The sequence below is a fragment of the Nicotiana sylvestris genome, chromosome 2 (assembly GCF_000393655.2).
Source record: "Nicotiana sylvestris chromosome 2, ASM39365v2, whole genome shotgun sequence".
NCBI classification, from domain to species: Eukaryota; Viridiplantae; Streptophyta; class Magnoliopsida; order Solanales; family Solanaceae; genus Nicotiana; species Nicotiana sylvestris.
The window spans coordinates 211,886,864-212,029,515 of record NC_091058.1 but is presented as its reverse complement, the minus strand read 5'-3'; the positions used below and the strand labels follow the sequence as shown (position 1 = coordinate 212,029,515).

General features: G+C 38.3%; 8 protein-coding genes and 1 non-coding gene across 10 annotated transcripts; 3 read left to right on the top strand and 6 right to left on the bottom strand.

The window, feature by feature from the left end:
* Window positions 1-36,303: 36,303 nt before the first annotated feature.
* Window positions 36,304-39,679, top strand: LOC104210686 (uncharacterized protein At1g03900). The gene is made up of 3 exons (XM_009759633.2): window positions 36,304-36,927; window positions 38,301-38,561; window positions 39,214-39,679. Exons 1-3 carry the CDS (start codon window positions 36,436-36,438, stop codon window positions 39,280-39,282), a joined length of 822 nt encoding a protein of 273 aa, XP_009757935.1. The 5' UTR covers window positions 36,304-36,435; the 3' UTR covers window positions 39,283-39,679.
* Window positions 39,680-43,431: 3,752 nt separating this feature from the next.
* LOC104210687 (uncharacterized) lies at window positions 43,432-53,593 on the top strand. 2 transcript variants are annotated; one of them, XM_009759634.2, is made up of 14 exons: window positions 43,432-43,549; window positions 45,144-45,434; window positions 46,700-46,874; window positions 47,327-47,410; window positions 47,493-47,734; window positions 48,251-48,467; window positions 48,950-49,029; window positions 49,501-49,585; window positions 49,762-49,893; window positions 50,006-50,119; window positions 50,601-50,648; window positions 51,012-51,096; window positions 52,041-52,097; window positions 53,089-53,593. In XM_009759634.2, the coding sequence occupies exons 2-14, from the start codon at window positions 45,238-45,240 to the stop codon at window positions 53,118-53,120; spliced, it is 1,548 nt and encodes a 515-aa protein (XP_009757936.1). In that variant the 5' UTR covers window positions 43,432-43,549; window positions 45,144-45,237; the 3' UTR covers window positions 53,121-53,593. The 2 variants fall into 2 exon arrangements, with proteins under 2 accessions (XP_009757936.1, XP_009757937.1); XM_009759635.2 differs by having other exon boundaries at window positions 43,478-43,557; window positions 53,089-53,311.
* A 25,819-nt stretch (window positions 53,594-79,412) lies between these two features.
* On the top strand, window positions 79,413-86,085 carry LOC104210688 (casein kinase 1-like protein 10). Its single transcript, XM_009759639.2, has 14 exons — window positions 79,413-80,089; window positions 80,236-80,276; window positions 80,742-80,811; window positions 81,124-81,272; window positions 81,382-81,477; window positions 81,692-81,762; window positions 83,639-83,700; window positions 83,811-83,874; window positions 83,981-84,065; window positions 84,252-84,378; window positions 84,509-84,582; window positions 84,672-84,732; window positions 84,824-84,957; window positions 85,531-86,085. The coding sequence occupies exons 1-14, from the start codon at window positions 80,014-80,016 to the stop codon at window positions 85,789-85,791; spliced, it is 1,371 nt and encodes a 456-aa protein (XP_009757941.1). The 5' UTR covers window positions 79,413-80,013; the 3' UTR covers window positions 85,792-86,085.
* Window positions 86,086-86,349: 264 nt separating this feature from the next.
* Window positions 86,350-89,341, bottom strand: LOC104210690 (uncharacterized). The gene is made up of 3 exons (XM_009759640.2): window positions 88,903-89,341; window positions 86,804-86,997; window positions 86,350-86,703 (listed from the first exon to the last, which is right to left on the bottom strand). The coding sequence occupies exons 1-2, from the start codon at window positions 89,263-89,265 to the stop codon at window positions 86,836-86,838; spliced, it is 525 nt and encodes a 174-aa protein (XP_009757942.1). The 5' UTR covers window positions 89,266-89,341; the 3' UTR covers window positions 86,350-86,703; window positions 86,804-86,835.
* Window positions 89,342-91,920: 2,579 nt separating this feature from the next.
* On the bottom strand, window positions 91,921-98,041 carry LOC104210691 (vacuolar protein sorting-associated protein 2 homolog 3). The gene is made up of 11 exons (XM_009759641.2): window positions 97,861-98,041; window positions 97,093-97,137; window positions 95,060-95,094; window positions 94,818-94,868; window positions 94,614-94,718; window positions 94,447-94,518; window positions 93,822-93,893; window positions 93,628-93,708; window positions 93,252-93,287; window positions 93,076-93,131; window positions 91,921-92,180 (listed from the first exon to the last, which is right to left on the bottom strand). Exons 1-11 carry the CDS (start codon window positions 97,892-97,894, stop codon window positions 92,129-92,131), a joined length of 639 nt encoding a protein of 212 aa, XP_009757943.1. The 5' UTR covers window positions 97,895-98,041; the 3' UTR covers window positions 91,921-92,128.
* Window positions 98,042-103,253: 5,212 nt separating this feature from the next.
* Window positions 103,254-103,766, bottom strand: LOC138886250 (secreted RxLR effector protein 161-like). The gene is made up of 2 exons (XM_070167316.1): window positions 103,661-103,766; window positions 103,254-103,558 (listed from the first exon to the last, which is right to left on the bottom strand). The coding sequence occupies exons 1-2, from the start codon at window positions 103,764-103,766 to the stop codon at window positions 103,254-103,256; spliced, it is 411 nt and encodes a 136-aa protein (XP_070023417.1).
* Window positions 103,767-108,150: 4,384 nt separating this feature from the next.
* Window positions 108,151-111,504, bottom strand: LOC104210692 (large ribosomal subunit protein eL14z). The gene is made up of 5 exons (XM_009759644.2): window positions 111,406-111,504; window positions 111,180-111,281; window positions 109,070-109,199; window positions 108,832-108,944; window positions 108,151-108,384 (listed from the first exon to the last, which is right to left on the bottom strand). The coding sequence occupies exons 1-5, from the start codon at window positions 111,406-111,408 to the stop codon at window positions 108,328-108,330; spliced, it is 405 nt and encodes a 134-aa protein (XP_009757946.1). The 5' UTR covers window positions 111,409-111,504; the 3' UTR covers window positions 108,151-108,327.
* LOC138886634 (small nucleolar RNA SNORD34) lies at window positions 109,951-110,032 on the bottom strand. The gene has a single exon (XR_011405683.1). It is a non-coding gene; the product is annotated as a small nucleolar RNA SNORD34 (small nucleolar RNA).
* An 11,221-nt stretch (window positions 111,505-122,725) lies between the features above and the next one.
* LOC104210697 (uncharacterized) lies at window positions 122,726-123,931 on the bottom strand. Its single transcript, XM_070167315.1, has 2 exons — window positions 123,313-123,931; window positions 122,726-123,018 (listed from the first exon to the last, which is right to left on the bottom strand). The coding sequence occupies exons 1-2, from the start codon at window positions 123,929-123,931 to the stop codon at window positions 122,726-122,728; spliced, it is 912 nt and encodes a 303-aa protein (XP_070023416.1).
* Window positions 123,932-142,652: the final 18,721 nt, after the last annotated feature.

Genomic DNA, 142,652 nt, shown 5'->3' with positions numbered 1-142,652 from the left:
GAGTACTCTTACGATGCCTAGGAGAAGAAGAAGCTCTCCAAGCTTTGCAAGAGGCACATTCTGGGGTATGTGGGTCACATCAGTGTGGACAAAAGCTCTATTTCCATATAAAAAGGATGGGATATTATTGGCCAACGATGGTAAAAGATTGCTTGGACTACGCTCGAAGATGCAAGGCTTGTCAATTCCATGCGAATTTTGTTCATCAACCTCCTGAAGTGTTGTAACCGACTGTTGCATCCCGGACATTTGATGCTTGGGGATTGGATATTGTCGGACCACTGCCAAAGTCCTCTGGTGGGCACCTATACATCTTGGCTGCAACTGACTACTGCTCAAAATGGGTTGAAGTTGTTGCTCTTAAGGAAGTAAAGAAGGAAAAAGTTGCAAGTTTAATCTAAGTAAACATTATTTATCGCTTTAGCATTCTTCGTTACATAATAACGGATAATGGAAAGCCATTCGATAATAGCTTGATGAATAAAATTTGTGATCTCTTTGGCTTCAAGCAACGTAACTCTTCGATGTACAATGCTGCCGCCAATGGTCTAGCTGAGGCATTCAACAAGATTCTATGCAACTTGTTAAAGAAAGTTGTCTCTAAATCCAAATGAGATTGGAATGACCGTATGGAAGAAGCTCTATGGGCATATAGGATGACTCACCGCACACCAACACAGGCGACTCCTTATTTACTCATTTATGGAGTTGAAGTCGTCTTGCCACTTGAGCATCAAATACCTTCATTACAATTGGCTATTCAAGAAGGGATCACTGATGAAGAAAATGTTCGACTTCGATTAGCAGAGTTGGAAGCTCTTGATGAAAAGAGATTGGAAGCTCAACAGAGTCTTGAATATTATCAAGCTCGATCTCGCGCCTTCAATAAAAGAGTTCGCCCGAGATCCTTTCAAGTAGGAGATCAAGTCCTTGCCGTACGAAGACCCATAATTACTTCTCATAAACCTGTAGGAAAGTTCACTTCAAGATGGGATGGACCATATGTTGTACAAGAAGCTTACTCAAGTGGGGCTTACAAGCTGGTTGATGTAGATGGCATGAGAATCGGCCCTATCAATGACAAGTTTTTGAAGAAGTATTACCTTGAAGTTGCAACGCTCCTTGACGCACGAGCCTATACTGCATGTTGCTACACTCCTGGCCGGCATGAGTCTAAACTGTGTATGCCCCCCCTATAAAAAAAAGTTCGCTAGGTTGAAAATCTCAAAAGAGGCGGCCTAGGCAAAAGTAAGGACATGTATAAAATTAAAAAAAAAAATCACCCAGTCTGAACTATGATATGACTTGATCCTCTTCACGGGGTACGTAGGCAGCTTAGCGTTTCATTCTAAGTTCAGTCGCATAAGTTCAAAAGATATATATTGCCCCAATTGTTGTTTAAATGAAGTATGAAGGAATGTAAGATCAAGCTGAAATGTCATCCTCCTGTTGAACGTTGATCTCATTTGATTTAAAGGGGACAACCCTCCATGGTAAATTGATATTTTCAATGAGCCGATTTTAGGAGAATGTCAAGTATTTGCATTGAAGTCCAGGGATTCTCTATGTCTTTAGGTTCGCCAAACCTTCAAGTTTGTTGGTCTACAAGTCCGCCTTCTGCCTTAAAAAAAGGGAGAAGAGAAAAGAGGCATCAAAAGGAAACACAAGTATAAGGAAACGATTGCTCGGCACTACGTTTCAAATTCAGTGAGACTTGAACCAAAGATATTTGTGAGAATATAGATCTTAAATTTCGATTGATGGCAAGTAAGACATCTTCTAATCTCGAGGCTTCCATACCAAGATACAAAAGTTTTGGTGAAGTCGCACAATCTGATATCGTCAGCGTGTCAGAATTTTATGTTGACTTTGGAATATTATCTGAAACTACACTTAAGGTATTAAATTTTTCATTTTGGATATGTTCTATATCTTGAAGTCTAGTTTTCAATAAATTAAACGGTTCATAATTTCGACGTTCTTACACCAAGATATGAAATTTTTGGTGAAACTGCGCAAATCTGGAATTGATAGCGTGGTGCAATGTAAAGTTAATTTCAAAATATTATCTGGAATGATTCTGAAGTTGTTTGATTGAGAATTTTTGATATATTCTAGATTTTGAAGTTTAGTTTTCAAGAAATCAAACGGTTCATAATTTCAACGTTCCTACGCCAAGATATGAATTTTTTGGTGAAACTGCGCAAATCTGGAATTGATAGCGTGGTGCAATGTAAAGTTGAATTTACAATATTATCTGGAACGATTCCAAAGTTATTTGATTGAGAATTTTGGATATGTTCTAGATGTTGAAGTTTAGTTTTCTTGAAATTAAACGGTTTGTAATTTTGATATTTCTACACCGAGATATGATTTTTTTGGTAAGACTGCGTATTGATAGCGTGGTGAAATATAACGTTGATTTCAAAATATTATCTGGGACGATTCTAAAGTTGTTTGCTTGAGAATTTTGAATATAATTTTCAATAAATTAAACGGTTTGAAATTTCGATATTTCTACACTAAGTTATAATTTTGTTTGGTGAGGTTGCGCAAATCTAAAATTTTTAACGTGGTGGAATTTAAAGTTGGTTTCAAAATATTATATGCGGTGATGCTGAAAGTGTTTGATTCTAAATTTTAGATATATTTTAGATATTGAAGTCTAATTTTTGAAAAATCAAATGGTTCATTATTTAGACTCTCCCACGACAAAATATGAATCTTTTGTTTCAAGCGCTTAAAGCTGAAAATTATGCGACTAAGATAAAAGTCGGACAATGTAAAGCAAAAGAGAAGCTGAAATATTTAAGCCCTTGAAGTCTCAAAGTTGAAATCTTCAAGTCCGTCTGTCTTCAAGTTGAAGTCTTCACGTTCGTCACTCTTCAAGTTGAAATATTTAAGCCCTTCAAGTCTGAAAGTTGAAGTCTTCAAATCCGTCAATCTTCAAGTTTCAGTCTTCAAATTCGTGGTCTCAAAGTTGAAATATTTAAGCCTTCTAAGTAGAAGTCTTCAAGTCCTCCGGTCTTCAATTTTCAGTCTTCAAATTCGTCGATCTTAAAGTTGAATTGTTTAAGCCCTCAAAATCTTCGAGTTGAAGTCGGTAAAGTCCACCAAATCTTCAAAGTTTTCCAAGTGATCAAGTCGATGCCATCAAGTCGATGATGTCTTCGAATTGAAGCTTTATAATTTTTCAATCTTAAGGTGGACATATGAGTCCTTTGCACCTTAAGTTGGCCTCTTCGTGAATTTGTCCTTAAAAGGAACTGTAACTTTCCAATCTTAAGGTGGACATATGAGTCCCTTTGTACCTTAAGTTGGCCTCTCCGATAGCCGGGCCACGTTGAGAGTAATCTCTCCGATAGTCGGGCCACGTTGAGAGTAATCTCTCCGATAGTCGGGCCACGTTGAGAGTAATCTCTCCGATAGTCGGGCCACATTGAGAGTAATTTCTCCGATAGTCGGGCTACATTGAGAGTAATCTCTCCGATAGTCAGGCCACATTGAGAGTAATCTCTCCGATAGTCAGGCCACATTGAGAGTAATCTCTCCGATAGTCGGTCACATTGAGAGTAATTTCTCCGATATTTGGGCAAGGATGAGTACCCATCCCCTTACACCCTAAGACCGCCTTCTTCATGCGTGGATCATCTTGTTGAACAAGAACATATCTTTCTCGCTTGACCTACAAAAAGAAAAAAGAACAACAAAGAAGAAAAACACAAGAAAAGAAGAAGAAATTACATTCGCGTCAATGCTTCCGAGTCCACAAAACTAGACTCAAATAGATTGCAAATATGCGAATTGATACTGAACAAGGATGAGCGCATGGGATTTATATAGAATTCTCAAAGTGGTAAAGCAAGCTTGAAATAGCTTGGAATTGAGTTACGTGGAAACTTCTCAAGGCCAACTAAATTGCATTGATTATGGATTGAGTTTAAGTTTCCAAAGTCAAAGGAGACATAAGCAAACCATCACAAATCTCACATGACTGAAGATTAGTGTTTCACGTATTTGGTATTCATAAAATGATTTGGCTTGAGTTTACTTCAATCCTTGTCTTCGAAATTCATCAAAATGTATATTTTGCCAAGTCTTGAAGCATGGGACATTTGTAGGCATATAAATTTTAAATCCATAAAAGAATTTGGATTATATTTTAAATTCAAGATACATTGGTCCAAATAAATATATGGGCTAATATAATTGAATTAATTATATAAGTCCAATATATATGGATTAAATAAATAAGTTTTAATTCATTGGGCTAGCCCATTTAATTGGGCTAAAGTGATGAGCCCACTTCTTTAAGCCCAAGATGTCATCTTCTTAGAGGCACAATTTGATGCCACGTGTCAAATGACGTGGAGCGCCAAGTCAAGCGGAAGAGACAATAGGACCATGCCACATGTCAAAATGACAAGGCATGCTAAGTCACACTAAAAGGCCAATGAAATCGCGACACGTGTGCAAGTAACTGTTCTGGCCAATCAAATGTTGTCATGTCACACTTCAATTTGATTGGTCGGAAAGAGTTTGTTCTTATCACAATTCCTCTCTTCCAGAACTATAAATAGGGGTCTTCATAACTCAGAAAAGACACCAGAAGTTATAACAAGAAGCAAGAGAGAGCTCGTGGATCAAACACTGCAAATTTCTCTACAAGTTTCAAGCTTCAAGCAATCAAGTTCAAGTTCAAGAAATCAAGAAATCAAGTTCAAGCTCAAGAACGAAGAACAAATCAAGTTCAAGCTCAAGAACGAAGAACAAATCAAGGTTCAAGGAGTGCGAGTTCAAATCAAAGTTCGTACTAGCTGAATTCAAGATCATCGTTCGCGATAACAAACATAGATTCAAGATCAAGCTCCAAGTCCCTTGAATTTATTTACAATTGAAAAGAAGAATTAGAGGATTCATAGAGATTGTAACACTCAAATATTTAAAATAAAATACTACGATTGTTGCGATATTTTTCTGTTTTGATTTTATTTTCTTGACGCAATTTATTATCTACAGTATTATCAAAATTATTAATTTGTAATCATAATGCACGCATATACATTGAGTAATATGTGACCTTTTAAAGGTTTTTCATACTAAATGTGCATGTTTAAACTCATAGCCCAAATTTATTTCCAGTTTGTAAAGAAAAAAAAATCTAAGAGATAAAACCAAGACTTTTGATACACTTAGTTAATTATATGACACAATAAGATAAAAACTATGTCTAAATTACCTGTTATACTCAAGAATTCTAAATCTATCGAAGTCAATGGTAGTAGTAAAGAAAAGTGGGATGCTATATTTTCAGAATTGGGATTCGTAATTATGTTAATAAATTCTTGATCTATATCTTCTATTTTTGGGTGTGTTTTATGTCTCTGTAACCGGAACTTCCCGTGAGAAATTGGATCCTAGAGCTATGAATATTTATAATTAATAGTACAATCAGAATTGTTGAATATGCTTTTTGGCCTTCCTTTTTCTTCCATGGAATAAAATAATTGTTTTATAGAGAAAAATAAAGAGAAACTACAAAGGAACAAATGAAAAATATGAATTTTTAAGTTGAGGGATACATTACCACCTTTAAGTTATCAAAAAGGTATAACAAATTAAGAAAGAAAGAGAGAATTTAAGGGAGCACATAAATTGATGTTAAAATACTAAGTAAATGAACAATTAAGGAGGAATGTGAAAAGGTTGAAACCATAAAATAGGACATAAATAGGTAATAAAGTATCAAGTAAATGAATTACTGTACGGCAGGGAAAAAGTTAATTGTACTTGTACACTATGAATTTTTAAATATAATTAAAGGAAGAAATGAGAAAGGAACAACAAAGCAAAAAAGCAAAAGAAAAGAATATAATAGGTCACTTACCTATAACAAGTTCCAAAATCACCTTTTCACAAAAGAAAAGAATATTACGTTTTGCCTCATGACACAACTAAATGAATTAAGCTAAGTAAAAATGTCTCTGAAAAATGCCTTAATATATGCCATAATATTATTAAGAAGCTTGTTTCATATTCAAGGGAGAAAGCATATCATTTCTCTTAACATGAACAAAATCAATATAATCACATTATTCATAAATAAAACATATTGAGGTCAACTGAAATAAAGAACAGTCTAATTGCTTAAGAGGGAACTTGCCCGTTGAGCAACAACAACAACAACAACAACAACAACAACCCAGTATAATCTCACACGTGGGGTCTGGGGAGGGTAATATGTACGCAGACCTTACCCCTACCCCGAAGGGTAGAGAGGCTGTTTCCAGGAGACCCTCGACTCAAAAAGCAACCGAAACCGATATATTAGTACTATAAAAATGCATAATAAAATAACAGCAATACAATAATAGCAATACAATAAATATGAAATACAGAATACGACATACGAAAAAGATGACTGGTATGGTAAGACTAGCAGGTAAAGCCCTGCATCAATAAATGACCAATGACATTCTTAGTCTAACTCCTAACTGGCTAGTCTCACTCTATTGTGATGTAGAAATATTCACAACTCTCCCCTAACCTACAACCTTAATACTCGACCTCCATAATTCCCTGTTAAGGGCCATGTCCTCAGTAATCCGAAGTCGCGCCATGTCCTGTCTGATCACCTCTCCCCAATACTTCTTAGGTCGTCCTCTACCTCTCCGCATGTCCACTACAACCAGTCGCTCACATCTCCTCACCGGTGCATCAGTGCTCCTCCTCTGAATATGTCCGAACCATCTGAGTCTTGCTTCCCGTTGAGCAACGATATAAAAATAGACTAAGATCAAAACCTACAAAATTCTTAATAGAAAGATAAATTGTAAACCCGCTTATAGTCAACACCATTGTGGCGCTAACTATGTCTCCATTGCAGGATTCCAAAGCTTTGCCTAACTCACTCCTTGACACACCTGCTTGTGTCATAACCAAATCAATATCTCGAGGTTCAATCCTTGTTCCTTTCTACATCAGCCTATGCAACAGTTTGTGACGATCCAATCAGTCGTCTCATGAGTTACCGCTCCGTTTTTCTTATTTCTGTTTCGTTGTGCTTTGTTTATCCGTGTTATACAGTATCGGGTTGGTCGGATCGAGTTCGTAAAGGATTTGGTAAGGTTTGAGACACTTAGTCTCTTTAGAGTGAGTTTAAGTTGAAAAAGCCAACCAGATTGTTGACTTATGTGTTAGAGGGCTCGGATGTGAGTTCCGATGATTCGGTTAGCTTCGGGAGGTAAGTGACTTAGGAGCGTGATCGAAATGAATTTTGGAGGTTCGTAGTAGATTTAGGCTTGAATTGGCGAAGTGAATATTTTGGCGATTTCCGGTTGGTAGGCGAGATTTTGATATAGGGGCCGGAATGAAATTCCAAGAGTTGCAGTAATTCCGTTGAATCATTTGGGATGCGCGTGCAAAATTTCAAGTCATTCGAACGTGGTTTGGTTGAGTTTTTGATCAAAAGCGAAATTCGAAAGATTTTAGAAAGTTTGGCTTGAATCCGATGTGTTTTTGGTGAATTGATGTTGTTTGAGGTGTCTTGATGATTGGAACAAGTTTGAATAAGGTATTAGGATATATTTGTGTTTTTGGTTGAGGTCCCGGGGGCCTCGAGGTGATTTCGGATGGATGACGGGGAGTTGAGATGTTGTTGAAGCTGCAAAAAATTTCTTCTTCTAGTATCTCCGCACCTGCGGATTGGGGAATGCAGGTGCGATCACGCAGATGCGGGAAAGAAACTGCAGAAGCGGAATTTAGCTGTGGAGTCAAGAAACCGCAGAAGCGGTTATTGGACCGCACCTGCGAGTCGCAGGTGCGGCTGATGTATCGCAGATGCGGATTTGGGGCTGAGTTAATGAAAAACCGTAGAAGCGGTTGGATGACCGCATATGCGGTACCGTAGAAGCGACTATGGGATCGCAGATGCGAAAATCCCTAGCCAGAAGGTATATATTGTTTTCATCGCGAATTTTTGCAAAATACTCCATTTTTAAAAACAGGAAAGAGGCTAAGGCATAGGATTTCGGGAGGAATCAAAGAATGTTAGTTGGGTAAGTTTCCTAAGCTTAATTACTTGGGTTTAAGATCATTTTTTCATTATTTAATCATGGTTTTAGTGGAGATTAAGGAAGAAAAAATTGGGGAATAGGGCTTGAGATTAAGAGACCTTTAAATGGGGATTTGAAGGGTCATTTGGACTCCGATTTTAGTGTTCTTGATATGTATAGACTCGTGGAAGGATAAGGATTCTGTCGATGTGATTTTTTCGAGTTTTGAGACATGGTATCGGGGGTCGGGTTTTGGTAATTTCGGGATTTTGGTGTTATTTGATTGTTTTCGCGTGGGCTTCGTTCCCTTAGCATATTTTGACGTCGTGATTCTGATTTTAGATAGATTCGACGTGAGTGGAGGCCGATTCGAGGGGCAAAGGCATCGCGGAGTAGTATTTTCACCGATTCGAGGTAAGTAACCATTGTAAATCTGGAACTGAGGTACAAACCCCGGTATTTGACTTGTTTTGACAAATGCGGTAAAGCGCATGCTAGGTGACGAGTGTGTGGGCATGCACCGCAAGGGATTGTGACTTGGTCCGTCCCGTAGCGACTATTAAGCCGCGTATTTGATTTGGAACCTCATGATATTTCGTACTTTAGCTATTTATACTATATTATGGGTTGTATGTCGTGTTTGGGGCCTTGTGTCGACCTGTTGAGACCCTTAGGGGCATTTTTACATTTTTTTTCTCACTTTACTTGTTGAAAGCTTATCCTCAGTCATATTTTACCTGTTTAAATGTTTAAAACTGCTTTTATCACTCTTCTAATTGTGAGGACTGTTTGGCCTGAGTTCCCTAATTTCTATTGTTGTGCCTAGAGGCTGTGAGGTTAATGGCTGAGAGAGGTTGAGAACCTAATAGTAAGGATATTATATGTATATATATATTATGGATCGGGTTTCACGCCGCATCGATATGTCTATTGGATCGAGCTACGCGCCGCAGCGATATGGCGTTTGGGCTGTATGAGCCCCTCCGAAGTCTGTACACCCCCAGTGAGCATAGTCGACTATAAATTATGGATCGGGCTGTACGTTGCAGCGGTTACTATGATTTTCATTACTATGAGATATTAATGAGCCTGAGTGCTGAGAGCAAGTATTGAGTGACAAGAGTTGAGTCTCGAGTGACTGAGAGGCTGCCCAAGAGGCCATATTCTGATTGATACTTTACCCGAGGGGCGCAGTTATGATATTTTCACTGATTTCACTCTTCTTTTAAAATAAGCCTATGTTGAAAAATTGCTAAGTATATGATTTCAAGTATTTAAAACTGAAACTGAAGATCTTATGATGAAACTGGTTTTAAACTGTGGAGTTGATCTGTTATTCTATTGTTTAGTAAATTATATGATTTTTAACTGCTTGTCATTGCTTTCAGACCTTATTTACTTTAGTTACTTACTGAGTTGGCATTCTCACGTTACTCCCTGCACCTTGTGTGTAGATCCAGGTGCCCGAGCGGCAGAGTGAGAGTCCCTAGCATTATCAGAGTTTGCCGAAGATTGCAAGGTAGCTGCATGGCGTCCGCAGCCCTGCTTTCTTCCTCTTATCCTGGTTTTCCCACATTTTAGACTTGTTATGTCTTAAACAGTCGGATTTGTATAATTAGAGGCTCTAGACTTCGTGACACCAGATGTTTGGGCTGTGTTGTCTTATGTTTTATTGGTTTTCCGCATTATTTTAGCTGTTTTAAACACTTCTTATGAAAACTGGTATTTAAACCTATGTTGAAAAAATGGTTTTATAAGAGAAATTCGATGTGATTGATGGTTTGGGTTGGCTTGCCTAGTAATGTGATAGGCGCCATCACGACCGGGTATTTGGGATCGTGACAAGTTGGTATCAGACCCTAGGTTACATAGGTCTTGCGAGTCATGAGTCGGTTTAGTAGTCTCGCGGATCGGTACGAAGACGTCTGTGTTTATCCTCAAGAGGCTGCAAAACCTTTAGAAAATCTTCATATTCTTGAAATTCTTGTCATGCGAACTTGTTGATCTGAATACTAAACTTCTGTTATTCCATTTTCTCACAGATGGTGAAGACACGTGCTACTGGGCGGGGTGGATGACCACCAGTTCCACCAGTTGGGGCCACCAAAGGCCGAGGACGCGGTCGAGGCCGTGGTAGGGGCAGAGCGACTAGGGCAGCACCTGCAGACCCACTGGTTGCCCTAGTTCTGGATTAAGTCCTAGTTGTGGACGCTATAGCAGCACTAGTTGGGCTCATTGTGATTCCAGGCCTTCAGAAGGCTTTAGCTCAGATCTTATCAGTGTATACCAGTTTGGCTCAGGCAGTTTCAGTTACTACGATCGCCGCTACTTCTCAGGCTGGGGGAGGCACCCAGACTCCCATTGCTTGCACACCTAAGTAGGTTGTGCAGGGACTACAGACACCGGGGGCACCTCCAGCCCAGCCGGTTGCACCAGCTCAGGAATTTGTAGTACTAGTTATGCCGGACGACGAGAAGTGTCGACTAAAGAGGTTTGGTAGACTCCTGCCTCCGACTTTTAGCAGTGCAGAGGGCGAGGATGCCTAGGGGTTCTTGGATAAGTGCTAGAGGATGCTTCGTACTGCAGGGATTCTAGAGACTAGTGGTGTAGCTTTTACCACCTTTCAATTTTCCGGGGCTGCCTTTACTTGGTGGGAGGCGTATGAGAGGCGTAGGCCTGTTGGTGCAACACCCCTTACTTGCCAGCAGTTCTCTGTTCTCTTTCTGGAGAAGTATATGCCACAATCTCACCGAGATGAGCTGCGCAGGCAGTTTGAGCAGTTGCGTCAGGGGGAGATGACTATGACACAGTATGAGATGTGGTTCTCCAAGTTAGCCCGTCATGCGGTTTAGTTGGTTCCCACAGATCGAGAGAGGATTATGAGGTTTGTCGATGGTATCACATATCAGCTTCGGATTCTCATGACTAGGGAGAGGGTGACAGGTGCTACTTTCGAGGAGGTTGTTGACATCGCCCGTGAGATTGAGTCGGTTCGCCGCCAGGAGCGAAAGGAGAGGGAGGCCAAGAGGCCTAAGGGATCTGGTAGCTTTAGTGGTGCTCCTTCGAGAGGTTAGTTCCAGCAGGGCAGAGGCCGTCACTTTAGACATGCTCATTCAGCTCGCCCAGGGTATCATGGGGCATCATCAGGTCATGGTTCCTCATCACTCAATGCCCTCCCAGCTCAGAGTTCGTCATGTGCTCCATCAGTGCAGGATTCATCCATGACAAGCCCTTCTACTGGTCATTCCGGTGTCAGGGGTTCCCTTCAGTCCCCATCTCCAGCACCGGGGAGTTGTTATGAGTGTGGGGAGTTTGGGCATATGAGGAGGCAGTGTCCATATCTTCGTGATAGCCAGTATCAGCAGAGGGGCCAGCCCTCGACTTCTGCTCCAGTTACTTCACCACCCGCCCAACCAACTAGGGGTGGAGGTCAGTCAGCCAGGGGTCGCCCTAAAAGGGGAGGTCGATCAAGTGGTGGTCATGCCCGTTTCTATGTTCTTCTGGGTAGATCAGATGTTGTTACTTCAGATGCCGTGATTTCAGGTATTGTTTCAGTTTGCCACAGAGATGCCTCTGTATTATTTGATCCCGGTTCCACCTTTTCTTATATGTCATCATACTTTTCCCGTTATCTGGATAAGTCCCGTGAGTCTCTTGTTTTACCAGTTCATATATCTACTCCAGTGGGCTATATTGTTATCGTAGACCGTGTGTACCGGTCGTGTGTGGTAACTATTGGGAGTCTAGAGACCCGTGTAGATCTTTTATTATTGTGTATGGTGGATTTCAATGTCATTTTGGGCACGGACTTGTTATCTCCATGTCGTGCTATTCTGGACTGTCATGCTAAGACGGTCACATTGGCTATACCGGGTATGCCACGGATCGAGTGGCGAGGTGTGACTGATTATGTTCCCAGTAGTGTGATCTCATTCTTGAAAGCCCAACGTATGGTTGGGAAGGGATGTCTTTCATATCTAGGCTTTGTGAGGGATGTCGGAGCTGAGACTCCCAGTATTGATTCTATTCCAGTTATGATGGATTTTCCTGATGTATTTCCTGCAGACCTGTCAGGCATGCTACCAGACATGGATATTGATTTTGGTATTGACCTGGTGTCGGGCACTCAGCCTATTTTTATTCCGCCGTATTGTATGGCACCAACAGAGTTGAAGGAATTAAAAGAACAGCTTCAGGAACTCCTTGATAAAGGGTTCATTCGTCCTAGTATGCCACCTTGGGGTGCGCCGGTTCTATTTGTGAAAAAGAAGGATGACATTATGAGAATGTCCATTGATTATAGGCAATTGAACAAAGTAACAATTAAGAACAAGTATCCTTTGCCTCGCATTGATGATTTATTCGATCAGCTTCATGGAGCGAGAGTGTTCTCCAAGATTGATCTCCGTTCAGGTTAATACCAGTTGAAGATCAGGGACTCAGATATTCTTAAGACAACTTTCAGGACCCGATATGGTCATTACGAGTTCTTGGTGATGTCTTTTGGGCTGACCAATGCCCCAGCAGGGTTCATGCATTTGATGAACATTGTGTTCCGACCTTATCTCGATTCGTTTGTCATAGTCTTCATTGATGATATTCTGGTGTATTCGCGTAGTCAGGAGGAGCATACGGAGAATCTGAGAGTTGTGTGCAGAGATTGAGGGAGGAGAAGCTTTATGCAAAATTCTCCAAGTGTGAGTTTTGGCTCAGTTCTGTGTCTTTTTTGGGGCACGTGGTGTTCAACGAGGGTATTGAGATTGATCCGAAGAAGATAGAGGCGGTTCAGAGTTGGCCTAGACCATCCTCGACCATAGAGATTCGCAGCTTTCTTGAATTGGCGGGTTATTATCGTTGTTTTGTTCAAGGATTCTCATCTATCACATCGCCCTTGACCAAGTTGACTCAGAAGAGTGCTTCATTTGTATGGTCGGACGAGTGTGAGGAGAGCTTTAAGAAGCTCAAGATAGCTTTGACCACAACTCTAGTGTTAGTTTTGACATCGGCTTCAGGTTCATATACTGTAGGATCCCCTCCGGAGTCTGTATATCCCCCAGTGAGCGTAGTCGACTATAAATTACGTATTGGGCTGCACGCCGCAGCGGTTACTATGATTTTCATTACTATGAGTTATTAATGAGCATGAGTGCTGAGAGCGAGTATTGAGTGACAAGAGTTGAGTCGCGAGTGACTGAGAGGCTGCCCGAGAGGCCATATTCTGAGGATACTTTGCCCGAGGGGCCCAGTTATGATATTTTCATTGATTACACTCTTCTTTTAAAATAAGTCTCTATTGAAAAATTGCTAAGTATATGATTTCAAGTATTTAAAACTGAAACTGAAGATCTTATGACGAAACTGGTTTTAAACTGTGGAGTTGATCTGTTATTATGTTGTTTAGTAAATTATATGATTTTTAACTGCTCGTCACTGCTTTCAGACCTTATTTACCTTAGTTACTTACTGTTTTGGCGTACTCACGTTACTCCATGCACCTTGTGTGCAGATCCAGGTGCCCGAGCAGCAGAGTGAGAGTCCCCAGCATTGTCAGAGTTTGCCGGAGATTGCAAGGTAGCTTTATGGCGTCCGCAGCCCTGCTTTCTTCCTCTTATCCTGGTTTTCCCGCATTTTAGACTTGTTATGTCTTAGACAGTCAGATTTGTATATCTAGAGGCTCTAGACTTCGTGACACTAGATGTTTGAACTGTGTTGTCTTATGTTTTATTTGTTTTCCGCATTATTTTAGCTGTTTTAAACACTTCTTATGAAAACTAGTATTTAAACCTATGTTGGAAAAATGGTTTTATAAGAGAAATTTGATGTGATTGATGGTTTGGGTTGGCTTGCCTAGTAATGTGATAGGCGCCATCACGACCGAGTATTTGGGGTCGTGACAAGTTGGTATTAGAGCATAGGTTACATAGGTCTCGCAAGTCATGGGCTGGTTTAGTAGAGTCTCCCGGATCGGTATGGAAACGTCTGTATTTATCCTCGAGAGGTTGCAGAACCTTTAGGAAAATCTTCATATTCTTGAAATTCTTGCCATGCGAACTTGTTGATCCGAATACTAAACTTCTGCTATTCCATTCTCTCACAGATGGTGAAGACACGTGCTACCGGGTAGGGTGGACGACCACCAGTTCCACCAGTTGGGGCCACCAGAGGCCAAGGATGTGGTAGGGGCAGAGCAGCTATGGCAGCACCTGCAGACCCTCCAGTTGCCCCAATTCAGGATCAGGTCCCAATTGTGGATGCTACAGCAGCACCAGCTCAGGCACCAGTTGTGCCCATTGTGATTCTAGGCCTTAAGGAGGCTTTAGCTCAGATCTTATCAGTGTGTACCAGTTTGGCTCAGGCGGTTTCAATTACTACGACCGCCACTACTTCTCAGGCTGGGGGAGGCACCTAGACTCTCGTTGCTCGCACACCTAAGTAGGTTGTGCAGGGACTCCAGATACTGGGGGGTACCTCCAGCCCAGCCGGCTGTACCAACATAGGAGTTTGTAGTACCAGTTATGCCGGACGACAAGTAGCGTCGACTAGAGAGGTTTGGTAGTCTCCAGCCTCCGACTTTTAGCGGTGTAGAGGGCAAGGATGCCCAGGGGATCTTGGATAAGTGCCATAGAATGCTTCGTACAACGGGGATTCTAAAGACTAGTGGTGTAGCTTTTACCACCTTTCAGTTTTTCGGGGCTGCCATCACTTGGTGGGAGGCGTATGAGAGGCGTAGGCCTGTTGGTGCAGTGCCCCTTACTTGACAGCAGTTCTCTTTCTCTTTCTGGAGAAGTATGTGTCACAGTCTCGCCGAGAGGAGCTGCGCAAACAGTTTGAGTAGTTGCGTCAGGGAGAGATGACTGTGATGCAGTATGAGATGTGGTTCTCCGAGTTAGACCGTCATACAGTTTGGTTGGTTCCCATAGATCGAGAGAGGATTATGAGGTTTGTTTATGGTCTCACATATCAGCTTCGGATTCTCACGACTAGGGAGAGGGTGACAGGTGCTACTTTCAAGGAGGTTGTTGACATCGCCCGTGAGATTGAGTCGGTTCGCTGCCATGAGCGAGAGGAGAGGAAGGCCAAGAGGCCTCGGGGATCTGGAAGCTTTAGTGGTGCTCCTTCGAGGGGTCAGTTCTAGCAGGGTAGAGGCCGTCACTTCATACAGGCTTATTCAGCTCGCCAAGGTATCGTGGGGCATCATCTGGTCATGGTTCCTCATCACTCAATGCCATCCTAGCCCAGAGTTCATTCCGTGCTCCATCAGTGCAGGGTTCCTCCATGCCAGGCCCTTCTACTGGTCATTCCGGTGCCAGGGGTTCCCTTCAGTCCCCATCTCCAGCACCGGGGAGTTGTTATGAGTGTGGAGAGTTCGGGCATATGAGGAGGCACTGTCCTCGTCTTCATGATGGCTAGTCTCAGCAGAGGGGCCAACCCTCGACTTCTGTTCCAGTTACTTCACCACCCGCCCAGCCAACTAGGGGCGGAGGTATGTCAGCCAGGGGTCGCCCTAGAGGGGGAGGTCGATCAGGTAGTGGTCAGGCCCGTTTCTATGCTCTTCCGGGTAGACCAGATGTTGCTGCTTCAGATACCGTGATTTCAGGTATTGTTTCAGTCTGCCACAGAGATGACTCTGTATTATTTGATCATGGTTATACCTTTTCTTATGTGTCATCATACTTTGCCCATTATCTGGATACGCCCCGTGAGTCTCTTATTTCACATATTCATGTATCTACTCTAGTGGGCGATACTGTTATCGTAAACCGTGTGTACCGATCGTGTGTGGTAACTATTGGGAGTCTGGAGACCAATGTGGATATTTTATTATTATGTATGGTAGATTTTGATGTCATTTTAGGCACAGACTGGTTATCTCCGTGTCGTGTTATTCTGGACTATCATGCTAAGACGGTCACATTGGTTATACCGGGTGTGCCACGAATTGAGTGGCGAGGTGTGACTGATTATGTTCCTAGTAGAGTGATCTCATTCTTGAAAGCCCAGTGTATGGTTGGGAAGGGGTGTCTTTCGTATCTAGCCTTTGTGAGGGATATCGGAGCTGAGACTCCCAATATTGATTCTGTTCCAATTATGAGGAATTTTTCTGATGTGTTTCCTGTAGACCTGTTGGGCATGCCACCAGACAAGGATATTGATTTTGGTATTGACCTGGTGCCGTGCAATCAGCGCATTTCTATTCCGTCGTATCGTATGACACCAGCGGAGTTGAAGTAATTAAAAGAACAGCTTCAGGAACTCCTTGATAAAGGGTTTATTCGGCCTAGTATGTCATCTTGGGGTGCGCCGGCTCTATTTGTGAAAAAGAAGGATGGCACTATGAGAATGTGCATTGATTATAGGCAATTGAACAAAGTAACAACTAAGAACAAGTATCATTCGCCTCGCATTGATGATTTATCGACCAGATTCAGGGAGAGAGAGCGTTCTCCAAGATTGATCTCCGTTCAGGTTATCACCAGTTGAAGATAAGGGACTCAGTTATTCTTAAGACAGCTTTCAGGACCCGATATGGTCATTATGAGTTCTTGGTGATGTCTTTTGAGCTGACCAATGCCCCAGCAGCGTTCATGCATTTGATGAACAATGTGTTCCGACTTTATCTCATTTCATTTGTCATAGTCTTCATTGATGATATTCTGGTGTATTCGTATAGTCAGGAGGAGCATGCGGAGCATCTGAGAGTTGTGTTGTAGAGATTGAGGGAGGAGAAACTTTATGCAAAATTCTCCAAGTGTGAGTTTTGGCTCAGTTCTGTGTCTTTCTTGGGGCACGTGGTGTCCAACGAGGGTATTCAGATTGATCCGAAGAAGATAGAGGCGGTTCAGAGTTGGCCTAGACCGTCCTCGACCATAGAGATTCGCAGCTTTCTTGAATTGGCGGGTTATTATCGTTGTTTTGTTCAGGGATTCTCATCTATCACATCGCCCTTGACCAAGTTGACTCAGAAGAGTGCTTCATTTGTATGGTCGGACGAGTGTGAGGAGAGCTTTAAGAAGCTCAAGACAGCTTTGACCACAACTCTAGTGTTAGTTTTGACATCGGCTTCAGGTTCATATACCGTGTATTATGATGTTTCGAGAGTTAGTATTGGTTGTGTTTTGATGCAGGAGGGTGGAGTTATTGCTTATGCTTCTCGTCAGTTGAAGCCCCATGAGAAGAACTATCCTGTTCATGATTTGGAGTTGGCTACCATAGTTCACGCATTGAAGATTTGGAGGCATTACTTGTATGGTGTGTCTTGTGTGGTGTTTACTGATCATCGTAGCCTCCAGCACTTGTTCAAATAGAAAGATCTCAATTTGAGGCAGCGGAGGTGGTTGGAGTTGCTTAAGGATTATGATATCACTATATTGTACCATCCGGGGAAGGCCAATGTGGTGACCGATGCTTTGAGCCGAAAGGCGGTGAGTATGGGAAGTTTGGCATATATTCCAATTGGGGAGAGACCCCTTGCAGTTGATGTTCAGGCCTTGGCCAATCTGTTCATGAGGTTAGATATTTCGGAGCTCAGTCGGGTATTGGCTTGCGTGGTTTCTCAGTCTTCCTTATATGATCGCATCAGAGAGCGCCAGTATGATGATCCGCATTTGCTTGTCCTGAAGGATAGAGTTCAGCATAATGATGCCATAGATGTGACCGTTGGTGATGATGGGGTGTTGAGGATGCATGGCCGGATATGTGTGCCCAATGTAGATGAGCTTCGGGCGTTGATTATGGAGGAGGCCCATAGCTCGTGGTATTTCATTCATCCTCCTGCCGCAAAGATGTATCAGGATCTGAGACACCATCATTGGTGGAGAAGAATGAAGAAAGACATTGTGGGATTTGTAGCTCGGTGTCTCAATTGTCTGGAGGTGAAATATGAGCATCAGAGACTAGGTGGCTTGCTTAAGCGGATAGATATTCCTGAGTGGAAGTGGGAGATGATCACTGAGGACTTTGTTGTTTGACTTCCACGGACTTTGAGAAAGTTCGATGCTATTTGGGTGATTGTGGATCGGCTGACCAAGTCCGCACACTTCATTCCTGTGTGTACTACATATTCTTTAGAGCGGTTAGCAGAGATCTATATCCGGGAGATTGTTCGGTTGCATGGTGTCCTAGTTTCCATCATTTCAGATAGGGGTACTCAGTTTACTTCGCAGTTTTGGAGGTCTGTGCAGTGAGAGTTGGGTACTCAGGTTGAGTTGAGCACAACTTTTCACATTCAGACGGACGGGCAGTCCGAGCGCACTATTCAGATATTGAAAGACATGTTACGTGCTTGTGTCATTGATTTTGGAAGATCATAGTATCAGTTTCTGCCGCTTGCAGAGTTTGCTTATAACAATAGCTACCAATCGAGTATTCAGATGGCTCCATATGAGGCTTTGTATAGGAAGCGGTGTAGATCTACAGTTGGTTGGTTCGAGCTCGAGAGTTGTAGTAGTTCCGTTGAGTCATTTGGGATGCGCGTACAAAATTTCAGGTCATTCGGACATTGTTTGGTTGGGTTTTTTATCAAAAGCGAAATTCGGAAGATTTTAGAAAGTTTGGCTTGAATCCGATGTGTTTTGGGTGATTTGATGTTGTTTGAGGTGTTTGATGATTGGAACAAGTTTGAATAAGGTATTAGGATATGTTTGTGTTTTTGGTTGAGGTCCCCGGGGCCTCGGGGTGATTTCGGATGGATGACGGGGAGTTGAGATATTGTTGAAGCTGCAGAAATTTTCTGCTTCTGGTATTTCCGCACCTGCGGATTGGGGACCGCAAGTGCGATCACGCAGATGCAGGGAAAGAAACTGCAGAAGCAGAATTTAGTTGGGGAGTCAGGAAACCGCAGAAGCGATTATTTGACCGAACTTGCGAAGCCGCAGGTGCGACTGATATATCGCAGATGCGGATTTCAGGTTGAGTTAATGAAAAATCGCAGAAGCGGTTGGATGGCTCCAGAAGCGGTTATGGGATCGCAGATGCGAAAATCCCTGGCCAGAAGGTATATATTACTTTCTTCGCGAATTTTTGCAAAATACTCCATTTTGAAGCCAGGAAAGAGGCTAAGGCATAGGATTTCGAGAGGAATCAAAGGATATCAGTTGGGTAAGTTCCCTAAGCTTTTTTTTTGGCAATCCGCTAGGCAAGCGCCTAGGGTTAATTTTTTATTAATGAAAGAAAAGAAAAATACAACAATTAGAAACAGTACAAATAAGGGGGACAATAGCACCGGTATTGTTACCCATATGCCTTGGCTATATAATCACTCCTCTGCGCCTCACATTGCCTTATGATGGCAGCCTCATGTAGAGGATTCATGGTGTAGCTGCCGGCAAAGTCTCACGAGGGCATATAATCTCATAGCCATGTGGATATTTTTCCAAAGGCATAGTACCAAGGCAACTCAAAACGGGCTAAACCTTACCCTACTAATCCTATTGAGGCAGAGAAAATGCCTCACCTACTAGCACGCATGTAAAAAATAAGAACTGGAGAGTACCAAATATTCAATGATTATCACGGAGTTTATAACATACTATGTGATGATATTACAAATGAGAATACTAATAAAGTGGTATAATAGAATGAAGTACCAATTTGGTTCATGTCCCTTCTTTTGCAAACTTGTAAAATCTTCAATTTGTAATTCTTTGTTGTTTTCCTCAACCGTGTTCAAAATGTATTCAAAAATCATCCTTTCTTTTTTGAACGGTTGGACCTCGTTGATGTAGTTGGGGCAGCCTGCTTTTTTTTGGCAACTCTCATTGGAAGTCGCCTAACACTTAAAAAATTACTAACCTTGTCGTCCCAACTATTTTTCCTTGTATGAGATTTCCTATTTTTTCCGCTATGCATAGGTGATAAATCACCTTTTCTTGCTGCATGTGCGCGGCATTCTTTCAAAACTGCATCTTCTTCTCCTTCCTCATACATATCTCTACCCACAGATACTGGATCTGGCATGTCTTGTAAAAATTCTTGTGCCATTAAACCATTTCCATCTTGTCTGTTAACTATAGTTGCCTTGTTTTGACTTTGTTTTGTGCCTTTCACCTGGTTGCTGGTCCAATCCCCACGCCCAGTGCTACCAACTTGATTTGTATTTAGAGAATTTAGGGGCTTAGAACTTACCATTGCATCAAGTAGCTTTCTGTCGTCCATCGTGATAACAGGTGCCCTTATAGATAATTGTTGTTGTCTAGCAGTTGAAGAAGTTACTGCTGCTCCTGCATTGTTTTCATTCTGCTGCTGCAATGCATCAAGCAACTTTCCATCCTGCAAAGTGATAGCTGGTGGCGTTGTATCCTGCTGCTGTTGTCCACCAGTTGGAAGTGTGACTATAGCTCCTGAGGTGTTTGCATTCAGCTGCTGATGCCCATACTTTCGACCAGCTGGATCAATCTGGTTACTAGGTGTGGCTGCATTTTGAACTATGTTTCCAGCTACTGCATCCTTAACTTTTAGAGCAGCAACTGGAGAGTACCTGGGAATGAAAGCTGGAGCGTTGAGATTCAACATGCTTTTGTGGCTCGTGTTTGGTATACCATCTGGTTTAGGCAGTGTTATTGAATCAAGTTCTTCACCTGCACTCTCCTGATCAACCTCATGATCTGCCTCTTCAGATGAGTATCCAGCAAAATCAATACCACAATCTTCTTCATCATCATACTCACGCTGGTCATCCCAGAGCTTGGATTTAATTTCCATCGCCTTTTGCACATCAGGAACAATGTCCTTCGACACAATAAGTCGACCACCTGTGTTCTTGGCAAGTTGTTGTTTGCTACTACCTGGATATTGTAGTTGGCAAATTTTTGGGGTTGTGTTCATCATCATAGCTGCCACGACATCGTTTACCATTTTATCAAGCTCCGAATTAGAAATATGTAGCGTTGGCGTATCTGTAGCATGAATTTGACTTGTCTCACCATTGTGATTACCACCAGATGCGATCTCAAGGCGAACACTGTCCGCTTCATTTTTCTGCTCCTTTTCACTACCTGTAAAATTAGTTTTTCCAGCATCTGGTCATATCTCGTACCCCATCTATTGTTCCTCATTAACATGCTCACCCTCATTCACCAAAGCATCGAAAGAGTTCGAAACTCCAATAGCCTTTGATGGTACAATCTGATTTTGAAGCATTGGAGTTTGCTTCTTGCTAGGTGATTTGTTCACCACTTTCCAGTTGTTACTCTTTGTAGTACCTACTGCCCCTACACCTATTTTATCTTGCCCCGCAGAAATTTGATGACCATGTGCCAAAACATTTTTTCCTCGATCAACATCGGCCTGCATTGCACCAGCAGTATCTAGGTGCATTCTTGTAGAGATAGTGGAGGCGTGAACATGTTTGGATTGTTTAAGCAGCCCCTTGTCCAATTTTAACACCTCATCTAGTGGCACGATAGGAGCTGAAGCATGTGTTGTATTTGAATTGTCAATAACCCCAGCAACAGAAGTCATAACCTCTTCATTAAAGAGCCCAGCACCTGCCTTCAAACTTGTAGCATCTGCACTTCTCACAACATCAACATCTTCAAGTTCCTGCTCCTCATCTTGCATAGCAGTATCTATTAACTGAGCTGTTTTTTCAGTTAGATCAACATGTGCAGCAGTAGCTTTAATAACCCCAGTAGTAGGACGATTACCAGTTGCATTCAATGCAACATTAGCCTCCAATTGTGAACCTACAGTAGCTAATCGTCTTTCAGCTTTGTCAACTTGTCTTATCAATGTTACTGCTGCATTATTCTTGGCAAACATTGTCCGAACAGCTGCAGCTAAAGCACTGTCATTCATCATCCCAGGTACAAATGCTGAACCTTTAGAAGTTCCAGGTAAAGCTTGATCAACCACAGTAATTTTTGCAGCCTTCAAGTCCTGAGCAACTCTATCAAGGGCTTCAGCAACTAGGACAATTGCACTAGAAACAGGATTACGCCCCATATGCCTTGTAGATACAGCTGTTACATGTGCTGTCCTGATCAAATTTTCAGCGTGTTCATGAGCCCTTTGAGGAGTTCTTAACACCTTTGTAGCATCTGTATGGTTAATGTGATCTCCAGCAGTTCGATCACCATCATTTAATGCCCTCCTCTCATTCAAAAACTGATGCAAATCTCCCTTGTATTTCGCACCACCAATTTGTTCTTGACAATGCTGCTCTTCATCAATCTGAGCATCCTCATCACGATTTTTTTTCCGAAGTCTTCGACACGTAGTTTCATCATGGCCCTGATGCTTACAACAATTACAATACAGTGGTAAATTATCATAAACGATTTCTTGAAAAACCTCCAGTACTTTTCCAGAAATTGTATCCACACTTTGCAACCTTAAGCGATTAGGATGTTTGTCAAGCAAGTCTAAGATCACCTTCACCCTAGCAGTGCTAGGTCTGGACTTAGTTTGTGTTGCCTTATCAATGGCAATTGGTTTTCTTACAGCAGATGCTATAGACAACAATGAAGGCATCGCAAACAAATCTGGTGACAGATTCGGCAACGATATCCAAACCACTGCTTTTGTTGTTTCCTCCTTTGGGTTATAACCAATCGTCCATGGAAATACACGATATTGAAGTTGAACACCCTTATACAACATATAATTAACAGAGCGAGCTAAATCACTTACATAATCATCATAACGATCAAACCTTAGCAGTAATTGTCTTGGTGTGAGTAAACCGATGATACATCGACCTTTAACACCTAAGTGTTTGGGCAGTAAATCTCGTTGTTCATTGAGTTCTGGTGCTCCTGGAGATACTTTAATCACTACTGATTGATGCAAGCCTTCCTCCACAGAAAACTGTTGTTGTTCTTCTAAGGAAAACATTACAGTTGGCTCTCCATGGATGAACTGGACTGGTTTGAGTTTTGGAGTTGTGCGAGGTATGAGGTCTATTTTTGTTGCGATTTGCTGAGTATATGTGGGTTTTATTGGTGGCTCTCCCATATCCAAAGGTTGGGGAGAGACGACAACATCCATGGCTACTCAAAACGTCACCATATCATTGACGTGAAGAACTGAAAATAACAACAAAATCTGGAAAATTCTGCTTGCTACAGTAAATCGCAAAATAGAATTTAAGATCTAGAAAAATAGGTTATGAATTTGAGGATGAAACCAGTTGGGGATTGTTCTTTAAGAGAAGGGGGTTCTTTTAAGACCAATCTTGTGATATTACCTTGCCGGATGTCGGAGTTATGGCCCGGTGAATAGTGACTGAATTACTATTCACCTTCTTCCTAGAGAGAAGGAGGAGGATTTTGTTTCCTCTCTTTGATTACATCCACACTAAGCTTAATTACTTGGGTTTAAGATCATTTTTCCTTTGTTTAATCATGGTTTTAGTGGAGATTAAGGAAGAAAAAATGGGGATTAGGACTTGAGATTAAAAGACCTTTAAATGAGGATTTGAGGGGCCATTTGGACTCCAATTTCAATATTCTTGGTATGTATAGACTCGTGGGAGGATAAGGATTCCGTTGATGTGATTTTTATCGAGTTCCGAGATGTGGGCTCGGGTTTTGGTAATTTCAGGATTTTTGGTGTTATTTGATTGTTTTTGCTTGGGCTTCGTTTGCTTAGCATATTTTGATGCCGTGATTCTGATTTGGATAGATTCGACGTGAGTGGAGGCCGATTCGAGGGGAAAAGGCATCGCGGAGTAGTATTTTCACCGTTTTGAGGTAAATAACCATTGTAAATTTGGAACTGAGGATACAAACCCCGATATTTGACTTGTTTTGACAAATACGGTAACGCACATGCTAGGTGACGAGCGTGTGGGCGTGCACCGAAAGGGATTGTGACTTGGTCCGTCCCGTAGTGACTATTAAGTCACTTATTTGATTTAGAACCTCATGATATTCCGTACTTTAGCTATTTATACTATATTATGGGTTGTATGCCGTGTTTGGGGTCTTGTGCCGACTTGTTGAGAACTTTAGGGCATTTTTACTGTTTTTCCTCACTTTACTTGTTGAAAGCTTATCCTCAGTCATGTTTTACCTGCTTAAATGTTTAAAACTGGTTTTATCACTCCACTTCTAATTACGAGGACTGTTTGGGTTGAGTTCCCTAATTTCTATTGTTGTGACAAGAGGCTGTGAGGTTAATGGTTGAGAGAGGTTGAGAACCTAATAATGAGGATATTATATGTATATATACATTATGGATCGGGTTGCACACCGCAGCGATACTTATATGGATCGGGCTGCACGCTGCAACGACATATATATTGGATCGGGCTGCACGCCACATCGATATGTATATTGGATCGGGTTGCACACCGCAACGATATGACGCTTGGGCTGTAAGAGCCCCTACGGAGTCTGTGCTCGACTATAAATTACGGATCGGGCTGCACGCCGCAGCAGTTACTATAATTTATATTACTATGAGATATTAATGAGCTTGAGTGCTGAGAGCGAGTATTGAGTGACAAGAGTTGAGTCACGAGTGATTGAAAGGCTGCCCGAGAGGCCATATTCTGAGTGATACTTTGCCCAAGGGGCCCGGTTATAATATTTTCACTGATTTCACAATTCTTTTAAAATAAGCCTCTGTTGAAAAATTGCTAAGTATATGATTTCAAGTATTTAAAACTGAAATTGAAGATCTTATGACGAAACTGGTTTTAAACTGTGGAGTTAATCTGTTATTCTGTTGTTTAGTAAATTATATGATTTTTAACTGCTCGTCACTGCTTTCAAACCTTATTTACTTTATTTACTTACTGAGTTGGCGTACTCACGTTACTCCCTCTACCTTGTGTGCAGATCCAGGTGCCCGAGCAGCAGAGTAGAGTCCCCAGCTTTGTCAGAGTTTGTCGGAGATTGCAAGGTAGTTGCATGGCGTCCGCATCCCTGCTTTCTTCCTCTTATCCTGGTTTTTCCGCATTTTAGACTTATTAAGCCTTAGACAGTCGGATTTGTATATTTAGAGGCTCGATACTTCGTGACACCAGATGTTGCTGTGTTGTCTTATGTTTTATTGGTTTTCCGCATTATTTTAGCTGTTTTAAACACTTCTTATGAAAACTGGTATTTAAACCTATGTTGGAAAAATGGTTTTATAAGAGAAATTCGACGTGATTGATGGTTTGGGTTGGCTTGCCTAGTAATATGATAGGCGCCATCACGATTGGGTATTTGGGATTGTGATACAGTTATAGAAGCAGCTTTCCCTACCAAATTGGCATTTGGCAATCATAAATCAACCAACTATAGAGATGGAAATCCGGCAGCATAGACCAAACAAACAAAAGGAACTCTTCATTGTGACATAAATAATACCAAGTGCTTATGAACCCCCATCAAGCACCAATAATGCCGCAACAATGTTAGGAGTCAAATATAAATATGAGCCAAATAAGATGACAAAATTAAATTTCAAATCTGACTCAAATCAGCCTTTGTAACTTTGAGTGAAATGATTTTTGAGCAGCTTATAAAATGATCCAAAAAGGAATGAGTGGAGTAATAAATGAAACATTTATTCTTATATTAAGATATACTCCATCCGTTCCAATTTATGTGAACATGTTTGACTAGGCACGGAGTTTTAAAAAAATGAAGACTTTTTGAATTTGTAGTTTTAAATAAGTCAAAAAGGGATCAAGAGTATTTGTATGGTTATAAAAACTTCTCATTAAGGGTAGAATTGAAAGTTTAAGCTAAATTGTTTTCAAATTTAGAAAGAAATCATTCTTTTTGGAACAAACCAAAAAGGAAATAGGTTCACATAAACTGGAATGGATAGAGTAATAAATAAATAAGAAGTAGAGGAAAAAACAAAAAAAGAAGAGAAAAAAGATAAATAAAATTCTTGGCCAAATAAAGATGCCACATCACCTTATCTATTCCCTCTTTTATATATAGATAGATTTTTCTTTCGTTTTTTCTCCCTTAAATATGTAGGCCATGGTAAGTCCTTATTAATAAAATAAATCATATACAGAGAGATAAGAATCCGTAAAGTTGCACCAACCAAAGGTCACTCTTTTATTGAACTTGGATGAAATGCGCAATCTCGGTAAAAAAAAAGCAAAATAGTTCTTGTTGTTACATAGCAAAGGAAAATTATGCATTAATATTTACCCACAAATATTACTATAGTACAATCCTCTAAATAGGAGACAACAATTATCATTGATAATTGACCTAGTAAATATGTTGCACTTCCAAATCCTCTCGCACTTCTTTCGTGGATTATGATTGTCTTTATTGATGAATGTCAGGCCAACAACAATACAGAGCAAACATCCCAAGTCCCATAAATGCAATTTGAAGCAATAATTTGATATTTGAAACTAACCAAAATATTTGAGAGGAAAAAATGCGTAGCTATACATGTTGAGAGTCACAAATCCTAAAGCATGATGAACTACAAAAAACATTAGTAAATGTTGAAAATGGCAAACTCCCACATCGGTGGGAGACTTAATTTGGGAAGAATTTCTCCCTATAAAAGAAGGCCTAATGTTTAGGATTTAAATACACCTCTCATTTGCCTTCTTATCATTTTAAGACATTTGTATCTTCTCTCTTTAGTATTATTTCACTTGTATTTTGGAGTGGAATAAAATATTGGTTGTGTCCGAGGAAGTAGGCGAAATTGGTCGAACCTCGTAAATTCTGGTGTTCATTTTATTGTCTTATTATTATTTGGTGGCTGCCATAATTTTTGATATAGTAGTTGTGACTCATTCACACTATATACATTTGGCTTCCGCAACAATTGGTATCAGAGCCAAGATACTGCCTAAGTATGCTCTGTGGTTGCAACATAGTCTGATCTTCCACATCAGGAAAGATTTATCTTGGTAACTGATCAAGGTTCTGTCTGAGTATACTCTGTGTTTGCAGCTTAGTCTGATCTTCCACACCATAAAGGAAATAATCTTGATTTGTGTCGTCAGCTATTAAATAATATTTATATCAAAGATGGGAGACAATAAACAAGAAGAATCTACATCAAGTGTCAATAATACGTCATCATTGGCATCTTCGATTATGACAAGAATTGTGTCAAATGCAAAATTTACGGTAGAAATTTTTGATGGGTCAGGATATTTTGGGATGTGGAAAGGCAAGGTTCTAGATGTCCTTTTTCAACAAGGGCTAGATCTTGCCATTGAAGAAAAAACCAGATGTTATTAGAGAAGAAGATTGGAGAATTATCAACGTGTTGCTTGCGGTGCCATTCGATCCTACCTCGCTAGAGAGCAGAAATATCCATACACAAAGGAAACTTCTGCAAGTAAATTATGGAAAGCACTGGAGGATAAATTTTTGAAGAAAAACAGTCAAAATAAATTGTACATGAAGAAGATACTGTTTCGCTTCACCTATGTTCCTGGTACCACGATGAATGAACATATCACCAGTTTTAATAAGTTGGTCACAGATTTGCAAAATATGGATGCAACTTTTGATGATGGTGACTTGGCCGTGATGTTGTTGGGGTCACTTTCTGATGAGTACGAGCACCTTGAAACTACTCTACTCCATGGTAATGACGAAATTTCTCTCAGAGAAGTTTGTTCGGCTTTGTACAGCTATGAACAAAGAAAGGGAGAAAAGCAGAAGGGCGGAGAAGGAGAAGCATTGGTTGTGAGGGGTCGTTCTAAAAATCAAATGAGGACAAAGAAAGAAAGATCTAAGTCAAGATCTAGACCCAACAAAGATGAATGTGCCTTTTGTCGAGAAAAGGGGCACTGGAAGAAAGACTGTCCGAAGTTGAAGAATAAGGCCAAATATAACAATGGAAAGGCCATTATGGATTCAAATGTAGTTGATGGTGATGATTTAGACTTCTCATTAGTTACAACAGAGCCATCAACATCATCATACATATGGTTGATGGACTCGGCTTGTAGCTATAATATGTGTCCCAACAGCGACTGGTTCGTGGATTTTCAAGAAGGAGAATATAGAGTCGTACACACAGCGGATAACAGCCCTCTTACCTCATATGGCATTGGTTTAATACGATCAAGGAACCATGATGGAATGATCAAAACATTAATAGACGTTCGATATGTACCGGGTTTGAAGAAAAATCTCATCTCTGTGGGAGCCCTAGAATCAAAAGGGTTCAAAATCATTGCAGAAAATAGAGTGATGAGAGTATGCTCTGGTGCACTAGTGGTAATGAAGGCCAATCGAAACAATAACATGTACCCTTATTGCGGTAGTACAGTTATTGGGACAGCGACAGTAACATCTAGTGACGAAAAAGAGTCAAAAGCAACCAGACTATGGCACATGCGCTTAGGACATGCTGGAGGAAAATCCTTAAAAACTTTATCAGATCAAGGATTGTTAAAAGGAGTAAAGGCTTGCAACTTAGAGTTTTGCGAGCATTGTGTCAAAGTGAAACAGACAAGGGTTAAATTTGGTACATCGATCCATAATACTAAAGGCATTTTGGATTATGTGCATTCTGATGTTTGGGGTCCTTCCAAATCACCTTCATTGGGTGGGAAGCACTATTTTGTAACCTTTGTTGATGATTTTTCCCAAAGAGTGTGGGTGTATACAATGAAGAGCAAAGATGAAGTGTTGGAAATTTTTCTCAAATGGAAAATGATGGTGGAGAATCAAACAGGCAGGAGGATCAAGTGTATTCGCACAGACAATGAAGGTGAATACAAAAATGATCATTTTAATAAGGTTTGTGAAAATAATGGCATCGTCCGACACTTCACCATCAGACATACACCGCAACAGAATGGAGTGACAGAACGTATGAACCGGACCTTGTTGGAGAAGTTGCGGTGTATGTTGTCCAATGCTGGCTTGGGCAAAGAATTTTGGTCTGAGGCAGTTACATATGCATGCCACATCATTAATCGCTTACCATCTGCTGCTATTGATGGCAAGACACCATTTGTAAAATGGTATGGAAAGCCTGCTGTAGATTATGACTCTTTGCACGTGTTTGTCTCAACTGCATATTATCATGTGACAGAGTCAAAATTAGATCCAAGGGCAAAAAGGCTATTTTCATGGGGATTACTTTTGGAGTCAAAGGATATCGCTTATGGTGTCTTATGACAAAGAAAGTAATATTCAGCAGGGATGTTGCCTTTGATGAATCTGCTATGGTAAATAAGGTAACAAAAGATACCAAACAAAATAAGGGTGCTTCTAAGTAGGTAGAGTTTGAGGGGAAATTTATTTTTCCTACACAAGAAGCAGAAGAGGAAACAAATGAAGATTATCCTCTGGAAGAAGAGCCAGTAGAGAGGGAGATTCCAACTCAGGAACCTCGACAACAACTTGAATCAATAGCAACCAACAGACCAAAAAGGACAATAACAAAACATGTTCGTCTTATAGAGACGGTTGCTTGTGCCGCCTCAATTGTAGCTGATGATGTTCCTACCACTTATAAAGACGTAGTCCAAAGTCCAAAGTTGCCATGAATGATGAAATACAGTCCCTTCATCAGAATCATACATGGAGATTGACCAATCTCCCGAAGGGAAAGAAAGCAATTGGGTGCAAATGGGTATTTGCAAAGAAAGAAGGATTTCCTAACCAATAAGATGTTCGCTACAAAGCAAGATTGGTGGCCAAAGGATATTCTCAAAAGGAGAGAATTGATTATAATGAAGTGTTTTTTCTAGTTGTAAAACATTCCTCCATTAGAATTATGTTGGCTTTGGCAGCACAGTTGGATTTGGAACTAGTTCAGATGGAGTTTTTACATGGAAACTTGGAGGAGGAAATCTACATGACTCAGCCAGAAGGATTCAAAGTTGCTGGAAAGGAAAATATGGTGTGCAAACTTGAAAAATCATTGTACGAATTGAAACGATCTTCTAGACAATGGTACAAACAATTTGACAAGTTTATATTGCGGCAAGGGTACAAGAGAAGCAAATACGATCATTGTGTGTATTTGCGCAAGCTTAAAGATGGTTCATTTGTATATCTTCTCCTATTTGTTGATGATATGTTGATAGCTTCCAAGAATTCGGAAGAAATTGATAAGTTGAAGATTCAACTAAATAAGGAGTTCGAGATGAAGGATCTGGGTGAGGCAAAGAAAATTCTTGGCATGGAGATAATAAGAGATAGACGTTCAAAGAAACTCTGTTTATCTCAGAAAGAATATTTGAAGAGAGTACTACAACGCCTTGGCATAGATGAAAAGACTAAGCCAGTTAGTACTCCACTTGCTCCCCATTTTAAGCTAAGTACTATTATGTCGCCAAAAGATGAAGCTGAACAAGAGTATATGTCAAGGGTGCCATACACAAATGTTGTTGGTAGCTTGATGTATGCAATGGTCTGTACGGGACCTGACATTTCACAAGCTGTTGGAGTTATTAGCAGATATATGCATAATCCAGGAAAGGAGCATTATCAAGCTGTGGAGTGGATTCTACGGTATATTCATAATACTGTAGATGTTGGGTTAGTTTTTGAGCAGGAAGACAATCAATCTGTAGTTGGATATTGTGACTCAGATTTTGCGGGTGATTTGAACAAACGAAGATCAACTACTGGTTATGTGTTTACTTTTGCAAGAGCACCAGTTAGTTGGAAGTCTACTTTGCAGTCAACAGTTGCTTTGTCTACAACATAGGCAGAGTACATGGCTATTACAGAGGCTGTGAAGGAGGCAATTTGGCTTCAAGGGTTGCTAAAAGAGCTTGGTGTTGAACAAAAAAGTATCACAATTTTTGTGATAGTTAAAGTGCTATTCAATTAGCGAAAAACTAAGTTTATCATGCAAGGACAAAGAACATTGATGTTTGGTATCATTTTGTACGAGAAATCATAGAAGAAGGTGGAGTCACAGTGAAGAAAATTCATACTACGGAGAATCCTGCTGATATGCTGACAAAGGCGGTGACTGCGGTCAAGTTTCAGCATTGTTTAGATTTGATCAACATTGTTGAACACTGAAGATTGAAGATGAAGACACAACCAAAATTTGTTATCGAGAGAAAATTGAAGATGTGGAATTTTGCTAAGGTGGAGATTTGTTGAAAATGGCAAACTCCCACATCGGTGGGAGACTTAATTTGGGAAGAATTTCTCCCTATAAAAGAAGGCCTAATGTTTAGGATTTAAATACACCTCCCATTTGCCTTCTTATCCTTTTAAGGCATTTGTATCTTCTCTCTTTAGTATTATTTCACTTGTATTTTGGAGTGGAATAAAATATTCGTTGTGTCCGAGGAAGTAGGCGAAATTGGCCGAACCTCGTAAATTCTGGTGTTCCTTTTATTGTTATTTTAGTGTCTTATTTATTATTTGGTGGCTGCTATAATTTTTGGTATAGTAGTTGTGACTCATTCACACTATATACATTTGGCTTCCGCAACAGTAAAGACTAAAGAGTAAACACAAAATATCACTTCATTGTCCCGAAAAGAATATATAAGCAGCTTCCGTTTATTCACTTTAATCTACATGAGTTGATGAAACTAAATCTATCAAGCAAAAACCCAGATAATTGGATACAGTGACACAGAAAATACACACCAAATAAATCTAAAAAATAAGAAAGAGATATGCAAATCACAAAATCAGAGGAGGCGATTTACCTCTAGCAATGGTAGAAATAAGAGAAACAAATATTCAAGGTAAAATTTAAAATATTAAAAAGCAAACGAAGTATTTTACCTTGGGTGATTGTAGGAAGCAAGGGGAAAGAAGAAGACGCTTTAAGGAGAGGAGATTTGCGAAAAGGAGGAAGAGAAGAGTCATTTAAGAGGAGTAAAAGAAGCAGTTGTTTCTTCTGCAGGGAAACAACATTTCTTTTGCAGTGACGGTTGATTTTCTTTATTAGAACGCTTTTTTCATTATTTTTAGAAGCAAAAATAAAAAAAAAATGACAATAAAGATAAATGCCAATGCTGGGCTAAGAGAGGTGCCACATCAACCTCTCTTAGACCCAGCTTTATATATATATATATATATATATATATATAGAGAGAGAGAGAGAGAGAGAGAGAGAGAGATAGATTAGTTGAGAATATATTTTATTCTTGTGGATAACTTTTAAAATTATTATTAGTATACAACAATAACAACAACCCAGTGTAATCTCTCTAGTGGGATCTGCGGAAGGCAATGTGTACACAGACCTTAACCCTTCCCCGAGGGGGTAGAGAGGTTATTTCCAATAGACCCTCAGCTTAAAAAGACGAAAAGACTACGAAAATAAAAGACGTAATATATCAGTACCATCAATAAAAAACATAGAAAAAGTAATAACATCATAAGAACCATAAAATAGATGAAAAGCAAAACAATAATCAATAGATTAGCCTCACTCTAGGGCACCGTAGAAATATGAATCTACCCCCTAACCTATAAACTTAATGCTCGACATCTACAACTTTCTGTCTAGGGCCATGTACTCGGTAATCTGAAGTCACGTCATGCCCTGCATGATCACCTCTATCCAATATTTCTTAGGGCGCCCTCTACCTCTCCTCATACTCACCAAAGCCAACCACTCACACCTCCTTATCGGGGCATTTGGTGTCATGCCCCGAACCTAGGCCTGGACGTAACATGACACTCGGTGCCTGACTACTTGTGACCGAGCGAACCAACTGGCTGGCTGAATCAACATGTGATATCATAACATACTAAATGCGGAAGATAAACTAAGACATGCTGATATACCGAAAGTCTAAATGATATAAATCAAAGTACGGAAATACTAATACATTTTATGAAACGTATTTGTAGCAAATATAGCTTAACATGAAAAATTTGAAACTCTGTCTAACTGTTACTCTAGTCTGTGAAGACTCTATGGAAGTACTGAAAACATTAACTATCTGTAAATACTGAAAGGCTATAAAGTAATGATAATGCCCCGAAAGAACTGGGGATCACCAAACAGCTGATACGAGAATCCTAGCGCTCTGAATCATCAACCTGTAAATCATTACCTGCATCGTGAGATGCATGCCCCGGGCAAAAGGGACGTCAGTACATTTGAATTGCACTGGTATGTAAAAGCAACTGAAAGAAAGAATTATAAATGCTGAAACTGAAACTAAACTGATAACTGAAATGATAATTATTGAAACTGAAACTGAAATGATAACTGAACTGATAACTGGTAACTAAAATGATAACTGATAACTGAATTGAACAAATGAAGTAAGGATATGAATACTCCCTCTTCTAAATGATGAACAACCTGTTTATCTGAATATTAAACTGCGGCTTTAGGCCCTATATATATATATATATTTGTGTGTGTGTGTGTGTGTGTATGTGTGCACAACTGCGGTCTCGAGCCCAAGTATACACATACATAACTGCGACCTCAGGTCCAAAATGCATAAAGCATAAACTTCGGCCTCTGGCCTAAAGATGCAAAAAGCATAAACTGCGGCCTCAGGCCCAAAGATGCATAAAACATTAACTGCGGCCTCAGGCCCAAATACAGGTGTTCAACATTCAGGGATTTAAAATTAGGAATTGAGAATCATACTGCAATGCATAATAGTGAAATACTGAATCACGCTGAGTTACATGATACTGGAATACTGGATCACACTAAGTACATAATACTGGAATACTGAATCATACTGAGTTACATAATACTGGAATACTGAATAGGACTAGAATGAGACATGTATTCTTGAACTGATTATGAACATTGAAACTTCAACTGTTTATGATATGCTGAGTAAGCTATACTGAGACTTAGGGACATCAAACCCAAGTCTATATTGAATACGAACTGATCTCACAATGTTCAGAATGAAAGTCATGAACGAGTTATGAAGCTAGAGAATAGAAGTTCTACAACTATTCAAGGAACTACGCTTAACTATATTTCTGAGGCAATCGATACGTTGTAAAAGAAACGTAGTGTAGGGAGAATCATTAACATTCCCAAACATAGAGAGTTAGCCTCACATACCTTAACTTCCTGCTCTTGAGCGTAATACAACCTTCGCCAACCCTTTCAACTTCAATCTATATCAATACAAGTCAAAGGGATTCCATATTAGCAATAATACTCATATTTTGGTCACTTAGGCATTTTCTAAAACACTTGGTGAAATAAAGCTTCATAGTCCTTATTAATGGTGTTTCTACACCCAATAACCCATTCTCTTGGTCCTAGATAAATTCTAAAGTCTCAAATGGTTATAATCAACATTATTCTTTATCACCCATAAGGTAAACAACACCCTTAACCAATAATCAATAATCAACACCCAAAACCTATAATCGTTCATGCTTTTCAATCAACCCATCAACTCATATCTCATGAACTAGAGTCTATAATCACTAATTCAATGATAGAATCAATTAGAGAGTGAAGATATTACCTTTTTGAAGTTCAATCCTCTTGAATTCGAGTTCTAGGGTTTCTTCTCTCAACAACGATGTCCCAATCGAATATCTAATGATATGGAGGGTTTGCCCATGTTAATAAGATGTTGGGAAATTGAAATAAACATAGAATCACCATTGGAACTTACCTTGGGTGGTGGAGGGACCCTTAAGGAGTTGGATTTTTGAGAGCTTTTCTTTCTAGGGCAAGTTTTTAGTATTTGGGGCTATGGGGGACGAAATACTACTCATTTAACTCATTCATACCTAATCCGAATGTGTGGGGTGTTACATTTGGGCTTCTCCTCTGACTGTGCCCGAACCATCTGAGCCTTGCTTCCCGCAGCTTATCATCCATAGAGGAGGGGGGGAGGGCGCACACCCACCTTTTTCCGAATACCTTTATTCATAATCATATCAATCTTAGCGTGCCCGTATATTCAACTCAAATGTCATCACTTTTGCTACTTTCATCTTTTGGATATGTGAGTTCTTAACTGGCCAACACTTAGCCCCATACAATATGGTCGGTCTAACCACCGCTCTATGGAACTTATCTTTGAGTTTTGATGGTATATTTATTAGTATATTTATATTATTATTATTATTATTATTTAATAGTCTGATAGGGTTGTGTCCTAGAGTGCTAGCGGTTATTGTTGTGTCCACATTTCTCTTTCATTTTTCATATTACCGAGCCTTTCTTACGTGCTACTATCATTGTTTTTCATCTATTTTTTGGTACTTTTGATTCTGTTATTATTTCTATGCTTTTTGCTGCTGGTACTAAGATATTATCTTTTTTATCTGCTTAAGCCGATGGTCTATCAAAAACAACCTCTCTACCCCTTGGGGTAGGGGTAAGGTATGCGTACACTCTACTCTCCCCATACCCCATTTGTGGAATTTTACTGAGTTGTAGTAGTCGTTGTTATTGTTGTATGGTGATGATATGAGTTGAGTTTAAAAATAGAAATGTGAGAATTCAACTTGTTTGGGACTAATGTATAAGTTATTATTATTGTTTGATATCGTTTTCAAATTTAATTAATTTAGATTCATGTCGAGAAATCGGTATTTATTATTCGGGAAACTATCAGCTATGTCCTTTTAGAAGTAGCTTATTGCAAAAATTGGCCAATTCATTAAATATTACTAATATTAGCGAAATGTTACCAATATTAGCCAATTAGCTATTTGTAACAAAAAAAGGTCAAGTTTTTACTTTTTTTGAGTGGGTGTTATTAAATAAATTGGATACATTTTAAGAAGTTTGAATCTCGATTTTGGGATGCTTTTTGGTGGAGTTTTGAGGTGGTTTGAATTGAAAATCCGAAGTAAAAGATGAAATATGAAGAAAAAAAATTATGTGTATCATATTTATATCAAATGTGTATACATTAGTGATACATGTTTGATACATATGTCGCGTAAGAATTTTTTAAACTCAATTTTAATTACGAATTTTGATGCCAAATCAGTTTACTCACCTCTAATATTTCTCAAAATTTGTATATTGGCTCATATATATGTTTTCAATGAATTTCAACCATACCCATTGAAAAATGACCCTTTTGCTTAGATTTTTGGAATATTGGATAGATAATTTTTGTATTTTATCACCTTATTTGCTATTTCATATGGAATTTTTCTTTATCTCTTGCATCTAATGTTGTAATCACGCTTAAAATATAGAAGTAGATCTTTGCATGTGATTCTTAAAGAGAAAGAACCTTATTTATTTAGGTTTTTAATTTTTATATATGTTTGACTAATTTTGCTAAATTTATGATTAATGGTTAAAGTTCGGTAAGTTGATTATTTAGGATAAGATTATCTTATTATTCTTGCCAACTTTACCTTTTCAAAACATATACATTTTCAAATAGTGTGTTGCCACCTTTTGTAGTTGACATTTCAACATCCTTAACACGCTTAGAATCCACGTCTTTTCTTCACCATTTCCCACCTTTTCTTTTCTATATATTTTCAAATCTCTTTCTTCTTTCACTTCAAGCTTGAATTCCACATTGTTCACGAAAACGATGTCGTTTGAAGACGAAGAGGAATCGTTGGAGCACACGCTCTTAGTAGTGCGTGAAGTAAATGTATACAAAATCCCTCCACGTCCAACAAGCGGCGGGTACAAATGCGGTGAGTGGCTTCAAACTGATAAGATCTGGTCGGGTCGGCTCCGGGTCGTGTCCTGTAAAGACCGGTGCGAGATCCGATTAGAGGATCCGAATTCTGGCGATCTGTTCGCTGCTTGTTTCGTGCCGCCTGGACAGAGGGAGAATTCGGTGGAATCGGTGCTCGATTCGTCGAGGTACTTCGTGTTGAAGGTCGAGGACGGCAGGGGGAAGCACGCGTTCGTAGGATTAGGGTTTGGGGAAAGGAATGAGGCATTTGATTTCAATGTGGCGTTGTCGGATCATGAGAAGTACGTGAAGAGAGAGAGCGAGAAGTATGATGGTGATGATGAAGCTAGTGGTGATGGACATATTGATATTCATCCTGCTGTTAATCATCGATTAAAGGTACTGCATTTTGCTTAATGATGAATTAGACGTTTTAATTATGAGTTTACTTTTGTGCACGGACAGTGTAAAAAATATTTGCACAATCAGACACTTATTACATGTAACTGTATTTTAATAGCATTGGTTGCTAATCTGTAACTTGTTATAACTGTTAAGTAACATTGATGTAAAAAAGTTCATTATACTTCGGTGTATACGACTTAAATTCTTTGATTGTGCTTAATAGGAGCTTAAGCCATTCATGCAGTGCAGCCTGCAGATATTATTTTTTATTATTTTAGGATATTAAATGTCATGGCCAGATGTAGAGGGTAAGTTATGGATTCATCTGAACCCAACAAATTGGCTTGTTAAAAAGTTCACTAAATGAGTACAAATAATTGATTCTGGAACCCAGTAAATCAAATGAGTTTTGGTAAAATGCTGAACTCAAAACCATAAAGTTCAAATCCTGGATCCATCTTGTGAGGTTGAGTTTGTAGATTCGTCCATGATAACGACTTCATGTTTCCCTGGCAGTTAACTGAGTAGTGTTAGGGCCTTAGTTTGCATCTGGTTATGGTGCGTCTGCAGAAACTAAATTGTGATTATTTTTACTAAGCTAAATTTGACTGAATGTTAAGGTTGCAGCGTGACTTTGACTAGATACATTATGAAATATATGCAGCTTAGGTTGAAGTTGAAGGAATATATGATTCTGAGTAAACAGTCATCAAAACGGAAAAGAGGATATGAATCCTATGAGTGCAAAAGTTCCTTTTTTTTTTTTCCATTTTTTAAACTTGAATAGAGTGGAATAGATACAGAAAATTCATATAGCTAATCCCATCTAATTTATGATTGATATGTTGTTGATTGCTTGTTTTTTTGAAATGTTTTCTTGGAGGAGAGGGTGGTGGTGATTGAAAAGAACTAGCCCTCCTGTTAAAAATATGTGGTTTACATTTTAAATTGGATATATGCTTCAATACGCACTTGTTGAATTACTTCATAAGAGATTAAAAGTATGCTATGAGTTAGAGTCTGGGAGCTTCAAATCACTCGGGTTGATTGGATTCTTAACCAATCTTATTCAGCTTATTGGATATTGAGTGCCTTGTCGTAAGTACATGTTAAATATGACATCGTTTGAATATCTACTGGAAATTTGTTCCAGTGAGTTGGTTTTCTTTGTATGCAAATTACTCCATTTTCTGTATGACTTGCATTAATTGAGCCTTGTCTACATCATGGTTTCTATACCATTTAAAAGTGATTTATAGTTGGTGATTATTTCACTCTATTCTTGTGTCATAGTGGGTTGTCCTCGAATGCAGTCAGTTACTCAGTTATTCACCTAAATGAGTAACTCTGGGTAGTTTGGTTCCTAGGAAGGTGAAACTATCCGGATAAATGTGAAGAACAAACCATCTAGTGGAACTGGCATGCTTTCCGCCGCTGTTCAGTCCAAGAGCATTGTCATTGCGCCACCCCCTAGTGGAGCTAACAAGATCAGGTCTCCTCTTCCACCCCCGCCAAATGATCTGGCTATTTCGCAGAAGACTTCTAGCTCTCCCCGTATTGCACTCAAGGGGCCAAAGGAAAGCTCAAGGCAATCCATTGATCCATTATCCAATCTCTCTCAACTTCAGGTATTTCACTTCGTGCCTTTTATAACACTTCCTACTTATGTAGCTCTCTGCATATTGCTAAACCGTAAGTCCACTCCAGAAATCCTTTGTTAATGCCCCTTTGGCCAATGGATAATTGCTCATATTTACCGTGATCAGCCAAAACATGTGGGAGACTTTTGGAATTGCTTGTCTACTTTGTTTTATTATTACTATCTACTCTAATCTAGATGATAATTGTTTTGCAAATATTGAAGACAACTCATTAGATATGGAAGGCTTGAAATAAAAGATCAGTTACTGGTTTGCAGTGCTAGTTTCTGAGAGAAGTTGTTGAGCTGTAGGTGTAAATCATGTTGATCTATTCAAGAAAGAGAAACTATGCATCTTAGCTGATGATTGGTTTACATGGGTTTGAATTCAATAGCTTTGGCATGTGTCAGTTTTGATTTATCTAATAACAACAATTACGCCTCAGTCCCAAACAAAGTTGGGGTCCGTGATATGAATCCTCACTTCTTTCTTTAAGCTCAACTCTTTTGATTTATCTAAACTTTGGTGATTTATGGGATACATATTCTTCAATTATTTGCTACAACTGCATCATGAGCAATTCTTTGATCTGTAAATGAGCAACATTTTAATTGTAGAATTCACTTATCTGTGTTCGCAGAGGAGCCTTCCTTCAGCCGCTGGATCTGGATCAAGTAAAACCACAGCAGCTGGATGGGCAGCATTTTGAGATTTTAAGCGTATGTTTAATATGGCTGAGATAGTAAGATATATGCTTGCTGTTATACTAGGATAGAAAACTATATATCCAAACTAAAAGGACAGATCGGTGCACTAAGCTTCCGCCCTGCACGAGGCTCAGGGAAGGGTTGGACCATATTTGGTCTATTGTACAAACCTTACCTTGCATTTTTGCTAGAGGTTATCTCGTGGTCTTACGGCGGCAACTCTAACTGTTGAGCCAAGGCTTCCCACATTAAGAGAATGAAAGAAAAATTTCATGTGTGTTTCCTCAGTTCCTTGGAAGATAAATTGTGATGGAGTGTATTTAATTTTAAACTTGCTTAACCTGTTTGAATTGTACTTTTGTTCTACATCTAATAAAGAAAATATTTTATTTTGCAAAATTGTCCAAAGTGTTTTGGCTGAAGTAAGCTGTCATCTTTTGCAATCATAGTCGTATAGATGTGACTAAAGTGCTCAAGTTTGTTTTCTGTCAAGTACACAAATGTTGGATTTAATTTGATTTGAGGAGAATTCGACTCAGGCTTCAGAGCTCTTGTTACCTTTATTCTGATAGGGGAGTCACGGGTGGTGTGATGTAGGGAATGAATCACTTGTTTTATGACACTAATGATTCATAAGCTGATCCAGGATTTCAAGAGAATGTGTTGCACTATTGTGAAGTGGTGGATCTAGAATTTGTATTTGACTGGTTTAACTTTAGTCTCTTATCATGACCCACTATACTTTTTAAAATTATAGGTTCAAAATTATATTCTTTTTGAATTTTAGTAATTTTCACACATATATACTTCGTGCCGAAAACAAGATCGTTCAGAGTGGGATTTGAACTGCCAATTTCACTTGTAGAGATGCATCCAATAATAATTGCACCATAATAGTCTTTGAGCATGGGTTCTCACACATATATTTAAGTAATTTTGAAGAAATATAACATTATTTTACATGGTTTAGGAAGAGTATGGGTTCACGTGAACCCATATCCCTCAACTTGGATACGCCTTTGTAATGATTGTGGGATGCATTGGATCCCGCCATCCTTAACGAGAGGTCTGAAGTTTAAGTTTTGGATTTGAAATTCTTTTCCTCCATCCTTTTAATGAGTCTTACGTGAATTCGGATTAGTCAAAAGCCCAATGCGAATATCGAGCGCCCGGTGGAGAACCAAAAAAATTCACATCGGTTATTAACGGTAAAATGAACCTCATGATTCCTTAAGGTCAAGTTGTCATGTGATATGTTTCAAGTGTTGTTATAAAACCCTATGTTTACTGGTAAGGGTGTATATAGGTCGGGTTGGTTCGGATTTTACAATTACCAAATCAAATCAATTGTGTCGGATTATTAAATCTAAAGACCAAACCAAACCAATAAAACTCGGGTTTTTCACTTTTGATTTTTCTCGGGTTTTCGGGTTATTTCGGATTTTCTCGGGGTTTTTTTCCCGGTAAAATCTTCATAGACAAAACATATAAATTGTGCTCAAAATATTTCTTTAATCCTAGTAAGATACAACTATATAAAGTATTTTCCAAGAAAATAATACAAAATATGAGATGTGTCATGGCATTATCTTAAAATATTCAACAATAAAGGCAATAAAATTATGTAATATAAATATTGCTAATTAAAAAGCCATAATAAAAATAAACATAATCTAAAAGTACTAAGTCATGCTAAAATAAGTAGACTAATAAGGGAGTATTAATTACATGACTAAACGCTAAAGAAAAAATAAAAATAGGTTATGCATTTTTATCTAAATTATTACAAAAAAAAAATAGATATTCAATACATTCCCCGTTCATAGTATTGAATTCAATGTCTTTTGTTAGCATTAGTATTGATTTGATTTTGGTTTGGGCTTTTGTTAGCATTATTTAATTTACTAATGTTAATGGCTATAAAACTTATTGGAACATTCAAAAGTTCTAAGTCCAATCTTGAAATAATATCTTAAAAGATAAAATTATGAAATTTTTTAAGAAATATTTATAAATTACATCACAATAAGTATATTTATATATTAAATATATCTAAAATTTCTATATATGTAATGTCGGGTTTGTTTGGTTCGGTTTGACTTTCTTTAGTTAAAACCAAACCAAATCAATTATGGTCGGGTTTTTTTTTCCAACACCAAACCAAACCATAGTCGGATTTTTTTCTCGATTTGACTCGGATTATCGGGTTAGTGCGGTTTGTCGGTTTCTTTTGTACACCCCTATTTACTAGTACTTAAAAATAGATTTCACGAGCCAAATCAATTATTAAAAAATGTTAAGTTTGGAGCAACATTCTGACTGCATGAGTTTGCTCACATTATTGGTTTCAACTCTCAAGTATGTATAAAGTGTTATTTTGTTAGGTTGACAACTAACGTAAAACTAATCAATTTATGACGAACAATTTTGGCGTTTTTTGATTTTTTTTGTTCTAATTATCAACTAATCTAATTAAGGTTGGTTGAATCCTCTGTATGATTTCCGATCATGTCCATGAACCATGATTACCACTAGTCTTGTATGGGCTATTATGAGGCAATTGAGTAAGATAATTGATCATATATTGAGTTAGTTTGACTAACACACGTTGTGAATTGATTGGTAAATACTCTTTCATCCTTAACTAAAGGTTTTAAGTTCGAGTCATGCTATAAAGTTGTCTTTGTTAGATAACATTTTACCCTCAATATAGGACTTGCTGACTGCGGATACAAATTTAGTCAGACTCCAATTTTATACCAAATCAATAAATATAAGACATTTGGCTTTAATATATATATATATATATATATATATATTGATTGTGAATAGGTTATTTACCGTATGCCTATTCTTTTGCGCATGGTCTAAATAAACCTCTGAAATCATATCAAGATTGATCTTGGACATATAAAATTTTCAAATTAATAAGAGCCCGTTTGGATATAAGAATTTTTCGCTTTTTTTCGAAATCAGTGTTTGGTCATAAATTTTTTAATTTTCACTTGAAAATGAATTTTGGAATTTTTCGAAAATTTGAAGAACTCCAAAAAGCTGTTTTTCAAAATTTTCGCTCAGATCACTCACAAAACTTCAAAAACAACCAAAAATTATATTCATGTCCAAACACACCTCTAATTTTCTATTTTTAAATACCATTTTAACTTGATTTTTTTTTTTACTTTTTCTTTTGAAATTTTATACTATAATTCTTATGTCCAAACATGTACTAAGTTTAAATATTAAAATATAGACAACTGGGCATTGTTCAAAGAAGACAACATGAAAAACATCTGTAATTGTTTAAGGTATTAAAAGCAAATGGATAAAATATTACCTGTCAACTTACACATGATTTGTTGCTCCCATGTTCACATCCATGAGACAATAAGTTGGTCAAGATGGAACGACAAAACGTGGAACATATTTTTTTAATTATCTGATATTAAATTTTATTTACTTGACAAATTCGGATTTGATTGATTTATATAAATGTCCCCTTTTTAGATTATTGTTTAGATTTTGTCTATATTTTAAAAAGCCGTACAAATAATCTTTGGAAAATTATTAATTACTATTCCTAAAATATTTACTCATATAATTATCAGTTTGCTCCCAAAATATTAGATTGTTATCTAACGTATGCAATAATTTACAAAATTTTGACAGTGGTAGAATATTTTCTCATAAGATTTTTAGTTTGCCAAAATCTACCAAAAGATTCTTCATTTTGTGCTTAATTATTGGGGAAATGACTCAGTTCCACGCTCGTGGATTTAATTATCATTATTTACGAATTAATTGGAGTACGTGCAAGTTGTAAAACAAGTTTAACTTCAATACACTTATAATATAAAGTTGTTTTATACTATTAAATAAACAAACCCTGTAATCACATGTAACTATATGTAATAAACTAAATTTAGTAATTTAATAAAGCAAATAACTTACTACTATATTAAATTAAAATAATATAATAGTTGGTTAAAAAACACAACAAAAAAGGTAGCGGAGGAAGCTGATCCAATAGTCAATTCTAACCAGCGAAACTGCCGCTTAACTGTCTCTTCTTCTTCTTTCCCATTTTTAACTTCCACGTAAAAAACACAAAAAAATTAAAATAAAAATATTTACATAACACAAAGATTTTATTCACCTTCATATCTCTCTCACTATTTGTCCATATTCATTATATATATATAATTGTACACCCTTTTTCCGCAATCTGATTACTGTTAATCTCATCTTCTCCTTCACCAAGATTTTTCAGTAAGTGGGTCTGTATTATTATTTTTTGGGTGTTTTTTTTTTCATATTCTTTTGAATTTGATTTTATTAAAATCATGTGGGCAAGTTTATTATGCAATTTATCTTACATGAATTCTTCATTTGTTTTGATGTGTGAAATAAATGTTAATATGGGAGTTTGCCAAATTTGCATGTGCTCATAGTTTCAAGAAATCATCATAAATGAATGTGAGTTTTTCAAGATTCTTTATTTCCTTGTTGGGTTTGTTTTAATTTGAAATAAAGTTTTGATCTTTGTAGAAAATTGCATCAGTACTCATGATTGGATTGGATCTGCTACTTTAATAATCATATTTTATACATCTTTATGAGAAAAGACTTAGTGGGCGTTTGGACATAAGAATTGTGAAATTCTGGGGAAAAAAGTAAAAAAAAAAAAAAAATGTGAAAATGGTATTTGAAAATTAGTGTTTGGACATGAATACAATTTGGAACTGCATTTGAAATTTTATGAGTGATTTGAAGTGAAAAATTTGAAAAACGGTTTTTTGGAGTTTGTCAAATTTCCGAAAAAAATCCGAAATTCAACTTCAAGTAAATCTGAATTTTCATGGCTAAACACTGATTCTGAAAAAGTGATTTTTTTATGGCCAAATGGGCCCTTATTATTGCTCATTATTCTATTTTTGGTAATATCATGATTTTGGTGGAAAACCAAATAAAAGGAGCTGTTAGATTTTACCACATTGGTTGATGAAATGAGTTGTCTCCTTGTATGGTTTTGAGCAAGCTAAATTTTGGGGTTGAGTTAGACCCAAGATCCATTTTTTAACAGTAGCAACAAATGACTTTGATATGTTCTGCATTGAATTGATTCCTATGTGTGTTTTTGGTAATTGTGATGGTTCAAAATGAAATCTTAATTTTGGCGGAAAACCAAAGAAAAGTTGGATTTAACTACTAAAAGGGAAGCCCGGTGCACAAGGCATCCCGCGTTTGCATATTGTCCGGAGAAGGGCCGCATCCCAAGGGTGTGATGTAGACAGCCTAACCTAATGCAAATATTAGAGACTGCTTCCATGGCTCGAACCCGTGACCTATAGGTCACACGGAGACAACTTTAGCGTTGGATTTAACTACTGTAATTGTTAAAAGGAGATGAGTTTGGTATTTTCTGCATTGAAGTGATTCCTATATATGATTTTGGTAATTATGTTGGTTCAAAATGAAATCTTGATTTCAGTGGAAAACGAAACAAAACTTGGATTTAACTAGTATTAATGTCAAAAACAGATTACTTTATTTGTTTTGCATTGAAGTGATTCCTATATGTGTTTTTGGTAATTATGATGGTTTAAAATTGAAATCTTGATTTTGGTGGAAAACCAAACAAAACTTGGATTTAACTACTGTCATTGTTAAAAGGAGATGACTTTGGTATTTTCTGCGTTGGAGTGAGTCCTATATGTGTTTCTGGTAATTATGTTGGTTCAAAATGAAATCTTGATTTCAGTGGAAAACGAAACAAAACGTAGATTTAACTAATGGTATTGTCTAAAGCAGATGGCTTTGATATGTTCTGCATTTAATTGATGCCTTTATGTTTTGTTAATAGGTTTCAACCTTTGGGTATGAGTATAAGTCGGACTACAATGAGTGTGTGGTTTGAGGATTCTTTATGCTTTGCTTCATGTGCTGAGGATATGTGAATGGATTCAGCAAGAGGTTGGTTCCAAAAATTGGCGTCAACAAAGAAGGATTCAATGGCAAGTGGAAGAGAAGATGACAAGCCGGCGTCAGCTGAAGAGGCTTCCAATATAACAAAGCAGAGAGTCGCTGCAGCAAAGCAATACATTGAGAAACATTACAGAGAGCAGATGAAAAATTTGCAGGAGAGAAGGGAGCGGTACGACGTACATGCTAATTTCTTTATTTCCTTGTTACTAGACTTAGTTCCTCCATAGACGAAGAGGTTCAATCGGTATGCTGAACTATGATTTCAGTAGTAGTACTAATGCTTTCCATACTTGCTTAATCCTGCGACCATTTGAGCTGATTAAAAATTCAAAGGAGAACATTTAAAACGACATTTGGCCCATTTTGTATGCCCAGTAGAGGCAGGAGAGAAGGGAGCGGTACGACATAGATGCTAGTTTCGTTATTTCCTTGTGACTTTCCTTGTTACTAGACCTACTAGTTCTTCGTGCAACATTACTTTGTTCCTTGGTTTCATTAGAGACATGTTCCTCCATAGATGGAGTTCAATCGGTATGCTGAATTCAGTGGCGGAGCCGCATGGCTCCAAGGGGTGTCAGTTGACACCCTTTCGCCGGAAAAGTACATTGTTTCAATATGTTATTTCTTTTAATGTATATATACTATGTGTTGAATCCCCTTTACTTCTTCGTGTGTTTGCTTCTTTAAATTCTGATACCCCCTTAGTAAAATTCTGGCTCCGCTACTGGCTGAATTATGATTTCAGTAGCAGTAATACCTTCTATACTTGCTTAATCTTGTGAGAATTTGAGCTGATTAAAGAGAAAAGGAGAACATGTAAAACAACATTTGGCCAATCTTGTATGCCCAGACCCTCCAAACGGGCATTATGCAATTCTTTTCTTTTTGTAAAACCTGCTTATGATTGACGAAGTAAGTAAGTTGGATCTGGTGGTTGGTGAGAGGCTGGAATACTTTCTATTGGCTCCAAAGCGAGCAGCAGTGTAAAGAAGAAATGAATAGCATCCTCTTAGAGTTAGATCTTGATGGGGATATCACAACTATTCTACCTGGTGGGGGTGCTTAAGCCGTACCTTCGACATCCCCGTAAAATAATTTTTTGCTTCAGATTTCACCCTTCTTTTTTTGCTTTGTGATGCTAATTATTTAACAATGCTAGTAAAGTATTGAGCATAATTTCTCGTCTCTATACGGAGTTGTGTGAAACCAATAAAAACAACATATGGAAAAAACGTAGATCCATATTAACCTGATCTCGTTGTTTTAAAAGTTGTTATTACACGATAGTCATCCCATTTCCTTTTCGCTCTTTCTTATTTTACTGTTTTGTTTTGTTTTGTTTAAGAATAATAACTTGATATTTCTGAACTTTTCTGGCATCTATAATGCTTTAAATTCTATCCATTTCCTTTTTTCTCTTTTATTATCTTGCAGGCGAATTTTACTAGAAAAGAAGTTGGCAGATGCCGATGTCTCTGAGGAAGATCAAAATAACCTACTGAAATTTTTAGAAAAGAAGGAAACTGAATACATGCGACTCCAAAGGCATAAAATGGGAGCTGATGATTTTGAGTTATTAACGATGATTGGAAAGGGTGCTTTTGGAGAGGTAATGTTTCTATCAGAAACAACTATGTTCCTCTTCATTTATTCTGTTCTGTTCTCCACAGCCTTTCTTTTTGCCTTTTCTCTGTATTTGGAAGTTAAAATTTCTTATGTAAATAGTATAATTTATGGTTCCTTATTTCTCAATGCTGTGAGAAAATATAGATGATGAATTGCATTTTATTGCTCCTCAGTGGTGAATCGTGTGAATATTTTACGGCATCAGTATCCAGAAATTAGTTTGTAACTGATATTTTATGACAATGTAATCTATATTTGTGGTTTATGGTACTATTTTCCTGCAGTTATCTCTATCGCTCGAGGTATATTTGTGGTTTGCGGTATTAATATTCATAGGTTAATTATGCTGTTAATTTCATAATTTTTAATGGTACTTAAAGCTAGTTCTTTGTCGAAAAAAAGCCAATCGCATGATTGGTTTCTCCGTTATTACAGGTCAGAATTTGTAGGGAGAAAACAACTGGTCAGGTATATGCAATGAAGAAGCTTAAGAAATCAGAAATGCTTCGTAGAGGACAGGTACATATGATTATGGTCATCAAAATGCTACAATTGATTTGACAACTATATTTTTACTGGTCCTTAGCTTTTCGTATTTTAGGTTGAGCATGTGAAAGCTGAAAGAAATCTTCTTGCGGAGGTTGACAGTGATTGCATCGTCAAACTGTATTATTCTTTCCAAGATGACAACTATCTGTATCTTGTTATGGAATATCTACCTGGTGGAGATATGATGACACTTCTCATGAGGAAGGATATATTAACCGAAGATGAAGCTAGATTTTATGTTGCAGAGACTGTTTTGGCAATTGAATCTATCCATAAACATAACTACATACATAGGTTGTGACTTGATTTGATACAGCGATGTAGTTTGTTATGATCTTTTTTTATATTGGCTCTGGACTTCTTTAAACATAATGTTGTTAAAGGCGCGCTTAAAGTGCGCTTAATCCCTGAAGCGAGGCACAAAACATGTTGAGCGCTTCGCCTCGCTTAATGGGCGCTTCAGCGTTGTCATCAAGGCTCTAAGGCGTACTTTTCCTTGCCAGTGAGCGTAATCATGAAGATACGACATTAAACAATTGATATTTCGCTTTATCGTATTTTTTTCCCTTCAATTTCTTTGATTCATTCTCAAAATTATTAGTCTTGGACATATATGTTCTTTTTCTCCATTTGCACCTTTCTTCATTAAAGCCCACAATTTATATGTGCTTTGCGCTTAAAGCCCCAATGGACCATAAAGTTTTTTTGCGCTTAAAGCCCCAATGGACCATAAAGTTTTTTTGCGCTTTTCGTCTTTGATAACACAACTAAACACTCTAACTTTGTGCAGCCACCTTTTATTTGTTGCAGAGACATTAAGCCTGATAACCTGCTACTCGATAGATATGGTCATTTAAAACTATCAGATTTTGGATTATGTAAGCCATTAGACTGTAGTACCCTGGAAGAGAAGGATTTCTCAGCCGGTGATAGTGCCAACGGAGGTTCCAGGAGTGATAGCCCTCCCGCTCCTAAACGCACTCAGCAAGAGCAGCTAGAACACTGGCAAAAAAATAGGAGGATGCTTGTAAGTTTCTTTACCATGTGGGTATTCCCATTCATCGTACTTCTTTTCCCACTTCTTATAATATTTAGGGGACTCTACTTCATTAAGTCATTCCCTGGTTGATAATGAAGATGAAACAATCATTACTACTCCCTCCGTCCCAATTTATGTGACACTTTTTCCTTTTTAGTCGGTCCCAAAAAAAATGATACCTTTCTATATTTAGTAACAATTTAACTTTTAAATGCCCATTTTATCCTTAATGAGATGATTTATAGCCATACAAATATCTATGGCTCATTTTAGACCACAAGCTTCAAAAGTCTTCCTTTCTTTCTTAAACTCCATGCCCAGTCAAACACCGTCATATAAATTGGGACGGAGGGAGTATCATGTACTATTTAATTGTTGACCTTAGAAGCAACATTCTATATGTGATTTTTATGAGTGTTTATTGAAGTTTTCTCCTTGTTTATTTGATTGTCCGTGTTTGGGAAATCCAGGCGTACTCCACAGTGGGTACACCAGACTATATTGCTCCTGAAGTCCTGCTGAAGAAAGGTTATGGAATGGAATGTGACTGGTTAGTACACTTCTGTATTACATAATGAGGCGTTTGAATGCACATTTTTTGGTTTTCGTAAATTTGGGGAAACATTGATCGTATGTCTTTTAAAGGAGTAACTCCATTGTGCAATTTCAAGTGGTTCTTGCCCTGCTCTGCCCCACCCCTATTCTTCCATCTCGTCTTTTTTTCATTTTCTATTTCCTTTACGTTTTCATTTCAAGGGAGGCGGGGGCGGAGCTAGGATACAACATAGGGGTTCGGCGAACCCAGTAGTTTTGTTCTTAACTCTGTATTTGTCTTAAAAAATTTACTGAATATGTATAAATTAGTAATTTAGAACCTAATAACTTAAAAGGACTAGAATCTCGAACCCATAAACTTCAAATCATGACTCCACCTCTGAAGGGAGGGTGGATTCTAGTTGATACGCTTTATATGTTTCTCCTTTCCGCATCAATTTGGTGTAAATTTGGTTTTATTCTGCAGGTGGTCGCTCGGTGCTATTATGTATGAAATGCTTGTCGGTTATCCGCCTTTCTATTCTGATGATCCCATGTCAACTTGTAGGAAGGTGATCAATTATGACTACCTGTATACATTCCTTCCTTTTTTTCCCTTCCTTTTCGGCTTTCTGGATGCCCTAATAAATTCTACTGATTCTTCAAACAGTTTCTCCTTTCACAAAATACTAAATGAAAGCTCCCACAGAATTTTATCATCTCAGGCATTTACCTTTTGTACATGCAGATAGTAAACTGGAAAAATCATTTAAAGTTTCCTGAAGAAGCAAAGCTATCTCCAGAAGCGAAAGATATTATAAGCAAACTTCTTTGTAATGTCACTGAGAGACTTGGTTCCAATGGCGCAGATGAAATAAAGGTGTTGTATGGTGTGTCCTATGATATGTTCCTGTATCAGTTCTAGGGCTTAACTGCAACCGTAACCCGGTGATTTTTTATTTTTTTTTCCCTCTATTTTCTTTTCATCTCAGGTCCACTCGTGGTTTAAAGGGATAGATTGGGATAGAATCTATCAAATGGAAGCTGCCTTCATTCCTGAAGTCAATGATGAGTTGGACACCCAAAATTTTGAGAAGTTTGAGGAGGTATCTCCATCCCTGTCCCCTCTTTTTTTTTATAACCGGGAAATCCGCGGTGGCCTGTAGCGCACCATTCGGAACTCAGTGGATGATGGGCCTCTACCCTTCTCCACTTAAATAGTAGGATTTTGTCTGTGGCAAATTTCAAACCCGTTACTGCGCCTAACCTGCACATCACACGCTGCACTCTTACCAATAGACCAAAGCCCCGATGGAATTCCCTTGTTTTTTATTTGGTTTCCCGTCCGGTGTTCGATACTCGCATTAAGGCCAGGCTAAATCCAGTTTCAAGTCGCACATTGGCGGTAAAACGCTCCCAAACAAAAGCGATCCCATACTCGGGCCTCGAACCCGAGACATTTGGTTAAGGATGAAGGAGTACCTACCACTCCACCACAACCTTTGTTGGTTGGAATATCCCTTTTCTCTTAAATTATTATTTTTAAATATTTTACTGGCTTTTGAAATCTTTTCGTTGGCTCTGCAGTCTGAATCTCATTCTCAGAGTGGATCGAGATCTGGTCCGTGGAGAAAGGTATTCACTCTCATAATCGTATGGGCTTGTAGTTTGATTTTTCATTCACTTACCTAGTAGCAAATTTGGTAATTTTTGGACATGTACACAACATATTACATCGGGCACAGTGATGAACATGACATTGTTTTAAAAAAGTGTTTGTCATAACCATGCATACATACATAACTGCTTACTGAAGTTTCAGAATGAGTTGTTCACATTATGCATTTGGAACTTGTTCTTGTTCTTATATTTGATCAGTTTTCTTTTGCGTTCTAAGTCTTTGTTTTTTCCTATTGTTGTTCGTTTCATACTTTGTATAATTTGGGTTTCTGCAGTTTCTTGTATGACCTATCTATCCTATTCTTACCCTGCATGCAGATGCTCTCGTCTAAGGACATCAACTTTGTCGGATACACGTACAAAAATTTCAAAGTCGTGAATGATTATCAAGTTCCTGGAATGGGTACTTCCTCTATCTGTCCCTCTCTATACGCATTTTCAATCGGTCATAATACTATTACAAAAGCGGAAAAATATCAATCTTAATGTCCCAATATTTGAATAGTCCAACCTCATTTATTAATTTCCTCTTGTAGCTATTTTCTGCTTTTATTCTTTCTTTTGCCAGTACCTTCCAGCCAAGCCTAAAGTACGTAGATTAAAGCTGAAGTCTTTGAGTACTAAAACATTGAGGGATTTAGTGTACTTTGTTTCAAAATGATGCTAGTTGTTTGAACATAAATATGTCCATAGCGGTTGTCCTTCATTCAATGACGCCATATCTTTGCAATAAATGGATATATCTGAGATTCCTCAAAAGTCTCGGACATCACGAGCAGAAAGGACACAATTGGTTGCCTTACTTCTGTCTTCTTTTATTTCTTTTTCGGGTGTTGTGTACGTTAATCTCTAGATGTTGACATGTTTATATATCCCTTTATCCACGATTCTTCTGTCTATCAATAACTGCATGCATTGTACGGTGGATGTGAAGAAGTAGGCCATTATCTCGGCAATAATGAGCCAAGCTAGTCTTGTGGTGAATCCTCCCCGTTAAATAGTCATGCATTACGATCGGAATGCCCAATTATCTAGCAAATACAGCTCTTTTGATCATTTCTTCGCATGTATCTGCAGTAGCATTCATAATGCCCTTTGATTTCACCTGTTTCATCCTGTGCTTTATAAATTGCTTCAGCACAAAATAAGAAACGATCTCTCTAACACATAAATGGTTGTGAGTTCACGTTCTCATCATCTTTGGTAAAATCAAGTCCACCGCGAAGACATTCATAAACAACTCTACCGTAGTTTTTAGCAGATAACCCCTTAATAAGCTTTGACTGACATTTACGGTCATTGATCTCTGAACTCATTGCCTTTGATGTCTCTTTTTTGTTTTAACAGTTGAACTGAAGAAGACAAATACCAAGCCTAAGAAGCCGACAATCAAATCACTGTTTGGTAATACTTATCTATCTCATCTGCTTATTATGAAAGCAATGTTATTACTTGATTCTTTTTGGAGTTCTTTCTCTTCTCCTACGTCAGATTTTATGCTCTGGAATATATAAAGAAAGTTGTCTGTCTAATGAGTCCTATGATCCATGTTACAACTGCTGCAACTGTAATATGCCTTGACGTTGTCACTTCACGATTCTTGCGAGTTAGATATTGTGCACAGTAACATTACACAATTAAAATAGGTTACGTGCAAGGGCGCAATTACGTGGTCCAAAGGGGGTTCAATTAAATCCCTTTCGTCAAAAAATTATGTTGTGCAAAATAGGGTAAAAGCAATTTTTTTAATATATATATATATAAATTGGTGAATTAGTATGATGATGACATGATTTAAATGGAGAAACATGGTCAATGAGGATTCATATAGCCGATCCCAACTTGTTTGGGACTAAGATGTAGTTGTTAGTTGTGGACCTAGGATTTTTCACTAAGGGAGGTCAAAATATGTAAGAAGTAAACTCCAGAAGAAGAGGGGAGTCAATATAATATATATATATATATATATACATAAAGAGGAATTTTTCATCTAGCTACACCGTGTAATTTTCCAGCGAAGGCCTTGAATACATGTGGCTCCGCCACTGGTAGTTGTTGTTTTATAGATTGGTGAACTCCATTTAGACAAGGGAAGCTTTTAGTGTAACGAGAAAGACTGTTCAAAAATTGCTTTAGATCGCAAGTTTGAATACTAGGTGTGACATTCTTGCATTTTTTGAATCCCTTGGCCTCGCCACTAGATGCATGCTATCTTGTGCTTGACACCCGACGATCTGTATTAGTCACCTCCCCTCTGAGGCCCGCATTGTACTATACGTCCCGTCTTTAACCACTTAATTTTAGTTTGGCAACTCGACTTTCATTATCTTTTTCCTCTGTATAACACCAAATGTGAAACACATTTGTTATCTGTTGAATATTTGTCTTTCAACAGGAGACGAGTCAGAAACGTCCGAAGACAACTAATGATAAAAAATAAGGGAGCTTTTTGAATCGCTTGCCTCAGCAACATGCAAGTTTCTGAGAAGCAGAAAAAAGTTGCGCGAGCTCCTTGAATCTGCTCATTAGCATGAGTTGACACAAGTTTTGGCAGTAGGTTAGTGACTACTATTAGTTCTGGAATAACTATTTACAGAATGGAAATATGTTGAGAGAAATAGGTTGTATATTTTGGACAAAGTCCTCTTTTTCACCCATTGATTAACTTGTTTGATACAAGATTTATATGTAATAATCAGCTTTTTTAATTTGTAACTTATATTCTTTTTGCATTTAGTTTCAAAATCAGAGTGCAACATGCAGAACATGACATTCAAATCCTAGTTTTTCATTGTTTTCTTCAAAGATGTAAGTGTTATTGTTATAGACAAGAATAATATTGGTGTTTATTGAACAATAATTACATGCAAAGATTTGCAATTACATTATTAGGCACATAATTCAGTGAAGTGAATTTTATGACCCTTTTGTCCATATATTTTTTTTCTTTCTTTTTTCGATTTAAAAAAATGTGTTTGTCCATGAAATTTTATAAGTTTTTGGAGATTTTTTGAAAATGAGTTTTTGAAAAACCAAAAAGTGGTTTTAAACACTTTTTCAATTTTTCGGGATTTTTTTTGCCCCACTCACAAAACTGCAATATTTTTCAAGTGAAATGCATGTCCAAATATAATTTCAAATTACAATACCATTTTTCACCTCAACTCCAAATACTATTTTTTTTTAAAAAAAATATACTAATTTTTATGTCCAAACACCTGCGTAGTTTATATTGCAATGACCAAGAGATTGGTAAAATAGATCAAATAAACGGTTTCACAAAACTTTGGTTTATTTTTTAAGCATTATTAGGGGAGATCAAACAATCAGGCAAACAAACATTTCTCTATACTGGTGTCCCTCCTCTTCGACACCGCGTACCCCTTATGTAATAGCTTTCATTAATACAATTAAGCTTTCATTCTCAATTTTGTTTTCTCAATTGCTATTGACATTGGTTTTCTCATACGACACTAACAATCTCGTCTAGCGTACGGAAGAGACCTCAGTTGGCGAATAGTAACTGCACTGACATCGGTTGCTTAGCCTTACCTCGCCTTCCAAGGAATCTCAGGAAGGAGCCACATAACAATTGGTATCAGAGCCTAGGCTCGACATCGGACAAGGGAACACATTGTCGTTACCACTATTTCTGACCATGGTGAATCATAAATAGGGATCGCATCGCGGCTCTTGAAGAGACGATTGACGTATTACAGCCCATTGTGGATACTGTGCCCGATCTAAGAACCAACCTAGTACAAAGGTTGGACGACCATGCTGAAGGTGACATTGCGAACATCAGTCGCGACTTTGAAGGGGACCGGCAAACGGCAGCCGCGGAGGCAGCCAAAATTTTTGGTAAATTTGAGGGCCTCCAACAGGAGCGCACCGAGAATTTAGACTATAGGGAATAAGAGGCAGACTAGGTGACTGCCATGCAGCAAATCATAGACAACTTGATAGGCCAACTCAATGTTGTCAATGTTGCACAACAATGCTTACTTCGGGGAGGCGAAAACCAAATCAAGGGTGCTGTGAATCTAGCCTCTGTGCTACAAAAACTGAAAATTCCTGAGCCAAAGCCATACAGTGGAGCTTGGAATGACAAAGAAGTGGAGAACTTTATCTTCGACATCGAACAGTACTTCGATGCCGTGGGGGAGTTAGAAAAAACAAAAAAGGTAGCAACTGTTGTCATATCTTCAGGGTGATGCTAAACTCTGGGGGGGGGGGTGAAATACGAAGTCATTAAAGTTGGTGAAGATGCTCTTAAGACATGGGCAGAACTAAAGGCAGCCATACGCCTTCAGTTCTTCCCCGAAAATGTTGAATACAATGCACGGAGGAAACTACGGGAGCTCCGCTAGACCAAGTTAGTGCGGGATTACGTGCGGGAATTCTCCATGCTCATGCTGAACATACGGGATATGGGGGACAAAGACAAACTCTTCACGTTCATGGAAGGTTTCGTGAGCATGTGATTTTTGCCCTACTAGAAATACTCCTACAAAAATTAAAGAAAATAGATTTTTCTAAATTGTTTTTAATTTCATAGGATTTTTGTAGGATTTTATTAATTGTTTGTACTTCTGTGAACATTTAATTTTGTTAAAAACATGAAAAATACCACAAAAACGTCAAAAATTTCATGCATTGCATATTAGGTTTTGTGTTTGTATTTTAGGATTAAATGGTTAATTAATTGCTTGATTAAAATGAAAATCACAAAAAAAAATTGTTCATTTTACATTTTTAGCTTTTAATATTAGATTAGTAATTTTTCCTTCATCAATTTAGGATTAATTAATTTTATAAATAGATAATTAGTCTGATTTTATAGATGAGAGTAATTTAAGATTTAATTTAGGACTTTAATTAATTTAGTTAGGTGTTTAAAATTAAAGAAAAGAAAAGGAAAAAAACAAAGAAAAAGGAAAATGGGGAAGAAACAATTTGGTTCTGATTTTGGGCCACCCAAAGCAAAATTTGGTGGCCCAAATGCTATTTTTACTCAACTTCACCCAAGCCCAATACTTCACATACCCGGTCCAATTTCCACTAATCCAAACAACCTCGTTTTAATCCTAAGCCATCTCAGGCGTTGATCATTGCAGATCCAATGGCTGAGAACCCTATACCTTAAAACCTTAAATATGTCCGAAAGAGACCAGCCCCCAAAGCCCCCCCCCCTCTCATTTCTGTCTCTCATCTCTCTCAAACAACTAACCCTAGCCGTCCTTGAACCCCCACCGTCTTCGCCGTATTCCGCCGCCCGAAAATCGCGCTACAGCGGCGGACCACCTCCAAACTACCCCAAATTCATACCACATAACCTCCAGCATATCCTCTTCACTAATCCACCCTCAGTTTCCCCAAATTCCTCACCAAATCGCTCAAAACCTAGATCTAAAAAGCACAGAAACCCTAGTCCAACCTCTTTCCGATTTTTTCTGTTTTTCGTTTGCGTTACAAGACTCGACTTGGATTGAAACCTATGTTAGTTGGTTGTTCTCAGCAAGAACGATTGACTAACATTATTTTCGATCTATCTCGAAGCTTCTCGAATTTGTAGGGCTCCTCTTAGGCCAGCTAGGTATACTTTCGTTCTTTCTCCCTCTTTTCTTTCTATTTTTCTCTGATTGTCCATGTGTTTGACCGTGTGTTTAGATTAATTAGCGTGTTGAATTCACTATTAGGTTAATTCTGAAAATTGTTCGGACATGCTGAACTGTGTGATTAAAGAAAATTAGTTTAATTATCTGTAAGTTAGTTTAATTACATATCTTGTTTAATTGCATCAAATTTGGATTAATTAGGATTAATTATTAGGTTTTATTACATTATTATTCTTGTTCTGCATTTTATTACTGTTTTTCTGCTATTGTTGCTGTTTTGAATTCAATTTTTGTTTGTAGGTTTAATTAGATAAAACGTCTTGTTCAATTATTGGTTTAGATCTTAAATTAGGATTGTTTTACCTAGGGTGCCTTAATTCAGTTGTTTGAATAGTTTAAAGAATGAAGATAGTAACAAAGTGTTCAGGGGTACAATTGAAAACAATTTAGGGAATTTAATGTTAGAATCACCTAGATGGTTCTATGAGATTCCATAAGGGGTTTGTAATCAGAAATTAGGTCAAATTGGTTAAAGTTGCAATAAGCAGAACTTAAAAGGATAAAATTGGGAGTTTAAAATGAGGAAAATATCAGAATGTTCTAGCATTGGACAGTTGTCCCCATTTTTAGCATGAAAATGCTGAAATTGGGCAGAAAAAGGACAAATAACTATTAAAAGATGATGTACTATCTGACATTTCAGAATTCTACGGTAGAATATTCCTTTTTATGCTATCTTTGTGCACTCTATAAAAGGAATAGGCCCTTACTCACTCACTCACAGATATCTATCAGCCTTTCACCCTAGGATTTATCTGAAAATATACAGAAAAGCTACTGCGTTTTTTCTTCTTTGGCATTTTTGGCAGAGAAGCAAAATCTAGTTCAAAAAAATCTGTAAGAAGTTCTGTTTTCTCTTCATTTCTGCTTCTTCTTGAAGATGACTTTGGGTTGAACTTTGAAACTTATTCTGGGATCATTCATTGTTGATGTACCTGCTTGATTTGCTGAATTCATTTCTGGTTTTCTGCCTTTTGTTTGGCGTTTACTATCTCTCATAGAAGGTATGCGAGATTACCTCCCTATAACCTTTTTGAACATGGAAAAAAAATAAGCATGTTAATAGTGTGTTTATGGTTTTATTTCATGTGTTCTTGATGCCTATAATACTGAAGCTGTCCATTTCCATTATGTCTGATATGTTTTGCATGATTCTAAGTTGAAATATATACTATGTTAGCTCATTAACTATGCTAATGTGCAATTTTATTCACTTATCTTAATGTGAAGTTGTTAAATCAAATACACTGATTTAGGCTCTTCTTGAATGCATTTGTTGATAAAAACTTAAAAATTAGAGTTGCCTCTGTTAACTTCTGTTCCTATGTCCTTTTAATGAATTTAGGATTTTTCCAGCTCTATAATGTTCATGGATTTGACTATCGATTGGTCAAATTTGTAAACCCAAAGCCAAAGATTGTTCCAAGAAGCTTATTAACAAGTTATAGTTTAGAGGTTACACATGTAGAAAACTATACATGTTTAGGACTGTAATGTAATTTCTGAGTTTGAAGGCCTTGTTTATTTATTGTAATTAAATGGGTTTTGAACTCACTTGTTGTAATTAATGTTAGAAAAATCAGTAGTAATTTTCATCACTGTTGTGATTGTAATAATGATCTGATGTTGAGGGAGTTAGGCTATGGGCTAGACATTAAAGCCCAGTCTTCTACCTTTGTGATTCTATTTAGGGCCAGACTTGTATATTGGCCCAATTGGGGACATGACCTAAACAAGTCTGGGCCCAGGTGGCTGGGCCTGATTATTAAGCCCAGTAACGTGGCCTCAATTATGAGTTTATTTTTTTGAAATTCATGTAATAGGGTGCTAGAAATTATATTAGTATATTTAACTCAGAAAATTTGAACGCATTAGTTCTCTGATCTTACTCCTGTGCGAACCAAGTTTGGGCTGGGACAATGTATGCCTGGTGATCTCTTTTCCTTGCTGAAATACGCTTGCCAGGTCCAGTCTTCTGAAAATCGCGAGTTTTGCAAATGGTCAGTTGGCCCATTTCCCATTTCCTTTCAAGCCTATAACAATTAACGCTAGATTACCCCAAAGTAGTTAAAATTCTTATATTCTCATACACTTCCATGAACTTTTACAACAATCAAACTAACTTAGGAAAATCTGAACATCGTAATTTGCTTTAGGCGCATACTAATAAACTATCGTGACTATGGGTACGGTTCCCGTGATATAGTTATGATACATAATTTTCCAAATTCAGGTGCACATTTCATGTGACCCGACCACAACTTTAAACAATAATAAAATGAACATGTTGTAAATTTTCTGGGAAGTGTACGCTGGCGTGACTTCTTTTCTGTTAGTCATACCCTAATTTAGAACGAGGTTCGAATCAGTTACAAAGCCGGATAGCCTTTTGGTTATCGGTACGGTGCCCCCATCGTCTTGAGTTGTACGCACGGGTAAGCCAGGTCTAGAACAATACATCCAGGTTTTAAACCTAGAAAATCATAGCCTCATATCGGATCCCTAGTAGGAACGCTTGTTTGCATTATGTGCATTTGACTTTGGGGACTCAATACAGGGGTTGGGTCCGTCTAGGACAGATGACCCAAAAATTAAAAGACCACCCTGATGCATCTTACGTGCTACTTGTACATTTATTTGCTTCGGTTTGCATGTTGACCGGTTTCTAGAATAGGGAAGAAAAGTCAAGAAAAAACAAAATTGAGATGAGAGAGAGAAAATCACCCGTTTCTGAAAAACTTGGTGTTCAAGTATCCCGAAACTCTGCCGAAATTTTGAAAAAAAAGGAGAAAAAAGTCATTTCGAAATAAGTCATATTTTTCAATTATGTCTAAACTGACCGAACTACGCGGGTTTGATTCTCATGGGATGTGATATACGTAGACAACCCTCATCAGGTTCAGCCCCGCTTTTGCAAAAAATAAGCAAAATATGAAATGTTGTCATTTTTGTCATAAATAAAGTTAGGTGATGCCGTTTTGTGCAAATAGCCAGAAATGTCCCGACAGGACGCCGGAAAGCCCTTTTTGCAAGAATAGCCACCAACGGTTCCTTTGTCAATTTTTAGCCACCTGGCAAACACAGTCCTAAAATCTTCCCTTCTGAAGTGCTGAAGGGTCGTATTTGCAAAAGTAGCCATGATTTGTTTTAATTTGATTTTTTTGCAGAAAATAACTTTTTGATCAATTGTATTTTCTTCTTTTTTAAAAAAAAACTCACATGTTTTAACCGAATCACCTTAATCTAAATGTGCAGAATGAGCACGGTTCAGAATATACCGGTGAAGGTTATGACTGAGATTCCATTGGCACTCCACATGTGGTGGGAAGATTTGGGAAAACAGGGGCGAGACATGTGGTGGTAAGATTCGGCTTGACTAACGCTCCAACCATATTTTGCACCCTGATGAACCAAGTCTTCTGAGAGTACATTGAGGAATTTGTGGTGGTCTACTTGGACGATATTGTGGTATATAGCAAAACACTGGAATAACACCTGGAGCATTTACGGAAGGTCCTAGCCCGATTGCGGGAGCATGAACTATATGTGAAGCTATCCAAGTGCTCCTTTGCTCAAAAACATATTGACTTCCTCGGACATGTCATCGAAGAAGGGCGGATCAAGATGGACCAACAGAAGATTCAGGTTATCACAGATTAGCCTCCGCCTAAGGATATCCATGCCTTGAGGGCGTTCCTTGGCCTATGCAACTTCTATCGGCAATTTGTGAAAAATTACTCCCTCATTGCAATGCCATTGACCGAACTTCTAAAGAAGGTCACATTTTGGGATTGGGGAACCAGGCGAGCGAAGGTCTTCAACGCATTAAAAGTGGCTATGTTTAATAGCCCCGTCTTGGCCCTCCTTGATTTGGCCAAGCCGTTCGAGGTAAAAACGGATGCCTCAAACTATGCCCTAGGTAGAGTCTTGCTACAAGAAGGGCATCCAGTGGCGTACGAGAGCCGAAAGTTGAAGGATGCAAAACGAAACTATGTCACCCACAAGAAAGAATTATTGGTTTTCATCTATTGCTTTCGCCTTTTGAGGCACTATATGTTGGGAACCACGTTCATGGTCAAGACAGACAATATAGTTGTTAGCCATTTCATGACCCAACCAAAGCTGAATGGTCGACATGCCAGGTGGCAAGAATTCCTAGCAAAATTTCACTTCAACCTGGAGTACCCAAGTGGGAAGAATAATCATGGTGCTGATACGCTCAGTTAGAGAGTTGATCTAGCATCGGTGTGCCTACTCACCACCCTAAGGGGAGCGAAGTAGCCACCACCATAAAAGATCAGATACATGATCTACTCACCAAGGATCCTTATGCACAATATTTGGTTGATTTGGTAAGACAAGTCAAGAATCGCCAGTTCTACATGGAAGATGGCTTCTGAAAGTGAAAGGGAACTAACTTTATGTCCCAAAAGGAGGAGACTTGCGAAGGAGTCTTCTGTCGGAATGCCATGATACTTTGTGGGTCGGCCATCTCGATGAAGAATGCACCATGGCATTACTTCGTCGTGCATATTATTAGCCTCGAATGGCTGATGATGTCGCTCAGTATGTGAAGACTTGTCTAGTATGTCAGGAGGACAAGTCGGACCGCTTGGCATAAGCGGGACTCTTCAAACCACTACCTATCCCAAAGAGACCTTGGGAAAGCGTTTCCCTGGATTTCATCATGGATTGCCCAAGGTCAGAGATCTCACAACTATCTTGGTTGTAGTGGATCAGTTTTCCAACTATGTTACATTTATAGCAGCCCCACAATATATATCAGCAGAAGATACAACTCGACTCTTTTTCTCTCATGTCTTCAAATATTGGGGCATGCCTAAAGACATCATTAATGATCGCGACTCACGCTTCACTAGCAATTTTTATACTCAACTCTTTAAGTGCCTCGGGTCAAAATTGAGTCACAGCTCAAGTTTTCATCCGCAATATGATGGACAAACTGAGTGGTTTATTTGCATGCTAGAGGAATATCTCTGCTACTTTTTAATTGAATCACAGAAGAATTGGGTGAGGCTTTTGGATGCTTCTCAACTGTGTTTGAATTCACAAAAGAGCTCTAGTACCAACAAAAACGCTTTTGAAATTGTTACCGGATAGCAACCGCTACTCCCATACACTGTGAACGCACCAAACATGTCAAAATCTCCTCGAGCTACTAGCTTCTCAAAAGAATGGAAGCAAAATTTGGAGATAATTTGGAGCTATTTTGTCAAAGCCCAAAAGCGGATGAAGAGGCATGCCGATCAAAATCGTCACTTTGTTGAATGCCAAGTAGGAGACAAAGTGATAGTCAAAATCCCAAAATGGTACTTGTTTTTGGGGGTCCATGACTCTCTCCTATTGCAAAAATAAATTGGACACTTATCCATTGAAAGACGCATTGGGAAAGTTGCATACCGGGTGGATACCCCAGCCTCATGGAAAATCCATCCCGTCTTCCATGTCAGCCTTTTGAAACCTTTTTGGGAAGACATGGAGGATCCTAAACGGAGCCAACTCACAATATCCAGTATTCGAGGCCCTAATTCAACCGGAAAAAGGCTTGCTGAAGCTATTCTCTATGATCGAGTGATTCACGCCTCAAGGAAAGATCACTAAGAGTTCTTGGTGAAATGGCAGGACTGTGATGTAGAGGGGAATACTTGGGAGAGGGTAACAAACGTCAAATCCTATAAGAGCCTAATTGATGATTATCTTGCAAGTAAGGCGTCGACGATGTCGCCAACTCAAGTGGGGGAGAACGTTATGGGCGGCTTTCCAGCCATTCCCTATGACCCCTTGGACACGCCTCATGGCTTCCTAGTAAGCCTCTCAATGCCTAGCGTCATGGACGGCCACGTGGTCTTGGTTGTGCTAAGTGACAAGCGCGTATGTGGCTATGTCGCCCCACCGATAGTCCTCGCCAGCGTGCACAGACAACGTTGCGCGTGCAGACAATGCCGTGCATGTAGACCGTGATGCCAATCGCCTGTGCCCAACCGTAGGCAGATTTCAACAGCGCCATGCGCGCAGACCCTGATGCCAAAGACAAGGTTGCTGCCAATGAACCTGTTTCTATCTTGTAGAAAATTAAGTCTTTTTCATTATAAATATAGAGTAGTTTTATTTCATGTACTTCCATTGTATCTCTCTAGCTTAGTTAGTTCAAGTCTTGTAACTTTGGTTTATTTCTTTAAGCATTATTAGGGGGATCAAGCAATCAAACAATCAAGCAAGCAAACAATTCTCAGTACTGGTGTCTCTCCCGTCGACACCAAGTAGCCTTTCTATAATAACTTTCACTAATGCAATCAAGCTTTCATTCTTAATTATTTTTTCTCAATTGCTCTTGACATTGGTTTTTCCGTACAGTACTAACAATCTCATCTAGCATACAAAGGGGACCTTAGCTGACGGATAGTAACTGCATTGACATCAGTTGTTTAGCCTTACGTCGCCATTCCAAGGAATCTCATGAAGGCGTCACGTAACAACTATTTTGACTACTTTTCTTTTCTCAGATTATAAAATAGCTCATTAGTGTCGATGTTACAACTAAAATACCTCAGAGAATTTACAACTTAAAGTTAAGTTTTGTTCAATCACAATATATAAGTTTTTTTCTTATATCATTACATAAATGTTCATCAAATAGTGATTTGGTTTAAATCGTACTTTTGCTGATATAACTTCTTCTTTTTTGTTTTGCTATGTAGCGTATAGAACTTAAGTTTATTACTTTATATGCAAGCTTGCAAACCACTGCATGGGCGGATCTAAGGTGTTGATTATGGGTTCGTGTGAATCCAATAGGAATGTGTTTATCGTGAAAATGGTAATAACAATTAAATTTGTTGATGGAACTCTAAAAATATGTGATATATTTTTATGCTAGTTTGTTAAGCAGTTGATGCTAGATATGTGAGACTTAAATGCAAAGTAAAGTAAAGGAGAGAGCTATAATCAAACTGATAGGCTAGTTATCCTGGGCCTCGGGCTTGTCGATTCTGGGCCTCAAGGTCGATCCCGAGGCTCGATTACGAGCTATCGAAGGCAGTTGCTATGTGACTAATAGTTGTAATAAAATTAATGGAGGCCCTTTATGGCCAATGACAGGCAATAAATGATGAATAAATATGAAGATAATAATTGAAGGCAATAATATCAAGAGAATATGTTAGAGAGCAAAATGAAATATTTCTTGTATATTTCGTGTAGAGAAATGAGAGCAACAACAGAGAGTTACAAAGTGGCAAGGATCCTCTTTATATAGGAGGGGAACCCCACCATAGTACAACAAACATTGATTACAAAGAAAAGAAGGGGGATGGGACACCTGGTTGATGTCATGATGCGGGTTCAGACTAGCCTTGGTCTAGCCTGACAGACTTTCTCACCTCTAATATAGCCGTTGATATAGACTACCCCGAGACCGAGCCTCAACAAAACTCGAGGGTGAAACTCGACCCCAGTCTCAAACCTTGGGAAGTGTGTTTGTGGGGCATCATAATGACGAGGAAATTGGTCCCTCCGATTTCACAGTGCATAGATAGTCTCCACGTTTCTTAGAGTGAAAGTGATAAGAAACGACTTTGACCATTTGCCCCCTCCGATATTCCAAAAGACGATGTACGCAGCCCTTGGAGGCTTCCACATTGATTATGGCAGTTAGATGCCTCTTGGCCTTCTTCAATGCGCACGCGGGGATCCTATAAATATTCCCCTCCTTGCTCTTCCCAACTTATTACATTTCCAAAACCCAAAGGAAAAGATTCTTTCTTTCTTTACCCTTGTTCTTCCTTAGGAACACGACTCCACTTTCTCTCCCGGAATTTTCTAGCAATGGCAAAAACTTCCGCCTCTGTTTCCCAGGAGAATATGTCCTCATCCTCTTCTCTTTTATCTCAAGGTGAAGTGACAATGCCTCCTAGTGCAGAGGAATGTGTTCCAGGATCTTTCACGATGGCTTCTGATTTCAAGGTCGAGAGGCCTTCTTCGAAGTCGGGGCACAGCGAGTCGTGACTCAGTATATTAGTTCGATAACAGACATCGGAAGAGTGAAAGCTGATTGTCGCTGGGGGGACGCGGTGCTTGTGGAGATCCCTTCTTGGGATGAGGATATTATGACACACAAAATAGGTTTCCTCAGTGTGTATACTTATCTGTTCACTCTAGGACCGGTGGGGCCATCTTCCCCTTCGATCGACCTTGCGATTCTCAACTTCTGCCGACGATGCCAAGTGACTCTTAGCCAGATCCATCCTTCATTCTAGCGTGTTGTTTACATGATCAGGTACTACGTGAACATGATCGGGGAGCTGCTCTTCACCCTTGATCATCTGATCAGGATGTACAACCCCCGTCTCTTCTGTGGGGGGATAATCAAACTCTGTGGCTGAGCCCCGATGGCCCTCTTAACCTGCATCGAGGAGCCCGGGAATGGTGGATGGATGAGCCGTTTTGTCTGAGTAAGGACTTCTAACCTGATCCCGGCGGAAAAGATGTTGTTTCCCAAGAGGTAGAATGTGGAATGTAAGTGGACACATTATCTAGCATTCCCTCGTTTCTCTTTGAATATGTTCTTCCATGCACTTAACTTTTCTTGCCAACGTAGCCACAACGATTTACCCTGGTGCGATTTTGGACCTCCTGGGCTGGGGTGGTCACCTGAACTCGATTTGCCCGTATGCTGAGCGAGTGTGGCGTGATTTATCCCGGGCCCGGTGGGAAGCTAAGGATCATGGTGAGCCTCTACCCTTGCTATAGTCATCCTTTTCGACTTAAATCGCTACTGGAAGCGCTCTCGTTCCCTGTGCTTACCTCTTGTATTTATGTAGGTCTGGGGGAAGTCCCCTTGATGAAGGGAGCATTACCCGACGGGGAAGGTGATTTGGCACCCAATGAAGGGAAGAAAAGGGATCCGTCGAACGGGCCTTCTGAATCTAAGAAGATTAAGGTGGAAGAATATAAGGCTGACCCGTCAACTCTGACCCTGGAAACGGTGGAAAACCCTCGAGTTGAGGGTGAGGGGGAGAACAACTTCTCGACAGTGCCCGAATGAGGGATAAACCTGGTCGATCCTGGGGTCGTAAAGGTGGTGGCTTTCGAGTCGGAGACTGATATCGTTGCGGTCCCACTTCGTGGTGGAGAGACAACCGAGGGAGTATCGGGTTATGCCCTCGAGCTGGTCGGTGATCAGAGTTCCCCTCGGTCTAAGGTGCCTTCGTTAGGTGGTTCAGAGGGGCCTAGTTTAGGGACTCCGAATGGACAAGGGATGGTCTTGGCTGACCTTGCCAGTGTCGTGGTTGTGATTGATTCTCCTCAGGGAACGACCCTACCTTTTAAAGAAGTGCAAGATGCCCCATGAGAAGAATCTCCCGATGTGGGGATGCCTGTCAAAGGCGGGGATGTGCTCGAAATGCTCCCAACCGTTTCTGAGGGAGTTCCTAAGATCAATGTTTCCTTTATTTTTGGCGAAATGAGTAGGCTCTGCGAGAAAGTAATCTTTGCTAACCCTGCCTATCGCTCAGGCCTCAGGTGCCTTGACCTTCGTCTCTCTAACTTGTCTTTTTTCGTGTCTTCAGGCCAAGGTCTTTACAATCAGACTTTCACCTGGTTCAGGTCGAGGCGACCCGTCTCGAGCATGAGAAGGCTCTCCTTACTGAGCAGGTTATCTAGTCCCCGTTTTGCCTTTATCTGAATGTTTTGCCAGATCCCGATGCTTTAACATATTGGATCTGATTTGTGTAGTTTGAGAAAGAAGGAGCCCTGCTGAGAGAGGAGCTTCGGGCCATAGACTCTGAAGTCTCCGAACTCAAACGGCGTGAGAGAGGGATAACTTCTAAGAGGGATGCCCTCCAGGAGAATGTGATCTTAGCTGGGTGTCAGCTTAGTGAGGCGAGGGAGGGTAGTAGCAGGTACAAAGGTCTCTATTTAGAGCTGGTGGCTACATTATCCAGGATCAGGACTGAAGCCGAGACGCTTATATCTTTGCATGGAGAAGATTCTATTGCGATAAGTGCTCAAGCCGGAGGGGCACCCGAGGGGGCCGAACCGTGGTTGACTCAAGCAGTGGAGCATGCTCGATCAGGATCTCTGGGGAAGACTTTTGGGGACATATATGTTGGAGATATCATTTTGCTTGCCAAGTTCGAGAAAGTGGAGACCCTGGTGAAGGGAGATTCTGCCTTGCTTGCTTTCGGTAGTGCGCCGAGCAATGGCTCAGGAGGTGATAAAAAAGAAGGTGGAGCCCCTAGAGGGGAAGAGGCCGTCGAATAGGATCCGCAAAAGGACCCGTAATTGTCAGAGTGCAACCTTTATCGAAGATGTAGGCTCGATGACGGATTAGGATTCTATTCGGTTTTCTCTTTGTAAGGGTTATTTTAAGACTTGTAAACATCCCCCTGGAGATTATAAGAAGGCTTTTTATTTCCTATTCCTTCCTTCATTTTTGCTTTTCGGAAATATTATATGATGTTCTTTGACTTTCTACCCAAGATCCCGATCTTCGGGTTAGACCCTCGGGCTTCGCTATCGTCGAGACTGGTGACAATGATTCATACACACTGGGTCGGTTCCCCCTTCGTAGAGTAAGCTGGCATTTGAGCTCTTGTGCTTTTGCTTTCAAGCGTTTTTATTAGATTAAGTTCAGTGTCCGAGTTGGATCTCGACTTGAGTTCATATTACCCTCAAATTTTTAGAATTTCGAGCTGGACTTCGGGCCCTTACGTGTGGGGTTGGAGCGACTTTTTATGTGGGTGTCCTTGGGGCTCATTAGGCTGGTGATAATGGCTCTTATGCCTTGGGGTCGAAGCGACCTTTTATGTGTATGGCCCTGGGGCTCATTAGGCTGGCGACAATGGCTCTTACGCCTTGGGCCGATGCGGCCTTTTAGTGTGGGCTAGCGATAATGGCTCTTACACTTTTGCCCATTAGGCATATTTGGTTAACTGTTTTGGGTCCAGTCTCCGAATTGGGTTACGACTCGAGCTCATTTTGACCCTCAAGTTTTCAGATTTCAGGCTGGCGATAGTGGCTCTTACGCTTTTGGTCGATGCGACCTTTTATGTGTGTGGCCCTGAGGCTCATTATGCTGGCGACAATGGCTCTTACGCGCTTGGTCGATGCGGCCATTTATGTGGGCTTTATTTTTCCCTCGATAAGGATAAATAGTGTTTGCCTGACTCCTCGATGGCTTAATAAAAAACCTCGATTGTGAGTCATTATATGGTGATGATCGAGCACCTCAGGAGGTTTTGGCTCGGAGGCTGAGTATCTCGAAGCTGATGTTTGGGAGCTGACATGGTCGAAGCTCTTTTGCTTGTATCGAGGGTAGCCTATTTAACCGGTTCTTTCCGAAGTAGATTCGGAGTAATTGAAGGCCTTTGATTTTGTAGCGACAATCAGGTGTTCCCGAGTCATGTTAGTTCGGTTGGTACAGTCGTGTGACCGAAGTCACTTGTGTTCAGCTGGAGCCTTTGAGTCCCGAGTGAGATAGTTTCGGCATCTATATCGAGGGTATGCCTTTTTAAGGGTCTTACAAGTTCGATATATAGCCAAAACTTTGAGATCGGGTTTATGTCTTTAGTAAGGTCTTACAAGTTTTTCATGCCTTTGAGGTCTTACAGTTTTGGATACTTGGTATAAGTATTGTTCATGCAAGGCTTGAGGTCTTACAGATATTGTCACTTAGTACAAGTGTGATTCATGCCTTGCTTGAGGACTTACAGATATAGTTGATGCCTTATGTAGGTCTTATGATATCGAGTCTGCCTGCTCGGGGTCTTATAGCCTCTAGTTTTGACAAGTCGATGGAGGTGGCGCTTGACGGTAGTCCCCGAGTCATCGAGGGTTTCTTGACTCGGGAGCCATTATTTGCAAACTTTGTATTACCTCGTCGAGGGCTTACGATTTTGGAGATCCCGACCCTGAGGTCGTGTGTTTTTTGAGATTTTGATGCCAGTCCCCGAGTATTCGGGGTACTTTCGGCATTGGAGATGTTTCACGATTTTCACGTTGCCTTATTTGAGGGCTTATGATTTTGGAGTCCCGACCCGGAGGTCATTCAGGTGTTGAATTGATGACGCCAGTCTCCGAGTGTTCGGGACATTTTGACAGAGGAATCCTCTTTGTTGAAACTTCGAGTTTCTTTTGAAGCATAAAGTGCTTTGATGAAAAGTGTTCTTTGATTACCTGGTACAAATACACATGTTTTTGTTTTTAAAAGCTTGGTTGCTATATATGGGCACAATTCGTTCGACCATTTGGCTCGGTACATTACTTTCCCTATCGAGGTCCAATTTGGGGTGCCTTGGCTTTCCCGAGTAGATGACCTTCCGGGGGGCCCCCAGTATTTGAAGTGGATTGTAAAAGAAAGCTTGAATATTTGTTGGGTCTCCTTTAGGTGCTGCATGGCCGTTGTCTCATTAAAAACCTTGCTGGTAAAACCCTTCTAGGGACAAAATCCGGTTGAAGGAAAAGAGTGCAACGAGTGCTCGAGGATGTTCTCGGAATTTTCCAATGGATGCCCTAGCAATAATATTGTTTTAGCATTGATATGTTCCAGTTTCTTGTAAGTTGTTCGTCCTCCATGGTGTCGAGCTTATAAGACCCTTTACCGACTACTCCGAGGATGCGGTATGGTCCTTTCCAATTTTGGCATAGCTTTCCTTCATTAGGGTTTCGGGTGTTAAGGGTGACTTTCCTTAGAACCAAGTCCCCGACTCCGAAATGTTGGAGGTTCGTTCTCCTATTATAATATCTTTTGATCCTTTGCTTTTGGGCGACCATTCGGACCAGCGAGGCTTCTCATCTTTTATCTAGTAATTCGAGGGCCATTGTCATGGATTTGTTGTTCGAGCTCTCAGTGGTGTGTTGGAATCTGGAGCTCGTCTCCCCGACCTCCACTGGTATCAAAGCCTCGACGTCGTACACTAGAGAGAACGGTGTTTCCCCTGTGCTCGATTTTGAAGTTGTTCGGTATGCCCACAGCACTTGTGGCAATATTTATCTCCACTTTCCCTTGGCTCTTTCCAGTTTCTTTTTTAAGTTTTGGATGGTGATTTTATTTGTGGACTCGGCCTGGCTGTTCACACACGGGTGGTAGGGTGTCGATAGGATTCTCTTGATTTTGTGATACTCAAGGAATTGTGTTACCTTTCTCCCGATGAATTGTTTCCCGTTATCACATGTTATCTCGGAAGGAATCCCGAATCGGCACATGATGTGGTCCCAGATGAAGCTGATGACTTCTTTTCTCTTATCTTTTCGAAGGCCTGCGCTTCCACCCATTTGGAGAAATAGTTAGTCATAAACAAAATAAATCTAGCCTTACCTGGTGCCGTTGGCAAGGGTCCGACGATGTCCATCCCCCACTTCATGAACGACCATGGTGATAAGACCGAAAGCAGCTGCTTACTGGGTTGGTTAATCATCGGGGCAAATCTCTGGCATTTTTTGCACTTACGGACGAATTCTTTGGTGTCCTTTTCCATGTTGTCCCAATAATAGCATGCTCTGATTACCTTTCGAACTAAGGCATCAGCACCAGAATGATTTCCGCAGACGCCCTCGTGAATTTCTCAGAGTACATAATTTGTATCCCCTGGCCCCAGACATACTGCTAGGGGGCCGTCGAAAGTTCTTCTGTACAAAGTCTTATTTTCATCGAGCGAGAATCGGGCTGCTTTGGTTCGCACGACCCTAAATTCCTTTGGATTCTCAGGCAATTTTCCATCTTTCAAATAATCAATACATTTATTTCTCCAGTCCCATGTTAGGCTGGTGGAATTAACCTCCGCATGGCCTTCCTCGATTACTGATTTAGATAGCTGAACGACAGCCCTAGGGAGTGAGTCATCTTCTTTAACAGATGATCCCAGGTTTGCGAGGGCATCGGCCTCGCTATTCTGCTCTCGAGGTACATGGACTAAAGTCCATTCTTTGAAGCGACATAATGCGACTTGGAGTTTGTCCAAATATCTCTGTATCCTGTCTTCTCGGACCTCGTAACTCCCATTCACCTGGCTCACTACCAGGAGTGAATCGCATTTTGCTTCGATGGTCTCAGCTCCCAAGCTTTTGGCCAGTTCTAAACCTGCAATCATAGTCTCGTACTCGGCCTCATTGTTAGTCAATTTTGCAGTTTTTATGGATTGCCTGATTGCGCCGCCCGTGGGTGGCTTTAGGACTATACCTAGTACCGAATCTCTCACATTTGTGGCGCTGTCAGTGAACAAGGTCCATACCCCGAAAGACGTGCCCGATTTTAGTAAAAATTCCTTTTCTACCTCGAGCACGAGGAAGGGCGAGAAATCGGCCACGAAGTTTGCCAGGATCTGGGACTTGATGGTTGTTCGAGGTTGATACCCGATGCCATACCCCCCGAGTTCGATAAACCATTTGGCCAATCGACCCGATAGTGCAGGTTGTGCAATATGCTCCGGAGGGGGTATGTCGTTAGAACACAAATATGATGGCATTGAAAATAGGGTTTCAATTTTCGTGATGCATTTATTAAATCAAGAGCCAATTTTTCGAGGTGTGGGTACCTAGTTTCAGCATCCCCTAGGGTTCGGCTTACGTAATAAACACGGAATTGCGCACCTTGCTCTTCTCGAACTAGCACAACGCTTACCGCTATCTCGGATACGTCCAAGTATAGATATAGTGTTTCATCCTCTTTTGGCGTGTGGAATAGAGGTGGGCTAGTCAGATATCGCTTTAGCTCTTCTAAGGCGCGTTGGCATTCTGGAGTCCATTCGAAGTTGTTCTTTATTTTGAGTAAGGAGAAGAAATGATGGCTCCTGTCGGATGACCTGGATATGTATCTACCCAGAGCCGTTATCCGACCTGTTAGCCGTTGCACGGCCTTTACATTATTTACCACCGTGATTTCTTCGATGGCCTTGATTTTATCGAGGTTAATCTCGATCCCACTGTTTGATACCATAAAGCCTAAGAATTTGCCCGACCCCACCCCGAAGGCACACTTCTTGGGGTTGAGCTTCGTGTTGTAATTTCTGAGGATGTCGAATGTTTCCTGCAAATGAGTAAAATGGTCCTCTCCGCGCAGGGACTTAACTAGCATGTCGTCAATATAAACTTCCATGGATTTGCCTATTTGACTCTCAAACATTTTTAACTAGACGCTAGTATGTGGCCCCTGCATTTTTTAGTCCGAAAGGCATTACATTGTAACAGTAGGTACCATACTTTGTGATGAACGAGGTCTTCTCCTTGTCTTCGGGGTTCATCTGAATTTGATTGTACCCCGAACAAGCATCGAGAAAGGTGAGGGTCTCGTGGCCGGATGTGACATCGATCAGACAATCGATGTTAGGCAATAGGAACGAATCCTTGGGACACGCCTTATTTAAGTCTTTATAGTCTACGCACATTCTTAGCTTATTCCCCTTTTTGGGTACCACTACTACATTGGCCAGCCACTCGGGCTACTTCACTTTTCTAATGGATCCTATTTTAAGGAGTTTTGTTACCTCATCCTTGATGAATGCGTGTTTTATCTCAGACTGAGGTCTTCTTTTTTGCTTCATCGGTTTGAACCTGGGGTTGACACTCAGTCGGTGGAAGGTTATTTTCGGCGGGATACCTATCATATCTAAGTGGGACCATGCAAAACAGTCGATATTATCGATAAGAAATTGAATGAATGTTTTCCTGAGTTCGGGGGTTAATCACGTCCCTATGTATATCTTACGATCGGGGAGGTGTTCGATCAAAACAACTTGCTTCAGATCGTCGATTTCGTTGCATCCGACTCTTCGGGGGAAACTAAAGTTCGAGGAGCAAGGAAATCTTCTTCGTCATCCTTGGGGGTCTGTATGCTCCCAGACATGTCCGAGGTCGGAAGTGGGGGGTCGACTCCTCCTTGTAAACCGCAAACATTTCTTTCGCTACATGCTGTTCTCCATATATGGTCGTTATACCATCCTTTGCCAAAAATTTAATCATCTAGTGCAGGGTCGACGGTGCTGCCCTCATGCTGTGTATCCACGGCCTGCCAAGCAATGCATTATACCTTATGTCGCCATTGATGACTTGAAACTTTGTGTTCTGAACCGTATCGGATGTGCCGATTGGGAGGGTGATTTCTCCTTTTGTTACTTTGCTGGTCATGTTGAAGCCGTGGAGGACCCGGGAGGCGGGTACGATCTGGTCGAGAAACCCAAGCTGTTCTACTACCTCTGACCTGATTACGTTGGCCGAGCTGCCTGGATCCACGAGCACAGGTTTAACTCGGCCCTTCTATTGCAGCATATATTTTTGTCCGCTTGATCACGGGCCCTTGGGGAATGTCGATCCCTCCGATAATCATATGAACGACATGCTGAGGGATCTCTTTTTGTGCCCAGGCTGGGACAGCCACACCATTTTTTCCCCGGCTCTCCAGGTAGTTGTTTTCACCTCTATCTGATGAGTTAGGCATTTCAACCTGAAATTTGAAGATCTTGGACAAGAACAAGTGTGAAACATAACTTGTGTTACGTGACAAAACCAGCAAGAAAATAATCACTATTATTTTTAGCCCCACGGTGGGCGCCAAACTGTTTACCGTGAAAATGATAATAACAATTAAATTTGTTGATGGAACTCTAAAAAATACGTAATTTATTTTTATGATAGTTTGTTAAGCAGTTAATGCTAGATACATGAGACTTAAAGGCAAAGTAAAGTTAAGGAGAGAGCTATAATCAAACCGATAGGCTAGTTATCCTGGGCCTTGGTCTTGTCAATTCTGGGCCTCAAGGTTGATCCCGAGGCTCGATTACGAGCTATCAAAGGCAGTTGCTATGTGACTAACAGTTATAATAAAATTAACGGAGGCTCTTTATGGTCAATGACAAGCTATAAATGATGAACAAATATGAAGATAATAAATGAAAGCAATAATATCAAGAGAATATGTTAGAGAGCAAAATGGAATGTTTCTTGTATATTTCGTGTAGAGCAATGAGAGCAACAACAGAAAGTTACAAAGTGGCAAGGATCCTCTTTATATAAGAGGGGAACCCCATCATAGTACAACAAACATTGATTACAAAGAAAAGAAGGGGGATGGGACACCTGGCTGATGTCATGATGCGGGTTCAAACTAACATTGGTCTAGCCTGACAGACTTTCTCCCCTCTAATATAGTCGTTGATATAGACTACCCCGAGGCCGAGCCTCGACAGCCCTCGAGGGTGAAACTCAACCCCAGTCTCGAACCTTGGGAAGTGTGTTCACGGGGCATCATAATAACGAGGAAAATGGTCCCTCCGATTTCACCGTGCACAGAATGGCAGGCGGTGCGGGGCGGGTTCTGTCTGAACCCGCGCAATTTAAACCCGCCCCGCCCCACCCTGCAAATTTTTTTAATAAAAATTCTATCTTTTTCAGAAAGCTAGACTTAAATCTAATTTTTTTTTAACAAAATAATTAATTATATCCAAATTGTTCTCTCTCTCTTTCATATACTTAGCTTTTTTGAAGTAGCCTTTTTGCTTGTCATTGCTTTTCAGTGCACAAAAATAATAGGAGTGACACCATGGCCGATTTCAGCAGTTGAGAAATGCAAAAATTCTCTATGTAACAAAGAAAATCCCTTGTTGGGGCACATACAGAGCTGGAAAATTAATATAAAAATATAAAATTGTGACAACACTTAAAAAGGAAATTAAAGAGAAAGCAAAAAATAAAAATAAAAAACAGTTAAAGAACAAAGTCCTAGTTTTTGTTTCAAAATACTCGGAGAAATACTTGATTTGTCAAAATAGACTAGAAACTGTTGAAGCTAATGAATTACTAGGGGCATTTGCATTTATACCCGCTTTTTGTGTCACGTTTTAACTTATGTCCGCTTTGTAAAAAAAATTGCAAACGTACCCGTTTTTTCGCATAACTTCAGCATACAAGGCTGAAGTAGCAAAGACAATCACGCAAAACTTCAACATTCTAGTAGTCAGGCCTGAAGTTCAGCTCTAGAGCTGAAATTTTTGTTTTGTAACTGTCGAACTTCGGCTCTAGAGCTGAAGTTTTGTTTGTAACTGGCGAACTTCAACTCTAGAGCTGAAGTTTTTATTTGTAAGCTTCAGCTCTAGAGCTGAAGTTTTTGTTTGTAACTGGCGAACTTCAGCTCTAAAGTTGAAGTTTTTGTTTGTAAGCTTCAGCTCTAGAGCTGAAGTTTTATTTTGTAACTGTCGAACTTCAGCTCTAGAGCTAAAGTTTTTGTTTGTAACTGGCGAGAGCTGAAGTGTTTAAAACCCTTGAGTATGTACTGCTAAAGTTTCTATTTTTGGGGGAGGAACTCATACCTTCTGCAGGGATATATACATGACCAGTACTGCAGAAAAATCATTGATTAACTTCATCCACCTGATCTTTCTGCATGCGAGAGTTTGCGATCTGATGACTTTAAATAGCATTAAGTAGTACTATTTTAGTTGTTGGGGATATTATAGCTCCATAAATGTCAAAAAGACTAGATTCTTTTGAGCTGCAACACTTTAAATTGGGATTCCGGTAACACAATTGACTTTTCTTTTGACAAACATTGAAGAAGCATATTGAAAATAAAGATTTCGAACCGTCTCGGTCTATAAAATATTCATTTCACAAAAAGGTTTTCTTACGTTACAATTATTTTAATTATGCATAGTAAGATGGCTTCTGAGGAATTGAGTGAAGCCACAGAAGGAGAGATATTGCTACATCAATGTTAAGTCCGGAGAGGTATGGAGATCACTGGGAGAAGGAGGAGGAGAAAGGGGACTGAAATTTTTTAAAAAGTGGGTACAAGTTAAAAGTTTTTTAAAAAGTGGGTACAAGTTAAAAGTTTTTAAAAAAAATAGGTATAGGTTAAATAGGAGCGACGAAATAGGGCGCCCGTGCAATTCTTACGAATTACTACTAACATTTACCTGGAAGTCTTTCCAGCCAAGAAATCAAGGTGGATGACCAAGCAATTTACCCAGAATTTCCCCAAAACCTTAGGTTTTTGTTAGTTCAAAAAATTAAATCTCCACCCGCGACCCGCGTCGCGTTTTTTATTTATTTAAAAATGAACCCGCCCCGCCCCGCCCATAACCGCAAACTCTCAAACTCGCCTCACCCCACTAACATTCAAACCCGCCCCGCCCTGCACTCGCACCGCCCCATTGCCATCCTTAGAATCCAACAATATGTATATTAAAAAATTCATTAAATATTTATAAATATGTGACTAGGAACCTGATTATTATTATTATATAAATCAAATTAAAGGCGCTATAGAAACTCATACACTTCAAATTCTTCATTCGTCTCTGCACATCAGTGCATGCAAGATGTAACAACCAGGGACAGAGGGAGAGTAGAAACTACAGATTCAGTCGAACCCAGTAGCTTTGGTCCAAACTATATATTTGCCTTAAAAATTTATTGAATATGTATAAATTATTAATTTAGAATCTAACAATTTAAAAATGTAAAATCCCGAACCCATAAATTTCAAGTCCCGAACTACGCGACAACAAGATTCAAGATCTAATAATGCATTTCTTGCAAGACATGACAATACTGTACAAATCACCAGCTGGGACATTTATGTATTACTACTGCTACAGTTAATTAAAGTATTAATTAATGAGATTGGTGGGCAGTTGTTATTTCCACGTTTTCCTAACTCTTTTGACACAAATAATATTGTCTTGGTCCTCCTCCTGTCTCTGCTTAGACAAAATTAAGAGCCCGTTTGGCCATAGAGTTTTTTTCACTTTTTTTTTTATTTTTTTTTAATTTTTTTTGAAATCAGTATTTGATCATAAATTTTTCAATTTTCACTTAAAGATGAATTTTAAAGGATTTCAAAAATTTAAAAAACTCCAAAAGTTATTTTTCAAATTTTTTATTTAAATTACACAAAAATTAAAAAACAACTCTAATTTTCAAATATCATTTTTACTTAATTTTTATTTTTATTTTTTTCTGGAATTTTACAATTTTCATGTCCAAACGCCCACTAAGTTACTTTTTGGGTTACAAAAAAAGACTTATTTTAATGATATTTAGGTAAAATTGAGTGTCTTTTTAGTTACAAAAAAATAATGCTATATAAATATCAATTTAGGACATAAAATGAAACTTTAATACATACAACTATTAGAATCCCAAACTTAAACTCACTTACAAATCAAATTGTAATAACAGACGATCTAATACTTATATTACTACTACAACAACAACAACATAAACATATTCAGTATAATCTTACAAGCGGGCATAGGGAGGGTAGTGTGCACGCAGACTTTGCCCCAAGATAGAAAAGCTATTTCCGAAGACCCTGGGTTCAAAGACAAAATGAAAAGGAACAGTAGCAATAAGCAATAACAACATCAATATATAAATAACAACGATATAGTAAAATAACTAAATCGAAATAAATAACATGTAGGAATATAGCTCTACGAAGAGGGAAAAAAAGAGACTACAAGACTAATACTATTGCCACTAGGATGACAATGGAATACACCCCGCTAACCCTAATCTTTCTACCCTAATCCTCGACCTCCACACCCTCCTATCTAGGGTCATGTCCTCGGTAAGATGAAGTTTCGTCATGTCGTGCATAATCACCTCACCCTAATACTTCTTAGGCTTGTCTCTACCTCTCTTTATGCCAACCATAGCCAATCTCTCACAACTCCTCACGGAACTTATAATAACTTTTTTCCTAATCTTATCTCACCTGGAATGCCCGTACATCCACTTCAGCATCCTCATCTCGGCTACTTTCATCTTTAGAATATGAGAGTTCTTAACTGGCCAACACTCTATCCCATATAACATAGTCGATATAACCACCACTTCGTAAAACTTACCTCTCACAAATACTTATATTACATATATATAAAATTATAAATCACCAAAAGTGATCACATTACTATTGCTAGTATAATGCGAATTCAAGATTCAAAATCAGTAATACGCGGTGAGATTGTTATAAATTTATACATTTCGATATTCCTCTCATTTTAAACATTAAAAAAAATTGTTAACAGTCTACTTGTAATATTATTCTACATCTCGTTTATATTTCACCATAATATAAATTTTAAACTTTGATGTAATATTCTCTCTATTAAATCAACATTCTTAATTGTAATTTTTTTTACAGTATCACTGAAATAACACTTGTATAAAGTTAGCAAAAAAGTTTTAAACTAACATCTTAAGTCAAATACTGCAGAATAAAATGAGATGAATGAAGTAATATGAAAATAAATTCATGTTAGAAAAAATTTTAAAATCAAGAAAAGGGCAAATGTTCAAGGAAGATACTTATTTGCATCCTGTGTCTTCACAAAATTAAGCATGCATTTCTTAGTGATGAATGGATGTGGTGGGGGGGGGGGGGAAATGAAGAGGTATGTATTTACTCAAATTTGATGTTATATAATCAAACAATTTAACTTTAAGATTTAAAAATTAAATTGAAAATATATATTATTTAGTTGTAGTGGGCACGTTCTAAAATATGTATTTACTCCTCCTCGGGCACATTCAGAGGAGGAGCACTGATGCACCGGTGAGGAGGTGTGAGTGACTGGCTGTAGTGGGCACGCAGAGAGGTAGAGGGAGACCTAAGAAGTATTGGGGAGAGGTGATCAGACAGGACATGGCGCGACTTAGGATTACTGAGGACATGACCCTTGATAGGGAATTATGGAGGTCGAGCATTAAGGTTGTAGGTTAGGGGAGAGTGTGAATATTTCTACAGCACAAGTGAGGGAGACTATCTAGTTAGGAGTTAGACTAGGAATGTCAGTGGTCGTCTATTGATGCAGGGCTTTACCTTCTAGTTGTACTATACCAGCCATCTATTTCGTATTTCGTATTTCGTATCCTGTATTTCATATTTCATATCTCTTATATATTGTTGTTATTTTTATTACGCATTTTTATGGTACTAATATATCATCTCCTATTGTTTTTTTGAGCCGAGGGTCTCCTGGAAACAGCCTCTCTACCCTTCGGGGTAGGGGTAAGGTCTGCGTACATATTACCCTCCCCAGACCCCATTTGTGGGATTATACTGGGTCGTTGTTGTTGTTGTTAGTTCTCTCTAAGGCAGAACGCTTCCCTACCGATGTATTTTTACATCTCACAGCTTGGGCGGCTCGCTTAGTCCCATTCATCTTCGATACAATAGCGTTCGATCAGTGAGCTATCACACACTCTTTCAAAGGTGGTGGCTTCTAGGCAAACTTTCTGACTGTCTCTGCATCCATACCTCCTTTATCATAGAACGATCATTTAGGGGTCTTAGCTGGTGATTTGGGTTGTTTCCCTTTAGACGATGAAGCTTTTCCCCATCGTCTCACTATTCGACCTTGACCTCTGTTATTTTGAGGTCATATTTACAGTAAAATGATAAATATATGTATACAAAATTAATTTGGTAAACACCAAAAAATGCGGATAAAACAAAAAAAATGTATTCTTTTTCTTAGAGGATAAACACACGTGTTAGGCGGCAGACAAATTGAGAAGACAAAGCTCTAAACTTTCATCAAATCATCATTTGCACTCTATTAATTTAATAATCACTCACATAATTTTTAGTACTCCCTATTAAATAATTTTCATTTTTATATATTTCTAAAAATATATTAAACAACAAGACAGATATAAATAAACAAATAAAAACAGAAGAAGAAAGAAACAAAATAATATTACCAATCAATCCTCCTCTCTTTGTCCTCCTTGCTTTTCCACAACACAAAATTAAGAACATGAAGTTTTATTTTTTTGGAAATAAGTATTTGATTATAAAATTTCTAATTTTTATTTAAAAATAAATTTTATTTTTTTAAAAAAAAATTAAAAAGTTATTTTTCAAAATTTTCACTTAAACTACTCACAAAAAATTCAAAACAACCCAAAAATATATTCATGTACAAATACAACTATAATTTTCAAATAAAATTTTCACTTAAAAATTTTTTCGTTCACTTTTTTCCAGAATTTTACAATTCTTATGTCCAAAGGCCCACTAAATGTTTTTTTCCCACAAAATTAATTGTTATTTTTCTTAAAATCTCTCTCTCTCTCCCCTCAATCTTAGCTCATTTGTCCCTTCTCTTTCATTTTCTCCATTGCCAAGAATTCTTGACCCTTCTTTGATTCATCTGTCAAACAGAAACACGGCAGAAAAAAAAAAAAAGAGAACCGAACTACACTTTTTTAGTTTGTACATCTGGGTTTGCAGAAAGATTTAATTTTTCTTAATCAATGGGGTGATTTTGCTCATAAAGATAGGATTTTTGTTCCTTTTTTGAGTATTTTTAGATGATGGGTGTTTGTATTTATCTAAGGATGTAGCTGCAAAATAATTTTCTTGAATCTTGATCAATAATTTTTAGGCCTTTCTTTGTAAAGATAGGATTTTTATTCCTTCTTTTCTTGTTTTTTAATTCAAAATTGTGAACTTTAACAATGGATTCTTGATTTGATGGGGTTATTGATTCTTGGATTTTCTTGGTTTTTGGGGGGGTTAATCTAAGTGGGGTGAAAATCTGAGTAATTTTTTATTTATTTTAGCTGTTGAAAATTGTTGTTGGTGAAAATTTTGAAGTGGGGATTTTGAATCTTGAATCAACATGGATCATGTTGTGGGCGGAAAGTTTAAGCTTGGGAGGAAGATTGGTAGTGGCTCTTTTGGTGAGCTTTATTTAGGTATGTGCATGTCACTTGGTAGATTTTGATTTTATGGTCAACTCCATTTTAATTTTGATTTTTTTTGTGTGTTTTTAGTGTAGTTTTTTAGCTATTGTTTTTGTGTTTCTTATGTTTTTCTGTTTGTTGTTGCTTTTTTGGTTCAGGTGTGAATATACAGAATGGAGAAGAAGTTGCCATTAAGCTGGTAATGGCTTTTGCTTCTTAGTGTTTGGTTCATACTGTTAAGTTGTTTCTTTGTTGTTGTGTTATGTCTATGTAGAGATTTGTGTGGAAGTTAGAGAACCTTTAGTTTTAGAGAACCGTTAAGATAAATTATGTAGTATTGGAATGAAATGAGCCGGAATATATGGGAATAAATGCAGATGATTCATACTCATTTGAACGAAAAGATAATTCATATAGTCGACCCCAAGTAACTTGAGATTGAACTGTAGTTGATTGATTGAATTATTGATATGACATTTAGCTCGTCTTTTTAATATTAGTGGAGTTATAGCACTAAAATGTTAAGGAACAACTACTGTCCTGATTCTGCATTGCATTTACGGATGGTTATTGTTTTGCTCTTCCTAAACCTAAAATCTTACATAATAGATTGCTTTCCTACTTAGTGGAACTGTTCATCTCATCTTATTATCGCAAATATCAGGAATCTGTCAAGACGAAGCACCCTCAACTTCATTATGAATCAAAAATATATATGCTTCTCCAAGGAGGAAGTAAGTATTTCTTCATGTCCTTTACATATCCTCGGCTTTCTTCTATTAATGATGCAACTGTGTTATACGCTACTTGTCAGAAGTTCATACTCACAGACCCTTCTTCGCTAATTATTAGCTTGAATGGGCCCTGTTAATTTCTTATAGGCTATTTTCCCCTTTTACATGACGTCTGTTCTGATTAGAAAATATTTGGTCGGGTGGAAGTAGCAACCAATTAGTTCTGTTGTGTTTCGTCTAATCAAAGAACTATTGGGATGGGAATGATATGTATAGAAAATTGACTACTTATCTCTGCCATTAATTATGAAGCCGGGATTCCCAACCTCAAATGGTTTGGAGTTGAGGGCGAGTACAATGTAATGGTTATTGACCTTCTTGGACCGAGTTTGGAAGACCTCTTCAACTATTGCAATAGGAAGTTCTCTTTGAAAACAGTTTTAATGCTTGCGGATCAACTAGTAAGTAGTTCATTGTCATCCCACTTCTTTCATAGATTAGCTTTTTCTTTTCTTCTAAAACTATTGCGTATGAGTCTGATGTAATAATCTTTCTCTGTGTCATTTTCAGATTAATAGAGTTGAGTATATGCACTCAAGAGGATTTCTTCACCGTGACATAAAGCCAGACAACTTTTTAATGGGACTAGGTCGCAAAGCAAATCAGGTATTTGTTCATGCTATTTTTATTCTTGAATAGGAAATGCAATTTTAAAGCCATCATTTACTTTATAAAACTATTCTAGCTATTGTGCTTCAATATTTGTGATACCATTACCAAATATTAGTGCTGAAGGTAAGGGCTTCAAATGAAAAGGATATGTTGCAGAATATGAAAGTCGTTATATTGCAATAAAACTAATTCTACAAACTAATGACAGGTTTACGCGATCGACTTTGGGCTTGCCAAAAAGTATAGGGACCTACAGACTCACAAGCATATACCATACAGGTACTGTTTGTTTTTTACCTTTTTTTTCACTTTATATATTGAGAGAATCTAAAGTTAGAGAACCCAAACTATTGAACATTTGAATGAAGATTCACCTAGCCGACCTATACTAGCTTTGGATTGAAGCATAAATGATTTTGTTGTTTTCTTCACTTTAGGTGAAAGGCCTGCATAGGACTAATTACAAGCAATGGTGACATTTAATGGAGAAATCAACATTTCTGGAGATTCTTTGTCCACCGTGAAAAATTAGCAAGGAAATATTTGTCAAATGACTTCTTAGTACAGCATTATTGTCGTGTTGGAAACACGCTTAGAATAATTTACTCTTATATACATATATATGCGCACACACACTTGATAAAAACTTTTGCATTTTCAAAACAGTAAACTCACAGTTATCAAGCATCATAGAAAATTCTATCTGGCTTTCAAAAAGCTCAATGACATTCTATTGGTGGTGATAGGATTATTGAATATAATTAATCTTTATGTAATATACTACCAAGGAATTGAGTATTCAATTTCTAGTAAAGTTTTTTTTCTTTTGATGAAGTAAGGTATTTCATTAGAAAGGCATCAAGTAGATGCAATAGTTACAAAATCAGAAGACAAAAATACAGAAAATAAAGAGTTTGTAAGCCCCTTTAGGATGTGCTAAACAATAACTAAGGAGCTAACAAAGTCCAAAAGCTAAAAAGGCTGAGCAAACAATTAGCTTTAAGAGTGTGATTTGGAGTTGAGATTCCATCAAAGCATCTTTGGTTCCTTTCATTCCACAAACTCCAAAAAATAACTACAGGAATCATTAACCAGATCTACTTGATGGCCTTATCAACTTCCCAAAGACTCCAGCTTGTGTATGCCTCTCTAAATATACGATGGCATGACCCAGTTCAAGCCGAAAAGACAAAAAAAACATGTTCCACATAAAAACATAAAAAAAGGGGAGCCTCGTGGAAGAAATGTTAGTATCATTACTAGTATTTCGGAAATAGCCTTACCAAGGACATGACCCTTGATAGGAGGGTGTGGAAGTCGAGGATTAGGGTTGTGGGTTGACGGGCACTCTAGAGTTTCGTCTAGTCTTTCCAGTAGTATTAGTACTGGTCTTGTATTTTCCTATTCCTAGTCCATTATTACACGGTGTGTCATTATTTCCAGCAGGATTGGCTCTATTCTTATAGTGTCGTATTATTAGACCTTTGTTATTGCATGTTGCACCATTTGCTTCCGTGTCTTACTACCTTGTTGTTGCTACTATCTATTTATTGCTTCATTTTCTATTGCTTCATTTTCACTTCACTTGAGCCGAGCCTCTTTCGGAAACAACCTCTCTACCGTCATAAGGTAGGGGTATGGTCTGCGTACACTCTACCTTCCCTAGACCCTACTTGTGGGATTTCACTGGGTTTGTTGTTGTTGTTACTAGTATTTCAGAAAATTGAACCATGGCTTCCTTTGTAATTATTACTCAAAATACATATATGTTGTTACTAGAGTACAAGTATGAATTTATCTGTGAAAATGGGAGTTCATGTACATTTAGAGTAGTAGAGTAAGAAATTCAATTCATCTCCCACTGTATCCCATTGAGATTTTACGGTATCCCATTGAGATTTTTTTAGCCGGTTTTTTTCTTGTTTCCAAGTGTTAGTTGAAAGGAAGAACCTTCAGAAAGGTCTTCACTATAGATGGCCTTTGCAAATGTTGATTGTTTGAACTGACTGGTACTACTAGATTGTGTTACCTTCTGATCATAAAATCTTATGTCGTTGTCAATCTAATTTTGGTTTTACTCTTTGTTTCTTTCCCCTCAATTATGAATTGTATCTGGACTACCCTTGATATGTTTTCTTTCTCAATAATTTTCCAGAGAAAACAAGAATCTGACCGGCACAGCTCGTTATGCCAGTGTCAACACGCACCTTGGAGTTGGTAGGTGTATATCATTTAAGTTGTCAAATAACCACGGCACTACTGAAGCTTTAGAGTCATTTATAACTCATAAATTGTTGTTTTTCTTCTCTCTTTTTTTCCCTGGACAGAGCAAAGCAGAAGAGATGATTTAGAATCTCTGGGCTACGTGCTTATGTATTTTCTTAGAGGAAGGTTGGATTTTGGGGGTTTCACCTTTTTGTTTTAGCATCTCTCTGTTTCTTCCTAATGTAAATTGTAGACTTGTTTGCTGACCTCCGACACCTTCTTCTTGGTTTAGCCTTCCATGGCAAGGACTGAAAGCTGGTACCAAGAAGCAGAAATACGACAAAATCAGTGAGAAGAAGATGTTAACTCCAATAGAGGTACTTGTTGTGATCATCAGAGTGTCTTAGTTATGTGACACCGTCATCACCTTTTGTAAATTACAAGAGCATCTGTCGTGACACCTCCAGCGATCCTTATGTCGTATTATCTTGTTGAGCTATGATGGAAATTCTTCACTACAACTGATGAGGCAATTAACACATGATTCCATTTTACTGTAACAGGTGTTATGCAAATCCTATCCATCAGAATTTATATCATACTTCCACTATTGCCGGTCATTACGATTTGAAGATAAACCTGACTATTCATATTTGAAGAGGCTTTTCAGAGACTTGTTTATCCGTGAAGGTAGATAATACTACTGCTCTTTTCTTTTACAAATTTAGGTCCAACGGCTGTCTGTTTGTAACTACTCGATTCTTGTCTTTATTTGATATGTATTCTAGTCTCTTAACCTTAATCTTTGACATCACGTCAGGTTATCAATTTGACTATGTTTTTGATTGGACCATTTTGAAGTATCCTCAGATCGGTGCCAGTTCTAGAGGACGAGTTAGTGCTTGTCAAACTTTCCTTTCGATTATTACTTTTCATTCTTCTCGCTTATTATGAACGATAGTCATGCATGCTCTTGCTACCAGGCTCCTGGTGGAAGTGCCGGACTAAACGCTGGGCCATCTGCTGAAAGACCAGGAAGGACAGGTATCATATTCGAACGAAGTAGTAAATGGCACCATTGCTACTGACAATTTATTGTCAATTAAGCTTGACATGTTTTGCTTCTGTAATCCAGTTGGACAAGATATTCGAGACAAGTTTTCTGGTGCTGTTGAAGCATTTTCGAGAAGGAATGCTTCGGGTACAGGAAGGCATGGGGAACATTCCAGACACAAGACTTCAGAGGATATGACTTCATCTAAAGATGTGGTATTTGATCATTCCCTCTTTTCAATTGTATTTTGGAGTTGGTGCTGTTTTTTTAGTTGCCTTATTTGTTCTTGCTTAATTTAGTAACTAGTCGATCTGTGTATTTAAAAAAAAGAAGTAATGACTAGCCAATGCGTGAATCAATAGTTTAGTGCTTCTTATTTATTCCTGTGTGCAATAGCTCTTAGTCTTCCAAAATAGTACTAATAGAATAACTATGCCTCAATCCTGAACAGAAACTGTCGTAGAAGAGAAATTGAATTTATTAACTAATAGTTGCATATATTTTTCCTTTTGTGGTATCCCGAATACTAGCATTTAGCTGGGGCGAAGCTACATGTATTGAAGGGGGTTCAATTGAAACCCCAACCGTAAGGGAAGCTTCTAGTATAGTTGCAAAGGAGGCAAAAAATTGCTTTAGGTTGCAGGTCTGAATCTGAGGTGTTGCATTCTTGCATTCTTTTAGTCCCCTTTATTAGAACTCCTAGTTCCATCACTGCATTTCATTGACTGGATTATATGCTTGCCAGTTGCCAAAGTAGTACTATCACTAAATCTGCTTGTATGTTGCAGCAACCTGATTCAGAAAGAGGCCGTACCTCGAGAAATGGAAGCTCTTCAAAAAGGGCTGCCATTTCTAGCAGCAGACCGAGCTCTTCTGGTGATCCCACCATCACTGATAGTCGCTCGAGCAGACTAGTGGCAAGCAATGGCCGCGTGTCTACCACACAAAGAACTCATCCTGGCATCGAACCAAAACCATCACCATTCTCACGTAAGGGGACACGTGATGACCCTCTTCGGAGCTTTGAGTTCCTTTCGATCAGAAAGTAAATGTCACGCACTTGTAAAGAGATAATTTCCTGTTTGTTTGGAACATTGCTATCCTATTTACGGATGTCTTTTTTAAGTGTTGTATATTGAAAATGTTCTATGTGACAACTAAAGCTTATCCAACTTTCCATTATCCCTTTGTTTTGGTTTTGATTTAGAGCTTCTGGCCATTGTAAAAGCCTTTAGACTCATCTAAAGAAATGATGAGTAAAAAGTGCTAGAGTTTTATACATGTACACTCGGATAGATGTAATAAATATTATTATTGTACCATGAATGTTTCTTTTTAACTCATATACATGTTTTTCGATTGTTTTGAGAGAAGGAATTTCGTTGTGGGAATTAAACACTGATGATTATAATTTGGCTGAATACATATGCGGCCCCTGGAACCTTACACCTGACATTTGTAAGAAATGTGCCTACTAAACACTAAACCAACAATCAGTCCAAAAGACCAAATGTGATGTGGCAACCCAACCAATAAAGTAGAGACACGTCAACCGAAAAACACAAAAAAAAACTGAAAGAAATACAGTTTAAGGGAAACAATCTGCAGAACATGAAAACTGTCCCAATATTATAGAAGAGTTATCATGTAATTCTCTCAACTATCCTACACAAAAGCACAAGGCAAACGCAAAGTCGATGAACTTAAGTTTAGTTTTGCATTCATTCAGAATATGTACAACAATATGTAACTAATATAAACATGCCAAAATATGACAAAGTTATGTTTGTAACCAGCCAACCTCCTAGTTGTTATCGCTCGATCAGTCAACTAAGAAACATGTTGTATCTAGTTCTTTAGGTGGTTCACTCATGAAGCTTGGGCCAAGTTGAGCTCTGTAACCACTTTAGCAAACTTGCAATACAATTCAACTTAGCTACATTCTTTGAATGCCAGCAAAACTGCAACATCAAATTTCCAGGACATTGTCAGTCATAGTACAATATTAAATTTAGCCAAACAATTACTGTTGTAAAACAAGCTCAGGGGAAGGATTTTCACCTCAACTGTTTTCTCTAGTGTCATTCTCATAGTTATTCTTCACCTAGTGATTTTATAAGACTGCGTGGCGAATGTGCCCAAATTGGAAGATCAAAAAATGGTTGTTTTACCCTTTCTTCTGCTGCAGAGCATAGGGCTTCAGCAACATCACAGCGCTTTAATATATTGTGAATTAAATCTTCCTTAGCTTCAGCCTAAGTTAAGTGATAACAACCAAGTTAGAGAGCTAATGAGATATAAGGGAATTTCATTAAAGTACAAAAATAAAAAGTTGCACCATAATTGTTGCAGCTACATCCCTGAAACACCCAGAAACAACAACTACCCAGTAAAATCCCACAAAGTGGGGTCTGGGGAGGGTAATGTGTACGCAGACCTTACCCCTACCCCGATAGGGCAGAGAGGCTGTTTCCGATATACCCTCGGCTCAGAAAGACGGAAATAAAAAACAAGAAAAGGGCCATATTTGCCCCTTTAATATTGAAAATAAGCTACATCTACCCTCCATTCCAGTTTCTCAGTATAACCACCCTACCGTTATAACCACCCTACCGTAATACATTTGGATCATATTTTCCCCAAAAAAGGTAGCAATTTGTTTCTACAACATATTATAGCAGATTTTAACAGAGAATTTGTCATCATCCTTACCTGCTGTCCAAATCAGAGAGTCAAGCCTATTGGCATAAAAAATCAGAGGTTCCTAATGAAGCAATAATTGACTGACTTCATTTATTTTCCAATCATAGAAATTTCTCCTGAAATTGAAATTCGGACCTGTCCCAGTATAACATCAGTCCACAACCTGATTTTTTTTCCATTAACAAGTTCCAACCTTCAATTTGACATTCTGACCATAGTTTACAGATCATTCATTAGTACTACTGTCTGCATTAACACTGAATAGACTACTTTTAGCAAGGTTCACTTATAAACCTGAAACAGCTTCAAAAGCTAACAGAATTCCTCTTATTAAGATGGAGAAATTGTTCCTTATCTGCTTCACACAATAGTAGTGTGTAATCAGCATAAAGGTTATCTGAAATTATCATCCTCTTATTACCACTCCTTTCAATCTTGAAACCTAATTCACCCTGTTCTTTCACCTCTTTTAAGCATCAGACTTGGTATTTCGGGTTGCTATTTGCTATTTCAGGTTACCAAAACAAACAGAACCTTCCAGGTTGCCATTTTATCAACAGAGAAAATCTGACAGCTCATGAAATATGTTACTCTTGCATCTCAAAAGTGCCAATACTGATGGTCACTAATTTTTCAGACATCTTTTCCATAATTCTTAGTTCCTACAAAAAAATATACTAGTATTTTGACTAACTCTACTTTCAAAAGAAAACTTTAAAAAATCAACATTTGAATCTGCACAAGCTATTAGTATTTTCCGTTGCCAATATATTCAACAGGACCTGGAGCCCAAACAAAATCAGAGTTTAAAATACCAGAAAACAAATGCATTAATTATAGTATTTCAATACAATCATTCCTATATTTCCTTAGTGAGAAGCTTTTATAGCCACATAAATTATATGACATGTTGAAGACCACAAGTTTCAAAAGGTTTAGTCACACAAATGTTATGACATATTTAAGACCGCAAACTTCAAAAGTTTTTCTTTCTTTATTAAATTTTGTATCAAGACAAACTACGACAAATAAAGTGAAATGGGTGAGTAGTTAATTTAGCTTGCACTTTTAGCAAAAAGCAATTAACATAATCACCTTTTAACCAATACTTTGCCGGACAAACGAAGACGGATCAACAATGTAACTTATGGAGGGAATCTATTAACTTAATGTCGCGGTAGAAAACCCTACAACTCTGTGAAAAGCGGGTATGTTTGTCCAAATATTATTTTTACCTAAAAAGTGGCTAAATCTCGATTAGTTTTGAATCTAATTTCAGTTACCGATTCAAAATAAGATTGTTTCTGAATTTCTCGCAGGGAACAACAGGGTCATTATCCACTAAATATCTATAAATATTTGAGTGCGAACTCAATAATTATTAGTATCTATTAACTTGATGTCCCTGTGAACCCCTACAACTCGTGAAAGAGACGAAATGGCAAGCAAGCAAATACCTGAGAGAGGCGCTGATCAACTGAGCTGAAACCCGACGATGACTGTAGCTGCGGCTGTGGCCGCGGCTGCTGCTGCGGCTGCGGATCACTACTTTTCTGCTGTTGGATTTTCGACTTTACTTTCAAGTCGTTCACTGCTTTCTCCCAGAGCTCCAACTCTTCAATATCTTTACCAAACCTCTCTAAAATTCTTAAGAGAACCCGTTTCTTCCTTTTCAGTTTAGCCACCGCCGGATTTGGCCGCACCGGGGCGGCGAAGGCGGAGGTGGTAGAGCTCGAAACTTGCAGCTGCTGCAGCTTTCTCCGCTTGTAGATAAAGCCATCGTCGTTTACGATTTCCCATTCGAAAACCTCTGTAGCCATCTATTACAAAGAATTTGGGGCAGATTGTATTTACTTTCAATTACAAACCCTAGGCTATAATATGCCGAAATTGAAAAATTAAACTAGAAATGAATAGACTTTGCCGCTAAATTGGCTCCCAAAATTTTAAAAAGAAAAAAAAAAAACACTTTTTTTTCTTTTGAAAAAGTCAAAAAATGCAATCTGGTACACTAACCTCCCGCTATGTACAGGTTCAGGAAAAGGTTCGACTATAAGGATTCCACGGTTTGAACCCGTGACCTCCTAGTCACATAATAATAACTTTACCAGTTACGCCTCGCCTTCAAATGTAATTTTTCAAATGTATTTTTGGTGAAAAATAATTTGTATTTGGCCAATCAATTCTAGAAGCACTTGAGCAACAAATATTGTTTGATCAAGCTTTTAAAAAGTATTTTTAAGTGTATTTTCTTAAAAGTACTTTTGGAAAAAACTATTTTTTTCAGTTTCTTAAAAACAGCTTTTGTTTTTACTCAAAAGTATTTTTTTTTCCTTTTAAAAACCGTTTACTCCTTGACTTTGAAAAATATTACTGTTGACCAAAAAAAAAGTTTGGCCAAACACAAAGTCATCCATCTTGACGCATGTATCTTTTGCTTCTCATTTGTGTAACACATTAAGAGCCCGTTTGGCCATGAAAATTTGTATACTTTTTTTTCGAAATCTTTTTATTTTTTTCGAGATCAGTGTTTGACCATAAAATTTTCAATTTTCACTTGAAGATGAATTTTAGAATTTTTTGAAAATTTGAAAAACTCCAAAAGGTTGTTTTTCAAAATTTTCGTTCAGATCACTCAAAAACAACCCAAAATTATATTCATGTCCAAACGCAACTCTAATTTTCAAATATCATTTTCACTTGAAAAAAAACACTTTTTCGGAATTTTACAATTCGTATGTCCAAACACTTACTAAATTAGACTTTTATCCCGCGCCAAAAATTATTTATATTCGGTAGCCAAAAAAGTGTATAATTTTTATATATATTTTGGCTATTATTTTAAGAGCTGCTATACAATGTCATTTTTTCATTAAAAAAATTAGTTTTTAGTTAAAAAGCTAACATCCGGAGGAAATATCTATTGTAGTAAGTCTTAACTTGAAGTCTGTCTGTCACATTTAATTTTGATATAAAATAACTATTGTCGTAAATTGCAACTTAAAGTAAAATTTATAACTAATAAGTTACATCAATCACATTTAAATTTGATAGAAAATCTATTGTTTTAAGTCGTAAATTAGGGTAACGATTATTTAAATGGTTTATGTCCGTCATTTTTAACTTTGATATTTGCCACATTCCGTCAATTTTTCACCGTTACATTTTTTTATTAAGAAAATGATAAATAGTGAATAATGTTTATGTCAATTTGGTTAATTTTTGTAGTAGTTAGAATAAAAATTCGATCTTTTGTTTTGGCAACAAAACAGCTATTTTTACTGTGTTTCCAATTATAAATCATCAAAAATTTTATTTTCCAATTACATATCCTATTTTTTTTTCTTTACTTTTTACTAGTTCTTTCTTTAGAACTTTTCGAATTTTTTACAAGGGCGTAGAAATTTGTTGTTTAAAGTTGCGAAACTCTCTGGATAATGAGTCCATCTATCTATCTAGCCTCTCTACTTAAAAATCATATTTGATTAACAGCGAGATTCAAACTTGTAGTGTACGTTGCATTAGGCATTCTGAGCTGAAAGGAGGCAAACAAATGAAGGGAGGCATTACGGGCCGACTACAAGAAAAGCAAAGCTTCGTAGATTCGGTCAAGTCGCTTATAGAATGTCAACGACTATTCTCCACTTAATTAATAAGTGAAGGGAGAGGGAAGTGAGGCTTGGCGAGCTTTATAAGACCGACCATTACATAAGCCGCTGGCGGAGAAAGATCGAGCGTAACTTCGCGCAACTGCTACGCCCTTGCTTCTTGCCCCTTATTTCAAACTCAAGGAAAGCCTCGATCAATATGAGAAAAATGCACTCAAGCGCCCAACCTAGTAAAGGGGCTTGGGCTCGAAAGTCGGCCTTACTCAACAAGTCCTACCACACATCCCCATGTACCACCTTTACTATTGAACCAAAACCTTGAGGTCCATGTAATAAAAGTTTCCAACACTCCATTTTCATATACACAACACTGATCAAATGTAGCTGAAGAGAGCTACCACTTTGTAGCACTAGATATATCATCTCTTTCTGGTTAGTCTACTCAAGGCAGAGTCCCAGCGAAGAAATGCCACGTGATTTCTTCCCTTCTGTCTAATTATTTGTGACATAATTACTCGGTACATGTGCTGGTCAAGGTAGCGAATACCAGAGGCAGACCCAGGATATCCAGGATATGAAGGTGGCCGGGGCACATAAGCGGACTGCTCAACCAGTGTCCTATCGTACTTTTGATCTTAAGGGATTCAGGCAAAATATGTTGAATGTTCTCAACATATATGCACATATATATCTAGAATTTTTGTCGAGGTTAAATGAATCTGGTGATCCCTCTTCTCTATACATAAGTCCGCCTCGGGCTACCCAGTGAATAATGAAGGAGTGGACAAGTTGATCCGAACATCACTGTCATTAAAAAATGCACACACACTAGCACACTACAGAATAGAAATTTCATGACAAGAGAAGAAAGAAGAAAGCCATGCCAAGATTTTATCAAACAACTAATACATTGTTTGTAGCTTTCGGACAACAATTTATGACACTTCAGCTCAAAGAAGACCAAGGATTGATGCATCACATCATTCTTGGAGCAAAATTATGTACACAACAACTTATGGAAATTCCTGTTTCATGTTGAAGGCAACAACATAAGGACTAGTCCAAGATATTGAGATCAAGGATTTCTAAGTGCAGCCAATCTTTTCTCCAGTTCATCAATCCCCGAACTGCCAGTACGAAAACACCAGAACAAACTTATGTGAGAGAGTTAATGAGATTACAGCGAGTAAGCTCATCGCAGAACATGAAAAATGCACTTCTTATTAATACGATTATTTACAGGAAGAGAAGAAAAATGAAGAACCGAAAAATGCACGTACTTTGATCTGTCAGCGAGCAGTGCATTCAAAATGTCTAATAATTTGCTTGAGGATACTGTAGTACTTGAAGCGAATTATACTATTTCCAGAGACAAAGCCAAGATTTGAAGCTTATGGATTTGAGATTCTAAATCTTTTAAGTTACTGGGTTCCAAATTAATAATCTGTACATGTTCTTTGAATTTTTTACGACAAATACATGGTTTGAACCAAAGTTATTGGGTTCGACCGAACCCATAGCTTCTACTCTCCCTCCGCCCCATATTTTTTCCCCTATCTATTTAATATAAGAAAAGTTTTCTTATGAGTGAAGAAACAAAGTGCGCTTAGCTGTCATAAATGAGTTAATAGTATCCATTTTTACCAAGTGAAGACTACAACAGCTTTAACTAGGTTCGCGATCTAGAAGGTAACATGGCCAAGGCAATTTCTAGTGAAGGACACATGTTAGTGAAACCTGGCTTTCTAGTTTTTTTTTTTTTTTTAAATAACCAAGAAATATGCCGTTTCTAGCGTCATAACTCGGTGGATACTGAGCCCCTTCCCTCTATCCTTCTCCATGTAAATACCAAATTTAGTTCACCAGTCGAATTCGAACTCATTATATGCACCTACCACACATCCTTCTGCGTAAACCTTTACTGTTTGGCTCCATAAGTTTATCTCTTGAAAAAGCATGCGAATGAAGGAAAAGGGCAATAAAGTAACAAGTAGACCATATCAAAAGAAAATGAGAACGAACCTGCTTGATTCCTCGGTCCTTTTTCCAGCAATTTTCCCCTTGGGAGCCGCTGACAGCTGTCAAGATAAAAACATGGGATTGTCAATTTAACGTGGTAATTGCCAACGTCAAATTACTTTCCTTCTTGTAAGTAAGAAGACTAGTTGTTCCACTATGAAACATAATTAAAAACTAACCTGTGAGGCAACATCGACTCCAATTTCATCAAGGACCTGCAAAAATAAGAACCAAATTAACTTGCAAGAAAACGATACATAGTTGTGACCATGTGTTATAGATATTAACATGTACATTAAAATGCACTTCAATAGTTGTTTGATTCCTAAAAATAAAATTCTACATTCAATCTTAGTTCCATTAGCAAAAGAGTCCAGGCTAACACGTTTTATTAAGAAAACATCGATCCTGAAGAAAACCAGAATCCTATCTGAACAATCAAAACTTTATATGTATTTTCAATTAAATCAACTACTAAGCTAATCATAAAGTAAACACACCTGCTAACTTTTTCCAGTCATAAATCATAATTGAAAGGGGCTTTTAAGAGCATACCTGGTTTGTCAAGTCATCAGTTTCCTCTTCCGCTTCATCATTATCTATAGCATCATCTATGGCGTCTGACATCATTTCAGTCTACAAACACAAACACCAACTATTGAGGTGACTTGTAATAATATGAGTTGACGTGAAGGAAATATGATTTTATTTGAAGATTTAACAGATAGTGTGCGATCAATCAGTTTTACCGTCATATCCAATTGAGCTGATTGCCTCTGGAAATCTTGCATCACCTTCGCTTGCTTCGTGGGGTCCATTTGCTGCATAAAATCAACTGATAATTATGAGAACGAATCAAGAAGATGACTTCACATATGAAGAAATTGATGAGCAATATATGAAAATAAACCAAATAACGGAGGCGATGGAAGAGGAGGAGCAAAATTGACACAAAAAAAAGAGGTGTAAAGAAACACGAGATAATCAGACTGCTAGATCCAATATCAACCACATCTTTAATTTATCTGCAAGGAGCCAAGAGGTTTCAAGAGAATGAGAAGTTAATTAACATTCCACCAACCAGTGAAGACTGCAGATGCCCTCTCATCATGACATTCATTTCCATGTGTATGAAGATGAGTCTTTTTTATAAGGGGATAATTACATTCTTGGGCCGCCCAACAAAATAATAGCCGGCAAATGTATATGTTTTATATATTAAATATAAATATACATATTATGTATATTTGGGCTACAGACTAGTTATTTTGGGCCACCAGGCCAAAATGGAAAAGTCCCATTTATATTTCATTCTTTCATGCAAACAAACAGAAAACTTATAATTAGATGACACGTGATCGTTGGCCATCGAACCTTATTCATAGCAGTCATAGCCTTAGTTGCTCCTTTCATGCCTGCAGCAACCGAAGATTGGGCAGATATTGCCTGCAAAAAGGCAAAAGAGCTTTTCAAGTTCATTTCACAGAAAGTGGACAAAAGAACTGAAATCAGTATGCATGTAAAATGACTTTGTAGAGTACCTGAGTGTGAGTCGCTATACCTCTCATTTGAGCCCGACTACCTTGCAAGTTGGCTATTTGCTGTCTAAGTCTGACTAACTGACGTGCTAATACCTTTGTTGCTGTCTGAAAATGCAGGGGTAAACAAATGACATATGAGTTCCAAAGCAGAGAGGTAATTTATGACAGCTAATTAAGCGTTTGATGCTGACACTTAAGACCCACCTCATTTCCAGTTTTAGCAGTCTTTTTTATCTCAGCAACAAGCTTCTTTTCCTGTTTCACCAAGAAATACATCAAAATGTCGCTTACAGATATTACATCGCGTGCAGAACAGTAAGTAAAGGGAGTGCGATATAAAGGAAAAAGGCAGTATAAGCTCTAAAATTGCATAAATTTTTGTCTCTCGAACAGACTCAAAATACTTTCAAGAATAGGCTAGCAACAGAAAGAAGCTCTAGACATACCTCTGATTGCAAAGCAGAAATTTCCTTCTCAATACCTACATCACAATTTTAAACTAAATTGAGTTACTCGCCAATTACTTAAAAGAAGCCTTTTCACACATTGAGAACTGAAATTGTAGATACCAATGCGATAGTCTTCCTAACCTTCCCTCTCTATTCACAGAAATTGTGTCTTCCGATGGGTAAGAAATTACAACTTATCAATGAATTATTATCAAATCACTTCCCTATTTACAGAACGGTTTAGCCTAATTTACCCTCCTTTGAACATGATCTCAACTGGCTTCCTGACTTATTAAAGCTACATAAAGGTGCACTACTTATAAAGTCCTTCTAGTAGAATGGACGGCATAGGTACAAAAAATGGGCAAGAAAAGAATTTAATCCACAATTACTGAAATGTGAGCACAGTCCAAACACCACTTTACACTGCTTGCACAAACAGATAGGTCTTGACTAATCTTATACTAAGCATAGTTGTGATTTATAATTAGCAATTAGAAGACGCTTGATGACAATGGGAACATCTGGAAGATATATCAGACCCATTCAAACAAAGAAGTAAATGGACCTTCACTATTTTGGAGACCTTCCAAGGGCATTCCGTTTATTTTGAGATTAGAGTAATTCTTAAGTCCTCTGCTGGCGAGTTTACCCGTTTTACTCTCTTAGCTCGGAGAGTCACTGACTCACTGCTCATATCACTTGTATACCTTAGGTATTCATATATCTCGATATGCGAAACACTGAGATTAAGCATTACTTTCTATCAACTACCTGAACTACTATTGGTGCAATTGCATAAAGCCCCAACAATATCATCTAGTACCAATGAACTAACAACTTAATCTCATACATCAACTACACTGCCAGGGTAGACTATATGACTTCTTTGTATATGGAGTATTCAAATCATATTTGACTATTTTTACACTAGCCATTATATCAATCTACCGCAAGCCTCCTCCATTTACAATTACCTAATAATTTAATGAATTCCAGAAAATCGTCACTATGAGTGTAAATGAAAAGGTCAAATATGCTACTTACAATTCAAATAGTACCTTACCCCTTGCATTTTTTCCCCGTCATTCTACACAATGTTTTGTCAAATAAAGGTGAACAAAAGGCCATTTATAAATCTGTGAAAATAACATAGAAAAACCAATGGGGAAAGTTTTAACAATTGAGGCATTTTATAGCTTCAGCCAGAGTGTATGATTACAAAGTGATCAAAAAGCTAGCTCAGTCAAAGACGAATATTGAAAGGCAGTGTGTACCGCTTAACATATTTTATAACTTTTCTTTGAATTTTCTGTATATGTATACAGTAGCGGATGTAGCTTATTAGCTACCGGTTCAACCAAACATGCTATTTCTACACTGAAACATGATGTGTGTGTATGAGTGTAAAAAAACATTAAAATTCTAACAATTAAATATTTTGGACCATAATTTCAAAATATGGAGGTCGAGCATTAAGGTTGTAGGTTAGGGGAAAGTGTGAATATTTCTACAACACAATAGAGTGAGACTAGCCAGTTAGGAGTTAGACTAAGAATGTCATTGGTCGTCTATTGATGCAGGGCTTTACCTGCTAGTTTTACTATACCAGCCATCTATTTCGTATTTCGTATTCTGTATTTCATATCTCTTATATTGCTGTTATTTTATTATGCATTTCTTATGGTACTAATATATCGGCTCCTGTTGCTTTTTTTTTTGAGTCGAGGGTCTCCTGGAAACAGCCTCTCTACCCTCCGGGGTAGGGGTAAGGTCTGCGTACATATTACCCTCCCCAGACCCCACTTGTGGGATTATACTGGGTCGTTGTTGTTGTTCTTGTTGGACCATAATTTCAAAGCCCGATCTGTTCAGTGCTAAAAACTTTGAAGTCATCACGTTTAAATCCTGAATTCACTTCTGCATCTATATAGTTTGATTTCGAGACAGTGGGTGCCCATGTGCTTATATGTTGAATCCACCTATGAGCTCAATGTGGGGGTGGGGGACTAAAACTTTAAACGGTTTACCTCTGGTAGCATGGGTCAGTTCTCTTCTACTCTCCCGAAGCGCCTCTGCCAAAAAAAAATATCAAACTTGAACACTTAGTAAATATAAACACAGCTCAATTTTGTGGATGCTCAACACCCAGCAGAAGATCAAATGTCAATTCCATGAAGAATACTAAATGCTCAAATATAATTAAGTAACATACAACAACAACAACCCAATATAATCCCACTAGTGGGGTCTGGGGAGGATAATGCGTACGCATACCTTACCCCTACCATGAGGTAGAGAGGCTGTTTCCAATAGACCCTCAGCATCCTTCCCTCCAAGAACTCCCCATCTTGCTCTTGGGGTGACGTGAACTCACAACCTCTTGGTTGGAAGTGGAGGTTGCTTACCATCAGAGCAACCCCTCTTGTCATAATTAAGTAACATACAATAGATCAATTTACTATACCTCAATCCCAAACCAGTCAGTATTCAATATACATAAAAATCATCTAAATGTATTATAGAGGTAGCAATATAGAAACAAACAAAAGGGGTTCTTCAAAATTTGATTTTTTTTATGAAAAACAAGAACTTAACAATCAATCAATCAACTACTCCGCAATCCCAAACCAGTCACTATTTGTTATATGAATCCTCTATATATGAATCATCTATATGTGTCGAAAAAAATCATATAATGTGTAATCGTGTATTCTAAGGTAGAAATTACATGAATAAACAAAAGGGGTTCTTCAAATTTTTATTTTTTATGAAAATCAAGAACTTAAAAATCGAACCTTTAGCATTGGGTTTCTTGGAAAAGATGTTCATTGTTGATTGAACCAACACTGTGTAACAGAGGAAGATTTATGGATAATTGGGAATCTGGGTTTGATGATATATATAGGAGTGAAAATATATGTATATACGCGGTGAGACTATATATACACTGTACGGTTAAACAGAAGAAGGGAAGCTACCTGGGAATTTGTACCTTTGATATATTTAATAAGTCAACTCCGAGAGAGAGGAGACTTTCTATATTTTTCTCAAAGCCCCATAAGTTTTGGTTTTTACAAAAAATAGCCAGTAAGTTCACGGTTGCACTCCCCCACCCCCACCCCCCACACTTAATTAGTCAAAGATAGAAAGGGAGATATGAACGTCTGGGACTCTGGGGTATGATGATGTGCATGGTGGCTTTGGTTTTTTGGAGATAGAAATGAAGGAGGAACGTCTTTGTTGGACTTTGCTAGAGCATTTGATTTGGTGATAGCAAACTCGAGTTTTTCAAAGAAAAGGGAGCACTTGGTCACCTTTCGGAGTTCGGTGGCCGAGACTCAGATTGATTATTTACTCCGCAAGAAGTCTGATAGAGGTCTTTGCACGGATTGCAAGATCATCCTGAGTGAGAACCTCTCGACCCTTCATAGACTCCTGGTCATGGACGTTGAGATCACGAGAAAGAGGAGGAAGAGGGCGATGTATAGCCAACATAAGATCAAGTGGGGAGCCTTGACGGAAGCTAAAGCGAAAGAGTTGGGGTCAAGCTGGTGACTATGGGGGCTTGGAGGAGTAACGGGGATGCAAGCACTATGTGGACCACGACTATGCAGTGCATTAAGGAAGCCACGAGAGAGGTATTAGGGGTCACAAAGGGTTACTCTGGTGGTCACAAGGGAGACTGATGGTGGAATGGAGAGGTGCAAGAAAAAGTGAAAACCAAGAAAGCAACGTATCTGAAGCTAGTGAAAAGTGTGGACGAGAAGGATAAGAGGGTGAATATGGAGCATTATAAGTGGCTAAGAAAGAGGCAAAACTAGTAGTTACGGCGGCCAAGACCGCAGCTTTTAGTCGTTTGTATGAGGAACTCGAGGGCCGAGGTGGGGACGAGAGGTTGTTCAGGTTAGCCAAGGCGCGAGAAAGGAAGACGCGTGACTTGGACCAAGTGAAGTGCATCAAGGACGAAGAAGGTAGAGTTTTGTTGGATGAGGGGCTTATCCGTCGGAGATGGCAGACCTACTTCCATAGTCTCTTGAACAACAAAGGGGACATGAGCATTGTACTAGGTGATTTGGAACTCTCCGGGAGTCGTTGTGACTTTGGGTATTGTATGCATATTAGAGTTGATGAAATTGAGGGGGCTATGCATAAGATGAGCAGGGGCAAAGCGACCAGGCCGGATGAAATCCGGTGGAGTTTTGGAAAAGTGCGGGCAAGGCAGGCTTGGAGTAGCTCACTAGGTTATTTAATATCATTTTTAGAACGAAGAAGATACTTGAAGAGTGGAGGTGGCACGATGGTTCATGTATACAAGAACAAGGGTGATATCCAAAATTGTAATAACTATCGGGGTATCAAGCTACTTAACCATACTATGAATGTCCGGGAGAGAGTGGTAGAGCTAAGGGTGAGGAGGAGTGTGTCTATTTTCGAGAACCAATTTGGGTTTATGTCGGGGTGTTCGACTACAGAAGTCATCTACCTTGTTAGGAGATTGATGGAGCAGTATAGGGAGAGAAAGAAGGAATTGCATATAGTGTTCATCGACTTAGAAAAAGCATACGGTAAAGTTTCTAGGGAGGTTTTGTATAGATGTTTGGAGGCTAGAGGTATACATGTTACCTACATTAGGTTGATTAAGGACATGTGTGATAGAATAAAGACCCGAATAAGGATGTTGAGTGGGGACTCGGACCATTTTTTGGTTATGATGGGGTTGCATCGGGGGTCGACACTCAGCCCTTTTTTTGCTTTGGTGATGGGCGTATGATGCGCTACATCCAAGGGAAGGTGTCATGGTGCATGCTATTTGCAGATGATATTGTATTGATTGACGAGACGCGAGACAGTGTGAACCCGAAATATGAGGTATGGAGGCAGACCCTGAAATCTAAAGGTTTCAAGTTGAGCATGACCAAGGCAGAATACTTAGAGTGTAAGTTTAGTGGCGAGACTCAAGGAAGGGAAGGGAAGGTGAGGCTGGACCCATAGGTCATCCCAAGGAGAGGGAGTTTTAAGTACCTTGGGTCTATTATTCAGAGGGGTGGGGAGATTGATGAAGATGTCACACACCGTATTGGGGCGGGATGGATGAAATGGAGACTCGCTTCCGATGTTTTGTGTAACAAGAAGGTGCCACCGAAATTTAAGGGTAAGTTTTACATAGTGGTGGTCAGACCAATGATATTGTATGGGAAAGAGTCTTGGCCAGTTAAAATCGCTCATGTCCAAAAGATGAAGGTATCAGAGATGAGGATGTTAAGATGGTTGTGCGGGTACATCAGGTTAGATAGGATCAGAAATAAGGTTATTCGCGACAAGGTGGGTGTGGCCCCTATTGAGGACAAGATACGGGAATAGCGACTTAGGTGGTTTGGTCATGTGAGGAGGAGGAGCGCAGATGCCCCGGCGAGGAGGTGTGAGAGATTGACATTAGAGGTCCTACGAAGAGGTAGAGGTAGGCCAAAGAAGAGGTGGGGAGAGGTGATTAGGCAAGACATGACGCAGCTTCAGCTGACCGATGACATGAACCTTGATAGAAGGTATGGAGGTTGAGGATTAGGGTAGTAGAGTAGATAGTCTAGAGTGTTCATAACACTAGTATTAGCACGCAATCTCTCTTTTGTTGGTAATAGGTTTTTATGACTAACATTTTCTTTTATTGTTGATTACCTTACTATTATGTTGTTTTTATTTTGCTTTTATATGGCTTTTTGGTACCATCCCTTATTGTCTATATTTTCATTAATGTGGTGCTTATACTTTCCTGAGCCGAAGGTCTATTGGAAACATCCTCTCTCTCCTTACAAGGTATGGGGGTAAGGTCTACGTACGCACTACCCTCTTCAGATGCCAATGGTGTGGGATAATATTGAGTATGTTGTTATTGTTGTTAATTAGTCAAAAAACAATGGTGGAAGTTTTTTTTTTTCCTTTTCTGCAGAGTAAGAATAAATAAATTGAAACATCATAAAAAGTTAATAACATAGTTGATCTTAACCTTAATATAGCCATAAAGTTCAAGGTTGCATTTCTTTCCCACTTAATTAGTGATTAGATAATAATAGTAGGAGTACTATTTTTTGTAGTGCAGTAAAAAAAACTGAAATATCATAAAAAGTTAACGGTAAAAAGAGCACCTAGTTTTACAATCACCTTCTAGGAAGAGTATTGCAAAACACTAGGCCTCCGACTGCATCTAATTACAAATAAGTTTCTGAATCGTGCTCTGGCATTTACGTGCTTTTTTGACAATTGAACTATCTCTATTCTCTCTATGGTTTCCTTCTTGATCTGTGTCACAACTATCTCTATATGTATTTTTATTCCTTTGAAAATTTTGCAGTTTCTGGCCCTCCACGCATGATACATCATTGCACTTCACACTTTTGTCACCACTTCCTGCTTTAATCTTGGCCAATGTCTTCGATTTATCCACTCCAGCACTTGCTTAACCTCTCCTAGTTGTATAGCAATTCCTGTTTTAAAGTAGAAGAAGTGTGAATTGGAAATTGAGGGAAATAAAATGGAGGGAAAATGAAAATTTGAAGAAGTGAACTTTTGTCTTGCACTTTGTCTCTCATTGGTGAGGGACAATCACATTTGTGTGCTTATATATAGATTCACTTCTTAAAGCTCTTAAAAGGAGTTGAAGAGAATGAACCCTCGCGCCGTCGTCGTCGCTCGCTCGGCTTCGGCTTCGGCTTCGGAGAATCGCGGCAGTCAGATTCAGGATTTGGATTATTTTTTGGACAAAATTTATTTAATTATTTAATAATTAATTAAATGCCAAATCACTGCTGAAAATACGCCAGAACACTGCTGAAAGTTCAGAGGGCCTCGCTGGCCGCGGTTCTGCCGCGACCGTGGTAGAATCGCGGCAGTCAGATTCAAAGAGGCTCTCTGGCCGCGTATTTTCTAAAAAGGCACCTTTCCAGACACCTCTTCTGATATTTGCCTATAAATTCTGAGGCAAAGCTGCATCTTCAAGATACGAAAAACACTCCAGAACTTCTTTCTTTCTGAATATACGGCATCCTAATTCGCAGTCTCTCTCTCTCAAATTCGTAAGTGTGATTTTGCTCCGTTCTTTGAGTTCGTTGGTATCCTACAGTTTGTATTGCCACTGTTGCAGGAAGGTTTATTCCGTTTTATCCTGGGAGGATTTAATCCATTACCTTGGCAATGTGTGAGGGGGTTAAAATTCCTTAAGGACGCATAAGAAAAATTGTGGACTCGGAATATTTCTGATTTTTGTTTTAACACAGTTACGCTCACAATTCCTAGCCATGTCATCAGCTGTTGTCGAACTTTCTTTATCCAAGAGTATTCTGCAAATAGGTGCCTTGCAATTTCCTGTGCATGGTTCTCACATAAGCAACAAGTAGTATCTGCAACGTTAATGTGCAACCTCATCATCCTATCCTTGGTTAGCAACCTTCCTTGCATTGCAATCCATTTTTTTAGTAGGAGTTTTTAGTTTTCCTTATTATCTTCTCAGTTAATTGATGACAATCTATTCTATTCCATTTCTTTGAAGACAAAGGCAGTGAGAATACATATTAAACCACGTAATTTAGTTCTAAAATTTATAAACTAAAGTGAGTATACATATATTTTACTGTGATTAAATGATATGTATCACACATCCACAAGTTTAGAATAAATAGTAGGTGCTGATAATTTCTTTTCAGAAACAAATATATTGCAGTGTTTAAAACAGCATATCTGAAGGTTAATTGTTCTTTTCGTCCCTATTTGTTTTACTAGGTGGCCATTTTCATTAATTAATGATTGTGAGAATGCACGGGAGAAAATATGATTGATATTATTCTCATATGTTAAACATGATACAATGAGCCCTATATATATATACATAACATGTCCTACTCCTAATACATATTGGATTAGGGTTACATAACTATTCTAACACTCTCCCTTAAGCTGGTACATATAAATCATATGTACCGAGCTTGTTACATATGTAATTAATACGATGACCAGTGAGAGACTTGGTGAAAATATCTGCAAGCTGATCATTCGACTTCACAAACTTTGTAGCAATATCTCCCGAGAGTATCTTTTCTCTGACAAAGTGATAGTCAATCTCAATGTGTTTAGTTCTCTCATGGAACACTGGATTTGACGCAATATGAAGAGCAGCTTGATGGTCACACACAAGTCCCATCTAACTAATCTCACCAAATTTCAACTCCTTGAGCAACCGTTTGATCCAAATTAGCTCACATGTCGCCATAGCCATTACTTGATATTCTACTTCTGCACTAGACCGAGCAACCATATTCTGTTTCTTGCTCTTCCAAGATACCAAATTTCCTCCTACTAAGACACAGTATTCAGAAGTAGAATGTTTATCAGAATGTGATCTTGCCCAATCAACATCTGAGTATCCAACGATCTGCTCATGGCCTCGATCCTCAAACAATAAACCTTTGCGTGAAGTTGATTTTATATACCGAAGAATGCGAACAACTGCATCTCAATAACTATCACATGGAGAATCCATAAACTGACTCACAACACTCACAGAAAAGGAAATGTCAGGTCTTGTCATTGTAAGGTAATTTAATTTACCAACCAACCGCCTATATCTTGCAGGATCACTAAGAGGCTCCCTCTGTCCTGGCAGAAGTTTAGAATTCGGATCCATCGGAGTGTCAACAGGTCTACAACTTGTCATTCATGTCTCCTCAAGAATATATAATGCATACTTTCGTTGTGAGATCACAATACCTGAGCTAGACTGAGCGACCTCAATACGCAGAAAATACTTTAGTTTGCCCAGATCCTTAGTCTGAAAGTGTTGAAAGAGATGTTGCTTCAATTGAGTAATTTTATCCTGATCATTGCCGGTAATAACAATGTCATCAACATAGACCACCAGATAAATACAGAGACTCGAAGCAAGAATGCCGATAGAATACAGAATGATCAGCTTCACTCCGAGTCATGCCAAATTCCTGGATAACTGTGCTGAAATTACCAAACCAGGCTCGAGGAAACTGCTTTAGACCATAAAGTGACCGGCACAAGAGACATACAAGGCCACGAGACTCCCCTTGAGCAACAAACCCAGGTGGTTGCTCCATATAAATTTCATCCTCAAGGTCACCGTGTAAAAAAGCATTCTTCATGTCCAGCTGATAGAGTGGCCAATGGCGAACAACAGTCATGGATAGAAAAAGGCGGACTGATGCTATCTTAGCCACGGGAGAGAAGGTATCACTGTAATCTAGCCCAAATATCTGAGTATATCCCTTGGCAACAAGACGAGCCTTAAGACGATCAACCTTACCATCCGTACCAACCTTGACTGCATACACCCAACGACAACCAACAATAGATTTACCCGAAGGAAGAGGGACGAGCTCCCAAGTACCACTCGTATGTAAAGCAGTCATCTCGCCAATCATAGCTTGTCGCCATCCTGGATGAGACAATGTTTCACCTGTAGACTTAGGGATGGAAACAGATGACAAAGAAGATAGAAAAGCATAATAGGGTGATGACAAACGACGATAACTTAAACCGACATAATGGGGATTAGGATTAAGGGTGGTCTGTATACCTTTCCGAAGTGCAATCGGTGTACTGGGAAGAGACAAGTCTGTAGTAGGAGCAGGGTCAGGTGCAGGACGTGAATCAGCTGGGCCTGATGCTGGGTGCAGATGACGATGATATGTCAAGAGTGGTGTTCCTATGGCAAGAAGTGTAGGAGGAGCCACACTATACTCCTCAACGGTTGGAATGGGTAAGATTTCTGTGGCGGAAAGTGAAGGGGGAGCTATAGTAGACTCCTTAAAGAACGGTATAGGTAAGACCTCGGATATATCAAGGTGGCAAGAATGGTCAGAAGAGGTAAAGAAAGGTTTAGACTCAAAAAATGTGACGTCGGAGGACATAAACTACTTACGAAGATCAAGTGAGTAACAACGATATCCCTTCTGAACACGAGAATAACCAAGGAAGACACACTTGAGAGCACGAGGTGCTAACTTATCTTTCCCAGGGGCTAAGTTATGAACGAAACAAGTGCTCCCAAAAACACAAGGGAGAACAAAGTATAAGGGTGACCGGGGAAACAATACTGCATACGGAGTCTGATTCTGGATGGGAGATGAAGGCATCCGATTAACCAAATAACAAGCTGTGAGAACTGCATCGCCCCAAAAATGCAACGGAACATGAGATTCAATGAGAAGTGTGCGAGCAGTCTCAATGATGTGCCTATTCTTTCTCTCTGCAACCCCATTTTGCTATAAGGACAAGAGGTCTGATGAATAATTCCTTGAGAAGTCATAAACTGCTGAAATTGAGAGAATAAATATTCTAAGGCATTATCACTGCAAAAAGTGCGAATGGAAACACCAAATTAATTTTTAATTTCAGCACAAAAATTTTGGAATATAGAAAACAACTCAGAACGATCTTTCATTAAGAAAATCCAAGTACATCTTGAATGATCATCAATGAAACTAACAACATCACGAAATCCCAAGGTTGAATTGACTCTACTAGGACCTCATATATCAGAATGAACTAAAGAAAAAACAGACTCTGCATGACTCTCAATACTAAGAGGAAAGGAGGCTCGGGTATGTTTCCCGAACTGACATGACTCACATTCTAATGTAGATAAACTAGACAAACTAGGCACCATCTTCTGAAGCTTGGATAAACTTGGATGTCCTAAACGTCTGTGAATTAGGTCTGGAGGATCTGTAACTAGACATGCCTTGGAGGAATTGAGTGAGTTAAGGTAGTAAAGGCCTTCTAATTCAAGTCATGTTCCAATCGTCTGTCCCGTACTGCGGTCCTGCATAATAAAAGAATCATCAATAAAATATATACCACAATGGAGGGCACGAGTCAAACGACTAACAGATGCAAGATTAAAAGGACAGCCAGGGACATAAAGAACGGAATCTAGCATGACAGAGGCTAGGGGATTCGCTTGTCCAACACCTTTTGCTTTAGTTTGAGACACATTGGCTAAAGTAAAATACGCAATATTTGACAAAAGTGATTTATTATCAGAGATATGATCAGAAGCGGCTGAGTCCAGAACCCATTGTCCAAGAGTACTAGACTGGGAAACACAAGTAAAAGAATTACCAGCAACAGAAGTATCAGTCTGAGCAACAGAGGCTACTTGTGGAGATGTCTGCTTACTTGCTCGATATTGAAGGAACTCATTATACTCCCCTTCAGATAAAGAAAATCCCTTGTTACATGTAGTCTCGGTCTGAGCAACATAAGCATTTTTGGGTGGGCGGCCATGTAAAGAATAGCACACGTCACGAGTGTGTCCAAGCTTATGACAATAAGAGCACTTGGGTTTAGATCTTCCAAAATGACCTCCTCCTCGTCTATTCTCCATAGTTTGAGATGCCCGATTGTCCACTGACTGGGATACGAGGACAGATGAGTCAAGTGTATGTGATGAGCTCACTGGGTGACTTGGTGCTGCAGCAAGGCGAAGTAATCGAGAGAATAATTCATCAACTGTGGGGACAGTCGGATTAGCCAAAATCTGGTCGCGTGCTGAATCAAGGTCATTAGGGAGTCCTGCGAGTGTAAGAACTAGAAACATCTTCTGTCGTTGCTCTTGTTGCTTTTCAATACTAGTAGAAACTGGCATCAACGTCTCAAATTCTTCCATGACTGCCTGTACTTGTCCCAAGTAAGTAGACATATCCAATTCCTGTTTCTTCAAGCTTGTCATTCGCGATATTACATCATAAAAACGAGATATGTCTAGTGTATAAATTACGAGCCTTTTCCCAAACTAAATAACATGTCTGGAATGGACAGAACAAGGACATCAGCTTGGAATCAATAGATCGCCACAGGATACTACATAACTGAGCATCGACCTTCTCCCAAAGTGTTTTGGCCTTTTCATCACCGTCACTAGCCTTTTTTGTTAAATGATCTTGAACTCCTTGACCTTTACACCACAACTCGATAGACGAAGTTCAAGCTAAGTAGTTTGAACCTCCCATTAAAGGTTTTGAGGTAATCATAATACCGGAACTGCCAGAACCCGAATTTTTAGACCTGAAAGCATCGACTCCCAAAGAAATCGTTGGATTATCACCAAATAACAGAAAGAATCAACTGACAACTCGCTGAAACAGATGAAGAAAACACTGTTTTTGCCGGAAAATTACTGTAGCTGCCGGAAAAAGTCAGTGTAGTCACTGGAAAAACTCGAAGTGGTCGGAATCAAACAAAAAGGGTATGGATAGACTCGAAATTACTAGGCGATCTGACTGTCCTACTGGAAATTTTTCAAAAAATGGCCGGAATAGTGCTCATGCGCGAGGCAGATCTCGCCGGGAAGTTTCTGGCGCGTGGGGGCGCGTGAGTTTTCCGATGGGATTTACTGGGGTTTGATCGCCGGAGCCTGAGGAGTCTTGTGGTGGTGTTGGCTTTTTGCACACATCAACAAAAATTGATGTGATTACGGGCAACCTTCTAAGTCGCCGAAAGTCGCCGAAAAATTGCACGGCGACAAGATCTTTCTTCCTGGAAGTCGCTGAAATGATGCACAACGATAGGTTTCTCACTAAAGCTCTGATACCACGTGAGAATGCACGAGAAAAAATATGATTGATATTATTCTCATATGTTAAACATGATACAATGAGCCCTATATATATATATATACAAAACATGTCATACTCACATATAGAATTAGGGTTACATAACTATTCTAACAACGATTAATTCAACTAATTTTCAGAGGTTCCAACTATACTATTTCACCTTACAAATGTTTCCAAAAGTTGAATGTTATTCAAAGAAGATTTTATTTTTCAATAATTATTACAGCTGAATGCTTCTAGAAACTAGACAAAATGCAAAGTCCAAATACTACCTTCTCTCAATATGGATTTCCAAAAGTAAACCAACAAAAATCCAAGCACCATATGAGGATCTTTGGACATGTTATCATATGTTTTTGTTAAAAAGACAGCCTCCTGATAAACGATTTTTCAGGATCTTGGGCTAACACACTAATTACTTGTAATAATCTATGACAGACATTTTGAAATAACTCAGCAAGCAATCCTCAGTTCATCATCATAGATTAGAAAGATAATTTCGAAGCAGTCGAAAAAACAAGGAAAAAGAAAAACAGAACAGGGGTTCTTTCATTGAGAATACATTCGCCAAGGTAAAAAAAATGCAACTTCCAAAATTGTTCTAAACCAATGTGGCTACTCAGAAAGTTCTTAAGCCACTGTCTCCTTTTTAAGCTTTGCAAGCTCCTGTCTCACGACACCAGCCCTCTGCAATATCAACACCAGTGAATCAGATTGATACAACCCACAAGGGTAAATTACTTATGCAATTAAAAGTAAGCCAAGTGATATTCGGATTGTTTACACAAGAACATGCATGTTGTTTCAGGAGTATACTTGGCACGAGACTAAGTAAGAAACACATTCTACCACAAGCCTGGCATATGCGTTTAATAAACAAACCCAGTAAAATCCCACAAGCGGGGTCTGGGGAGTGTAGTGTGTACGCAGACCTTACCCCTACCTCGAAGGGGTAGAGAGGATGTTTCCGAAAGACCCTCGGCTGGCATATGCATTTAGTTTTTTTCAATTAATGAAAACCATTCTTTTAACCCTTTCATGTAAACCATATTTCGCATGAAGTCCACTGAGTTATTGGTATGAGTGGGCTAATGCAGTTAGATGAAGTTAACTTGAATACGTATGCAATCGTACCTTGATTTTTGCCAACATAAGCTTAAACCTGTCAAAATCGTTGAGTGAAGCCCTCCTCTTCTGCACTATCAACTTCCTTCCCCATGAACTGGACTCCCACTTGTTCTTCACATCTGAAGGACATAAAGCAAATGAAAATAGTCAACCTTACAAACTTTTCTAACATATAGGATAGACAAAGAACTGCTAAAGTAATATCTGCTCCATATTGTCTAGAAGAGAAAATATAGCCACTCACCGGCAGCCTCCATAGCAGCAACCAGGGTCTTCTTCTTTGGAATCCTTTTGATGTCGATTTTGATGTCTGTGAGTGAAAGCCTCTTGAAGTTTATCTGGCTCCTTACCATGTCAGGAGCATCAACAAGAGCCTATCAATTTAAAGAGATAGCAAAATTATTAGGATAGATAATATTCATATTTTCATCATATTTTCCAAAGTTAATTTATCTATCAATTAAGCACCAGCTACCATCTGTCCAAATTAAAACTAAACTCAACAAATCAAGAAGCAATTGAGACTTTTCTTTTAACTGTTGAGATTGAGTAAGCATGAAATAACATAAAAAATAGAAAGAGGCAAGAAGTCTATGTCTGAATGGTTCCTTAAGAAAATAAGACGTGCCTTTGGGGGTATGAAAAAACTTCATCAGAAAACTAGTTTAGGACAAGTAAACAAAGGCATTTTCACATTTGGGTACCAAACCGTGCCCCGCATAGCAAAATTTCGCTCTTACATTAACACAGTAACAGATATAATCACTGGACCTATCAATGGAGAGTTCAACAGCCGTTTAGAGGCAAAGGTTCATCACTTTTCTTGATTTTCTCATATTTGAAAAGTAAAGTTTCACTTCCCGGAATATCCACACCTCAATCCAAAAGGAGCATAGTCGTATATGCTATACTACCGGATGGTAAATGTACAAGGTTGTAACAGAAAACAGAGCCAACATCATTACAACAATGACACTCACTTTCATTAAATCGACAGAACTTAATGATACAAGGATGCACTTGAACTGCTTTGGCAACAACGACAGATATTCAATAATAAAATGGTCAGGGAGGCAGGAGCTTCTAGTTACACAGTTACATATTACTCTTCTCGAATCCATAATACAAGGCCTCAGACAATATTGCTCAATCAAGTTAATATGATCAGACAATGTCGGCATATTATCATATTCCATCATAGGCCATATACAGATCCTTCATTAAAACTGACAAAATAAAAGACAAATCTAACCTATTGTTCCCAAAGACAGTGACTAGGCACCAGCAGTTCCCCATAAAAATTGCATCTTTGCTAAGACCAAGCGATTAAGCTATCAACTATACTCAATCCCAAGATAGCTGGGAAACACCATATGAATCCTCTATATCAGTTCACCCTATTCCGTCATAAGTCTTGAGCATATCATTCAAAAATAGCTAAGATGTAGCACCCAAGGGTGTGGCCTAACCGTCAATGATGTGGGTAAAAACATTGGAGATCAAGCTTCAAATCTTGGTCTCCATATGAATTTTCTATATCAGTTTGCCCTATTCCATCATAAGTCTTGAGCCTATCATTTATAAATAGCTAAGATATAGCATCCAAGGGTGTGGCCTAGCCGTCAATGAAGTGGGTAAAAACTTTGGAGACCAAGGTTCAAATCAAGTAACAGTGACAGAAAATGCTAGGTGACTTCTTCACATCTACCTAAGCCTAGGTGGACATAGATAGCGGGTAAATGGGAGGTGGCAGTTACCCAGTGGAATAGTCAAGGTGTGCAACTAGAAAGTAAAAGGGCAGCCTAGTGCATAAAGCATCCTGCATTTGCAGGAGGGTCCGGGGAAAGGCCGCACCCAAAGAAGTGTGACCTACCCTGATGCAAACACCCCTAACCTATAGGTCACATAGACACAACTTTTGCTCCATGGCTCCCCTTTTTCAAACAGCTAGAAAGTAAAAAGGCTAAAAAATAAAATCCAACTTTGCCCCAAAAAACATGAGCAGAATAATTCCAAAGTCCAAACAACAAAAATTGCATCCGTGCTAAATCAATCATTCAGTCAACTACACCTAAAGCCAAAGTAGTTTGAGTCAGCTACATGAATCCTCCATATCCATACTGGAAGCTGAGTTGGAAATCTTAAAACAGCTCAAACAAACATACGTTAGCAAAAACTCAAAAAAAAATTAGTCTGCAAACTCAATTGTTGCAAACTTCCCAAAAAAAGGCACCTCAAGGTTCACTAAATCACAAATTTAAACTACAATAAGTCTCTAAACAGACTACTTAAACTCTAAACATAAACATTCAGCTAAAATCAAGTAACAAAACTGAAAACGTAATCAAATGTACCCTATTTTGGTCGATGACGTCAACAATGACGACAAGCTTCCCATAGTCTTTCCCGTAGTTAACGAGCGCAACTCTTCCGATTTCAACGAACCTCTTGAACGGCTAAACAATAAAATCAAACAATATTTTTCAAATTTCAAAAAATAAAATCAAAGTAATGAAAAATGCATAAATGTGAAGAAGTGAACTAGAGAAGTTGAATGACAGAAAATTTAGAGAAATTCACCATTTTCAGTGATCTGAAGGAGTTGTGAAGCTGCGGAGAAGAGCGAGAGGTAAAAGGATAAGGTGTAGGGCTTACGATGAAGGGATATAGTTCTAGGGTTTTTGTGGCTTCGGGTAATGGGCTACTGCAGTGTCATATCAAATGGGCTTAGGCCCAGATTGATGAACCCCCATTGATAGAAAATGATGAAATAGCACGGTCTAGCCAGTTTTCGGACTGATAATTGAAAAATAGCCAGCATTTGCAAAGTTATTAAAAATTATTCACTATTTTGAAGTTCCAACACAATAAACTGGAGACCAATGCACTTGTGTATGAACTTCCAACATAATATATTGGAGATTGGAGCACATGTGTATGAACTTCCAGCATATTATGCTGGACCAGTATATTATACTGTAATATTTTTCGAATTTCGAACAATGCTTTCGCTCAGATTTATCTTTACATGAAAAGTGGCTAAAATTCGATTACTTTTGAAACTGTGGCTATTTTTCAATTACCACTTGTAAATCTGACTATATTTGAATTTCATCCATCGAAAATTGGTAAAATGACACTATATAGTATATTTTTTTATATTTTATACATAAAAAATTATACAAATTTTATATACTTTTGCGGCTATCAAATGCAAATAGTTCCGATCACAAGCTAAAAATGATCTTTGCCTATAAAATTAGGCGAAGCGCATAAATAGTCATTTTTAGGATCGCTTTTTAAAATATAACTAAATTAACTTTTAGAATCAAGTTCCATACCTAATTGTCAAAATTAAATAGTTTGAAATATTTGGGTGGAAATTAAGCTTTGATAGTTCACAACTTAACATTTTTTTGTGGAAGTTGAACTTTTTATCTCGTGGTATGAACTATGAAGTGAGAGTCGATAAGACATTTGATCCACCTAATTAAACTTAAAATATATTGTAAAGCTAATTATATTTTAAATAAAGTACCTAAAATGACTACCTTGTGTTATTTCTAGATTATATGTGTAAGAAATGAATAGGCTTGGTCATGCACATATGGGTTGCTTGAGCACTTGAGCTCATGGACCAATTAACATACCCTAGCCTAACCTAGCCCAATAAGGACGGGTCAAACTGTACAGAAAGGAAGCGAAAAAAATGAAGATTTTTCTATAAATACTATAGTTTAGAGCCTAATTACCATACTTAACTATAGTTTGCTATTTGTAATTAATGTATCAATTTTGTTGTGTCAAATGCATACAACCAAACTCAAATTGCGTTATATCATCGGCTGCCAAGTAGTATGAATGAATACAATTTTGATAGAAAAGTTGTATCAATTGTATCCGTTCGCGCATAATGGTTGTATCAATGAATACAATTTTGACGAAAGCTGCATCAGTTGTATTCGTTCGCACATAATGGATGTATAATGAATAAAATTTTGATGGAAAAACTATATCATCTATATTCGTTCGTACATAATGGTTGTATCAATGAATACAATTTTAATGAAAAAAGCTCTATCAACTATATTTGCATTAAAAAGAAAAAATACACTCGAATCCGGCCAAATCTGAGACGCCAAATTTGAGAAATAAAATTACAAAATATGCTCAAAAGAAAAATACATTGTATTTACACTTAAAATAGAGAATACATACAATAATACATTATATTTGCACTAAATGTATTTTTTGGCGCTTAACTTGTGGCTCACCAAAAAAAATCTATCGAATTTTCGGAATAATAATGTCAAAAGATAGATCCGCACAAGATATATCCTTTCATGTATGTTTCATGGGGTAAAAGTGATAACTCAATGAATCTGAGAAATAAAATCTTGATTTTTCTTAGTTTTTCTCAGATCTACGAAGTACTATGAGGAACTGAAAGAAATGGTTTTGTGGATTCATGTAGAAAAGGATGAGAGAAATATATGATAAAATTTTGGGATCATTTGGAGACAGTCGCCCGGAGGCCGCGATCTAGTAGCGGCGACAAAGAGGTTTTGGGAGAGAAGATGGTTCTTAAGGTTGTTAGAAGGAGGTAAAGACTTGAAAATTGTGTGTGAATATTAAATTTACTATAAAATATAAGTGTTAGCTATGTATTGTAATTATTTCAAATTATAGTTATGGATGGTAAATACCTAGTCGATGTTAGTTATACCATGTAAAAGTTTCCTCCCGAAAATACATTCCCTCTTCTCCTGGCCCTATAAAACCAGACATTGAATTCCTACGGACTCATCATTGCCTAGGGCTTTCGAATCAAAGCATGGGCATTTGCAATTGAGATATAGTAATAGATCGTCAATTGAAGAGACAACTGCAACCACTACTTCGACTCATTTTATGAAGCTATGAAATCCATATAACTTTATCAATTCCAACGCAACTTACCTATTTAGAGGTGACATGACGAATTATGCCAGCTATATCTTGTATCTTTTCTAATTAGTTTTTGGTAACAAAGGTATTTACGAGAAATGATATTTCCTAATAATTATTGATGAACCCATTTTTTTTTAGGGTTATAATATATTCTAATATTTACAATCACAATAATTGTAAGTTAACTCTAAATATAATTTTATTATTAAAGAAAGTGGTGTACAAAGTCTACCAAGCGATTGTTGTGAGGGGATCTTCTATTTTTTTCTAGTTAAATGCATAATTTTCTTTCTATTTTTTATAAAAACTTACACGTGTCACTTTGTTATTTGTTACTTTACTACATCACTCGTGCTTGAAGCACACGTAGAGGTCTGTCGGACTGATATGTGCATGAGGTACATTTATGGCTACTTGAGGTATCAACTTGACCATTAGGTAAGTTTAAGTGTTAAACTGATAATTAGGTTAAGTTTGAGTGTTTATTTATGCATTTTTTCAATATTTAATTATTTTAACGCAAACTCAAAGCTATTGTTGTGCACTTTAATTTTTTTTCTGTAGACTTCTGCTTAACTCGATAGACCCATTTGCAGCCAACATCACTAACACCAAATGGACGAGGAACAAGAGATCGCGTCTAGTTTGCAAGTAGGGCATTGAACTCTTCTGCCATAGCACTTCGCCATCTAGCATCCTTAGCTGCAGAGCTATGACAAGTAGGCTCAATAGGCAAATTAGTCAAAGACATAGAATTAAGAGCATACTTAAGATTTGGTTTAACCGCACCACTCTTAGATCGAGTAATCATGGGATGAGCAGAATCAGAGATTGAAATTGATGGCTTAATAGTGAAGGTGAATATAGGACATGAGTCAGTACTAGACAATGGCAAGGACGAGGAGTCTAAGTGTTTAAGAAAAATTAGAATTTCAGACAAAGCTTATTTTTAGAAGAACTCCAGTTATTGATAATCAAGTAGGAAAAGAAATAATTGGAGTAAATAATAGCTGAATGGAAAGCAAAGTAAATCAGTATATTCCAATAGTATTTCGTGCCCTAACAAATATTCATTCCTCGCATTTTATAGCTATTTCTAAGTAATACGTTTTTCTCCTTTTATAATGGTGTCATTATGGTCAATTAATGGCATTTAATGTAACGTTCGTAACTGATTCAATACAGATTCTATAACGTTTCCCGTAATTAAAGCCTATTAATTACCAATAATATGTATCCATACCCCTTTTGTTATTTAGGTTCATTCTTCTGCTGCCTCTTCAGAATATCAAGAGGTTCGAGCACCTATCCCTTCTGGCTTTCTTGGATATTTGCTCGTGCCTCTTCAACTATTCTTCACCAACTGTCATTTTTTTACCAATCCATGTGTCAAGACATGTCACCGCATAATTAATTTGATACATGAACTTGAATTTTTCCAATATAGATAGTCCCCTCACTTGCCATTTATTCATCAATAGAATATTTGGGAAGTGGATCTCATTAAAGTGAGAATTTTTGTCGCCATTATACCTTCTCTGGAACTGACGCTTCATATGTCACTTCTATTTAATGCTCGTAACGTGTGGCGTATTATGATTGGTTCTGCAACTTTTCAGCGTCTTTTAGGGCTTTTTTGCGGCTTCATCAATTACGAAGCGACAGTCTCCATCATGACGTTTCCATCATTACACCTTTTCTTTGACGGTTACTTCTAAGTATAAATATAGCTTTTATCTTTGTCTTTCTCATAAAAAGTTTCATATCTTAGAATATTCACTCTTGTTTTCTTCGTCCTCGTACTGCCATGTTTTTTTCAAACCCTAATCCTCAAAGAGTCCCCATTGTTGATGATCTTCCTCTTGCTCCTGTTAGAAGCAGAAGAGGAGGAAGACTTCGTAATTTAGGGTGTTCATCTATACGGGGTACTTTTTTATCTCTGACTCCTCCCTCTATAACTAGGGGTTCTCTTTCTCATAGACCTTCATCTAGAAGTAAAGATTCTAATAAACCCATTCGTGATCCTTTGGTAGATGAAATTGTCCCTACTGAACTATCTTTTTACACTGATAGAGAATCGATTAGAAAGCAAGTTTCTTCTATGTCTTCTTTAGATCGTGCTGATATTTATCCTTCTCAAATCACCGAAGGTCTGATCTCTGTTGTTCGAAGGGATTGCCGTTGGAGACCTGATTTCCCTATTATAATTCCTAATGCGAACCAAAGAATTACATCTTACTTGACTGGGTTTTCTGTTGTGTATACATACCCCTTTGCGCTGAATTTTAAACCCCCCATTGATCCTGTTATCATTGAATTCTATCATTTTTTCGACATTTGTCTAGGATAGATTGGCCCCATTGTGTGGAGGGTTGTTGCTTGTTTAAGACATTTAACAAGGTTGGCTAATTTGCCTTTTACTTTCTTTCATTTGATCCACTCTACTCCCATAAAATTTTCCGTCATGGGATTTTCACTTTAGTGGCGAGAAGTAAGAGAGTGTTAGTTAGCCCAGAGGATGATAAGGATAGTGGCTGGTATGCTAGGTTTGTTGTTGCCCCCACTGTTGATTTAGTGGGCGAAGAAAATGTTCCATTTTCTGAAAAGTGGAATTTTGCGCGTAAGTTTTCATTTTACAACTTTCTCTATCTTTTCCCTTTATTTTTCCCGCTACTGTTTAACTCTTTCTCTTTTCCAGCAACCATGAGAACTGTTGATGAGATTCCCAATTTCCGTGGTTGGGTAGGAAAGTTATTGAAGGTTGCTCTAATGGAAGGTAGATCTTGGAAAAAACTTTCGCATAGGTTTGGTTGGAAGGTTAAAACTCATGGTGAGTGTTTTACTTATCTCATTTTCACATTTTCATTCACATTTCCTTTAGAATTTGTTTTGACCCTTCTTTTTATCAGGATTTCCCATTCATGGTGTAAGTGTTGATGCTGTCGTGGCTTCCAGAGTTTTTTTGGAGAGAGATCAAGAGATAATCTTGAGTTCTTCATCGAAAAGGAAGGCTGATACAACCCAGGATTCTGAAGAAGAGGAGGAACAGGATGGAGGTTACTTGATTAAAAGGCCACGAGCCAGAAAATGTGTTTTCTCTGATGATGAAGCGACTCCTACCTATTCTGTTACCATAATCGAGGTTGTTGAAGCCACTTTGGTGAGCTCTAATGATGATACTCCTGCGGCAACTCGTGGCTCTAATGAACAACTTTTTTCTCGTGGGTTTGATAGCGGAAATTTGGATTTGGTTTCCGATTAAGTACCCTTTGCCTCTTTTACCATGCATGTTCCTGTGGCATGTTCTTTTCTAGTTGTGGCCGCTACTGTAAATGCTCCGCCCCAAATTATTATGACTTCCTCTACAGTCCCTCCTACTACCGTTCTTCGTACTGAGGTTGGTTATTCGAGTAGAAGTGGTGCGATGAAACATATTACCATTGAGGTCCCTGCCGATAGTAATCTTTTGAAAAAGTCAGGTCGGGCTAATGTATGGTTGAAATCTCTAATCGGTCCAGTTGAGAAATCCAAGCTCGAGAGTCATAGCTCTTTGACTTGGATGAATGACATAGTGCAATCATCATTAAACGTACTTGCTTTTTTTATACTTTATTCCATCCTTCTTTTATTTAGGTTCTTACCTTTTTCTTCTTTTTTAGATCAATCTTATTGGCACAGAGATGATGAAGAGGGTTTCTCATATGGAGCAGTTAATGTATGATTATCAGATTGAAGCAGACAACTGGAAAGAACAATACGAAAGCCTTCAACTTGATATGGAAATGTTAGAAGAAAACAAATGCACCTTAGAGCATCAATTGAAAGTTTTGACTTCAGAGTTAGCAGTTGAGAAGGCTTCCTCAAATCAAGCTGATAAAGATAAAAATCTCCTCGAGACATCATTTTCTGAGCAACTCTCCAAAGCTAGTGAAGATATTAGAGGGTTGAAGGCATTGCTAAATGAGAAAGAGGTTTACGACGGTGAACTTGTTCCAACACTTACCCAGACCCAAGAAGATCTTTGTGAGCCTTCTGATAAGGTCAGATTTTTAGAAAGTTCACTTGCCCCTCTGCAGTCTTCTTATGACGCTGCTTTGGCCGAGAAAGAAAAGCTTAAAAATGAGATTGACCAATGGGAGAGACATTATGAGACTCTTGAGGACAAGACAACCATTGAAGTGAGTTGGGTTATTCTAAACACACGCCATGATACCCTTGTGGAGGCTAGCCAAGAGGGTTTTAACTTGGATACTGAGTTAGCCAAGATAACGGAGACCATTGAAAAAACTCAGCAAGACCAAGATTTCTATTCTCTCATGGCTGATACTCCTGAGCATGTTGAAGATGATATAACTACGGTGAATGCCCCAGCTTCTTCAAGTCAATTCGAACCTTCTACTGCTAACGATACCGCTTTAGATTCTTGTTCTGCCCCTTAGCGAATGTTTATGAAGTGTTACTCTTTTTTTTTGTTCTTGGTGGTTCTACCCCTGGTCCTATTTGGGGGTTTAGTTTTTGGAAATGACAAGTCCCTAGACCTTTTCGGGGTATTTTGTAAAAATGTCAATCAGTTTATGACTAAGTTCATACATAGTCTAAACTTAATATTATGAAGTTTTTTGTTTTACCTTAATTGTCTTGAGCTTCTGTTTTGCTCTTTTTTGCCTTTATACTCATGGTCTTGCTTGTTAATTCGTGGGTTTTTGTCTTACCCTTTTTGCATTTAAAAAAAAATGCTTTGTTAACTTCATGGATATCTGAATCAAATATGAATTTATAAAAGATGGCCCTTTTATAATCGACACCTAATGATGAAGATATCTCAACTTCATAACGGTGTAAATATACGAAAAAAGAAATAGGAACACACATGTTTCTTGAAATAACATTGATAAAGTTTTCATCTGAACTTTGTCAAGTTTAAGTAACACCTTACATATATTTAAGTATCTTTTATAACTTTTTTATAACTGTTTTCTTTACAACAGATTTGCAAAAAAGGAAAGAAAATCCAAGGTTTTTTTATAAACCATGGCTAAACATTGCCTTTAACCTAGACATCATAAGATTTTGAAATCTATATGAAGGTTTTTTGACTGGCTTGTATTATTGGCTCGTGAATTTGCTCTGAACTTGGTACGTTTGATGAGTAGACTTTTGGATTTGACTTGAATTTAGTCTTCTTTGCCTTCTTTATACATATATCATATGTATATTATATAGTCCCCAAGTGTTTGAGCTTTGAGGTATGAAATCTAGAGCACTTGACTATTCCTTCCATGCAGTCCTTTTTCCCGAAAAGGAAAAACATACAGGACTCGGAGGTACGATTTTAGATGAAGACTGCTTAACCCATTTAAATTTCTATCAGAATAGTTATAACCCTAGACCGGGAATTATATTTTTTCCACGTGTCTTGCAGGTCGTAATTCATCATTTAGTGCGGGCTAACTTTTTGTCTATCATCTAAAATCGTTAGTAAAATTTTAGCAATTCAAAAATAAAAGTTTAAAATGAGGGTACCTGCCTGTGGGTATTTCCTTTCCTTAGAAATAGTATCTTTTCATATGAACAACATTCCAAATGTGAAGGTAGAATCTTGCCATCCATTGTTTCCAGTTTGTATGCTCCTTTTCCTGCAATACCATGAATCTTATAAGGTCCTTCCCAAGCTGGGCTTAATTTTCCTGCATTAGCTGCCCTTGTTGATTGGAAAACTTTCTTGAGTACGAAGTCCCCAATCTTGAAGTATCTGAGACGAGCTTTCCGATTATAGTATCGTTCCATAACTTATTTTTACGTTGTCATCCTTATTAATGCAGCTTCCCTCCTTTCTTCAAGTAAATCCAGGTTTACTCGCATTTCTTCTTCATTCGACTCCTTGGCTGCTTGTGTATATATTGTGCTTGGCTCCCCTATCTTGACTGGGATTAAGGATTCAGCTTCGTATATAAGTGAGAATGGTGTTTCCCCCGTACTTGTTTTTACGGTTGTGCGATAAGACCACAAGACTCCAGGTAACACCTCTGGCCAATTACCTTTAGATTCCTCCAACCTTTTCTTCAAATTATTGATAATAACTTTATTCATTAATTTAGCTTGTCCATTACCCACCGGAGCGTTGAAGTAATCCTCCTAATTTGCCAACTCTGAAAAATATTGTGATTTGCGTGCCTATAAATTGCGAGCCGTTATCATATACCATTTCCTTTGGTACACCAAATCGGCATATGATGCTTCGCCAAATGAAATCTCTGACCTCTTTTTCTCGTACCTATTTAAAAGCTCTTGCTTCTACCCACTTAGTAAAGTAATCAGTGAGTACTAGTAAAAATCTTACCTTGCATTTGGCTTGTGGTAGAGGACCCACGATATCCATCCCCCACTTCATAAAAGGCCACGGTGCAATGACTGGATGCAATAATTCAGCATGTCTATATATGTTGTTATCGTATCTTTGACACTTGTCACATTTAGCCACAAAATTTTCTGCGTCTTCTTCCATTTTGGGCCAATAATAACCGACTCTAATCATAGTTTTTACTAAGGATCTTCCTCCTGCGTGATTTCCACAATGTCCCTCGTGTATTTCTCTCATCACATACTCTGTTTGAGAAGGTCCAAGGCATCTTGCTAGGGGACCACCAAACATATTGCGATAAAGATTGCCTTGCTTTAAACAGTATCGAGCAGCTTTTTGCGTAGTTCTTGAGCCTTTTTCTTATCTTCATGTACAATTCCATACAGCAAAAAAGTGACAATCTCGTTCCTCCAATCCCAAGTTAAATTATTGAAATTTATCTCGTTTTTGTCTTGATCAAGTACTGAATGAAATAAATGAATTACAGAAGCATTTCCATCATCATTTGTCACTTCTATCGCAGATGTAAGATTAGCTAGGGCGTATGCCTCGACAATTTCCTCTCTTAGTATCTGCACGACTTTCTAGGTTTGGAATTGCCTAACCATATCACGTGCCTTTTCCAGGTATTGCTGCATTCTTGCCTCTCTGGCTGTATAAGTCCCCAGCATTTGGTTAACTACGAGCTGTGAATTGCTTTTAATTACGATATGTTCTATGACAAGCTCGCGTGCCAGTTCTAAACCTGTAATCACAGCTTCATTCTTTGCCTCATTGTTAGAAATAGGGTGACATTTTATGGCTTGTCGGATGGTTTCTCCCATAGGTGGTACCAAGACAATACCTAGACCTGCCCCTTTCACATTCGATGAACCATCAGTAAATAAAGTCCAAGTTTCTGGATTAGACCCATTGAATACCTGTAGTTCTTTTTCTGCTTCTAGTTGCATCCCTTGGCTAAAATCTGCCACAAAATCTTCTAACACTTGTGACTTTATTGCAGTTCTAGGTTGATACGTAATGACATATTCACTTAGCTCTATGGCCATTTGGCTAAGCTACCTGATAACTCCTGTTTATGTAATATATTATGTAGGGGATAGACAGTTACTATAGAGATGGGATGACATTGAAAATGAGGTCTTAACTTCCTAAATGCCATGATTAATGCAAGTGCAAGTTTTTCTAGATGAGAATACCGAGTCTCAGCATCTAATAATGACTTGCTAACATAATAAATTGGATACTGTTTACCTTGGTCTTCACGAACTAAAACAACACTCACCTCTACCTCTGAAACAACAAGGTAGATGAGTAGTTTCTCCCCATCTTTTGGTTTCACAAGCAATGGTGGATTTGACAAGTATACTTTCAAATTTTTAAGTGCTTGTTGATATTCCTCAGACCATTCGAACTGATCCTACTTTTTTAGAGCTGAAAAGAACCTAAAACATTTTTCTGACGATTTGGAAATAAATCTTCCCAAGGCTGCTATTTTTTCCCTTAGTCTTTGTACCTCTTTTTTACTTGTAAGTGTATCGAGAATTTCCTCAATAGCTTTAATCTACGCGGGATTTACTTCAATGACACAGTTAGAAACAAAAAATCCCAAAAACTTAGCTGACGAAACGCCAAATGCACATTTCTCAGGGTTTAGATTCATGTTAAATTTACGAAGAATCGGATATGTATTAGACAAATGTTGGATATGATCCCTTGCTTATTGTGACTTGACCAGTATATCATCTATATAGACTTCCATGGTTTTCCCTAAATACTCTTGAAACATTTTGGTCACCAACCTTTGATATGTGGCTCTAGCATTTTTGAGACCAAATGGCATTACTTTGTAACCGTAATTCCCTCTATCTGTTAAAAGGAAGTTTTTTCCTCATCTATGGGATCCATTTTGATTTGGTTATACCCTGAATATGCATCTAAAAAACTTAACAATTCATGTCCTGCAGTAGCATCAATTAGTTGATCTATATGCGGTAATGGAAAAGAATCTTTAGGACAAGCTTTGTATAGGTCAGTATAATATACACAAACTCGTCACTTACCATTCTTTTTAGGTGCTACTACAGTATTAACTAACCAATTTGTATATTTTACCTCGCGGATAGACCCAATTTTTAAAAGTTTTTGTACCTCATCTTGAATCACCTGATTTTTGAAAGATCCTTGTTTTTTTTTCTTTTGTTTGACAGGTGGATATGATGGATCTTCATTTAACTTGTGAGTCATCACTTCTGGAGGTATTCCTGTCATATCATAGCCCAAAAATTGAGTCAACTTACCTTTCATTTCGTGGCTTAGGTTGGCCACAATGTAGACTTCCCTTTCAGGCCAAGGTGCGAATAGTTCTACAGCTTCCAATTCTTCAATCGTCATTTTGATGTTTTCATTTTCCTCTGGTTCTTGGATGGAATCGGGCCTTGAGTCTACATTTGTTCCCCTATGTTCAGTTGAGGCTTGTGTTGCAGCTCCCTCAACTGGATTCTGTGATTGCTATTTTTCTTTATCTTTTGCGCTTGAATCTACTACGGAGTTAATGCTCCTAGTTGTTTGCTGATCGCCACGGATTTGTCATATTCCCCATTGTGAAGGGAATTTAGTAACTTTATGCAAGGTAGATGGCACATCATCCATTTCGTGAATCCATGGTCTACCGAGAATCATATTGTAAGCCATGTCTATGTTTACCACCTGAAATTTTGTGTCTTTGACAACTCCTTCTGCGAATGTGGTGAGTATTATCTCCCCTTTTGTTACGACGCTCAAGTTGTCGAAACTAGATAAGGTATGCATCTTGGGTATCAACTTATCTTTAACTTGCATTTCGTTTACCACTCTTAGCAAAATGTTGTTCGCGGAGCTACCTGGATCAATCAAAACTCATTTCACATTAGTGTCATGTACAAGTAAAGATATTACCAATGAATCGTTGTGTGGGATTAGTACACCATCTACATCTGCATCATCAAATGTAATACTATCTTCTTCCAAAACATGTCGAACTCGCTTCCCGTGTGTGACTGTAATTTTTGAAATTTTATTGGCTGTCGTATATGTCACGCCATAAATTTCTTCTCCTACGCTTATAACATTAATAGTCCTTTTTGGTAAAGGAGGTTTAGGGGGCTCCCACCTGTTTTTCATATACGCTTGCTTACCTTTTTCACTAAACAATTTGGTTAGATATCCTTGCTTTAACAAATGGTCAACTTCACCTTGTAGTAATCTACAATCCGTCATTTTGTGACCATGATCGTTATGAAACTTGCACCAAAAATCAGGATTTCGCCTGTTCGGGTTTGATCTCATTTCCTTTGGCCATCGCACCTTATCTTTCATGCTTCTTAACACTGCTACAAATTCTGATGTGCTAACATTGAAATTGTAACCGCCAAACTTTGGCTTCAAGCCTCTATTATCATCTCGTGTTTCTCGCGTGTTTTGCTCTTTTCCAAACCTTGATGATGAACTTGATTCTCTATCTCTTGATCTATGATCGTACCTTGAGTTATCTTGCTTTGAACGCGAGTCTCTTCCAGTTGGTACCATATAGGGCTCATACCTGTTTTTACCGGATATTTTTTCAGTTTCAACACGTCTTGAACTTACTCTCTCCTCTTTTTGAGACCGAGTGATGGTATCTTCTTCTATCCGCAGCTTCGTGTTATATATGTTGTATACATCATTCCAAGTTGTTGTTGGAAATTCACGTAGACTTTCCTTGAGTCGTCTCGTGGCTTCTGAACTTTTCTCATTCAGATTACTGGTAAAAGCCATAGCTGCCTAGTTATCAGGTACGCATGGCAACATCATCCTTTCACGCTGGAATCTGTCTACGAATTTCCTGAGCAACTCTGAATTTCCTTATTTTATTTTGAAAATATCCTCCATTCTTTTTTCAACTTTTTGAGCTCTCGAGTGTGCTTTGATAAATGAATCTGCAAGCTCGACAAAAGAATTTATAGAATTTTTAGGTAAAAGAGCATACCATGTTAATCCTCTCTTAGTGAGTGTTTCATCGAATTTTTTGACCAATACTGATTCAATTTCTTGTTTGGCCAAGTTGTTGCCCTTTACACCGATGTGAATGCAGTTACGTGGTCTTGTGGATCAGTTGTTCTATCATATTTTGGAATACCGGGCATCTTGAATTTCTTCGGGATTGGTAGAGGAGCAACACTTGGCTTCCAAGGTTGTTGTGAATATTTGTCCATATTTATTCCCTTGATTACAGGCGGTAATCTGGGTATTTGCTCTGTGCGGTCATTTTCCTCCTTGATCTGTTTCTGCGAAGTTAATACCAAATTTTGTAAATCATAATTAACTGTGTTACCTGGTTCTCCATCACGAGAATCGCTGGGAGTTCCGCAACTGCTTGAATTAACGAGTCCAGAACGAGGGTTTTCCAAAGTGTTGTTATTTGGAGTTAGTGTTGGCGGTACAACCGGCAACTGGCTGGTAAAAGCCTGGAGAGTGTTGTTGACCTATTGAGCAATTAATCTTTTAAGAGCTTCATTGATAGCTTGTTCATTTGCAACTTTGTCATTTTTATTTGATTCAAATCTGTTTGGAGTCCCCTCTAGTGATTGTCGTTGAGAATGTTGTGGCGAAGGAGGTGGGGTTCTATCATCTTTTTCATTCAGTTGATGTTGTGGATCTTGGAGTGGTAAATTGTGTTGGTTATTGTCGTTGACATTCGACATGGTTATTTTTTATATAAGAATCGATTTGGAAAGCAGATGATTATCAAATTCCGGTAACGGAACAAATTTGTTTAACCAAAAATTAGAATTTCAGTCAAAGCTTATTTTTAGAAGAACTCATGTTACTGATAATCAAGTAGGAAAAGAAATAATTGGAGTAAATAATAGCTGAATGGAAAGCAAAATAAATCAGTATATTCCAATAGTATTTCGTGCCCTTACAAATGTTTATTCCTCACATTTTATAACTATTTCTAAGTAATACGTTTTTCTCCTTTCATAATGGTGTCATTATGGTCAATTAATGGCATTTAATATAACGTCATAGTTGGCAATCGTAACTGATTCAATACAGATTCTATAACATTTTCCGTAATTAATGCCTATTAATTAGCAATAATACGTATTTATACCCCTTTTGCTATTTAGGTTCATTCTCCTGATGCATCTTCAGAATATCAAGAGGTTCGAGCACCTATCCCTTCTGGCTTTCTTGGATCTTTGTTCGTTCCTGTTAAAGCTCGTGCCTATTCAACTATTCTTCGCCAACTGTCATTCTTTTACCAGTCCATGTGTCATGACATGTCACCACATAATTAATTCGATACATTAACTTGATTTTTTCTAACACACTAAGGAGCTAGGAGGAAGGGAAAATAAACTAGGAAATTCAACAGAAGAAGAGGAGGACACAGAAGAAGTAGAAGAACTAGTAGACTCGGGTGCAGTAGGCATAAGACTAGGTAACACAACAGGTATAGGGAGGAGAACACAGGGAACAGAAGGACGAGGAGGTAGGAAAACAGATAAATTTGCATATGGAAAACAATGCTTAATAAAGCGAACAAAGCGACTAATATAGACATAGTTAGTATCAAAACGTAGACACCGATATTCCTTGTGACTAGAACTGTACCCTAAAAACACGCAAAGAGAGGAAGGAGAGTCAAGTTTGTGAGAATGATAAGGACACAATTTAAGATAACAAAGACACCCAAAAAGTTTTAAAATAGTATAGTCAGGTGGAACCCCAAATAAGTTTTCATAGGAAGAGAGCTTAGCTAGGGAGGAAGAAGGAAGACAATTAATAATATGAACAACAACAAGAAAAGCTTCAACCCATAAAGAAAGAGGGTCATGAGTATGAAAAAGTATAGTACGAGCAACATTTGTGATATGACGGTGCTTACGCTCAGCTACACCATTTTACTGAGGCGTGCGAGGATAATATAATTGGTAATGAATGCCATGCGAGTGGAGAAAAGAGATAAAGGAAGAACTTTGATACTCCCCCCCCCATCTGAATGAAATGTCTTAATAGACCAACCAAATTGATTTTCAACGAGAAGTTTTAAAAGGGTAAAGCAAGATATGACATCAATTTTATGACGAAGGGGATAAATTCATATGTAACAAGTGAAATCATCAATAAAAAGAACATAATAATGATAACCACTAACTGAGGGCATAAGAGACTGCCAAACATCAGAATGAATTAATTCTAAAACATAAGAAGTAATTGAAGTACTTAGAGAAAATAACAAAGTTAGAGAAAATGGCAAAGTCAAATGTTTAGAACTTAAACAAAAATTATAAAAAAAAGAATTAGAAAAAGGTCTAGACAATTAAATTAACTTCCTAGATCTAAGTAAATATAAGACAACATCACTTGAATGCCACAAACATGCATGCCAAATAGAATTAGAGTCATGTAGAGTAGCAAATGTTGATGGCTGAGCAGACAATGATAGTGCATAGGAAAACTGAAAAGGATAGAGAGGCCCATCAGTGCGGGAGTAATGCAAAACTTTCCCCGTCGCCAAATCCTTAACATCAAAAGTCAAAACCCCAAGGAAGAAAGTTAATACCACAATTATTTTCTTTGATAAATAGATAAATAGATAATAAATTCTTGCAACGATGCGGAACTTATAAAACATGGGACAAAGTAAAGGAGCAAGAAGGAGTAGAAAGAGAAGAAGAACCAAAACCGGTAACGGGAATAAAGTACCACTACCAACTAAGATGGAATCATTTGAAATATGAGAAAAAAGAGAGAGATTACCCAGATCATTAGTCATGTATGTGGTTGCACCAGAATCCAAGTACTAATTCTTGTCTGGAGGGGACTGCAATGAGAGTGCTGCCATATTTGCCTAAAGACTAGCAGTACAAGCATAGTTATAGCGTTGAGGATAAGCAAGTGTCGTATGACCAGAAAGATCACAAATATGACAAATCACAGTAGTAGAAGTGGGAGTAGGAGCCACAAATGTAGGCAGGTGATAAGGTGAGGGAGCCAAGACACCACAATCAGAGGTAGAATGCTGGAAAGGACCACCACAAGAAACTGGGGTAGGTGATGGGCTACAATGTAATTGTGAAATATTGTCGCGGCCATAATCTTGAGCACGACCTCAGCCACGACCATGGACACCTTTGCGATCGCGACCACGACCATGACCACGTCCATGATATCCCGAGGAAGCAGAGAAAAGAGGATCAGCTACTGTAGCAACCAACGTTGTAGTAGGTGATACTAGATCAGGAGAAGGCAAAGTACGAGACTCATGAGTAAGAAGCATCATCCACAACTCAGAAAATTGAGGAACAGGATGCATGTGCAAGGCCATGATCACAAAAAAGTCATAAGACAATAGAAGTTCATTCAGAGCACATCGAACCAACTCAGAGTCATTAACACTACAACCAATAGAGTGGAGGCAATAAGCCAATTCCTGAATTTTAGGCATATAATCATCTGTAGAGAGATCTCCTTTTTTAATACTATGTAATTGATGTAAGCACGTGATTTTTGCTTCACGAACAATCACTCCAAAAGGAATCAAAATAATTGCAAATGGCTTCGCCGTACAAATTTTCAATTTTTATGTGACATGTGCTGGTAGTCCTTAGTGTTTATATCCATTTTTCATTGAATATTATCAAACAAAAATACAATAAGTATGCCGTGTGTAATCGGGTCGTAATTCGATTTTTAAAAGGAAATTCACAAAAATATGCAGCTTTTACTCTAGGCTGTGATTTAACCATTTTTAAATTCTAATATGTGTGTGTTAATTGTTGTAGGTGTCACCCAATATGTGTGTAAGTTTATTTTAATTTTTACATTGTTTTATGAATTTTTGTTTAATTTGTTGAATTAAAAAAGGAAAGGAAAATCTGATTGGGCCCCAAAACGAGGCCCAAAACCAAAACACTAATCCAGTCCAAGACGAGCCTGCCCAAGCACGGACTCAAACGACGCCGTATCAGCGTCCCTATTGAAGCCGTTGATCTGATTCAAACGAACGGTCCAGATCAGGCTATTCAACTCACCTCAACGACGCCGTTTTAGGCAAGTTGATCTGAGCCGTCCAACCCCATTGATCCAACGGTCCCTGGCTTCCCTCATGACCCGACCTATTTAGCCGGTTCAACCCAATCCATCACTTAAACCCAAACGACACCGTTTTAATACCAAACGGCTCCGTCTCACCCCTCACCATCAGATCCAAGCCGTTGAGATCATCTGATCCAACGGCTCAGATCTAAACCCCTAGACCATATATAAGCCTTCCCTCACACCCCACGCCCCCTATCCGAACCCCCCTTCACTCGTCTCCTTCCCCTAGCTTGAACCCCCAAACCCTAGCAAGTCGCCCTGATATCCCTTTCACCAGAACCCGGCGGCATGAACGCCGATGACCACCCCCTTCACACCCCTGAAGCATTCAACCACCCTGAACACGAATCCACTAACCATGTACCTCAAATCACCTCCTATCGTCTCGAATCTGGATTTGAAGATTCGAGACGAAACTCGATCTATACCAAACCACCCCATCTTCATACCAGACACTCCCCTGACCCTCCTCGTGACCAAACCGAGTTTGGTTTTGTCCGAATCTACCAACAACTCCCAAAAACTCAAATCTGAGAATCTGAACCTTAGAACACAAGAGCCTGAGGAATCCGACCTGCTTCATAGAGGGTTTGAGGTCTAATAGACCTTAACTAAGGTGTTCTTGGCTGAGAACACCCTGGTTAGAGTTTGTTTGACCTCAAATGGTCAAATCTAATTCGGACTGGGGTCGGCCTGCTTTGAACATTTTCTAGTAAGTTTTCCTTTTCTGTTTTTGTGTGGATGAGTCTGTTAGCATGTTCTGTTGTGTTTGTTCGGTATTTTCTGATACTTTTCTTAATTTCTTCCGTCCTTGTAAAGACCTTTTATTTGGTCGATTGTCTTCTGTGTATGTTTTGAACGTATTCTGAGATATACATGTTCGATTAGATTAGTCGTCGCATAAATAATTCATATAGGTTCCCAATAATTGAACAAAAGTTGTTTGATGCCTTTAGGTCCCTGTATGTGTTTGTTTATTTGAACGACTGATTATTACCTGTTATAATTAGTATAGTCGACTCGATAAACGTCGTCGATTAGTTTCTATAACTAATGGATCGAATGAGCTAATAATTTCACATGACTAATTGAACCTTGTCACTGACTGAATGCCCAGCATTGTCTGAAACGAGTTTGTTTGCATTGCAAAAATGACTGAAAAGGTTCAGTCCAGGGCAGTCTTGAATTTGAACTTTCATGAGTTCAGAATGCCCTGATGCTGCAAGGGGCAGGGCAGTAATAAGCAGGGTTTAACAGGGGTAGTCTGGGGTTTGAAAAGAACAGAAAAGGCTTAGTTTAAATAAGCTGACAAGTAGGGTACTAATTAAGATTAAACTAATACCAATGGGGAACAAGGCACAAGAGTATGGGTTTAAAATGAATACTAAAATAAGCCCATAATCCTTGATTAAAGAATAAACCAGGCGTGGGGAACAAATGGCTGGCATCAAAAGATGCTTAGGCATGGGTTTAGAGGGTATGGGCAGTCTGCAAGTGGGGAGATCCAGGCAGCTTAGCTGCACTGGGTCGTTTGGCTTATAAATAGGCCATTTCATAACTTAAAAAGGGCTGGACTTTTAGTCTTAAGAAAAAAAATAGAAAGAGATTTCAGAATACTGTGAATGAGTATCATTTGAAAACTGTGTAAGAGTTCAAGTTGTTCAAGCTGTCTTTGCTGATTGTTGTTGGCTGTTGGCTCAGCTTTTGTGGTTATTGATTTTCTGTTGTTACTGCATTGAACATTCTGGGTTTTCTTGGATGCATCTCATTACTCTTTTCTGGGATCACTTGTTTGGTGCTCGACCATCTGTTGGTTTTTCTTTGTTCTGGAAATTGTTGCTGGTTGTCTGTGGACTGTGGAAAACACTTGTGGTTGTTGGTTTGTTGCTGTGTGGTTGCTGTGTATCTGCTGTTGCTGTGTTTATTGCATACTGCCCAGCTGATCATTCCTTTCTTCTTTGTCCTCTATACCAGGTACACAACCAATGCACTGTCAAATGTAATTGAAAAATTGAGCATGAATACAAATGAAAAGACCTGAAGAATGTCTTTTATACATAGATTGTTACATTAAATATTCATGTAATGTATAATGGTTTACATTCTTGTTTTGGATGCTGGAGATAGTCTTCATGCCTAATAAATGTCAATGTATGGTAGTTGAATGTTAGACTGTGTATATAGGTTGGTGATAAGAGTATGCCCAAGGCAGTAGGTTGTATCTCAGATTTAGTTCAATGGTGTAGTATAAGTCTGTAATGTATGCCAAGCATGAAAATCGTACACTACCAGTTAAGTTCTTTCCTTTCCGATAAATTGCCATATATAACTGTTAAACCATGTTTTAAGACAAAGAACACAGGGCTTGCAATCTCAACCCCACGAAGGTTGAGCCCAGGTCAAAACAGACCAAGCAGGCCTGCACCGGACAAACAATGGCCCAGGTCTGGCCCATCACGCACGGGCTGGATTTGGGCCTTTAATTTTTGCTCGGCTGACTGTGTACGTGGCCGTGCTTCTGATTTTGCGCAAGCACTCGGAATTCTATTATAGATAACTTGCAAGCATGTAATTAATTAGGACTATCTACTGTTTTCAATTAGTAGAGACAAACGTGACAAGAAACGTAGTTGCTATAGGATATCCCTTTAAAATAAGAACGAGATGAGCCTCGACAAAAATAAACAAAAACGCGCAGGCTGCGGAGCCCTCGTTAAATGTATATTATCGAAGCATTCAGTTTCCAGGATGGGTCGTTTAGCAAATCTCACGGCCCTCCCAGAATAATAACGCGATAGTCTCTTTAAACGCGTACTTAATAATGTTATCTCCTTAAACTCGGGTGCACATTTATGTGACCCGAATCCAAATCTCAACGGAATCGAAATGTGTCTCTAACCACGGGCACATTGATTGTGGCGTGATCTGAGATGCATTTCCATGACGTTGCAAATTCTTTTTATAAGGAATGAGACGATCCTCGACAAACAAAGATGTACAAAGTGCGGGGCCCTCTAAATGTATATGTATAAAAATACTTAGAATTCGGGACATGCCGTTTAGCGAATTTCATGGCTTTTCCCAAAATAACAATACGCTAGTTGCTTTAAGCGCGCCTTTAATAATTTATTTTCCGTAACTCGGGTGCACATTTATGTGACTCAAATCCAAATCTCAACCGAGTCGAGATATGTCAACAATCACGTGTGCATTGATGTAACGTGGTTCGAGATATGTTTTCACGACGTTGCAATTCTCGTAAAATATAATAATGAAAGCAGTAAAAATTTAAAATTTGCACATAAGTTCATATTTGTATAAAATCAGATAATCAAGCCGAATATAACAGTTGAGCGACCGTGCTAGAACCACGGAACTCGGGAATGTCTAACACCTTTTCCCGGGTTAACAGAATTCCTTACCCGGATTTCTGGTACGCAGACTATAATATGGAGTCATTCTTTTCCTCGATTCGGGATCAAAATTGGTGACTTGGGACACCCTAAACCTCCCAAGTGGCGACTCTGAAATAAATAAACAAATCCCGTTTCGGTTGTCCTTTAATTGGAAAAAACTCCCTTGCGCCCTAGCGGGTGCGTAAAAAGGAGGTGTGACAATTGATGCTTGTACTGCATTTCTCTCGCTGTGGATTGATGGAGAAAGTAATTTTTTAATGTGGTCCAAGCATCTTACAATGATATAATAGAGGAATAAGGTCACCCTGAATTGTTGCCTGAATCCAAGTTAGAAGAAGACGGTCTTACTTTCTCCACGTAATAAAGGCAGGGTTAACTTACTTGGAAGTACCATCAGAAGAAACATTAAATTTAGGAGGAGGTGATTCAGAACCATCAATGTGTCCAAATAAATTATACATCTCAATAATAGGTTGAATGAGATGTACCCATTTAAGATAATTAGTTTGATGTAAAACTTCAGGAACAAGATCCTTAATATGCACAAAAAAGCAGTCCCAGCCATATTAATAGTAAAAGAATATGTAGCAAGAAACGAAATCGAAAGAACTAAATAACGAGAGACGAGTTTCCTTTTTTTTTAGATATGAGAATCGACTGGAGGGGAGAAGAAAAGGTGAAAAACAATTCTGTATTTAATGGTTTAAAGAAGAAAAGTCAAAAGGTGAAGAACTATAATATGTAATGTGGGGCATACAAGAAAGTTAAAAGAGTATAAAAAATCTATAAGTAACAATGGAAAAGATAAATTAAACTTGATAGCAAAAAGAAGACAATTAAGTAACAGAGAAGGAAAAACATAGAGAACGCATAACATGCTTCAGCCGAGAATTTCATCAATATTCGGTGCTAGGTAGGGTTAGGGTAGGATTTATAGACTCTGATACCATGATATAATAATGTCCCATAATAATGTTTGGGGTTGTCATTGTAATTATAAAGCAGTACATAAGTGTAAGAGACAAGAATACCCTTATTTAGAAGGGTAATATACAACAAGTCCTAGACTGACATGGTAAAAGATACATGTATATTATCACTCCGGTACCTTTATCTAAAAATCAAAATTACTGATTTAAATTGTATATCCCTATGAATAATATACATGAAATAGCTATCACATGTGCAAGAACAATTTTTTTAGACATACTTTTTGAACCTACTCCTCGAAAAACTAAGCATGAAGAAAAATTCAGTCGAGCGGAGCACTTTAAAAATCAAAAAATACTAAAGTTAAGGGAGTCAGAGCAAATTAAAACTTAAGAGAGTCAGAGCAAACTAAAACGTATGCGCTAAGTCGAATGAATTAAAACTTTGTTGGACCCACCCTCTCCCATGCCATGTTATAAGTCGGAGGACTTAATTTCCTATGCTTAATTACAATTTGAACAAAAAAAAAGTACAAAGATCTTCTGATCTCATATGAAAATGATCATATCATAAAAATAACATTTGTAATAGATTATAAAATAAAATCTTTTGAATAAGTTTTTTTCCCGGTTTTTAGGATTATGGTAGAATATTAGTAGGTTAGTTAAGTGTGTTATATGACAATTCTAGCGTTATTAGTGTCTATCTTGTATTCTAATATTTTTAGATTTCCATCACTACATGTTATTCATTTCGCCTTGGTGTATACTGTTCGCTGATGATATAGTTTTGATTGATGAGACGCGAGGTGGAGTTAACGAGAGACTAGAGGAATGGAGGCAGACCCTGGAGTCTAAAGGTTTCAAGTTGAGTGTGACACCCCGTACATTCAAACTAGGTGTGGATATATTAAATGAGTATTAATTTAATATTTAGACATATGAAGTCCTGGCGGGATGAGTATGAGTTAAAATAGTTGTTTTAGAATCAAGATGAAGAGTGAGGTGCAAAGAATTTGATAAAATCGACAAAGTTTACAATAGGTCAGTCTTCCAGCAAACTTTAGTGAAAATGTGTAAGGAATTTTTAAAAACCCAAAAATAAAAGTTGTAGTCCTTTGAAATATATTTCCAACAATATATTTTAGAGCCCAATGGATCTCTGTGCAAAAAGTTATATGTATTTTACATAACAGTGTGCAATATGCGCATCCTGAGCGCTCCGCGACCGCGCACCTGTGGCAGTGTTACTGCCATTTTGCGCGGTCAGCTATGCGGTCAGGCCTACAGGTGCATGGGGGCACACATGGGGGTCATTTTAAAGCCCTACTTCATCCCCCACAGTCCCAAAACATAAAAACTTGCTCTAGAAAGGGGAACTCTCAAAAACCTAACTCCTTAAGGGTCCCTTCACCACCCAAGGTAAGTTCTAATGGTGATTCTAAGTTAATTTAAATTTTTTAACATCTTATTAACATGTGTAAACCCTCCATATCATTAGATATTCGATTGGGACATCATTGTTGAGAGAAGGAATCCTAGAACTCGAATTCAAGGGGATTGAACTTCAAAAAGTAATGTCTTCACCCTCTAATTAATTCTAGCATTGGATTAATGATTATAGACTCTAGTTCATGAGATATTAGTTGGGTTTGAAAAAAAACATGAACGATTATAAGTTTGGGGTATTGATTGTTGATTATTGGTTAAGGGTGTTGTTTACCCTGTGGGTGATAAAGAATAATGTTGATTATAACTATTTGAGACTTTAGAATTTATCTAGGAGCAAGAGAATGGGTTATTGGATGTAGAGACACCATTAATAAGGTCTATGAAGCTTTATTCTCACCAAGTGTTTGATAAGATGCTTAAGTGACCAAAACATGAGTATCATAGCTAATATGGAATCCCTTTGACTTATATTGCTATAGATTAAGTTGAAAGGGCTGACAAACATTGTATTACACTCAAGAGCAGGAAGTTAAGGTATGTGAGGATAACTCTCTATGTTTGGGAATGTTAATGATTCTCCCTACACTACGTTTTTGTTACGACCTTTCTAATTGCCTCAGAAATATAATTTAGCCTAGTTCCTTAAATAGTTATAGAACTTCTATTCTTTAGCTTTATAACTCATTCATGACTTTCATTCTAAACATTGTGAGCTCAGTGCGTTTCCAATATAGACTTGGGTTTGATGCCCCCGAGTCTTAGTATAGATTACTCAGTATGCCATAAACAGTTGAAATTTTAGTGTTCATAATCAGTTCAAGAATACATGTCTCGGTCTAGTCCTATTCAGTATTCTAGTATTATGTAACTTAGTGTGATCCAGTATTCCAGTATCATGTAACTTAGTGTGATTCAGTATTTCACTATCATGTATTGCAGTATGATTCTCAGTTCCTGATTTAAATTCCTGAATGTTGAACACCTGTATTTGGGCTTGAGGCCGTAGTTTATGCTTTATGCATGTTTGGGCCTGAGGCCGTAGCTTGTGCACATATATATTGAGCCCGAGGCCGTAGCTTATTCAGATACACGGGTTGTTCATCATTCATAAGAGAGAGTATTCATATCCTTACTTCCTTATTTAGTTCAGTTACTAGTTATCATTTCAGTTACCAGTTATCATTTATCAGTTCAGTTATCATTTATCAGTTCAGTTATTCAGTTACCAAATCTCCAATTCTCAGTGTATCAAAATTCTGGTGACTGGTAAGTATACAGTAATGCCTATGAGTGCTAAAACAATATGTAAGTAATAGTGATTATAGCGAAATCTTTGCATACTTTAGGTCTGAACTAAGACATAACTCACTGAATGGCACAGGAAATGATTTATTAGATAATAATATACTCTGAATTACATGTTTGTATGTGGTAGTGTATCCGTATGTGTTTTACCTCACAAAACATTTTCATTTTTATTCATGTAAATTGAGCCACAAGTTGGATGATGGTTCAGATGTCAGACCCTAACATTGGTCACGATAGTTTTGGACAGAAAAGAGCCTAAGGGTACAATACCTAGGATTCAGAAACATTTGTTATTACCAAAGATGTGATTTCGCACAACTCATGCAAATGACTAGAAGATATGATGTATGCAATGAGAATCAAGAGTAGCCAATATTGAATTTAAGGGAACGACTTTAAGTTATTCATATTTATTCAAATCAGAACTAGAAGTACCACGTTAGTAAGCTACTATAAGAAGTAGCTATTGATGCAAGATAAAAGATATGGCAGTTCCCCCTTAGGTTATGTGACTAAATGATTACCCCGAATGTTTATAGTATGATATGATTTTGTATTGTATAGAAAGTTTGGGGTTAGATATTCCAATTTTGTTTAAGACAGATGAGATTTCACTAAGTGTGATCCATGTACATAGTTCAAAAAGAATGATAGTGTGCGGCAAAAGAATATGGTCAGATGATAAGGGAAGTTAGGGGTAACCTTGTGCTTCATTTTAGTTATTCAAAGAAGGAGAAGAAAATATGACGCTAACAGGTGGTTAGTAAAAGGATAGTAAATAAGTTTTGAGTTGATAAAGTGAATTAGCAATTTCAGCAGAGCTAGTAGAAGTACAATTTGGTTCACTAAGCCAAGTTAACTCTAGTGAGTGGACGACAGTTTGAAATACCGAACGTATGTTAGAAACCAAAGATTTTAAGTTAAATCCGAAGTACTGTGATAGTGGGAAAAACAATCAACTAGCAGTAAGAGAGAAAACTATAGAAGAATAGCCCTTAGGAATTATCGAAATGTGGTTCTCCATGATTGACAATGTAAGCAGAGTTAAATTATTAAGATTGTATATAATAGTTATGAATACATTAGCTTTTCGTTATGTGAATAATTTAGTTTTTCCTAGTAAAAAGAGATTTCTCATAAGTAACTTGGAAAATGAGTCATCATTGACGTAGAGTGCAAAGAATTGTAGAAAATAAGGAAAATTATTTGGATCCCAACAAAAGAAGGAAGGATCCACAAGAATATGACTTGGAAACCATCAGTAAATCTAGATGGAGATTTGAAACTCAAATAGTTAGCATGGGATATGAAAAAGAAAATTAATTCGGTAATGAGGGGAAATTATATAATTACCACAAGGATTATGTCTAGCACGTGTAAGAAATACAAAGTGATTAGAATGATCACCGAGCTTAGTTATTGATGATAAAGTGATCACAGAAAAACTGTAAAATCATGCCTATTTATATGTTATGAGGGTAGTGCCATTGCACGGACTCAAAAATTTAGAGTACATGTCAACGACTTAGTTCATAATAATACTATAAGTGTTTTCAGGAAGTGCTTAAGAATATAATCAAGTGTGGGAAGTATAACTCATGATTTAGGTAGATAAGAGAACTCTGGTGAAATAAGTTCACCAACCAAGAGGAGTTCGACTTTAGACTCCGAAGATGACAGAGTTGTTGTCTAGAACAGGACTTGTTCCCCCTTAGTAGCCGAAGAGAAGGAGAAACAATGTGATGATCCCTACGTGTTGTAGTTGAAAGAGGAGATTCACAAGTATAAGACGATGGCTTTTGAATAAAGGGGAGATGATGGTACTCTGATGTACCAAGACAGATTGTGTGTTCCAGACATAGATGGACTTAAAGAGGGAAGATCGTGTTAGAAGCCCATAATTCTAGGTATTCTTTCCATCCAGGTTCCCCAAAGATGTATCATGGTCTTAAGGATATTTATTGGTGGAACGACATGAAAAAGAACGTTGAAGACTTTGTGGCCAAGTGTTCGAATTATCAGTAAGTGAAAGTCGAGCAACAGAAAGCCCAATGTTTTACCACAGAATACACATATTTGAGTGGAGACGGTAAATATGGAATGTATAACAGGATTATCTTGCTCAATTTGGAAGCATGATTTGATTGAGTGATTGTAAATCGACTTACCAAGCCAGCACACTTCTTGCCAGTAAAAACTACAGATTCAACAAAAGATTATACCAAGTTATACATTCAGGAAATCATCTGATTGCATGGGACTCCGTGATCTATCATTTTGGACGGTGGTTCTTAGTTTACAATGAACTTTTAGAAGTCATTTCAGAAAGGATTAGGCGCAAGTTTCCCATCCTCCGAAAGATGGACAAGCAGAACGCATTATTCAAACACTTGAGGATATCCTTGATTTTTAAAGGCAATTGGGATGATCACATATCTCTCATTGAAGTTTCCAATGACAATACCTACCATTCTAGTATCAAGATGGCACCGTACGAGACTCTGTATGGGCTAATGTGTAGATCGCCAATTGGTTGGTTCAAAGTTGATGAAACAGAGTTGTTGGGACTAAATTTGGTCTATCAGACTATGGAGAAAGTTAAGTTGATTCAAGAGCATTTGAAGACGGCTCAGAGCCGCCAAAAGTCCTATTCGAACATGCGGCATAGGACCTAGAGCTTCAAGTTGATGATTGGGTGTTTTTGAAAGTTTTGCCTATGACAGAGTTATGAGATTTGGGAAGAAGGGGAAGCTTAGTCCCTGCTATATTGGGCCATATAGAATCTTGCTAAGGATATGTCAATTAGCCTATGAGTTAGAGCTGCCACCAGAATTTGCGGCTATACAACCACCATTTCAAGTATCATGCTATAACATTCAAGTTTCTAGTACTCAGATACTCATGTCAGTCCAATATTTAGACATTCATGCCAGCTTAGTACTCAAATTACTCAAATATTCATGCCAGTTCAATGTTCATAAACCTATGTTAGTGTAGTATTCACGTATCCATCAAACCAATATTCAGTCAATGCAGAAGTAATTCAATTCACTATCTCAACAGTCCAGTATTCATTCAGTTTAGTATGCAAGTGTTAATGAAAGTTCATATTCCCACCAAACCCGTTTAAGGTCCGTAGTTAGCAGAAGTTACAGTCAGGATAATCATTCGAGGACGAACCCAAGGGGGAGATAATGTAACACCTCATATATTTAAACTAGGTATGTATATGTTAAATGAGTATTAATTTAATATTTTAGACACATGAAGTCCTAGCGGGATGAGTATGAGTGAAAATAGTTGTTTTAGAATCAAGATGGAAAGTGAGGTGCATAAGATTCGACAAAATCGGCTAAGTTTACAAAAGGTCTATATTCCATCAAGATTTAGCGAAAATTTGTAAGGAAATTTGGAAAACGCAAAACATACAAGTTATATGCCTTTGAAATAGATTTCCAACGATATATTGTGGAGCCCAAACGGATCTCCGGGCAAAAAGTTATGCATGTTTTACATAACACTGCGCAATATGCGCGCCCCGACCGTGGTCGCGCACCTGTGGCAATGTTAGTGTCATTTTGCACGGTGAGGTGTACTTTCAGGCCTACAGGTGCATGGGGAAGCATACGGGGGTCATTTTAAAGCTATACTCCATCCCCCACATCCCCAAAACATAAAAACTTGCTCTAGAAAGGGGAACTCTCAAAAACCTAACTCCTTAAGGGTCCCTCCACCACCCAAGGTAATTTCTAATGGTTATTCTAAGTTAATTTCAATTTGCCAACATCTTATTAACATGTGTAAACCCTCCATATCATTAGTTATTCGATTGGGACATTATTGTTGAGAGAAAGAACCCTAGAACTTGAATTCAAGGGGATTGAACTTCAAAGAGGTAATATCTTCACCCTCTAATTGATTCTAGCATTGGATTAATGGTTATAGACTCTAGTTAATGAGATATGAGTTAATGGGTTTGATAGAAAAGCATGAACGATTATAGGTTTGGGGTGTTGATTGTTGATTATTGGTTAAGAGTGTTATTTACATTATGGGTGATAAAGAATAATGTTGATTATAACCATTTGACACTTTAGAATTTATCTAGGAGCAAGATAATGAGTTATTGGGTGTAGAGACACCATTAATAAGGACTATAAAGTTTTATTCTCGCCAAGTGTTTGATAAGATGCTTAAGTGAACAAAATATGAGTATCATAGCTAATATAGAATCCCTTTGACTTGTATTGTTATATATTAAAGTTGAAAGGGTTGACAAATGTTGTATTACACTCAATAGCAGAAAGTTAAGGTATGTGAGGCTAACTCTCTATATTTGGGAACGTTAATGATTCTCCTTACACTACGTTTCTTTTATGACGTTACTAATTATCTCAGAAATATAGTTTAGCCTAGTTCCTTGAATAATGGTAGAACTTCTATTCTTTAGCTTTATAACTCGTTCGTGACTTTTATTCTAAACGTTGTGAGCTCAGTGCGTATTCAATATAAACTTGGGTTTGATGCCCACGAGTCTTAGTATAGATTACTTCGTATGCCATAAACAGTTGAAATTTCAGTATTTATAATCAGTTCAAGAATACATGTCTCAGTCTAGTTCTATTCAGTATTCTAGTGTCACGTAACTCAGTCTGATTCAGTATTTCACTATCATGTATTACAGTATTCTCAGTTCCTAATTTTAAATTCCTGAATTTTGAATATCTGTATTTGGGTGTGAGGCCGTAGTTTATGCTTTATACATGTTTGGGCCTAAGGCCATAGTCTATGTTTTAGGCATTTTTGGGGCCTAAAGCCGTAGTTATGTATACGTATACTTGGGCCTGAGGTCGTAGCTTGTGCACATATATATTGGGTCTAAGGCCGTAGCTTATTCAGATACACAAGTTGTTCATCATTTGGAAGAGGGAGTATTCATATCCTTACTTCTTTTGTTCAGTTCAGTTACCAGTTATCATTTTAGTTACCAGTTATTAGTTCAGTTATCATTTATCAGTTCAGTTATCAGTTATTATTTCAGTTTCAGTTTCAATAGTTATCATTTCAGTTATCAACTATCAATTCTCAGTTATTAACTTAGTTTCAGTTTCAGCATTTATAATTCTTTCTTTCAGTTGCTTTACATACCAGTGTAATTCAAATGTACTGATGTCCTTTTTGCCCGGGGCTTGCATCTCACGATGCAAGTAATGATTTACAGGTTGACGATTCAGAGCGTTAGGATTCTCGTACCAACTATTTGGCGATCCCAGTTCTTCCGGGACATTGTCATTACCTTATAGTCTTCAGTATTTTCATATAGTTAGTGTTTTCAGTACTTCATTAGAGGCTTCATAGACTAGAGTAACAGTTAGACAGAGTCTTAGGCTTTTCATGTTAAGCTATGTTGGCTGCAAATATGTTTCAAAATTGTATTAGTATTTCCATTTTGATTTATATCATTCGGACTTTCAGTATATCAACAAGTTTTAGTTTATCTTCCGCATTCAGTATGTTATGATATCACATGCTGATTCAGTCATCCAGTTCGTTCGCTCGGTCACATGTAGTCAAGCACCAAGTGTCGTGTTACATCCAGGCCTAGGTTCGGGGGTGTGGCATTGAGTAGGACCAAGACGGAATATTTAGAGGGTAAGTTTAGCGACGTGTCGGGGGAAGCAGATGTGGAAGAGAGGCTTGACTCATAAGTCATCCCTAAGAGAGAGAGTTTCAAGTACCTAGGGTCTATTATCTAGGGAGATGAGGAGATCGATGGGGATGTCACGCACTGTATCGGGGTAGGGTAGATGAAATGGAGGTTAGCGTATAGAGTCCCGTGTGACAAAAATGTAACACCAGAACTTAAAGGTAAGTTCTAAGAGCGGTGGTTAGACCAACCATGTTGTATGGTGATGAGTGTTGGCCAGTCAAGATTTTACATATCCAAAAGATGAAAGTAGCAGAAATGAGGATGTTGAGTTGGATGTACAGGCACACTTGGATGGATAATATTAGGAATAAGGTTATTCAGGAAAGGGTGGCATGGCTCCCGTAGATGACAAGATGCGTGAAGCAAGGCTTAGGTGGTTCGAGCACGTGCGGATGAGGAACCTAGATTCTCCGATTAGGAGGTGTGAGTATTTGGTTATGGCAGTTACAAGGAGAGGTAGAGGGCGGATTAAGAAGTACTGGGCTGAGTTGATCAGGCAAGACATGACGCAATTTAAAATTTCTAAGGACGTGGCCTTTGATAGGAAGGTGTGGAGGTCGAGAATTAGGGTTGTAGGTTAGAGGGTAGTCGAGCATTTCTCCTCGCTGCACCGGCTAGTCTGATAGTGTTTTATCTAGGACTGCTAGCAGTTTTTGTTGTGTTTCACATTTTTTTTGTTTTGTTGTTGTTGTTTTGCACATTTTGGCCTTTCCATTTATTTATTGTATTTTACGATGCTGATACTATTTTTTTGATTTCTATTATGGTTACGGATCTATTGTCTCTTAGTCGAGGGTCTCCTAAAAACAACCTCTCTATCCCTTCGTGGTAGGGGTAAGGTCTGCGTATATTCTACCCTCCCCAAATCCCACTAGTGATATTCTACTGGGTTGTTGTTATTGTTGTATGTTATTTATTTCACCTCATTTTCTTATTATCTTATTTTTTGCTACTGATCTATTTTCATCTTTCCTCGTGCCGAGGGTTATATTCACACGTAAGGTTTTCGTACTTAATATTCTCCCTAGATCCTATTTACGAGATTATACTCGATTTTTTGTTGTTGTTATTGTTGTTATTATTGTTGTTATTATTGGAAATAAATCCCCCACAATAATAATATTTACGGTAATAAAAATAGAATAATAATGTAGCACCGAGATACAATAATCAACAAGAATAAAAGAGTGACAATGACACCAAGATTTTTACGTGGAAAACCCTTCTAAATAAGGGAAAAAACAACGACCTCATGAGGAGAAACTGATATCACTATAATAAGTAATTTTATACTTTGTAGGACCGAATAAAATACTCCAAAGATCAATACATCACTCAAAAAAATAACTCTCTTTTGATATTTCCATCTCACTAAAATATTGCTCGCACTCTCTATTTTTCTCACAGACCATTTTCTTATACCATGTCTATGATGCATCACTCTTTCTTTCTCTCTTTTGTTGGTGTGTTTGAAGAAGTGCTATAGGAGATGTATTAATCTCATCCACTTATTTCCAACTTTAGCTCCAAGAAAGAGTTACCAACCAAGTTTTATGTCATAGGCACATGCCTAT

Bases quoted from the DNA above. Each gene is read 5' to 3' on its own strand.
- LOC104210686 (XM_009759633.2), top strand. From the start codon at position 36,436: ATGTCGTTTGAAGACGAAGAGGAATCGTTGGAGCACACGCTCTTAGTA. The intron at 36,928-38,300 runs GTACTGCATTTT...TTTGGTTCCTAG, and splicing joins CTGTTAATCATCGATTAAAG to GAAGGTGAAACTATCCGGAT. The intron at 38,562-39,213 runs GTATTTCACTTC...CTGTGTTCGCAG, and splicing joins CCAATCTCTCTCAACTTCAG to AGGAGCCTTCCTTCAGCCGC.
- LOC104210687 (XM_009759634.2), top strand. From the start codon at position 45,238: ATGGATTCAGCAAGAGGTTGGTTCCAAAAATTGGCGTCAACAAAGAAG. The intron at 47,411-47,492 runs GTACATATGATT...TTCGTATTTTAG, and splicing joins AAATGCTTCGTAGAGGACAG to GTTGAGCATGTGAAAGCTGA. The intron at 49,586-49,761 runs GTGATCAATTAT...TTGTACATGCAG, and splicing joins CCATGTCAACTTGTAGGAAG to ATAGTAAACTGGAAAAATCA.
- LOC104210688 (XM_009759639.2), top strand. From the start codon at position 80,014: ATGGATCATGTTGTGGGCGGAAAGTTTAAGCTTGGGAGGAAGATTGGT. The intron at 81,763-83,638 runs GTACTGTTTGTT...ATAATTTTCCAG, and splicing joins CACAAGCATATACCATACAG to AGAAAACAAGAATCTGACCG. The intron at 84,958-85,530 runs GTATTTGATCAT...TGTATGTTGCAG, and splicing joins TGACTTCATCTAAAGATGTG to CAACCTGATTCAGAAAGAGG.
- LOC104210690 (XM_009759640.2), bottom strand. From the start codon at position 89,265: ATGGCTACAGAGGTTTTCGAATGGGAAATCGTAAACGACGATGGCTTT. The intron at 86,998-88,902 runs GTATTTGCTTGC...CACTTAACTTAG, and splicing joins TTGATCAGCGCCTCTCTCAG to GCTGAAGCTAAGGAAGATTT.
- LOC104210691 (XM_009759641.2), bottom strand. From the start codon at position 97,894: ATGAACATCTTTTCCAAGAAACCCAATGCTAAAG. The intron at 94,719-94,817 runs GTGGGTCTTAAG...CTGCATTTTCAG, and splicing joins CTGCTAAAACTGGAAATGAG to ACAGCAACAAAGGTATTAGC. The intron at 92,181-93,075 runs GTTCGTTCTCAT...TCGTACTGGCAG, and splicing joins AGGACCGAGGAATCAAGCAG to TTCGGGGATTGATGAACTGG.
- LOC138886250 (XM_070167316.1), bottom strand. From the start codon at position 103,766: ATGACAAGTTGTAGACCTGTTGACACTCCGATGGATCCGAATTCTAAA. The intron at 103,559-103,660 runs GTAAATTAAATT...ATTGAGATGCAG, and splicing joins AAGATATAGGCGGTTGGTTG to TTGTTCGCATTCTTCGGTAT.
- LOC104210692 (XM_009759644.2), bottom strand. The intron at 109,200-111,179 runs GTACATTTGATT...TTAAATTGATAG, and splicing joins ACGTCATCGACCAAAATAGG to GCTCTTGTTGATGCTCCTGA. The intron at 108,945-109,069 runs GTGAGTGGCTAT...TATGTCCTTCAG, and splicing joins TGCTGCTATGGAGGCTGCCG to ATGTGAAGAACAAGTGGGAG.
- LOC104210697 (XM_070167315.1), bottom strand. From the start codon at position 123,931: ATGGCTTTTACCAGTAATCTGAATGAGAAAAGTTCAGAAGCCACGAGA. The intron at 123,019-123,312 runs GTAAGCAAGCGT...TGATTGATCCAG, and splicing joins CAAATTGTTTAGTGAAAAAG to GTAGCTCCGCGAACAACATT.